This window comes from Zeus faber (genome assembly GCF_960531495.2).
Source record: "Zeus faber genome assembly, chromosome: 18".
In the NCBI taxonomy this organism is placed as follows: Eukaryota; Metazoa; Chordata; class Actinopteri; order Zeiformes; family Zeidae; genus Zeus; species Zeus faber.
The window spans coordinates 5,779-149,957 of record NC_137210.1 but is presented as its reverse complement, the minus strand read 5'-3'; the positions used below and the strand labels follow the sequence as shown (position 1 = coordinate 149,957).

Sequence of the window (144,179 nt, the reverse complement as noted above, 5' to 3'; positions counted from 1 at the left end):
TGTTTAACATAGATGAGATAAGAGATACGGTTCTGTTCGATATTACTGTATTGCTGTGTCGTACTGTTGTATACCGTACTGTATATCTCCATACTCACTTTATTCACATGCACTTTACTGCACATATCTGTATATGCAAATAGCTTATCCCATATACAGAACTCTATTCCCTTCTATTTTGTACCGCCACTTTGTATTATCTTTTTGAGTCTTACTTTTTTTAAATTTTATTTTATTTATATTATTCGATTCACTAATTGCATTACATTTTAGGAATCAGTTAGTTTCAGTTAGCTAGCCAGGTAGGAATTAGGTTAGTTATGCTGTTCGATTTAATAACTGTTGTGCGTAATTTCCGTTTGTGTTGCAAAGACATTTCACTGCATATATTTATCAAAGTATGTATATGTATGTGACAAATAAACCTCTTGAATCTGAGTTTGTCTGAGAAATCAAAATCTTCCAGGACACGTTGACCGTTGTACCAATTTTTTCTAACGTAAACTCTGATGCCAGTGTCAACTGCTGACTTTGGGTTTATTTTTTCTGGTTTACTCATTATTACTAGATATATTTATTGGTCATTTTTAGGTTAAATGTATATTAGTGAATATCTCTACCTTTTACCAACATTTCTGTTGTTTACTGCTTAATACTGTCAGGGTCGGCCATGGGAAAGCACACACATAGTATGGTTCTTTGTCGCCGGACTGTTTAACATTGAACATTTGTTTAGCATGCCACCTGTTCCTTAGCAGTACCTGGGCACTAATCTGTATACCTGCTTCGTCCTTTAGTGATTTTGTGCCCTCTTACAGCGGTGCTTTCGTTGCCTAATTGAGTGGTAGTGTTAACACGGGATGGGTTATCTTCTATCAATTGAGCAAGATGCCACAGTATCAGGAGTACTATTAATAATGTTGTGACAAGTATGAATGTTAGGGCGCCTCTGACTCTGCAGAATCATTTAAATGTGTGCCATGTGCTTTTCTGGCTCATGCTTTCTGCTGGTATAGTACAAACATATGGTATACGTTTAGATCTGCATGCTTATTATTCATGTTCAAATTGTCATCGAGGGAAAACCTAATTGTGGCGCAAAGACAGCTGGGGAGACAGCTGCTGGGGCCCCCAGAAAACAGCAAAAAGATAAATCACGCAGTCAGCCACCATTAAAATAGACTAATGACCAAAGAAGGAAGAATAGGAGCTCTGTTGGAAATATTGGTGGTGGGCAATACAGAAACAGGATCCCTCGGAGGCGGATCCTGAAAGAGGAGTCCCAAGAATAGGCGTGTACAAAAGGTATAAGAGTGTATGACATTTTTGAAGAAATCAGCTTTTCTGCAGAACTGCTCAGCTTCTTGTAACTCAGTAGAAAAAGTCCATTTGTATACTCAACCCCATCTCGAGTGCTGCATCTTCTTAAAGTTAAAGATTTGAAGACTCTCCGCACCACGACATAATTTTGTGTCATAAACAGGATTGGAAAGAAGGGCCCAAAGACCTGCAGAGCCCAGGGAGGATCTGGACCGGACCACACAAAAGAGCAAGTGGCCACTCCAAAAAGAAGTAAGCAATGTTTTTACTATTTAGCGAGAAGTTGTGTGGTTCGTCCTGAACAGGAGAGTGGGACTCTCCAAAGCAAAGAACAAATGATTAAACCATTGTATTATAGCAGCAGAGATGGTTGAGTCGCAAAAAAAAAAAAAAAAAAAAAAAAAAAAGTGCAAAAAAATTCAAATGTGATCTGTGTTGTGAAAAAGCATGCGCATGTGTTTGAAAAGCCTGTGGATACAGCTCTGAAACGGACAGGTCGTCTATGGTAATGCTTTGAGAAAAATACTTTAAAGGCAGACCCAGATGGTGTTTGAAAAACCTGAATGATTCTGCTCTGAGGTACTGTATGTAGAGGTCAGAGGGCTGGGCGTACAGGTCATCTATGGTAACGCTAAAAAAATACTTAAAGGGCAGACCTAGGCGAGGGAACTAGTACTAATACTCGTCGGAGACCCCGTCCATCTCCACATCCTCCGCTAAATGGGCCACGTGATCCTCATTGGAGTAGTTGGAGACCCCGTCCATCTCCTCGTCCTCCGCTAAATGGGCCACATCCTCATCGTGGGAAACTAGCTCATCCTTCACGTACTCTGCTAATCCCATCAGGAACGCGTCAATCTGGGCTGCCAGGCTCCACTCGCTCAGTCTAGCCTGGGTGCGGAAGTCCATTGCGTAATCGACCACAGAGCGGGACCCTTGACTGAGACCCAGGAGACCACCAGCAGCATCGGGACCTCGTGATGTCACCCCGAACACCTTGCGGAGCTCGGCGGCGAAGGCGTGGAAGGAGGAGCAGGCTGGTGTGCGTCGTTCCCACTCAGCCGTTCCCCGTAGCCTAGCGCAGCCCGTCAAGTGATTTACGGTGAACGCCACCCTGGCGTCCTTGAAGGCGAAGGTGTGGGGCTGCAGAGCGAAGCGGATGGAACAGTTCGTAATGAACGGACTACAGCCGTCTGCGTCTCCGGCGTAGCGTTCTGGAACCCCCACCTGGGGCTCCAGGGAGTACCCAGGCTGGGCCAGTGCAATGGGTGACTGGTGAGAGAGGCATATATAGTGGTTAGATTGCAGATCTGGAACAGCTGTGTGCGCAGGTGAATAGAGTTGGGCCAATGGGACAGGTAAGGAGAGGGAGGGGAAAGTAGAAGAAGGCGGAGATCATGAAGGAGAATACGGACAATAATTTGTCATTGGGATGTTGTGTAAAAGAAATATAACTTGTGCCCCTTGTTGTTGAAGTTAAAATTTTTTGATTGAAGAATATAGTGTTTGATACTGTAGTTGAGCAGCAAAAATGAAGGATGCTGGGAAAGAGGTTCCCGTTAAATAAGGAAGAAATACAAAAGACATCAGATTAGTGGACTAAACACACAGCAAAGCTAGCCACTAAATGGCCAAAGGAAGGAACGTACAATGTAACATTGAGTGAGGAGATGGAAGTTCTGATTAAAAATTATAAACCGGGAGACAAGGAAGAGAAAAGGGTAAAGAAGAAAGGAAGAGAACTAGAGGTATTGAAAAGGTTCAGGGCAGAAGGTGAGGGATGGAGAAAGAGAATGGAAAAGACCAGAGAAATGGTGATTGAAAGAAAGGAGATGAAGAAGGGGATGGGGAGAGCCCACCCACGTACAATCAAGGGCAATACCCAATAGTGAAAGGAAAGGTAGATATCGGGGGAGAAGTGGAGATCGAAAATAAAGAAGAAGAACAGCACAGTCAAGAACAGCCAACTGTTACAAAGGGTACAAGGATAAAATGGCCAGGAATCTATAGCGAGATTTGGCATATGAGGAAGAACTGTCTTGGACTAAAGGGAGACAAGACCCAAGTGAGGGAACTTCAGGACAACCTAGGAGCTCATCATTAGTCCAGCAGTTGCAGATAAAAATCTTTGAAATTAGAAGAAGCACTCCAAATGCAGGATAAATCACGCATTCTATAGCCCAATCCCAATGTCCAATATTAACAAAAGGAGAAACAGGCCAATACAGTATATCCCATGGGGAACGCAAGACTTAGAGGGCCTGATATTGACCTTACCCAACATAAATGAGGGAGCAAGTAAATGGATCAAAATATTTGAAGAGCAGTCAATAGGAAAGATAATAGCGCTGGGAGACCAGAAAGCGCTGTTGGCCAGAGGACTGGGGGTGACCAGCATGAATAGAGTAATAAGAAAAGGAGGCTTACAGAAGCTACGCAAGAAGTGCTTTGGGATGGCACTGCTATTGATGGATACAGACAACAACTGTGGGGAGCACTGAGGGAGAACTATCCAACCTTAGTAGATCTGAAAGCTTTGAATGGACAGCCGCTGGGACGGCCTCTTATTTCCAAAGCCAGGTCAAGAGATGGTGGATGGAGACCGAAAAAGACCAGGAAACGGATCCGATCATATGTGTCCCACCACAGCACTCACCATCTCGCGCATTTCTAAAATTGCTAGGAGCAACCAAATAAGTTGAAAAAACCTTTCTTGGAGGAAAATGAGAATTTTCCAGATTCGTGTTCCTTTGTGTTTTTTTTTTTTTAATCTCTCAATGTATTTTCAAAACCGAGTTTGATTTATAAATAGCAGAAAAATGTTAAACCGTGGAGTTAAATATTAAATATATCCCGTTAGATTACATGGGAAAACGCAGTTCACTTACTGGGACGCGGAAACAGAATATTTTCAAGAACCACCACTGGTGACAGATTTTCCGATTGCAGATTTTCTGAGAGTCATATTATTGATAGACTCTACATGTTGTTGTGTTGTCCATGCTTTTAAACTCCAAAATAATTCCACTTTTATAAAACATGTATATTCTTACAGTTAAATAAAAGCTTTTTTTAAAAGCACAATTATTTGTGTGTTGTTGAGCTGTTCGTGATTGGCCCATTCACCAGTATGTTAATTAGCCATGAGTCTTTGTTTGAAGCTGGCTGAATGAACCTGGTGTGGGGAAAACTTTGGAGGTGATTATCTCAGAAACACGGTTTGCCACACCATTAACAAGTTATAGCTTTAAAAATATTTGCTTGATTTGCACAAGTGGCACCTTGTTTTGAAACTCTGATTCTTTAAAAAATAACAAATTTGAAAGCCGCCAAATGACCCTAAAGTACTCTAAAGTAAGTTGGGTCACATATCGTTACTCTACAGGAATTCAATGCGAGAGGCATTGCCAGGGCCAGTCAGAAATAAGCTGGACAATGTGGTGGGATTGACTTCATCGAAAAGCCACACTGAATATTGTGATCATGTTATTCATGCTGTGGACACATCGTCAGAGTAAACACAGGCTGGCAGAACAAGGCAAGGAGATACAGAGAGAGCTGACAGAGCTCCAACTGGAGGAGCTAACAAGGAAAGACAAGGACAAAAAGGAAGTACAAGGCGTGGCAGCTGCAGTCGAGATAAACCCCATGATCTCACTTGCTCAGCCAGGTTCACAACCAGTACAGCAACCACAGGGCCCAGGGTCACCCACTAATCCCTCAGTCAGTGTACTGTATATGCTCAGAACCCCAGGCAACATCCAAATCAATGGAACAATCAAAAGATGGGTCAAAAGAGACCTCAAAATCAGGCTTCAAGAGAACCAATTGGGGTCTCTTTTTTTTTACCTGTCAGCATGCTAGGCATACAACAGTCTGCAAGTTGAGTTCAAGTTCTCAAACTGCAGTGCAACTCTTTATATATTCTTAAATCATCAAGGATTGCTGCAATAACTCTGTCCTGTGGATGACCTAGAGGATGACGAGAGCACAGTTTGTTGTGTCTCTCTTCTGAGAACTATTTTACTATGTTTTGCTCTATAAACAACTGATTACTACTCCAAGAGGGGGAGATTCCCCACCGGTGAGACAATTAAACATAGAACCAAACAACATTTACACGGGAGACAAAATCTGGATGACAACAAGTATTGAAAAACTGAGTTAATCATGTCCAGGAAAACTGTAACAGCAGTTGGGCATGTGGCCAGAGGATTGCACCCAGGAGGCTTCTGGGGTGCATTCAAAGCAGGTGTTTGTGGTGTTTGTGTGTGTGTGTGTGTGTGTGTGTGTGTGTGTGTGTGTGTGTGTGTGTGTGAGGTGTCCACCGGTGAGTGTACAGGACTTATCCCTGGTTCTGGTGTATAGGGTCGGTATTGTGTCATGGCGCCACCAAGCAGCGGAGAGGACCTGAAGCCCCCCCCACCCAAGCTCCGCAGCTGCATAGACACCCCACGGCTGCAGGAAAAGCCCCAAGCCCCCCACTCAGCAGCCACAGAAGACACCCGGGCCCCCAGAGAAGACGGAAGCCCGCAGAGCAACCACCACGCCCGGCCCCAAGGTGCATTACCCAGTCCCAGGGGGCATGAGGAGACACTCCGCCCTCACCTCACCGACACTCCGCCCAAACCACCCGCCCCGCAAACGAGCTGGCCGGACCCCCATGCCCACCCACGCTCTGTGCAAGGGCGAGGCCTGCCCTACCGCAGCTGACCAGACGCCCCACCCACCCACGTAGCAGAGTGTGCTCAGCACGGGGCACCCGGATGTTAGTCCCCCTCCCCTACCGACCCCAGCACCGAGAGCGCCAGAGGATAGGTACCCCAGCAGCCCGGTGTGACAACAGGAGTCCGCCCCCCATAGAAGGAGGCCACATGGTGAGCCCTGTATCTCCCCATGTCCTGCAAATTCACTGAGACGGTTGGATTCTCGGGACATACGCAGCTAATGCCCATGGCAGCTCCAGTAGATCTACAAACTCACGGTTGTATGACCACCAGTAAATTTGTTAGGAAGAGATGTTGATGAGGCAAGAACAAACAGCTAATGTTTATTGGAAGGGAGAAATACAACAAGCAGTGGAGCAAACTATGGACAAGAGGCAGCCAGAAATGGCACCTCATGTTTCACTGCTGGTGAACAAAGGAACATAAACTCAGGAGTTAAGTTACATGATGAAGCTGGAAAATATGCTGAAATGGATCAGAACAAATGACCCACTGAATGACCTACTCAAGTTTGAATGCAGTAAGTTTACAAAAATACTTTGTGACACAGAGATGTAAGGAGAGTTACAGGAGATTGAAGTAGCAGAAAATCGACAGATGCAGAAGCAAAAAGAAAAAGCAAACAGGAATTGTTGAGGGAAGAAATGGAGCATGTAATCCCAGAACAGATATGGTACAAGCATGACACAGATGTGGGATTGGTTAAGTCGGCAAATCCAGTTCAGGTATGGGTAAAACCAAACACAAAACCAATGATGATGGTTCTAAAGATACTGGCTGAAGCAGGGCACAAAGTTTCCAAAAGAAATTGCAGTACTATCAGCCGGAGGTAGAATACCTAGGGCACACAATACATTACATTACATTACATTTAGTCATTTAGCAGACGCTTTTATCCAAAGCGACTTACAAGGGAGAATAACATTCAAGCTACATTGCGACAGAGATTAGTGTAACGACAACATTCGTGTAACAATAAATACTGCAAGGTGGTGCTAAGTAATTGTAGGTTAGGACAGGAGGTACTCACTGAAGAGCTGGGTCTTCAGGTGCTTCTTAAAGACAGAGAGGGAGGTCCCCGCTCTGGTCATTTTTGGCAGCTAGTTCCACCAACGTGGAGCTACAAATGAGAATAGCCTGGATTGCCGTGGCTGTATGGCCGGCAGAGCCAGGCGACGCTCATTTGACGAGCGCAGCATCCGGGGGGCAACATGTGCTCTTACAAGAGCATTTAAGTAGGCGGGAGCATTCCCAGCAACCACTCTGTAGGCCAGCATAAGAGACTTGACCTTGATGCGGGCGGCTACAGGTAACCAGTGGAGCTCGATGAGCAGCGGAGTGACATGTGCCCTCTTTGGCTGGTTGAACACCAGTCGCGCCGCCGCATTCTGTATCATCTGTAGTGGCTTCACCGCACAGGCCGGCAAGCCTGTTAAGAGGGCGTTGCAGTAGTCGAGACGGGACATCACCAAGGTTTGTACCAGCAGTTGAGTGGCATATTGGGTCAGGTACGGCCTGACTTTTCGGATGTTGAGTAGTGCGAAGCGGCAGGACCGGGAGACGGCGGCAACATGGTCCGAGAATGTCAGTTGGTCATGAATGATGACACCAAGATTCCTTGCAGCCTTGGTAGGAACAAGAGATAGAGAGTCGATTTTAATATTAATGTTGTGATAAATACCTTGTTTGGCCGGGAAGACCAGCAGTTCCGTTTTCGCCAGATTTAGTTGAAGATGATAATCCTTCATCCATGTGGATATGTCAGCGAGACAATCCGAGATCCGTGTCGAGACAGTAGGGTCGTCGGGCGGGAAGGACAGATAGAGTTGAGTATCATCCGCATAGCAGTGATATGAAAAGCCATGTGAGCGGATGATCGGGCCCAGTGAGGTGGTGTATATGGCAAAGAGGAGGGGTCCTAGCACCGAGCCTTGGGGCACCCCTGTGGTGAGGTGGTGAGGCACAGACAGCAGGCCTCGCCATGTCACACTGAACGAGCGCCCAGTAAGGTAAGATTCGAACCAGGAAAGTGCACTGCCCGTTATGCCCATGCTTGAGAGTATGGACAGGAGTATGCAATGATTGACAGTGTCAAAAGCAGCTGATAAGTCTAGCAGAATGAGAACCGAGGATTTGGCAGCAGCTCTAGCAGTTTTTAAGGCCTCTGTCACAGACAACAGGGCTGTTTCGGTGGAGTGACCACTTTTGAAGCCAGATTGAAGTGTATCAAGAAGGTTGTTTCTTGACAGGTACTCTGTAACCTGTCTAGAGACCGCCCTCTCTAAGGTTTTGGAAAGGAATGGGAGGAGAGAGACCGGCCAATAGTTTTCTACTTGATTGGGATCGAGTGGGGGTTTTTTGAGCAGTGGTGCGACCCGAGCCGCTTTGAAAGCGGAAGGGAAGGTGCTGGAAGTTAGGGAAGAATTAATCACATGTGTGATTGCCGGGGTGATAGTCGGTGATATGGCTTGAAGGAGGTTAGATGGGATCGGATCTAGCGGACAGGTAGTAGGACGGCTACATGTTAGTAGTTTAGATACCTCACTTTCAGCGAGGGGGGTGAAACCAGGGAACGATGAGCCTAGGGCTGGAGAAGACAGGTTGTGAGTAAGTTGTTTAGTGAATTGGCTGCTGATGGCTGCCACTTTGTTAGTAAAAAAGGAGGCAAGGCAGTCAGCAGTGAGGTTAGTAGCTGGGGGAGGTGGTGGAGGGTAAAGCAGAGACTTGAAGGTGGCGAATAACTTACGTGTGTCTGTGGCACCGTTGATCCTATCGTTGAAGAAGGCCTTCTTGGCAGCAGTGATGCTGGAAGAGAAGGAGGACAGCAGTGTCTGGTAGCAAGCAAGATCCTCAATTGTTTTGGATTTGTGCCATTTCCTCTCGGCTGCTCTGAGGTCAGTGCGCGTTGTCCGGAGGGTGTCAGTCAGCCAAGGGTGCGACTGGGTTGAACGAGCAGGTCTGGTGGATAGTGGACACAGGCTATCCAGACTTGAGCTCAAGGTGGAGCAGAGGGAGTCAGTGGCATCATTAACCTGCAGAGAGGAGAAAGTGCCATGGGGTGGAAGAGAAGAGGAGAGCACAGAGAAGAAGTGGGTGGGAGACAAGTTGCGGAGATTGCTGCGGATAGTAACCATGGGTGGGGAGGTGGGAGATTGTTTTGGTAGCTGGACATTGAAGTGGATGAAGAAGTCGTCAGAGAGATGAAGAGGAGTGACCCATAGGTTGTCGGTGGTACAGCTCCGAGCAAGAATGAGATCAAGCTCTTTGCCAGCCTTGTGAGTCGGTGGAGTCGGGATCTGTCTTAGGTCGAACGAGCGAACCAAAGACAGGAAGTCAGCCGAGCTCGCAATGTTCATGTCTCCGAGGACGAGCATGGGACACTCATGCTCAGGAATTGATGACAGCAGGGTGTCAAGCTCATGTAGGAAGTCACCTAGTTGTCCTGGTGGACGGTAGATGACGACCAAGACGGCGTGATATTCAAAGGAGGCAAAGTTGTTTAAAGGCAGCAGTGGATTAAATTTCCATGTGTTGGAAATTAGCAGGCCAGTCCCACCACCACGGCCAGATGGTCTGGATGTGTGGGAGAATGAGTAGTTAGTGGAGAGTGCAGCCGGGGTTGCGCTATCTTCCGGTTTAATCCATGTCTCAGTGAGAGCAAGGAGCTCCAAGGAGAGGTGGTTTGCATGACCAGAAATGAAGTCTGCCTTGTTAACTGCAGATCGACAATTCCACAAGCCAACAGAGAAGGAGGTCTTTGCAGAAGATGTTTGCTGCAGGGACCTGAGGTTACCCGGATTGCATCGGCGTATGGTATAATGACGCTTTCTGGGTGACCTTGAAGTTGTAGGGATGCGGTAGTAGCACATTATGCATGGAGTGAGAGAAAGAAGGCAGGTTTGCCTTGTTCGGTGTCCTTGCTTCGGTTGACGTGCAGAGGTAGACGTGCGTCTTCACACGAGAGCGACTACAAATGGGCCAACGCTTGAAGCTAACGCTTCAAGGGCAGGACCATAAATAGGTGATAGAATACAGCTGCTCGTGTGATTAGGGTTGCACCTGGCTAAGAGCACGCCCACATAAGAGAGGACTTACCTGAATAGGGGGGTGTGTCTGGAACACAAGCTTGTTGGCAGATCAGCAAATAGCAGTGAAATGTACAGAGTCAATCCAGTAGTCCAAGTTGCAATACTACAATACGAGCAGTGATACACTACACAGCAACCTCAGCACTAGAGCTCGACTCAGAGTTAGTTTGTAGTGCAGGGTATTTATCCCTGTCCAGCGGAAGGAGGACACGCCCAGAAAGTTAGACAAAGGGTTTACTGATTAGAGGGAGTTGCTTGGCTCACACCCTTGCTGATGGCTGAGCAGTTAGCAGCAGATATGCCGGTACTACCCTGAACCAGCTAGGACAAAGGACAATAGATCTTCTGACGAAAGCAATAGCCTCAAGCCAATTGGAAGGAATCAGTAAAGCCCAAAAACTACAGACGGTGAAACAAATGTTGACGTTTCTAGGCATGACTAGAAGCTCAGCAAAAATGGAATAGTGATGCAGAGGCAGCCTTTGAAAACATAAAGCAGGAAACGCAAGGTGTTTTGGCAAACCCTGATTATACAAAAAAGTTTCACCTTTATGTTGCAAACCGGGACAGATGCTATGTTTCAGCTATATTGATGCAGGAGCCATGCAACGGATGTCGCAAACAGCCAACTGCTGACTATTGTGCAAAATTGGATGGAGTAGCCCAGGACTACCCTCCGTGTTGGCACGAATTGGCGGCTACCCGATATGCTTATGACAAAGCCTCAATGATCACGATGGGATACATTGTAACAATTTACACCCATCACAAGGTGACAGAAATGATAGAACAAGGAAGGTTTGTATTGACCAGTGCAGGCTACTGAAATACCTAGCGCGAATTATATATCCAGACGTCACAATTAAAAGATGTTCCAGTGTAAATCCGGCAGAGAAGATCATTCAAGGGTATGAAGGAACTCCACATGAATGCGCGGCAGACTCACCCACATACACTATGTTGAGACCTGACTTGATGTCTACACCAATAGCTGACGTGGAGGATGAGCTGTTTGTGGGTCAGGTTTCAAAGATCACACTGGTAATCATGCAGGTTTCGCTGTGGTGCGTCGACAAGCTGACGGACAGTAAGTCACGATCCATAGTGAGGCCTGTCCGCAATCATGCTCAGCACAGCAGAATTGAAGGCCTTGACAGTCGCATGTCATAAAGGTGAAGGACTGATACTGAACATCTACACACACTCAGCATATGCACATGGCATTTGTCGTCTGTTTGGAGCAGTTTGGAAGCAAAGAGGGTTTCAGAAAACAGACAGCACACCTATACTCCATCACACCCAGATTTATGATCTGATGACATCAGTGTTACTACCAAAACAAGTTGCAATAGATAAGTGTCAGGCACATAAAATAGGAAATGATAATTTTATATCTTGGTGAACAATGCGGCTGATGAGGCAGCAAAACAACCCTGGATGACATTGCAAGGATGCAGGACCAGGCTGGTGTTTATGAGCATGATATGTGGCTCAAGAAGGGGGCAAAACAGGCAGAAAATTGCATGTGGAGGGCCCAAGATGGGCAATTGGTAGCACCCACAGCATTGCTGAGGCTCTTAATGCACAGTGCACATGGGTTTGACCACTGTGCAAGAGTTGAGGTAATTAGGAAAATCAGAGAATACGGATATTGGTCCCCATATTTAAAGGCAATGGTGGACCAGTCTGAATGCGAAACATGTGCAAAAAATAATGTAAAAATACAATAAAATAAATAAATAATAATAATAATAATAATGTACAAAAAGCGATCAACACACCCTTGGGACACATTCCAACACATGTCCATTTAGACATTTGGTTATGGATTATGTAGACATGATTAAGAAAGTCCATGGGAAAAGATATATCCTGGTGGTGATTGATAGGTTTAGCAGATAGATGGAAGCCGTTCCTTCAGCAGACCAAGGAACAAGAACGGTTATGAAGTTTCTGACCAGAGAGGTGAGGCAAAGGTTTAGCCTTCCAACTGAGATTAACTCAGATAATGGCTCATCATTGATTCAAAAAACAGTGAAACAGGTGCTACAGCATTTGAGGATAAAACAAAGGCTAGGATGTGTGTATCACCTGCATTCACAAGGAATGGTTGAACGACTGAATGGAACAGTCACACCAGTCAAATATACTTGGCGCCAGTGCCAGAGAAAAATTAAAGCATAGGTCCAGGACTTGGTTCAGGTTCTGACTATACCTTATCCCAATATTGTATGATATACTTTAGCTCCACTGTACACTGGCAAGCTGCACACTCTAGTGCTGCTGTGTCACCAGGAGCTCAGAAGCTTGTGCACGGAATGCTCACAACGGAATGTGAGTCTCTTGATGTCAGAATAGCAAAGGATATTGCGAATAGGATGGTTCCGCTGGTAAGAAATCAAAAGGTTCTTGAAATACATGAGTTCAACTCTCAGAGAGGTAATGTTCGCATGGGATGGTTCATCAAATGTAGTACAATATTGTAATCTTTGTAGCTGACGGACCACCGAGTCTCACATTCCAAGGGGACTTGTATCAGGATAAGAATGCTACTAGAAACTCGCTGTTACACCCTGACCAACCATTGGCAGACATCTTTTGGATGTGTGGTGGCCGATCATTGCACAGGACCATACCAGCATTCTGGGACGGGTTTTGTGCACGAGTACAGTTACGCCAGTCCTTTACTCTGTTAGCGGATGGCTGTGACGTGGTAGCGGCCAGCAAAAATATAGTCCGTTTCAGGAGAAAAAGGGCGTATACTCCTGACCCTGATGTGTACATAGATAGTATAGGCCAGCCTAGGGGATACTGAAAAAATAAAATGCGCAAAGTGAGATTTCGGCAGGAACTGAGGGACTTTTAGGAATCTTTTGATTTAACCCTGGATTGGGTACTTTTGCAAGTTTTACATCAACTGAGAACATGGAATGGATCAATTATGTATACTACAGCCAGCAGAGATTCATTAACTACACCAATGATGATCTCTTCCATTCGTGGAGCAGTTGCAAGCGATGAGTTTTACGACATGGCCGAAAAGGATAGCACGAGATTATTTACTGGCAGAAGATGAAGGGGTATGTCTTATGTTCGGCGATCAATGCTGCACGTTTATCCCTAATAACACTTCGCCCAAAGGTAGCTTTACTTTTGCCGTGGAAAAGCAACGGCTGCCGCAGGATTCGACACTCACCGATGGGACTGGGTTAAAGAGTAGGTTTGGCCAATGGGGAATTTGACCAAGATAGCAGTGATAGCAGGAATAGGATTTGTGGTCATTTGCATCATTTTCTGCTGTCTCATCCCATTATTAAGGTCCTTTATAACCAAAAGGATAGATGCCCAAGTAGGCGTCCAGGCAGCTGTGCAGCAGATGATCATTATGCCAGACCAGCATGCGCTAGCCCATCCAGCGGCTGGTGAAGCAGGACATTATGTCACACTGGAAGCGATGCCATGCAACGGCTATGGGGGACCCCTCGACTGCCCCTACAAGAACCCTGACTGTGTGTGGCCGTTTGGACCCAACGCGGAGGCTTCATGCATTATGTATGCACAGATGGTACCCATGAGGAGTACTCTCCCGGCCTAAGGGAGCCATGAGGAATGTTTCCCTTTCCCCTGACACTGGCTGCACCCCACAGCCAGGACTGATGTTGTGTTATGGACAGGTCTGCCTACATGGTGTAAGTTTAGATCTGCATGCTTATTATTTATGTTCAAACTGTTATGGAGGGAAACCTAATTGTGGTGCAGAGACAGCTGAGGTTACAGCTGCGGGAGCCCCGGGCCTCCAGAAAACATGCGTTCAGCCACTGAAAACATAGTTAGCCACCACTAAAATAGACAAATGACCAGAGAAGCGAGAATTGGAGCTCTGTTGAAAATATAGGTGGTGGGAAATACAGAAACAGGATCCTTCAGAGGCAGATCCTGAAAGGGGAGCCTCGAGAATAGGCATGTACAAAGGTATAAAAGTGTGTGACATAGTTGAAGAAATCAGATTTTTCTCCAGAACTGCAAGGCCTTCATACAACTTGTTTAAAGTTTTAATAAAGGTCTTTTAGAAGTTAATTCCTTGGTTTTCTAATCTTTATCCTAATTTGTTAAGTGTTGTTTTTCTATAGCAGCTGGGTGATGGCATTCCCATGAATGATGGGTGTGCCGTCAGCTCTGCGAAACTTCTCTCTTTCCATATATTTCCCTAGACATTACTACACACATCACTCTGCAGGTGTCGGTTCGTTGCATGTGTCTCTGCACGTGTCTCTGCTCGTGTCTCTGCTCGTGTCTCTGCTCCTGCCTGTGTCCCTGCCTGTGTCCCTGGGTGTGTGACCCAAACTCTCGATCCCTTATCCTGCACCGGGTCCTCTGCTCCTGGTTCCTGGTTCCTGAGTCCCTGCCTGTACATCAGTCCCTGCCTTCCCCGTCACGAGTCCCTGCCGGTCCTGATCCCTCTTCTGTTGCCTGTTCTTGATTCCTACCCATTAAACCCCTGTATAAACTCCTAAAACCGTGTGTCCTGCAATTGGGTTCATCTTGACCAGGGGATCGACCTATTGGGCACAAATCTTACCACTTCCATGCGGAAAGGGAGGAGATCTGTTTTTTCATTCATTTCATACTCGAAGTGCGTTTGTCTGATCTGTCAGTCTACTGTTGCTATTCTGAAAAAGGGAAATGTGGAAAGGCACTTCGAACTGTTCATAAAATGTCTGGGTTTTTTTTTCCCACAGATAAGGGTTCAGGGAGGGAGACTTTTTGGACTTAGTGCGCCAAGCCAACATGGATTGAGATTTATTGTTCCGTTCAGTGTCTGGCACGCAGGTCACTATATATATATATATATATCTGAGGATCTATTATTAAAGGTTGCTAATAGTCCTCTGGGGCTCAGGAGGATTGGATTTCCACTCCTGGGCTGCTTACGAGCCGTGCGCCCATCCCCTCTGTAAGACAGACAAAACGTTAAGAAAACTCCCTGCCTTGACTTGGACCAATCAGCGTTGTGCGGGTGCTGATTTGACCAATTTAAGGAAGCTTGGTGGCCATGGGAAAAGGGAACTGTTCTGTTGTCCACAGCCTGTGCTTGACCACGCCCCTTTGTCCGCCACAAAATGACACTGATTTCCCTCCGAAGAGCGAGCTGAGAAAGAGAAAGGTAACTGAACTGAAATTAGTTAACAGCAGTAATTTTTCACACAGCTAAATCCAAAAGCAAAGGCAGCCACGAAGCATCGTTCCGGGTAAGTCACACCATCATTAAGCATAAGAAGTCCTAAGAAGAAGTAAGAAGATATAGTAAAAGAGGCCTTCGTTGAGGCAGCTGACTGTTTTAGGACTTTAAAAATAAACCAGAAATATTATCTTCAATCAAAGCTCTTCAGCTATCATGAAGTAGAGGTACACAGTGCTGTGAAGTAATGGGCAATGATTTTACACAGCAGCTTTGGAAGAACATCGTGGACTGTGAGTGTTTCTCATTGCAAGTAGACAAGTCTACGAACAAAAGTGATACAGCACAGTTGTGCATTTTTATTCGGATGGTGTTTAAAAATATGACCACAAAAGAGGCACTGTTAACAATTTCGCCCCTGAAAGAACACATGCGGGGAGAGGACATTTTTCAGTCTTTCAAAAACTTTATCGACAAAACCCAGCTCCCAGTGTGTAAATTGATGTCAATCACCACGGACGGTGGGCCCGCAATGGTGGGCCGTGAGGTGTCTGGAATGTTTGGGGCCCCAAGAAAGGCCCCATCGTATAATCGAATTACTAACAAATGTTGCCAGGGGCCCCGGTGATAAGGGAGGTGGAATGTGCTTAGATGTATGTCAGTCAACTGAACTGTGACTCATAGATTGGAATCACATGGGCTACATTGTCTCTGTACAAGTAGTATAAAGGACACTCCCTAGTTCCATTTGGCAGGGAACACATTTGACTTCTGTTCTCTCCCAGACATCCATGGCAAGTCTGGTTTGATGCTGTTCTTACTTGTAATAAACTTAATATTATAATCAAGTCAGTGTCAGCGGAGAGTCCTTCTTCATCAACACATCATCGACAACAAAGAAACTACAGCCGCTTGAATGCATTTATTACCAAGTGCAGGTGCTTCCCCCGACTTCCTTAACTACCACTGCATGATAAACCAACAAGCATTATGTGCAAAAATGCTAACCATGAAAGAGATAATGGATATGGCATCAAAAATCGCCTGTTCTACTCAAGCAAGATCTCTTTAAAGACGGCTGTCCTGTGCACATCTGGAGGAGGCTGACTGCAACTACTCTACGGGGGAAATTCCTGCAGAGATTTTGAGAGCTCTGTCCGGATATAAAGGAGTTTCTCCTTGTCAGTTAAAAATCTGAATACAAGCAAATTAATGACGATGAGTGGCTGCTAGACTTGGCCTTTTAAACTGACCTGACCAACATGTTGAATGAGCTTAATTTACAGCTGCAAGGAAAAGAGAAAACCGTGGTCAACATGATCAGATCAGTTATTGCCTTCAAATGAAAAATGCAACTTCAGTCCTCAAAGCTGCAGCACCTGATTTGGGGAACTTTCCAAACCTCGCATCAGAGCTGGAGACCCAAGGGAAGGCCTGTACACAACTTGACAGTGGCCGCTACAAGGAGCAGAATGAAAACTGCCTGTCAGACTTTGACAAACAGTTTCAAGACTTAGCTGTACTCGAGCCAATCGCTACATTTATGTGCTACCCATTTAAAGGGAAGATGTTGAGGTTGATTTACTCGCATCAAAAATTGCCCCTCAAAGAATCGCCACTGTGACCCTGGGAGCCATTGTCGGCGGCATTAGCCCCTGGTAGGGTCTCCCAAGGCAGAGTGGTCCCAAGGAAGGGACCAGACAAAAAGCGATTTAAAGGACCCCAATGAAAACACCAAAGGCAATATGGTACCTCGCCCGGAATAGGGAAACCGGGGCCCACTCCTGGAGCTAGACCTGGGAGGGGAGCTCGCCGGTGAGCATCTGGTGGCCCGGCCTTGACCCATGATCCTGGGGCCTGGCAGGGCACAGCCCGAAGAACCATCATGGAGCTGCCACCCTGTGGGTCCACCACCTGCAGAGATAAGCGTTATTGGTCGGGTGCATTGCCAGCCAGGCAGTGGGCAAAGGTGGGGGCCTGGGCCTGCTGATTCTCAGCATCCGAGAGTAGTTCTAGGGACGTGAAATATTACCTCTCTGACGGGGAAGGAGCCGGTACTAGTGCGGGAGGTGGAGCGTTACCAACTAGATATAGTTGGGCTCACCTCTACGCACAGCACTGGCTCTGGAACCAAACTCCTGGAGAGGGGCTGTGTTTTAAGAATTGTATATGTCTATATATATTACTGTGCCTTTCACATGAACTCTTGTACGAGGTATATGTACTCTGCTTTCCTTCTGGAGGCTAAGTAGAGTTCACGTTTTATGGCTGTGCTTTTCACATAAATTCTTGTACGATGTATGTGTACTCTGTTTTCCTTCCCAAGGCTAAGTAGAGTCCATGTTTTAAAAAGGACATAAACGAGTCACTTTCTGTGCCTTGATGTAAAGAGGAGGCAGGCAACATGTCTCGATTGTAAAATACGGGAACCTCAACAGATGGTCGGTCTCAACGAAACTGCCCCATCAATGAAACTGTCATATCAGTATGATCTATGCAGGGGCATTGTGACTTCTGCTGACCTTCATCCCGGTGGCTCCTCAGCTTCACCACTCTAAGAAGACTGTATAAAAATCTAAGCTCTCCAGTGAGAACGGAGCATTTCCTCTGTGACATTCTGTTGTGTTGTTACATTGAAACGGCTCCTCTTGTACAAGATTAAATACTTTATTAACCAAAAGTATTTGTCTCCGATTTCCTCTGTAACGATTAGTCCGTCCACGTACAAAGTTTATAGCTGTTTAACTTTGACAGGCTGGACTCTCTCCTTTTTCAGAGTTGCCCAGGGTGAGAGGTGCCGGGCAGGTGTAGGGATCCTCACGAGCCCCGGCTGAGTGCTGCTGTGTTGGAGTTCCCCCCAGTGAAAGAGAGGGTCGCCTCTATGCGACTACAAGTTGCTGAGGGGAAAGCTCTGACTGCTGTGTGTGCTTATGCACCGAACACCAGGAAAACTGTTTTGCGCATCCCGGGGGAGGTTGGGGATATGTAATCTGAGTGGGTCATGTTCAAAACCTCCATTGCAGAGGTGGCTGCTAGGAGCTGTGGTTGGAAGGCAGTCGGTGCCTGTCGTGGCAGTAACCCAAGAACACGTTGGTGGACACCAGCAGTGAAGGAAGCTGTCAAGCTGAAGAAGGAGGCCTTTCAGGCTTGGCTGGCCCAGGGGTCTCCCGAGGCAGCAGACAGGTACCGGCAGGCTAGAAGGGCTGCGGCTTCGGTGGTCACTGAACCCGGGTGTGGGAGGGGTTCGGGGAGGCTATGGAGAAGAACTTTAGTTTGGCCTCAAGGAAGTTCTGGCCAACTGTTCGGCAACTCCGAAAGGGAAAGCAGGGCATGGCTCAGGCTGTGTTCAGCCAGGGAGGAGAACTGCTGACCCGGACTGGGGATATTGTCGGGCACTAGAAAGAGCACTTTGAGGAACTCCTGAACCCGACCAATACATCCTCAGGGGAAGAGGCAGAGTCTGAAGAATTGGGGGGAAGTCTCGTACATATGCCTGGCAGAGGTCTCTGAGGCAGTTAAAAAGCTCCTCGGGGGCAAGGCGCCGGGGGTGGATGGGATTTTCCCTGAGATGCTAAATGCTCTGGACATTGTTGGGCTGTCTTGGTTGACACGCCTCTTCAGTGTCACATGGATTTCAGGTACAGTACCTGTGGAGTGGCAGACCGGGGTGGTGGTTCCCATTTTTAAAAAGGGAGACCGGAGGGTGTGCTTCAATTATAGGGGTATCATACTACTCACCCTCCCAAGGAAATTTTACTCCAAGGTGCTGGAAAGGACGTTCGGCTCTGGCCAATTGTCGAACCTCAGATTCACAAGGAGCAATGTGGATTCCGTCCTGGATGTGGAACAGTGGACCAGCTCTTTACCTGTGCAGGGTTGCTGGGGGGGTCGTGGGAGTTTTCCCATCCAGTCTACATGTGTTTTGTGGACCTGGAGAAGGCTTTCAACCATGTCCCTCGGGGGATCCTGTGGGGGGTACTGAGGGAGTATGGGGTACTGAGGCCGTTGGTATGAGCCATCCGGGCCTTGTACAACCAAAGTGAGAGCTGTGTTCGTATTCTCGCACAAGTCAAACACGTTCTCAATGGCTGTTGGACTCCGCCAAGGTCCAACCCCGATTCTGTTTGTGATATTCATGGGCAGGATCTCAAGACACAGCCGAGGTGAGAAGAGTGTCCAATTTGGGAACCCCAGAATTGCATCTCTGCTTTTTGGAGATGATGTGGTTTTGTTGGCTTCATCAGACCGTGACCTCCAGCACGAAGTTCAAGTATCTCGGGATCTTGTTCACAAGTGAGGGGAAAATGGAGCGTGAGATGGACAGGCGGATCAGTGCAGTGTCAGCAGTGATGCGGGCGTTGTACCGTTATGGTGAAGAGGGAGCTGAGCCGGAAGGCAAACTCTCAATTTACCGGTCCATCTACGTCCTAACCCTCATATATGGTCATGAGCTTTGTGTAGTGACCGAAAGAACGAGATACAAATACAAGCGGCCGAAATGAGTTTCTGCCGTAGGGTGACTGGGCTCAGCCTTAGAGATAGGGTGAGGAGCTTGGAGATCCATAGGGAGCTCGGAGTAGAGCCGCTGCTCCTTCGCGTTGAAAGGAGCCAGTTGAGGTTGTTCGGGCATCTGATCAGGATGCCTCCTGGGTGTCTTCCTTTGGAGGTTATCCGGGCATGTCCAACTGGTAGGAGACCACGGGTTAGACCCAGAACATGCTGGAGGGATTACATATCCCAGCTGGCCTGGGAAGGCCTCGGGGTCCCCCAGGAGGAACTGGAAAACGTTGCCAGGGAGAAGGGGACCTGGAGCTCCTTGCTCAGCCTGCTTCCACCGCGACCTGAATAAGCAGAGGAAAATGGATGGATGGATGGAAAAATTGCAACACTGTTTTACCTGGACTCGTCTGCAGTGGAGGATGAGATGTTGACACTACAGGCTGACATTGAGCTGAAGTCCAGGGCTCAGGGACTGTTTTGGAACTTACTCACAGAGGAAAAGTACCCAAACATGAGGAAATGTGCCACCTCCTTGACTGCATTATTCGGCTCTACTTATTTATGCGAGTCAGCCTTTTCTCACATGAAGATTATAAAGTCCAAATACCATTCCACCATGATGGATGATCATTTGGAAGTCTGCCTGAGGCTGGCTACTAGCAGCTACTGTCCCAGGTACGCAACCCTGGCCAGCTCCATTCAGTGCAAGTTATCAGAGTAAGGTAGTCACCATAAATGTGTGCCGTAAAGGTTCATGCAGTGATGCAAGGTACGCCAACATATATTGTTTATATTAAGTATACTTAGTATCTTCTTCTTCAGCTGCTCCCGGTAGTTGTGTGTGTGTGTGTGTGTGTGTGTGTGTGTGTGTGTGTGTATGTGTGTGTGTGTGTGTGTGTGTGTGTGTGTGTGTGTGTGTGTGTGTGTTCCTTACCCAGGGCCAATCTCTAGCCCCGCTGAGTAGCTTTCGTCCTGTTGGTCGCCAGCATGCTTCCTGGCTCCCATCCAGGCACCTCGGACTGCTTGCCCCCTACACCCACTCCCGGCAATCAGATGTGGGGTTGCGATCCTGGAGCCGTGCCTTGGCCTAGCCCCCAGGCCTGAGTCGGCGAGGCCTGTACTCGCCTGCCCTGTTCCTGTCCCTGAGGATCCTGAGCAGTACCCCTTCTGGGGGTCGCACCTCGTGCTTTCTTCTCGGGACCCCCGGAAATCTCCCAGGAAAGGGCATGGTCCCAAGGACACCCAACTCCGCCCACGTTCTCCGCTGTCTGGCGCTCCCCAGTCTCCACGGTCCAGCCGGTTTCAGCCCCCGAGCCGCCTCCCCCAAGCCGCCGGCCGCCTCGCCCGAGGTCCAGCCGGTTCCAGTCCCCAAGCCGCCGGCCGCCTACCCCGAGGTCCAGCCAGTTCCAGTCCCCGAGCTGCCTGCCACCTCACCCGAAATCCAGCCCATCCCTGCCTCCGAGCCGCCGGCCAGCCTCACCTGAGGTCCAGCCCGTCCCTTCCTCCGAGTTGTCAGCCGCCTCACCCGAGGTCCAGCCGGTCCCTGCCTCCAAGTCGTCGGCCGCCTCTCCAGAGGTCCAGCCCGTTCCTGCTCTGAGGCCAGGTCAACCCCCCCGAGTAGTCTGGCTCCCGGACCCGGCCCCCTGGTTACCGTCAGGAACTGCCTTGCTCATCTGCCCAGAGGCGGGGAGAACCCCCTGAGTTGTCCCACTCCTGGACCCAGCCCCCCTCCAGATGGCCTCCCCCTACCTGCCCTGTTGGCCTGGGCAGGGTTCCAGCTCCCCGGCCGTTCGTCTGAGGGGTGCCTAGTCCTTTTTCTGTCTGTGTGTGGTGTCACGTCATATCCATGTCACTTCACACCTGTCCCCAGTCAGTAATCTCCACCTTCCTCATCACTCCTTTTGGTATTTAACCTGGTCAATACTGGTGCACACCGGTATTGGCGCAGCGCCAAATCTTGTGGCATCAGTCGTAGCCAGTACACTAGTGGTTGCTCCCAGTCGCAGGTTTCAGTCTGGTTTATCATGGGTATCATGTATGTGAGGGGATCTTCAGGAAAGTCTATATACAGCCCATCCACTGTGCACATGATGCTAGCTTTGAGAGGGTACAGGATGTCTCTTCCCAACAGATTGATAGGAGTATAAAACTGGAGCAACTATAGTGCATCCTGCAATCAGCATTGGGATGTGTAGGCAAAATCATCCTTTTCCGCTTCTACAATAACATGTTTGCCAAGCACTATCTGAACAGCATGCACCCTAGGCAAGGACGCACTATTCCCATAACAAGGAACACCTGTGACCCGCTAGCAGAACACACAAAGACACATAGTCAAAGACAAATCCTCTATCCTTTATTACAGAAATTACCACGACAAACTTGGTGTCAGAAGTGGGATCCCCGGAAGATCGTCGGACCAGCGGCAGACAATGACTGATCATCCAGGACATCACAGGTTAGAGTCCTGCCTCTTACCCAACTGCTTGGAGGATGGGAGGACCGTCTGCTGTTAGACCCGGCCATCTCCGCGGGATCTACACGTCCAAAAACTCCTCCAGTACACAGTAAAATACTCACGGATCGATTGTGATTATGACGAAATTCTGAAATTGTGTCTATTTATAAAATAGACGACCTTGGGCTAATCTGCAGAGGTTAAAGTCCTCTACAAACTTACGGTGCATGCATGCTGGGCTAGAGGCCCATGAAAACAGAGGTTAAAATCTTCTAGAAAATAAGAGGTTAAAGTCCTTCAATAATTAAACGAGGTTAGAGTCCTCGAGAAAATAGGAGGTTAGAGTCCTTCGATAATTAAACATAAAAACCTGAGGTTAGAGTCCTCTAGAAATTTACGCGTTTTGGAAAAAAGGAAAAAAATGAATTATTTGAGGTTGAAAATTATGTGAGGTTGAAGTCCTCAAATAGAAAACATATTTTGTTTTGTCCGGAATAAATATATATATATATATATATATATATTTAATATATAATATATAAATAATAGATATTGTGTATGGTTCCTATTTTTTGTAATAAATAAATAAAAAAATGGGGTCCACACCGAGTAAAGAGAAACCAGATTGGGGTTCTCCGATCAATATGCGAATGAGAAGCAAACATGGTGACAAATGCATGTCATGTCTGGAAGACTGGGTCGCGTACGGCGGATTTCCCGCGAGAGGAAGTTTAAGTATGACAGAATTACAGAGAAGAGAAGAGATTGAGAAAGAAAAAGAAAGTGTCAATGAAAGATTTAGACAGAATGGATGTCCATAAACAATGTCTAGGGATATGGACAAAAGATGCAGAAGCACGAGCCAGAAGTCAGGAAACAGGAAAAAATAAGAGTTTGAAATGTGAAAAGTCTGAAAAAGCTGTGCTTGCCACTGATACACCTGTGTCCCCCCCCCCCTCTCTCTATCCAAGTCAGAGACGGAGGGACAACTGGGTGCTACCATATCCACCACCTTATGTGCAGCCTAATGCCGCATCAACACCACCCTCCCAAGCCCCTCCAGAAAGCTTCGCGTCCGCGGCCTCTGCGTCCACAACTGACGACTCCACCCTGCTGACTTCCCCATCAACACCACCAACCCTACCGTGCCCCATGATAGTTCCAACGTCACCAAAGACTGTCCTGTCAACCCTGAATTCCCTTACCTCCAGCCCACACACAACTCGGGGAGGCGCTGTATTCCATGCTTTAAGCATGCCATCAGATTTCCAAGCCCCGATGGTGGAGTTTCCCGGACCGGACGGCACTGCGGTCCTCTGTTAGTTCCTCTGCCTCTCGTCAGTTCTTCCTGCAGTTTTCCACATGGTGGACAATGTGTTCGGAGCCAGTAAATTAGCCCCACGACATTATCCAATAATTCCTGCACTTCCTGTGGCATCGCGTTTTTCATCATCAGCAAAAACAGTCGTTGTGTGGTGCTGTTGGTATTCCAGGTGCTCCCTGTCTCGTCTTTCCACCTGCATTATGAAGGTTTGTAGGAACTTTAATGGAGAGTCCTCATTCTTCAGAGTTTCTCCCTCTAGCTTGGATGGATCCATTTTCCCAGGGTAATGTTTTCTAAGCTCTGCCCTTATCTGGTTGCGGTGTCCACCAAAGCGCACGTCGTCGGCATTATTGTCGGTCACCAATCTTGACAGCATCGCTCTGTGGAAGATTTCTTCTGTGGTGTGTTTACATGCTATGTGCATCAGCAGAGCTTTGATGTCTTCCAGGGCCAGTGTTACTCCTGGCATGCTTTCTTCCAACGTTGTTATCCATTTGTATGCTCTTTCGGTGAGGGCTGGCTGTCAGGTTGCTAGGCCCACCATGTCCACAAATGACCATGGCACATAGCGTTGTTCGTGTCCGCGCCCTTTGATAACTAGGGGGTACATGCTTTCCCTTCTTTCTCTTCATCGGAATTGTTTCTTCTGTGTAGCCGTCCTGCGTCTCCTTCCCACACTGACTGACGTTCTTGCCTCCACATTTTGAGTGTGTCTTTGTCTCTTTCTTTTTCTACTTAACTATGGTGGAACTTTAGCGTGACGCAGATGCAGTGTTTCCCCTTCTTCTTCTTGTCTCCACATGCTGTCTGGGTCTCCCTGTGATTTCCTTGTGGGTTTCACTTTGGGTGTGGATCTTTTCCCGTGTTGATCTTGGAGCTCTGTTGTTATGACTTCAATGCTTTTCTCCACTCTAGACAGTATTTCCTCAAGTTTATCTCTTTTCCATGGAGTCGTGTCTCTGTATGTTTGTTCAAGCCAAAAGTGTGCGGGTAGGCCCTGCCCGTCAAGCAAATAAATGTGTATGTGTGGCCGCGTCTCTGAGTCCCCCCTTTTTTTCCCTCAGTAACAGGTGCAGTGCCATGATCCACAGTGTGAAAGCTAATCCAGATTACAGGAGTCCCTCCACTCTGCGTTGGTTTCTCTAATTATCTCTGCCTGTTTTTGTTTTATTTGACTCTGTATGTGTTAGGACCCAATTGCAGCACAAAGACAGGCAGGGATATTTGGTAATGTCTTTTATTTGTAGAGCAGACGGAAGACAGGCAGGGGGCAGGCAGGAAACTGTGGTAGCAGTTAGCGAGGAAGAGTCGGTAGCAGGGAATCAGTCCGGAGAACGCTGGAGAGTCTGGTGCAAGCATCGAAAACAATCTTGCAATGGGTGACTGGTGAGAGAGGCTTATATAGTGGTTAGAGTTCAGATTGGGAACAGCTGTGTGCGCAGGTGAATGGAGTTGGATTAATGAGACAGGTAAGGAGAGGGAGGGGAAGGTAGATGAAGGCAGAGATCATGACAGACTCTCCTCTCACTCCAGGTGGTTTATGTGTAACATTTAAGCTAGATTACAGACAAACAATTTATTTTACAGTTTATATTCGCAATATTTACAAACACTTATAGAAACTTCCTTGGCCAAGTGTCACCGCCTTAAAGGCTCTCAAGCCACGCGTGTGTGATTGCCTATCCCCTTAGGCAATTTTGTAATTCGACTGCCTATCCCTTTCTGCAATTTTTTAACTTGATTGCCTATACGGGGAGGCAACATTTTTAAACTCACTGTCAGTACGATCCTTTTCTTCACATGGGAAGTTGCAGCATATGGTCTTTATTGTCGCCTTAAACAATAAGGTACACTCGTCGCAAGTATAAATAACAAAATGATGATAATTATTATAATAATGAAGTTGATAACCATCTTGGGCACAGGAGGGATGGCGTTCCGCTGCTGGGAGCTGATGAGCCCGTGCGTTGCTTCCCTCTGCAAGACAGACAAACATTCAGAAATCTTCCTGCCTCGAGGTTCGTCACTGATTGGTTAAATTCGAGGCAGCTTGGCAGCCGCGGGAAAGGGAACCGAGATCTGCAGTCCTACGGCCCGATGAGGTCCATACCGAGTCTTTGAAACGGGACCTCCATTATTCGCTGTAGTGTTTTCTCGTGACCGAGGTGACCGGCCATCGGGTTATGGTGAGCCGCCTGGAAGAGCATTTCACGGCGGCTCTTCGGCACCAACAACTGGGTTATCGCCTCGCCTGTCTGAGTGTCACGGCTCACTCGATATAACCTGTCCCTAATCACTGAAAAATACAGATGAGTGAGCACGGCGTCTGGGCGCAGCAATACACCATCGATTTTAAGTACCCCCTCAAAGGCCCTGTGTAGGGTGTCATCTCGTGACTGCTCCAGCAGAAAATCGTCGATAGGGAAGGTTAATGGGACTGGGGAGATCCTACTTGGAATTCTACCGCCCCTGCACTGGTCGCGCCTGCCGACGACCCCTCCGCATCACCGTGCGCCACGCAACACTCACATTTCCTTACCGACCGTGAATGCACTCCTCCAGGCTCTCTCATCAATGCATCAAAGCCTGGCCAATCTGTGTTCAAAATCAGGGAGTGCAACAGGCGGGAACTGACCGCAGCCTGAACCCTTTGCTTTTATCCCTTGTAACGAATTTCGAGCCGGACCATCGGATACCTGTGAATATCCCAATGCACACAACGAACCTCCACGTGTGATGCCTCCACCAAAGCCCCGGGTAGAACCAGGCATTGCTGGACCATTGTCTGCAAACAGCCGAGTCCAGCGAAACCTGATGTCTACCCCCGTGTCGCCTTACTCATACTTGGTAGCTTTCTGACCGGGGGAGGGGTCTGGCGGGCCAGCGTCCCGGACCACCTGGCTGAGTTGGCACGGTGGCGCAGTGCATTGCACTGCTGCCTCACAGCAAGAAGGTCCTGGGTTCGATTCCCGCCTGGGGCGCTGTTGGCACCGTGCTCCGGCGGATTATCTCCCAAATAGGAGCCTTTCTGTGTGGAGTTTGCATGTTCTCCCCGTGCTCACATGGGGTTTCCTCCACCTCATGTCATAAGGACCCCCCTCAAAAAAAAACATTTAGTCATTTAGCAGACGCTTTTATCCAAAGCGACTTACAATTGTTCAAACACCGACGGACGCAGCCATCAGGAGCAATTAGGGGTTAATTGTCTTGCTCAAGGACACTACAGCATGCTAGCAGGAGGAGCCTGGGACCGAACCAGCAACCTTTAGATCACTAGACCACCAGCTCTACCTCCTGAGCTACCATCCCCTAACATGCACTCATCGTCTGACCAGCGATGGACATTTATCAACTGGTCCCCGGGCGCATCCACGTATGCTGCCCACTGCTCCTGGCTGTTCAAGTTCAAGTTCAAGTTCAAGAGATTATTTGTCACATACATATACATACTGTGCCCCCGGAGGAAGGACAAGCCAGGATGGGTCAAAAGCAGAGGATCCATTTCACCGGCCACCATCAAAGCATGTGCATGTGGGTGTGTGTGCAAGCATGTGTTGTAGTGTGGTGTGTTGCGTGACGAATAAAGACTGTTTCTTCTTCTTCTTTCTTCTGAGTTCCATCCGAGGACAGGTGGTCGTGGCCGAGCCGCCCGTAGTGTCCGCACCCCTGCCCAAATGTCTGTGCAGCTCCCTGACGTCCCACGGCAACACCGCCCTGGGAGCTGAGGGGGGACAGAGAGGGGGCAGCACGGGAGGGGCAGAGAGCATCCCATGGCACCACAGAACCCGGCGAATCCTGCATAGGTCCTGGGGTCAGACACGCCCCCCCCAGGACCTTGTCCTCCAGGGCATCGGAACGGGCTGGGGACTCTTGACAAGAGAGGTCATGGTTTTTGTTTGTTTATATATTTATTATAATTTTTTTTTTGATATATGTTAATCAATAATAAAGTCACCGTTATTGAATACATAATTATTGAACTTTATAGAGTATATAGATTACTCTTGACCCCTCTGTAGCAAAGCGTTGAGGGGAGGAAAGCAGAATAGTACTCTTTTTCAAGTGTTGAGGGTTGGTGAGGAACTTCTTGTGTTGTCAGAATAAAAGAAAATCAATTCATAACGAAAGTAAAAATGTATACTAATATTTAATAACTAATTGGTTCACATGTTGGCATCCGTTCCTGTTGGTCGTGCAGTGTATTGGGACACAGGTTTGGAAATAAAGACACTCTCATGTGATTAAAAAAAAAAAAAAAAAAAAAAAAAAAATATATGGTAATAATTATAATAATAATAAATCAATAAAAATATATATTGTGTATATAAATATATAAAAACAAAAAAAATAGCGTTTTTTTTTTTGTTTTTTTTTTTGGTACTGGTAGTCCAGTTTTCGTGGCTTACTTTTTAGTTAGCCTTATAAAGTTTTGAATTCTAAGGGGGAAGGACGGAGTACAATGGCCCATTGTGTCGTTGGCTTATTGTTCTTCCCATCTTTTGTTAATTTTTGCCAGGTACTCCAATAGGATTTTGTTTGTTTGCTTCTTTCTCTTTCTTTTGTATTTACTCTATTAGCAGTGATACACTGCACATGAATCCTGGGTGATCGTATCAGTGTCTGGGACATGTGACCGCCTGGCTAATAGATCACTCTGGAACATGTATGGATGAAATGAGTTCGGAGTGATTTTATCAGTGTCTTGGGCTCTGCTGGCTACCTGGCTGGTAAAAATCTTGATGAAACAAGCAAATGCATAAACGCAAGATAAGCGTTGTGTGTGTGTTGTACAGAACATGTCAAACTAGTTTCACATATGAGTCCCTGGTGAAACAGCAGCGTTATAATCTCAATGTCTGGTGGGGTTGCCATACAGAATTGATCTGCTCTTGGATCACCCGCCACTCTATTTACAACCACAGGCTCAAATTCCAATTCCAGCCCCGGTTTTACAACATGCCCCGGAGGATGGCTCCTGAAATCCAACGGCCCGCATCTTGCTTAATGAGGAGGAATCTCTGTATTTATCTATGATTGAGCTACAGTCTTGCTCCTCCAAGGCCTGTACGTCCGGTTAATTTAATCTGTTTTTCCCCAGTCCTTGTTTATCTTGTCCTCAGGACTTCCAACAAGAACATAGAGTGAAGGGCGGAGAACACTTCTCACCTGTTGCCCACCGCACCAGAAGCCAACTTGGACCAATATTCCATTGCCCAATAATTCCCTCTAACCTAATGAAAAAGACATAGCTTGTTCTCCCCATGTTGGAATGTCCTAATCTCCAGACGGGTGGTAATCCAGTCCTAGTCTATCGGCCATGCAAGGTACAAGAAATGGCCCTGGTAATCTGAGATCTTCCTGCAGTTGCTGGAAATGGAGAAGGATACACCACTGCCATCCGACGGTTAGTACAACAGCATCGTCCAACATAATATGAATTACAACAAATCTTCATGAAAGGTTTAGGATTAGGATGGCAAGACGTAAATGCGGAATGTCAACTGTCTTTCTATGAAAGGAAACAATGGGGATGTGGAAGAGGATGGAGACGAGGAAGACCAGGCAGACGAGACAATGCACCAAGCCGAGGAGGACCAGGATTCGGCAGTGACAGTACGTTCATGTGCTACTACTACAACAAACATGGGCATTATTCCCGTTCCTGTCCAAACAAACTTAAGAGGGATGAGAAAGAAGTGAAGAGCAACTGGAACAAGGAGGAAGTGTCTGTTCGCTTCACACAAGGAAGGGGACAAGGTGGGCATAGCAGATACCAAGGACGTCATCAGCAATGATGGTGCCCCGTTGCAGGATTGAAAGAAAACAATGGCCCCGGCCCCACTATAGCCGCTCCTTCTCCAGATGCCTCAGTTGATCTCGATTTAGATGATACATTCATCCTCCCTGTTCTCTCTCAGCTTCTGTCCGCAGCCAATGAACATTCGACCATCATTCTCCACGATAAATGGTAAGTCAATACCATAACTCATTGACTCCGGTGCAAGGTACTCGGCGTTGTGCACTAACAAACTCAAATCAAGTCCACCATTATCGGGACGTTCGACCCCCTGTAGGAGCAGCAGGACTGAGATTGATAGAGAGTTTCACTGTACCCTTAGATGTAGTGGACAATGAAGATGAAACAATATGACATTCTGTCACAGTTTCATACTCTCCAACTTCTGCCCCGTTCACCTGTATGGCCAGGAATTAATGTGTTTGTTAGGCATTATCATCGAGTGCACAGATAGTGGTCTTGAAACCTTGCGTGTTAGGAAGGATGCAGAATGCTCTATGCTTTATGTTCTAACGTGGCCTAGGAACATCACCTTATGTCTATGCGTTGGATTTACAGCAAGGCGGTCATGTTCTATCAAGTGGCGAATTGGTAAGGAAAGCTAAGGAATAGTGGAAACACAGCAGAGATTTTATGAACCCCTCAGAATTGCATTATGCTGCCAGGATTAGTGATGAAGGAAAAGATGAGGAATTTGAGAAGATATCATTCAAGGAAAGTCATGCTTGTCAATTGTTATCAAGGAAAGGAATTCTCTGCTCGCCACAATATTGTGCGTTAATGGTCAAATTGACGCCGACACAGGATGCTTGCTATGATGTTTATGATTCCCTTCCGCATGTGTCGTTGGAAAATTTATCAAATTTATCATGGCAATCTATTGGCCCTTGGTTTGCTAAATATGCTAGCATAACGGATTTGCAGGTGCATCCTGACAGGAGTCAATTTTGCCCAAATAGTAATGTTTGGTGGTTTCCTTATCAATTCACTCTAACAGGTGTACGATCAATTCACCTCCTCCCGGTTGTTACTGTAGTGGAAAGGTCACAGAACTAAAAACAACACATTGTTATTGTTATTTAAAATAGTGGACTGAGTGTAGTGTTCTCGCTTAATGTCACTCCCAAGAGATAAGTCTGTCTGGTAAACAGTACTATTTTATCAGATGAATTGTTGGAATATTCAGCCTAGGACACACTCCACAGCTAGATATTATAAAAGGGTATGTGTGGTATCTTGGTATTTCGCAGTCAGGTAACAGAGACCAACTCCTGGTTTGTTCACCTTTTATTAACAGTCTTCGGCAACATGTGAAGCGGCCATAACATGCCAGGCTGGCTATCAGTGAGACATAACAGAGAGGGCAAAGGAGCATTTACTTAACATAGAGTCCCTCTACTGGCGAAGTCATATAACTGCACTCCTTCACATCCCTCCCTTCTTAGCTCTTGCTTTTCTGTCCTTTAGTTAACCAACGAAAATAATAACATACCACAGCATTTTCTTTCCTGTCTAGCCAGTAACATATAAACATATATATATGTATTTTAGCTTGCTGTACCCTGCTTCTTTTATATAACTTTATGTAACCATCACAATGTCAGAACACATTTTATTTCTTCCGAACACTTTGTTATCTACTTTTCTTTATTTTTATTTATTTATTCAAACACTCAGCTCCCCCCTTATGGAGACTAGGGCACATTCTTCCCCCTAAAGGCATCCACTTTATGTGGAGTAGTCTTTCAAATGGTTTGGAGGACGTTTGTCCCTCCTTGATCTGCGCAACCCGTCGGCTGATGTACCTCCTGGTGCAGTATCCTCCTGGGTCACCACCTGCACAGCACTGTCCTCTGTTTGGTGAGAACTTGCACCCTCCAGTGCTCCAGCAGCTGGTGGACTGGGTTCTGTTATGTTGTCCTCTGTAGTACTGGAAACTGGTGTAGCTGTTGTAACTCCCCTTCCTGCCTGCTGAACAGCTGATCGACATGTCGCCTGACCACTTTTCCAACCCCCAGCAACACAGTAGAGGAAACTGGTCCTGCATTCGTCCAGGTATCCATTTAGGTCCATATCTGTTAGGCCCACGGCCTCCCAGCGCCACTAGAGGCCTCCCTTGCCCCATATGCAGCTCCCTACTCAAGCCCGATTGCACACACCTGGGATCAATTACCTGCACAGTATTTAGCCCCAGCTTCCTAGCCATTCTTTGCCAGACCGTCAACTAGCTTTCCCCGAGTTGTATCGCTATTGGCTCCCTTCCAAGTTCCTATTCCTATTCCTAGTTCCGAGTTTATGTCTTGTTGTCTCGCCTTCCCCTTACCTGTTTGTCTCCTCTCGTCGACCCAGTCTGTCTCTCCAAGTCCAGCCAGCCCGGTTTACCTGCCTGTCTCCTCTCGTCGACCAAAGCTCTCAGTCCACCTCCATCCAGCCTGGTTCCCTGTCTCTCCACCTGGATCCTGGACCCATCTCCTGGTCATCATCATCCCTGCCCTGCCCTGCTCCATCCCCACCCGACCGGGTCCCCCCGGCCGGCTCCACCGTCCCGGTTAATAAACATCCCTTGCCTGCCTCCCATCTCCGTGTCGTGAGTTTGGGTTCCTCCCAGTTCTGGTCGTGACAGTACGGTCTGGCCAGGAAAACATGGACCCAGCCGACACAGAAGGGCTCCGCCGCGCACTCCGGGACCAAGGAGTGTTGCTTGGGCATCATGACCAGGCCCTCCGGGACATCGCGGAACACCTCCGGACCATCTCGGCGGCCGTCAGCAGCCTGCAGGGTCCTCCAGCCCCCGTGGCCCCCCCTGCTCCTCCGACCCGCCCTTCTTCCCCCACCAGGGCTCCCAGCGCCTCTCTCGTCCCCCCTGAGCCCCACGTTCCAACTCCAGCGCCTTACGACGGCGATTTCGGCACCTGCCTTGTGCAGTGCACGGTGGTCTTCCAACAGCGGCCGTCGTCGTACGCCTCCGATAGTGCCGGCATCGCGTTCCTCATCTCCTGCCTGAGAGGGGCGGCTCTCGGCTGGGGTTCCGTGGTTTGGAGTCAGGGGGGCCCCGTGAGTCTCTCCTACGATCTGTTCACCCGCGAAATGGGGAGAGTCTTCGACCACCCAGTTTGCGGCAAGGAGGCCGCCAGAAGACTCCTCTCCCTCCGCCAGGGTTCCCGTAGCGTCGCCTCCCTCGTCGTCGAGTTCCGGACTCTAGCCGCGGAAAGCAGCTGGAATGACTGAGCCCTGCAGGACGTGTTTCAGCGCGCCCTGAACGACGAGTTGCAGGACGAGTTGGCGCGGCGGGACGAGCCCACGGACCTGGACCAACTAGTAGAGACCGCAATCCGCCTGGACAACCGGCTACGGGAGCGCCAGCGCGAGAGGGAGGGGGCAAGCCTCCAGTCCATGTCTCCCGCCTGGGCGGCCACGCCCCGGTCTCCAGCGCCCGCTACTCTTGGGCGCCTCACAAGTCCCCTGACTCTCTCCGACGCCGAGCCAATGCAACTTGGTCGCTTCTGGATCTCCCCCGAGGAGCGAGCACGCCGCATACAGACCGGCGCCTGTCTGTATTGCGGCCCGCTGGGACACCTCCGAGCCACCTGCCCGGTCCGGCCACGAGAGGGCGACTCCTCGGTAGGGTTACGTTCCGGTTGCTCCAGTGCCAACCCTCTCTCCCGTCCGCTGCTCCCAGCTACCCTCTCGTGGGGAGATATAACACGCTCTTCCTCCGCTCTAATAGATTCCGGGGCGGATGCGAGTTTTCTCGACCCCGTGGTTCTGGGGTACCCCTGGCTCCAGACCCACAACCCTCAGATGGACTGGTGATCAGGCGGCGTGAGCTCCTGGAGCACACACTGTCATGCCCACTGCCTCCGCTCGACCCCCGCCGGGCGCGCCGCCGGGGGTCCCCAAGAGCGCTGACCTGCCCTCGGTTCCATCGCAATATCTGGACCTGGCCCCGGTCTTCAGCAAGCAGGAGGCACTATCCTTACCACCTCATCGCCCCTACGACTGCGCAATCAACCTCCTGCCAGGCGCCCCCCTCCCCTGCAGTCGCCTGTATAACGTCTCCTGGCCCGAACAGGAGGCCATGGAGACTTACATCCGCGACTCTCTCGCTGCCGGGATTATTCGCCCCTCATCTTCTCCGCTAGGCGCAGGGTTCTTCTTTGTTGCGAAGAAGGACAAGACCCTCCGTCCTTGCATTGATTTCAGGGGACTGAACGACATCACGATCAAAGACAAGTACCCCTTGCCCCTGATGGATTCAGTCTTCGTCCCCATCCAGGGTGCCACCCACTTTTCCAAGCTCAACCTCCGCAACGCTTACCACCTGGTCCGCATCCGCGAAGGGGACGAGTGGAAGACCGCATTCAACACCCCGCTCGGACACTTTGAGTACCTCGTTATGCCCTTTGGGCTGTCAAATGCCCCAGCGGTCTTCCAGGCCCTAATTAACGATGTCCTCCGGGACATGCTCAACTCCTTTGTCTTTGTTTACCTCGACGACATCTTGATTTTCTCCAAATCCCTCTCCGACCACGTAAAGCATGTACGCCTGGTGCTGCAGCGCCTCCTGGAAAACCGTCTGTTTGTTAAGGCCGAGAAGTGTCTTCCATGTCCCATCCATTTCCTTCCTAGGGTTCATCATTGGCCGAGGGAGATGGACCCCAAGAAGGTGGCCGCTGTGGTGGAGTGGCCAACCCCAGCCAATAGAAGCAACTCTAACGGTTCCTCGGGTTTGCAAACTTCTACCGGCGCATCATCCGTAACTTCAGTCGCATCGCTGCTCCCCTCTCAGCCCTTACCTCCACCGCAGTGGCCTTCAAATGGACCCCCGCGGCCGAGGCCGCGTTCCTCGACCTCAGGACCCGCTTTTCTTCGGCCCCGGTCCTGGCCCAGCCCGACGCCAACCTCCAGTTCGTGGTAGAGGTGGACGCTTCAGACACGGGGGTAGGAGCAGTACTTTCCCAGCGCTCCCCAACCGATGGTAAGCTCCACCCCTGTGCCTTTCTGTCCCGCAGGTTCACACCACCCGAGCGCAACTATGACGTGGGTAACCGGAAACTACTGGCTGTCAAACTAGCCCTGGAGGAATGGCGCCACTGGCTTGAGGGAGCAATCCACCCCTTCGTCGTCTGGACCGATCATAAGAACTCCTTCCACCCTGTGCCTTGCCGCCACACACCTGGGAGATCGAGTCCCTCGTCACCCAAGCGCAGGAGCACCAGCCCGACCCAGGTACAGGACCCCCTAACCGCCTGTTCGTCCCTGACTCTGCACGCTCCCAGGTTCTGCAGTGGATCTGCAGTGGGCCGCCTTTTCTAAGGTGGCCCACTTCCTCGCCCTGCCCAAGCTACCATTGGCGAGGGAGACCATAGACCTGCTGGTGGCCGAGGTGTTCCGCCGCCATGGCATTCCGGCAGACGTGGTGTCAGACAGAGGACCCCAGTTCACCTCCAAGGTCTGGCGCGCCTTCTGCTCGGCCCTGGGGGCACAGGTCAGTCTCTCCTCCGGTTTCCACCCCCAGACCAACGCCCAGACGGAGGGGCGAACCAGGAGGTGGAGGCCATGCTCCGCTGCCTGACAACCACCAGCCCCGCCTCCTTGAGCGACCAGCTGCCATGGGCCGAGTACGCCCACAACACCCTGGTGAATGCCTCCTCTGGCCTGTCGCCCTTCCAATGCTCTCTGGGCTACCAACCCCTGCTGTTCCCTGCCCAGGAGGCTGAGATCGCCGTACCCTCCGTCCAGGCCCACATTGGTCGCTGCCGGAGGACGTGGAGGAGGGCCCGCTCTGCCCTACTCCGGGCCTCTGCCAGGTCCCAGCGGCAGGCGAACCGGCACCGTGTGTCCACACCTACATACGTCCCCGGACAGATGGTATGGCTCTCCACAAAGGACTTGCCCCTCAAGGTGGACTCCCAAAAACTCGCTACCCAGTATGTTGGCCCCTTTCCCATTGAGTCAATCATCAACCCCTGTGCCGTACGCCTCCGTCTCCCTCCCTCCCTCCGTGTCCACCCTACCTTCCATGTATCCCTGCTCAAGCCAGTGGTTTCCAGCCCTCTCTCCCTCCCCGCCGAAGCCCCACCACCCCCCCGCACCATCGACGGCCACCCGACCTACACAGTGCGGCGCATGCTGGACGTGCGGCGCCGGGGGAGGGGCTTCCAGTACCTTGTGGACTGGGAGGGATACGGCCCGGAGGAACGCCACTGGGTCCCCCGGAGACAGATCCTGGATGCCTCCCTCATCCGGGATTTCAACCGAACTCGCCCTTCAGGCTCCAGGTGTCCGCCAAGGGACGTCCGAAGAGAGGGGGGTACTGTTAGGCCCACGGCCTCCCAGCGCCACTAGAGGCCGCTCTTGCCCCATCTGCAGCTCCCTACTCAAGCCCAATTGCACACACCTGGGATCAATTACCTGCACAGTATTTAGCCCCAGCTTCCTAGCCTTTCTTTGCCCGACCGTCAACCAGCTTTCCCCAAGTTGTATCGCTATTGGCTCCCTTCCTATTTCCTAGTTCCTAGTTTATGTCTTGTTGTCTCGCCTTCCCCTTACCTGCTTGTCTCCTCTCGTCGACCCAGTCTGTCTCTCCAAGTCCAGCCAGCCCGGTTTACCTGCCTGTCTCCGCTCGTCGACCAAGACTCTCAGTCCACCTCCATCCAGCCTGGTTCCCCGTCTCTCCACCCGGATCCTGGACCCCATCTCCTGGTCATAATCATCCCTGCCCTGCCCTGCTCCATCCCCACCCGACCGGGTCCCCCCGGCGAGCTCCACCGTCCCGGTAAATAAACATCCCTTGCCGGCCTCCCGTCTCCCTGTGTCGTGCATTTGGGTTCCTCCCAGTTCTGGTCGTGACAATATCCAAAGTTCTTAGTGTAGACTGAGTTACTTTCCTCAAAGTTGCGATGTTTGGCATGCCTGTCATGGTAGATTTTCTGACTTGTTTGTTTTGACTCGACTTTTTGTTTTAAATCTGGGTGCATCAAGTGAAGTGTACAACTCAGCTTTCTTCCCATCATCATCTCAGCTGGTGACAATCCCGTAGTCAACACTGAGCATTGTCTGACACGATCATTTCTGGAATGCCATGTGTGCTGAAACTGTTCCTCAAACAATTTACAGTCACTGCAGAGGTGGATGAAGTCACTGGATAAACATCCAACCACTTGGAATGCGCATCCACAATGACTAAGAACATTCTACCCATGAATGGACCTGCATAGTCTATGTGGAGTCTTCTCCAGGGCTTTTCAGGCCACTCCCATGGATGTAGTGGTGCACTCGAAGGTGCTTTCCTATGTTCTTGACATGTAGTGCATGATATTACTTTAGTCTCTATATCAGCATCCATGTGAGGCCACCACATATAACTTCTTGCCAAACCCTTCATACGGCTCATTCCTGGGTGTGACTGGTGTAATTCTTCCAGCATATGAGCTCGTCCTCTTTCTGGTATGACTACCCGTGCTCCCCATAACACACAGCCATCTTGTACACTCACATTGTCTCTGCCAATAAGGATTGGATCTGTTGTTGTCCTTTGTCGTAGCTTGGTTGATGTCATCGGCGGACCATGGTCCTGATCCATCATCAGCACTTGCTTCTCTGGCACTGACACAGGACACTCCGGTAGTGGGAGGCGGCTAAGAGCATCTGCGTTGCCATTGTCTTTACCTGCTCTGTAAGCAATGCTGTACTCGTACGCTCTCAACAGCACAGCCCATCTCATGATTCTCTGTGACACCATCTGTGGTACCGCTTTCATCTCGTGAAGTAGACTTATCAAAGGCTTGTGATCAGTGCAAATCACAAACATTCTCCCATAAAGATACTTATGGAAGCGCTTTACAGCGAAGACAATGGCTAGACCCTCTTTATCTAACTGGGAATAGTTCTTTTCTGCAGCATTGAGCGTTCTTGACATAAACCCGATGGGTTTCTCCTCTCCATCTGGCATGCGGTGTGCTTAGACAGCTCCAATTCCATACGGCGAAGCATCACACGCAAGTATTAGTTCTTTGTTTTCATCATAGTGAACTAACACACTGCTGCTTGACTGTAACAATTTAGCAAAAGCTTTCTCCTGCTCTGGCCCCCAAGTCCATGGCTCCTCTTTTCTCAAAAGCTTGTGTAGCGGTGCCAGGAAGGTCGATAGGTTTGGAAGGAACTTGTTGTAGAAGTTTAACAGTCCCAAGTAAGCTTTAAGCTCAGTCACTGACGTAGGTGCTGGTGCTTCCTGCACTGCTTTCACCTTTGCTGGCACTGTATGAAGGCCCTTGGCGTCCACTCGATGTCCGCGAAATGTCACTTCCTTCTCCATGAATTTGTATTTGCTTCTTTTTAGGCGCAAGCCTGCATCTTCTAGTCGCTGTAACACTAATCTAGTGTGTGGATGTGGTCCTCGTCATCCTTTCCTGTCAGAAGTATATCATCTAGATACACAGCCACAGCCTAGATGCACATTCTTTAATCCCTGTAGCACACCCTCCATTGTGCGCTGGAAAATACTGGACTAGAGCTCACCCCGAAAGGTAACCTTGTGTATGTGAATAGCCCCTTGTGTGTATTCACTGTTGTGTATTTTCTAGCTTCCTCCTCAAGCACAATTTGTTGGTATGCATGACTCATATCGAGCTTACTGTACTTCTCTCCCCCATCTAAGGATGCAATCAGGTCCTCCATTCTTGGAATGGGGTATTGTTCTAATGGAGACACTTTGTTTAGCTTTGTGAGCTTATAGCCTCCTCAGATTCTCACTTCACCATGTGGTTTTAAGACGGGCACGATGGGTGCCGCCCACTCTGTGAATTTCACTGGCTCTCTGATTTTTGTTTTTTCAAGCCTCTCAAGTTCATGTTCCACTTTTTTCTTCATCGCAAAAGGTACTGATCTTGGCTTATAAAAGCATGGGGTAGCGTCCCAAGCCACATGTATTTTAGCAGTGAATCCTTTCAGCTTCCCTAACTCATCCTTGAACACTGTTTCATGCCTCGAGAGCACTTCCTCTACAGTAGCCTCACTGTCCACTATCTTGTGTACATCTTGCCAGCCTATGGGTATTTTTAGAGCTTTTATCCAACTCCGCCCCACTAGACTTGGTCCCGAGCCTTTGACTACAACTACTGGTAACATCTTGGAACTGCCTTTGTACTCTACTGTTAGTTTTGATGCCCCACATACTTTTACCCTGTGACCACCGTATGTCCTCAGGTTTATCTTACACTTCCATAGTCTAGGCTTCTGTACCCTCCATAAGTTGTGGAATGTCGCCTCTGCCATTATGGTCACTCCGCAACCCGTGTCTACCTCATAGGTTACTCTTGTGCCATTTACATTTAGTTCTATCTTGATGGGCTCTTCTTTGGGAATGACTATCTCTTCCTGCATGTTATACATAGTCATTTCTGTACTCTTTATGCTGTAGATAGTCAAAACTTCCTCACTGCTACTGTCCCCTCCATCTTCTTGCATGAAATTTGCTCTCTTATCCTGCTTTTCACTCCCCCCTTTCAGCTTTTTTACATTTACATTTACATTTAGTCATTTAGCAGACGCTTTTATCCAAGGCGACTTACAATTGTTCAAACACCGACGGACGCAGCCATCAGGAGCAATGAGGGGTTAATGTCTTGCTCAAGGACACTACAGCCTGCTAGCAGGAGGAGCCTGGGATCGAACCAGCGACCTTTAGATCACTAGACCACCAGCTCTACCGCCTGAGCCACCATCCCCCTTTTTATCACCTTTCCTCTTCCCTCTATCAACAGGTTTTGACCTGCAGGCTCTCTTAACAGTTATGACACTTTTCAGCCGCAAACCTGCATTCATTGGCCATGTGGCTTATTCCCCCACACCTGTAGCACTTACCACGTCCAACCTTGTGTACGTATCAGACACTTTGCATATGGTACCTGTTGCTCGGCTCCATTTAGCATTGTCTCTCATACTGTTCAAATCTTTAATGTCCTTGTTCGCAGCCTCCATTTCCTGCGCATGCCTCAGTGCAGTCTCAAACGATAAGCCGTCCTCCGACAGCAGCCGCCGCTGTATGCGGTCATCGTTTTTCCACAGACTAATCTGTCCCGCAACATCACTGTCAGGGTGTCTCCAAAGTTGCAGTCCTGTGCTAGCCTCCTTAGCTCTGCCATGTACTCTATTACACTCTGGCCCTATTCCTGCTCCTGGTATTAAACTTCCACCGCTGCACTATCTCACTAGGCTTCGGGTTTAAATGGTTCTTTAACAACCTCACCAGTTCCTTGAACGACTTGTCTCCCGGTCGCTGCGGACTCAGCAGATTCCTCATCAATGTGTATGTCTGCACGCCCACACAGCTCAGCAGCACAGCTCTTCTCCTCTCTGCATCGTCAATTCCGTTCGCCACGAAGAAATGATGCAGGATCTCGCAGTACTCTTCCCAACTCTGCGACTTGTTGTCAAAAGGTGCCACTGACCCCACTGTAGCAGCCATGTCTTTGTCGTTGTCTTTACTCCGTGATAAAGGGAGCGCCCAGCTTCTTCACGCTTGTAGCAGCACGCCAATATCCCGTTACGGCGATAGCCTTAGCTTTAGCTTAGCTAGCTACACTTCACTTGGTAACAAAACTTTCTGCTCAAACTCACGCCACTGTCTGCCGAACATTCTTCCAGTTGATCCTCATCAGCATATGTGGTATCTTGGTATTTCGCAGTCAGGTAAAAGAGACCAACTCTTGGTTTGTTCACCTTTTATTAACAGTCTTCGGCAACATGTGAAGCGGCCATTACATGCCAGGCTGGCTATCAGTGAGACATAACAGAGAGGGCAAAGGAGCATTTACTTAAGAAGAAACAGAAACAGAAGAAAGAAACAGTCTTTATTCGTCACACACCACACTCACACACATGCTTTGATGGTGGCCGGTGAAATGGATCCTCTGCTTTTGACCCATCCTGGCTTGTCCGAGGAAGGACCTGGCTGTGCCTCCTCCAGAGGCACAGCCAGGAGCAGTGGGCAGCATACGTGGACGCGCCCGGAGACCTGGTTCCAAATGTCCATTGCTGGTCAGACAATGATGGGTGCATGTTTTTGCTGGGGGTCCTTACTGACGTGAGGTGGAGGAAACCCCATGTGAGCACGGGGAGAACATGCAAACTCCACACAGAAAGGCTCCTATTTGGGAGATAACCCGCCGGAGCACGGTGCCAACAGCGCCCCAGGCGGGAATCGAACCCAGGACCTTCTTGCTGTGAGGCAGCAGTGCAATGCACTGCGCCACCGTGCCACCAATCAGTAGTTCCCTGACCGGGAATCGAACCCGGGCCGCGGCGGTGAGAGCGCCGAATCCTAACCACTAGACCACCAGGGAGAGTCCCCCTTAATATAGAGTCCCTCTACTGGCGAAGTCATATAACTGCACTCTATCACAGTATGTATCTGTGTATTTAGACAGTCTTGTCCTCTGCAGAGACAAACTCAGATCTTTTTATAATAAATTATCTTAAATTAAAGACCCTCTTCTCCAGGGTGATTTTTTTTTCCACCACAGATTGGCGTCACTAACAGGATTGGAAAAAGAGCAAAAAGAAGGACATTCCTGTGCCTCCAGGCACTGGTGTCGTTGGGGAACGATCCCTCCCGCAGATCAGAAAAAATTGGCCAAGGTAAGCGTTTTGCTTATTTCAATTCCAATTGCTGGAGGAATCTGCTGTTTTTTTCCCTGATGGTGCGGGTAAGACCAGAATCAATTTGGCTATCCAAATCAATAGCTAATTCAGTGGAAAAGGGGTACTTGAAAATAAAAATATTAAATATAGAAAAAGACAAAGGAAATGCATATTTATATAAATTTTTTAGGTGAAAGGGAAAAGACAGCTGCTCTAAAAAAAAACACTTTTAAAGATCTGTGCAGATAGTAAACTGATTCAGGACACAAATTTTGCTGTGGATACTGCTGTTAACAGAGAGTGAGGGTCTGTAGCTTGCTGGAGAAAGAGGAAGTGACTGGTGGTGATTGTATTGTCTGGGCTCCACGAGAAAAGTTAGGTAATATTGAAGCTGGTTATTGAACTTACAGGAGCCACTATGACTAGAGAGCTATGAAATCCTTGGTATATTAATCTTGGTATATCCTTGGGGTATTCAAAAGCCAAAGGACTATAAAAATATAACCTAAATTACTAGCAGAGTTGAGAAACTTGAGTAATAAAAGAAAGTTCAAAAGCCCAAGGACTATAAAACCATAACTAAAATTATAAGCAGAGTTGAGAAACTTGCTGGTGAGACATGGATGCATTCCCCAGGCTGCTCTCCGTAAAAGGGTAATAGATGGCTTGCCAACACCAGCCCAGAGGCGGATGAGCGAGGTGGCAGGGCTATACAACATGCCTTTCCCACAATTCACGGATGACATAGTACATGCAGTAACCAAACGTAGAAATCTCCAACAGAAGCTGAAACATGAGGAGGAAATGCGGTAGGTCACTCTACAGCAACTTACAGCAGAAAAAAGAAAGTTCAAGGTGTGGTTATGCAAGGGCAAAATCAGAACCCCAATCCCCAGCAAGCTCCTCAGTTCAGTGCTCCACAACTACCTAATCCACCAGAAGTGATAGAAGAACAATGAGGGGGGACTAACAGATATTTGGGGTATTATCCCCAACAACAACAACAGATGAGGGGAATCAGAGGACCCCCAAGAGGCTGAAGTAGAACCGACAACTACCAGGGAGCAGGAGACCAACCAAGATGCTGGCGGTGTGGACGGACAGGACATAGAAGAGGAATTGCAGGATAAATCCATGGGAAAATGATGCACCTGGACAATATCAGGACTTTTGAAAGCTGGAGTGCTTATACCTGAACACCACCCCGTTAGCAACACCCCTATACTACCGATCCTCAAAGTAGACAAAGACAAGTACCAATTAGAGCATGAAGACTAAAATCATACAGAATGATGGGAACAGAGCCACGAGTAAAACTGCTGATCCAATTAATTTTGAGACCTACTCCAAATGATACCAATGGTCAAAGCTTCTCCCCAGATGCCGCAGAATTCCCAACAATTGACTTCAATGACCTGGACCTCGGTTCCTTAAGAAACTCCCACTAGGAGCTCTGGCCTATCATGGGACTTGGGACATGGGACTCTCCATGATAAAACAAGCGGTAAGAGAAGTCAAGAATGCTTCTGCCGACTTTGTAAAACAACAAGGGGGGACAAAAAAGGGGACGGAGTCAAGATCAACTTTCACCATCCCAACCCCAGTTGAAAAACTTTATATACAAGCTCAGGTCAACGACTGGTATAAATGGGTTCATTAAACCAGCAAACAAAACAACTTGAGTAACTGTTACTTATGCTCTAAAGCGAGACCTGAAAAACTGTATGTCACAAACACTAAATTCAGCTGGACCCAATGTGACCAACACGTCAAACAATGGCTGACTACGTGTGATCCACGATGTGGCCAAAATGGCACCTACCAAACGTTAAACTCTGCAGCTGAATGTGCCCTCAACCATAACTATACAAGATACTTCAATACTAGACAAGCCGTCCGGCAGGTGCGGTCGAGTGCCTGACCTATTTAGGTTCCCCTAAACATCTGAGCATCTTTAAATGGCCGGACCATCCAGAAACAAGTGTAGGAAAACTATGTAAGGCAATAGACATCAGGCTGGCCATGATGAGAAAACCTATAATCCCACTACGGATCTAAAATTCGTTTGGGAGGGGAATTTGAATGCGATGAATGACAGAATAGACAAACCCCTGTCGGACGGTTGCCTGATGAATACTGCTCGACCATCTGGTACATTTCAGACTCGAACTGAGAGGAAGGAAGTCATGTGGCCCCAGTATTAAAAGGACAAAAAACGAACCCTCAGCCCCCTACCTCAGTCTACCATAAACAAACTCAACCAGTCGTTGTTAGAAAAGATATTTTGCTGAATGCCCTGTTTTCTAATAAACAATGACTTTTTGTCTCCAAGTGAATTTATTATCTCGTAAAAGGGCCGGTTGAAGAAGGGTTGGATCAGAGATGTGCTTAAGGCAGCTCTCTGGGATCAACAGTTTATTTTGGGAAGTCAGAAACAATATATAGTCAGTATGGCATCACAGATTCGTAAAGAAGGGATGTTTTCTCGCCCTCCGCAACTGCCTCGCGGTGAGGCCTAAACACTGATAGCTGCGTCTGGATTGTCTGTAGGAATTAACACTGTGTGCTGATATGTGATTACATTATTACATTCATTATGTGTGTGCATAAATGTCTCTGTGATTACATAGATTTTGATATATTGTTACACACTAAAGTTTACATGGTCATGGTTACACAACATAGCAATGTAATCAATAAAATTCCCATCAGTCTGTGGTGGACCAAGGGGGCGGGGCCAAGCCGCTGCTACAGACAGGCGGTGCTCAGCTGCTGGGGATCATCCTAATCAGCAGAAGGACTCCGCTGATTCGCCTGATCCTCAAAACAGGAAGGTATAATTGTGTGCGTGTGTGTGTGTGTGTGTGTGTGTGTCCGCGTCCGCAGGAGGATGCAGGCGAGTCAGCCTGAGAGGCACGATTCAACACGGAAGCTGGAGATCCAGGAAGTGGGGATCCGCGGATAAACCAGAACTATTTATATATATTGGCCTGCGAGCCCTGAGTTGCTTTTTCGGCCCACGAGCGGTGGCACCTGAGCAGAGACATGGAGCAGCGCGAGGCAGAATCCTGGACACCATCCCCACTGGACCAAATGAAGAAGAAGTAGAATAATCTTTATTCGTCACGCGACACACCACACTACAACACATACACACACACACACACACACACACACACAAACACACACACATGCACATGCTTTTTGGATGGTGGCCGGTGAAATGTGGCCTCTCCATTTGACCCATCCTGGCTTGTCCATCCTCCAGGGGGCAGCCAGGAGCAGTGGGCAGCATTCATCGACGCACCCGGTTCCAGACCTGGTTCCAAATGTCCATCGCTTGTCAGACGATGATGAGAGCAAGTTTTTGGTGGGGGTCCTTACTGTTGTTAGATGGAGAAAACCCCATGTGAACACAGGGAGAATATGCAAACTCCTCACAGAAAGGCTCCTAAATTGGGAGATAACCCGCCGGAGCACAGTGCCAACAGCGCCCCAGGCAGGAAAATCCAGGACCTTCTTGCTGTGAGGCAGCAGTGCAATGCACTGCAACGCTGTGCCACAGATGGTGGCGGCCCTCGCCATAATGCAGGAACAACAAGCCCTGCAGTTCTAAGAGATGGCGAGATCCCGCGAGCGGGACCAGGGGGCGATCCTCCTTCGGAAGCGCACCAGAACTGGCGAGGAACGACCACTGGGCTTTCCGTTCCCCCGTTACAGAGGATGACGGGGGAGGATGATGACTGGGGAGGATGATCCCAAGACGTTCCCCGCCAACTTTGAACAAATGGCCGAGGCGTCCAACAGACCGCGAGCAGGCGTAGCTGCTCGTTCCCCTCCTCACAGGAGAAGCCCAGCTGGCGGCGCATGCCCTACTGCCTGAGCAGTGTATGAGCTATGGAGGGTGGTGATGGAATGGGTCAGGAGGACACCTGGGGCCACCGCCTGTGCCTCCAGTCACTTCCTTATGACAACGTGGGCCAGCCGTTCCTGCATGCCCAGCAACTCCTGGACGTGGCCCAGCAGTGGCTCAGACCGGAGGGGCACTCCCTGCACCAGATCGTCGAGGCTGTGGCCACAGAACAGTTCGTGAACAATCTCCCAGCTAGCTGGGTGAGATGCCACCCTCCAGCTTCCCTCCAAGCCGCCGTAGCCCTCGCGGAGGCCTATGCCCATACGAGAGCCTACAGCACCGGACCAGAGAGGGGCCCACTGAGGGACCTGCGCCAGGACGCGGTGCGGGAGTTGACGAGGGATCGGCCGATACCAGCACCGCAGACCTATGCGGTAATTGGAGATTCATCGAGTTCATCGAGTGAACCATGACGCTCAGTCAGAAGAAGAAGTTACCCAATTGTAAGTCCCTAAAAGCCATCGGGATTTAGTTTCCCAGGCGGCTCATTATAACCCGATGGCCGGTCACCGAGGACACGAAAAAACTCTCGAGCGGATAATGTTCTGTTTCTATTGGCCGGGCATCTGGGCGGATGTGCGGCGGCGCTGTGCTGCCTGTCCGAGTGCCAGCGGGTGAATCCACTAGCTATTCCCTCCCCTTAGTCGAGACTCCATTCGAGAGAATCGCTATGGATCTCATTGGGCCATTAGACTGTAGTGTTCAGGGCTATCGATTCGTGTTAGTCCAAGTGAATTACGCGACCCTAGACCCAGAAGCAGTGCCGTTGCGCAGAATTACGGCCAAAAATGTGACAGGCTCTGTTAAAGGTCATCTATTCCGATGTTAATCCTGACCGCACTGTTTATGTCACGCAGACTGTGCGAACCGTATGGGTTACTAGGTGTCCGCTCAATTATGAGGTCGATTATGAGGTCAAATGCATAGATAGGGGGGGGGTCTGCTTAAATTTACCACCTAAACCCCCTAAAAAAATGGAGGGAAGGCGTGCCCGTGGCACTGGCCACAGCGACAATTGAGAGGGAGAAGTTGGATCCGGAGGTTCCAAAGCCGGCACATCACACTGTGGCTCTGTTAAGTGACTCTCCCAGCCAGCGGACGTCACGTCGCTGCAGCAGCACTTTGCTGACGTGTTCTCTCCCCTCCCAGCCATACGCCCCTCATATTCCATCATGTGGAGATGAACGTATCACCTCCCCGAAAACAAACGGAAAATAGTGCAGTGCAGTAATAGAGGAATCTACGAGTGAATGGTCCAGCCCCATCGTGCCAGTGGATAAGGCTGATGGGTCAGTACAGTTCTGCGTAGATTACCGGCAGGTGAACGGTGTCAAAGATCGATGCCCCACGTCGACGAGCTTCTCGACCCATTACGTATGGCTCGGTTTTTGCGGCGCTGGATTTAACCAAGGGCTTCTGGCAGATTTCCTTGTCCCAGCAGTCCAAGTAAAAATCGGCCTTCTCCACTACGCAAGTCCTTTACCAATTTCAAGTGCTTCTGTTCAGGTTGTTTGGTGCCCCCGCGGCCTGTCAGAGACTCATGGACAGGGTCCTGCGACCGCATGCAGCATTTGCCACCGCATATTTAGACTATGTCATTATTCATAGCGATACATGAGAGCGGTATATGCAACATGTGAGCACAGTGCCAGCTTCCCTGAGGCGCGCGGGGCTCACTGCCAACCCAAAGAAGTGCGTGGTTGGGCGGAGGTAGGTACGGTATTTGGGGTACCACTTGGGGGGGGGGCCTGCTCCGACCACAGATGGATAAGACCGCCGCAGTCGCAAACACGCCCAGACCTAAGACTAAGTAGAAGGTAAAGCAGTTTTTGGGGCTAGCCGGATACTATAGGAGGTTTGTGCTGGAATTTGCGGCTGAAGAACGGACACTGCCCAGCCTAAGTACGATGGTGGGGTATGTGGTGGACATTTATTATGTGTGTGCATAAATGTTTCTGTGATTACATAGATTTATAAATATTGTTACACAAAAAAGTTTATATGGCTATGGTTACACAACATAGCAATGTAATCAATAAAATTCCCATCAGTCTGTGGTGGACCAAGGGGGCGGGGCCAAGCCGCGGCTGCAGACAGGAAGTGCAGTCTCCCATCCCGGGGCTGCTCTGGTGCTGGGGATCAGCCTCATCAGCAGGGATTCCGCTGATTCTAGCCTGAGAGGCACGATCTGACACGGACAGCTGGAGAGCCAGGAAGTGGGGATCCACGGATAAACCAGAACTATTTATATATATTGGCCTGCGAGCCCTGAGTTTCTTCTTCGGCCCACGAGCCACCTTTGATTTAAGAGACTTGTTAATAAACACGCCAACTGGCGCTGTTTCGTCTCTGCCTGCCTCCTCTTCCTCATTCCCTGGCACTGAGCCAGAACGATCGTTCACACAGGGGAAAAAACATGTAGAAGGAACGATGGTGAAAACCAAGTAGTTGTGACCCCGCCCTAAAACAAATAATTCAAGTTATGGCCTGACTTTCAACTCGTGGTTACAAAACTCACCTGGAAGTGATCCAGTGACCTCACCATTCAGATGGATTCCATTCACCCCACAACAGATATTTTTGAAGGAAGGCTGGGAAGGTTTAAGTGTTTCCTTCATGTCTTATTAAGACCAGACTACTAACAACCTGGCTGGGACGAGAATTTCATGGTTTTGCCAAGTCACCAGTCGATGGAGGTGATGACCATTCATGATGGAGCAGTAAGGCCTACCTGCAGTAATACTCCTAAGGATCCAGAGATGGATGACTGGAAGACTATCAGTCTTCAACAGACGATTACGGTAGGTGAATGCTGAATGCTGCCCCCACTGTACAGTGAGGAAATCTACACTTCCCCACTGTAGAGCCTAGAGCTGCATTGGAACCTAATGAGTATGGAAGCAGTGTTCTACTCCAACAGTCGCGTGCCAAGCTACAACGAAGTGACATGCAGGAAGACATCCTGTGTCACCAATGAGGGATCTGCGTTGGAACGCCGACAGCGAGTAAAATCAAGTATTTGTGTACTAATTACTTTTACAGGAAATCTCATATCAGTATAGATATGGCCTCTGTACATCCCATGGATTGCAGTGTCAAAAGTGATCCAGTTTGGATTCAAAAAGACATGTATCAAAAGAGTTCCAGCCTGTACTCACTATATTCTAAGCATTTTAAACACACCACATATTTGGTAAACACATCTGCCATAAGTGAGATTTATATTTGGTAATCTTTTTCTGATTATATAGCAATGGTTTTGTAATGCAGGTAAGCAAGAACCCCCTTCAGGGGATATGTACTCAATTGCTTTGCAAGAAATTAATGTTTGGGGCTTGGTAACCCCAAAAGGGGGGCATTATGTAGGGGAAAGGTCACAGAACTTAGAAGAATACATTGTTTTTGCTATTGAAATAGTGGACTGAGTGTTGGGTTCTCACTCAATGCCACTCCTAAGAGATAAGTCAGTCAGCACTATTTAATTAGATGAATTGTTGGAATATTCAGCCAAGGACACACTTCCGGGCTAGATATTATAAAAGGGTATGTATCTGTGTATTTAGACAGTCTTGTCTTCTGCAGAGACAAACTCAGATATTTTTATAATAAATTATCTTAAAAGATCCTCTTCTCCAGAGTGATTTTTCCACAACATTACAACAAAAGCAACATTACAGGGATTTTGCAAACTGTATCTCTGAGGAACACCTCATATTAGAGGGGGTGTTTGAGATCATCTGGGCCACAACCAAATATGATGTTGCACTAATGAAGGGGGAAACTCCCCTCATGGTCACACCAAAATCCTCCCACCGACCACATAAACCACAATATCCGTTGCGACCAGACGCTGTGTTAGGTTTAACCCCAGTGTTTGAATTGCTCTTGGAAGCAGGCATTGTTGTACCGTGTCCCTCATCTCCATGCGATACACCAATACTGTCTGTTAAGAAGTTGGATGGAGTCTCATGGCATTTTGTGAATGATTTTCGCGCTGTAAATTACACTGTTCACCGCAGGGCGCCTGTAGTTCCTAATCCCACTACGATTTTGTCCTAAGTCCCGGGTACACCAAAATGTTTCACCGTTATTGACCTTGCAAATGCTTTCTTTAGTATCCCAGTAGACAAAGACTCACAATCTTGGTTTGCTTTCACTTTTCAAGGGAAACGTTACACATGGACTAGCATACCACAAGGATATGCAGAGTCTCCAGCAGTGTTCTCTGCTGCATGCAGTGAAAGTTTAGCTGGTTTCGAATTTGGATTGAAGTGTTCTCGTGTAAAACGAACGATGCCAGTGCCATGGCAAAAGCACTACTGACAGAAATCATTCTGCGCTGGGGGATCCCAATGAAGGTAAGCTTGGATAATGGTAGTCACTTTACCAACCAAGTGTTGAAGGAGCTCTCTGCTTATCTAGGGATCCAGATAAAGTTTCATTGCTCATACCATCCACAAAGTGGTAGTGCTGTGGAAAGAGCCAGTGGAACAATAGAAAATAAACTAGCAAAAACCATGGCTGAAACCAAACTCGATTGGTTTCTTGCCTGCCATTAGTAATGATGGGAATGCGAGGGATGATCACATGGTGTGACAGGACTATCTTTGCATGAAGTGCTGACTGGAAGGTCAATACAATTAGGTCGGTCTCCGTCCATTAAAGCCAGGGATGAATTACATCACGTGGACCAAGTAATGTTGTCATATTGTATGTCTCTCACCCAAGTGTTGAAGTCTGTCTGGTCCCAGGTCAAAGCAACCCTACCCATTCCACTTAAAGGACCACTACAAGACCTCCGACTTGGTGACTGGGTGGTGATTCACTATTTCCGCAGAGTTCCAGGAAAAGCTGGAACAGAATGACCAACGTGGGTACACGTATCTCATTGTAAGAAATTCCGCAACTTTCCAGGGGACCAAATAAACGACAATGATGGAGAATCATCAGACGTCAACTGAGATGACGATCCCAACGGAGTATGTGCTGGTAACCTCTGTCTCTGAAGAGGACTGCCACTAAAGTGGCAAAGACTTGTAATTGTGCAACAAAATGATGACGCCGCATCAATAGGAAAAGATTGGTCACGTCTGTGTGATCAGCTTTCTCATCATCAATGCCATTGTCCTGTTGATCATCCAACTTTGGAACACAGTTCCACAGCATGACTTAAAAAATAGCCGCTCCCCCACCCCACTCTCACTCACACCAGATCCAGAAGAAAAGCCCTAAATGAGAAATAAACATTCTGTCACTAACGTAGTCCACCCATGATTAAATGTTGACTCCACTGGACATTCATTTCAACTAAATATGTGGTGGAGGTTTTGAATCATTCAGTTAAAGAGGAGTATGGTGCAGATCATTCATGCTATGTATGTACAAAAATGCCTCACTCAGTGAAAGCACCATTCCTTCTCTCACCTATATCAAGAAGTAACTGTTACCCTGGAGTTCCAGTAGGGATAACGACTGCTGTAACCAAACTCAGATAACTTATACAATTGGACAAGCAACAATTCCAGACATCTATTGGTTATGTGTACACATGCCATATGCAAGTCTGCTGAAGAACTGGGCTGGCATTTGCACACCAATTATGTTAGATATATCATTGACAAATAATCTGACCAAGATCCATCAAGCTGTGCATGTAGGATGATACATATATACTACTCACAAAAGTTAGGGATATTGGGCTTTCGGGTGAAGTTTCAGGATGAGCCTTCATCATGCTGTTCACATTTTGACATCATGAGACCAAGACGACACCTAACAATTAATCAACAGTACCTTGCCATTGCGAGGCTTCAAACAGGATGTTCTCAGAGGGAAGTGGCCACTGAGCTTAGAGTGTTTTCAGAGTGTCATCAGCAGGTTCTTACAGAGATACAGAGAGACTGGAAGAGTCACAGAAAGGCATAGAAGTGGACGTCCTTTGGCCACATCCCACACTGATGACCGCTTCATTGTGAACAGTGCCCTGCGGAACCGGATGATGAATGCCACTCAACTCCAGGCACATTTAAGGGAGGTGAGAGGCACCCAATTGTCAACTCAGACCATTCGAAACCGTTTACATCAGCGTGGTCTGCGTGCTAGACGACCTGCAAGGGTACCTGACCACACCACCAGGCACAGGCATCATCGTCTTCCATGGGCCAGGGAGCATTTACGCTGGACGAGGGACCAGTGGGCTTCAGTGCTGTTCTCTGATGAAAGTCGATTCACGTTGAGCAGAAATGATGGCCGCCAACGATGTTGGAGACGTCAAGGAGGGCGCTATGCATCAGCCACTGTTGTCACCAAACGAGCCTTTGGTGGTGGTGGTGTTACAGTGTGGGCAGATGTGTCGAGTCAATACAGAACTGCCCTACACTTTGTGAATGGTACAGTGACAAGCCCATACTACCTGAATAACATCATTAATCCAGTCATTGTGCCCCTGCATGAACAACACAGGCCTAATTTCATCTTCATGGACGACAATGCTCCAGCTCATCGAGGTCGCATCAATAGGGAACGGCTGCTGGAGACTGGAGTACCTCAAATGGAGTGGCCTGCACTTTCTCCAGACCTGAATCCCATAGAAAACCTATGGGATCAGCTGAGTTGCCGTGTAGAGGCTCGTAACTCTGTACCCCAGAACCTCAATGAACTGAGGGCTGCCCTTCAAGAAGAGTGTGGTGCCATGCCTCAGCAGACAATAAGTCGACTTGTGAACAGCATGAGACGTGGTTGTCAAGCTGTAATTGATGCTCAAGGGCACATGACAAGTTATTGAGACATTGACATGTTTTGTTGTGGTATACCCACCACTGTTGTTGCCTTTTGTTTTAAATAATTGTTTGAGATGAGGAAATCACCATTGCATGCTTCTACTTAAATGTCCTACTTTCACAATATAATATCACTGTAGCGTAAACTTTTTACATTTTCCATAAATTTCACCCATAAGCCAAATACCCCTAACTTTTTGTGAGTAGTGTATGTCTGTGAGCAGAGAGCTCACAGACATACAATAGCAGAAAAATATCCCAAAAACGACATACTATACTATGTCGAAAAACCTCAAAATATACCACATCGAAAAATATCTCAAAAACGTCAAAATATACAACCCAGAAAATTTTCCCAAAAATGACATACTATACTATGTCGAAAAAAGTCAAAATATACAACGCCAAATATGTCCCAAAAACGTCAAAATATACAACCCAGATAAATATCCCAAAAACGACATAATACTATGTCGAATAACGTCACAATATACAACATAAAAAATATCCCAAAAACTACATAATACTATGTCGAAAAATGTTAAAATATACAACGCCGGAAAATATCACATATACTTCAAAATTTACAACCCAGATAAATTTCCCAAAAACGACATACGGAAAAAGTCGAAAATAGTCAAAATATACAATGCCAAAATATGTCCAAAAACGTCAAACTATACAACCCAGATAAATATCCCAAAAAATACATAATATACTATGTCGAAAAAAGTCAAAATATACAACGCCAAAAAATATCCCAAAAACGACATAATACTATGTCGAAAAAAGTCAAAATACACAACACCAAAAAATATCCCAAAAACGACATAATACTATATCGAAAAATGTAAACATATACCACGTCGAAAAATATCCCAAAAATGTCAAAATATACAACCCAGATAAATATTCCAAAAACGACACACTTGTTATCTCGAAAAAAGTCAAAACATGCAACGCCAAAATATGTCCAAAATGTCAAAATATACAACCCAGATAAATATCCCAAAAAACGACATAATATACAATGTCGAAAAACGTCAAAATATACAACCCAGATAAATATCCCAAAAACTACATAATACTATGTCAAAAAACGTAAAAATATACAACGCCGAAAAATATCACAAATACTTCAAAATATACAACCCAGATAAATATCCCAATAACGACATACGAAAAATGTCAAAAAAACATTTTTTTACATCTGTAATAGCACACATGGGTGTATCTACAGCTTTGAAGTAGCTAAATATCATACATTATAGACTGTTTCTGTTCATTAATGCAACTATTATAACAGAAGAAGCTGTTAAACAAGAATTAATGTCGATCAGTTTAATGGTTTGTGGTGTGGAGATGGGATGGTTTGAGCAGCCACACCTGACCTGGATCTCGGTGATTGGGTCAGGGTGGCTGCATACCTGTTGCTCATTGTTTGGGCCAGTGAGCCACCTACAAGATGCAGCTACAGAGCATTTTTGGAGAGGTGTGCGTTGCACTGCGAATCTTATGTACAATGCCTGTAACAGTTGCTGGAGGTGAATGTGCATTCAGTAAGCTGAAACTTATAAAGAACTATTTAAGATCTACAATGTGCCAAGACAGGTCGAACAGCCTTGCCATCCTTTCAATTGAAGACCAGTTAGTTAGAAAATTAAACTTTAAAGACATTATAAATGAGTTTGCTCACAAGAAGGCTCGATTCAGGGCTCTTTGTGCAGTGTAACCTCTGAGTTTTGTTGACAGGGAACAAACACAAGGACAAATGCCTTAACCTGTCCGACCCAAGCCTGGCCAGTGATGGGCAAAATAATGTTTCAGAGTATTTTCTGCTATGGTTTATCTCCTGTTGAACTTACTCAGGAATGCCTCATAATGTCTTGACACTACAGTTGCAGTTTCACAGATGCTTGTTCTCTATAGGTACCACTTTTATGCCTGCAGTCCACATAGTTCAGGATTCTTTTTTATTTTGGGTATGATATTTAGACATGTATTTCGGAATTATGCATAGGGCAGAAGAGGGTTAGCCTTGCCTATAAGAATCGGTAATAAATTCTTTAATCTACCGCTCAGGCGGTAGAGCTGGTGGTCTAGTGATCTAAAGGTTGCTGGTTCGATCCCAGGCTCCTCCTGCTAGCATGCTGTAGTGTCCTTGAGCAAGACACTTAACTCCTAATTGCTCCTGATGGCTGCGTCCGTCGGTGTTTGAACAATTGTAAGTCGCTTTGGATAAATGCTTGCTTGCTAAATGACTTAATGTAAATGTAATTTTAATCTGAAACATTCTGATTTCTATGTTAGGGGCCTGGTCGGGCCGCTCCTCCCCCCCCCCCCCACACACACACACACACAGACCTAAGATCTGGTTCCCTTCAAAGAGACGTAATTCCCATCAGTAATCAGAATAAGTATTGCTCGGGCACCTTCTACTTTTGTCTTCATCGTTCAACTCATTTTAACGCGCGCAGATCAAATAAAAATGCGTCAGCGTCACTCGTGAGTTAAATTTAGATTTTCGAATTCCATTGGCCAACGAGTCTCCCTCGTCTTGCCCGCATCGGCCAATCACTGTCCCAGACACAAGAACACTTTTTACCACGTGACCGCCACAGCCATTCGACGTTTTGAGGCTGCGCACCGCCAGTCCATGCCAGACGCACGGAATAAAAAAATAATATAAATCCCTTTGCTTTTCTTATTGGATTATTCGCCTTTAAACCATGCGGCGAAGTAAAGCAGAAGTGGATCGCTATATTTCCGCAGTGCAGAGCTCGGCTCCTTCGCTGAAAGAGGTGAGTGGAACTGGCGGCTGAAGCTAACCTCGCTCTGCCATCACGTTTAGCGATCAACATGTGCCGTCCGCCAGATTCAGCCAAACAATTCCCCACACAACATATTACAACATATATTCTAGATGACATATATCCGAGCATACATATATACAGAGGAACTTATAAACGTAACATCATGTATGGTATGCCAGAACGCCACTAGCATACCTGCCCGCTGTGACCAAAGCCTAAAAGGCCTGGTTTTGCCTCCTTTTAGGATCTTGGGTCATAGTGTTGGTTGTATTTTATATTTTACTACGATCAAGTATTTTGATACACGAAGAATAAGCGCAAGCTAAAGTATTCAAGGGTACCGATCAGTATACAGTATTACTAAGTATTACCGTTTTTGTGCAATATTGTCTTAATCATTCTACAGTCTGTCCATAATGATGTACAGCTAAGCAGCGAATTTAGTGCAAAATACTACGAGTTATCCGTGAAGGTTTGTGAATTGCATGGATTTAAGCTACTACGAAAGTGTTTTCGACGTAACCAGAAACGACGGGACTGAAGTTGGCTCCTCATTCAAAAATTTCGGTCCACCTTAAATGGCCACAATAACCTAACTTGGCCTGTAGATGGCTCTATTTAGTGACCTATCTCTGTTCTGTACCATCGAGGCCTCTACTGAGAGATTTCCAAAATGACTCATCTGTTATGAATACTCTGTATTCAGAAAAATAAAACAGTGACTGTCCAAGACGCATTTTTTTAAAGGCATGTAAATATTTTTTTCCCTCAAAGCTTTTCTATGAAGCAACCAGAAACACAGCATAAGATGGACTGTAATTAAATGAGAAAGGCAAAAGTGTTTGCATTTTCTGCAAAGTGGTCACAACTTTACTATAGAATTTTCCTTTATGAATATTATTATGAATATGACGTTTTTATTAAGCTCTGCACATGGTATTAGACTGGTAACATTGTGTCATTGCAGTGCAGTGTACTAAGCAACAGCCAGAAACACACAAAATACCTATTTTTTTTTTTCTTCGCTAGGTTTTTAATTTATTTATTATTTCAATTCTACCTTCTATTTTTTTAAAGTAATCAAGAATCTAATAATAAAAAATAATCCTGTCCGGCGCATTATTATCGCCTCATTTCCGGTCTCAATTCTCATGTGTTTTTTTTTTCGTGACAAAACATAGTTTCAAGACCCGACCGACACCCATTATTATTATTTTTTTAAAGCGCCCCTGATTAAAAAAAAAAAAAAAAAAAAAAGAGCATTGTGGGGTGCATGGGGCAGGTACTTAAAATGGTGGCCGGTGTAATTAGTTCTCTGCTTTTAACCCATCCTGACTTGTCCTTCCTCCGGGGGCCAGCCAGGAGCAGTGGGCAGCATACAGTGATATGCCCGGGGTCCAATTACAAGGGCCCATTGCTGATCAGACGACAATGTTGGTGGGGGTTACAAGGAGGAAACCCCATGTGAGCACAGGGAGAACATGCAAAATCCACACAAAACGACCCCTAAGAAAAAATTACATTACATTCTATGTACCAGCCCCCGATAGAATTGTATATTGCCAATCGCTGCCCCCCAGCGATCAGGGATTGGAATTTTGCGTTATCGCCCAAGCCTACCCCACACCTTCCTTCAGTGACTGAACTCACCACACCAGACTGCCATGTGCCTACCTCCAGCCACTGAACATTTGCACTAGACTCTTTATACTACTGTTCATTCTGTACATATCTCACGACAGTCTGTTCATATGTGGACTACTGTACATACCTCAAATTGCAGTGACACAATGATACTGCAGTCTGCATACCATGTTTAGAAGCTTATAAAAACAATTGACATGCCATGTTCAGAGCGTCATAAAAAATATTGCTACAGAAAAATCTCTTGTAATTGTGATACTTCATACACAAGTGTCAGATTCTTGAGACATTTTAAAAATAAGAGGGTAGTGCCATAGCAATAAGGGAAGAATTGCAAAGACACAATCAGTCTTAGTCTGCAGTGCATACCATGTTCAGAGGCTTATAAAAAAAGAGGAGGTCGAGCTGGTAATAGTAATCTAAAGGTCGCTGGTTCGATCCCAGGCTCCTGCTAGCACGCTGTAGTGTCCTTGAGCAAGACACTTAAATCCTAGTTGCTCCTGATGTCTGCGTCTATCAGTGTTTGAATAGTTGTAAGTCGCTTTGGATAAAAGTGTCTGCTAATTGACTAAATGTAAATACACAAGTCTCCGATTTGAGACATTTTGAAAATAAGGGAGGGAAGGCAATAACAATTAAGGGAAAAAATGCAGTGACATGTCATGTTCATAGATTCATAAAAACATAAACTGATAACACCTACCTAAAACTTAAAGTATTTTGAGCCGTTCAAAAGAATCCAATCGTTCATGAATGACCCACCACTACAGAAGATCCAAGAGGTTTATTTGTCACATACTACAATAAAAATGCATTTAAATGTCATTGTAACGTGCCTGGAGATTATGCACAATACATTCTCAACTGAACACAATAGCTAACCTAATTACTACCTAACTGAACTAACCGATTCCCAAAACGTAATGCAGTTAGTAGTTAGAATTAAATAAAAAGGCTCAAAAAGGTAATAGAAGTAGAAGCAGCATGGTGCACCCGCACATGGGTACTCCATGCTGCTGGTCCACGAGCATACCAGTTCTCCACTGCGCTCCCCACAGAGTGATCCTCATACACGCTCACAACATTTCACGGTCCCCCATGCTGAAAAGGCAACTTCTGATTTTGGATTCTAAATCGAATATGAATGATGGAATGATACATGGATATTTTTCTATTAATGCGCCAACTTCCAGAATTTCACCTCGTCGCAACACGTCACTGAAGGGGCCAAAATTAGCGGGTCCACCTGGGTATTCTGTTCACATCAGAGGCAGTCGGCGGTGAAGCCGATTAAAACCCAGGTCTACTGTCGGTCCGGGACTGACTCACTTCACAACTTGATTTGTGAATTTTAGAAAAGACTATACTATTATATAACTAATTTCACTCCATACACATACTGCAAGATTTCCATAACACCTGGGTGGTAAAACTCTTCTTCGCCATGATCATTATGTCGAAATATTAATAAATCAATTCCCTTTTGTGAAGTGGTTAAAGATATGTTAAAAGAGAAGCAAAAGGAAAAACATCATTGTTTCATTGCCTTTTGCTTCTGTTTTTACATACACTACTCACAAAAAGTTAGGGATATTCGGCTTTCGGGTGAAATTTCAGGATGAACCTAAAATGCACTATGATCTTTACAGGTGAACTTAATTTTACCTTCTCTAAACTTTTGAATGCACATGTCCAGCTGTTGAATGTTTCAGTACTTTTTGCACAACTTTCTGTTCTCTAACAAGGAGCTGAACAGCAAAATTCCCGACCAATGAATGGACCAATACATTTCCTGGTTCAATTAGAATTGGTATTTAAACAGTCCTCTTCATCATGCTGTTCACATTTTGACAAGAAGAGTGGGGTGCCATGCCTCAGCAGACAATAAGTCGACTTGTGAACAGCATGAGACGTGGTTGTCAAGCTGCAATTGATGCTCAAGGGCACATGACAAGTTATTGAGACATTGACATTTTTTGTTGTGGTGAACCCACCACTGTTGTTGGCTTTTGTTTTCAATAAATTGTTTGAGATGAGGAAATCACCATTGCATGCTTCTACTTAAATGCCCTACTTTCATGATATAATATCACTGTCGCGCGAGCTTTTTACATTTTCCATAAATGTCACCCGAAAGCCAAATATCCCTAACTTTTTGTGGGTAGTGTATGTCTCAAAGTTAATCTTATACAAACTGCATTGGTGTTTAACGTGCTATGAGCCAGCCAATCTAAACCTGAAGAATTTCATGATTTCATAAAAATGCCAAATTTTGTTTTTGTCTCCAGAAGCCAATCAAAGGTTTTTTGTTTGCAAAACTGTACTATGAAGCAAAGGAGTATGAACTCGCAAAAAGGTAAGCAGTCAGTAAAGTTTGACAGTGATCTATCATTTAAACTTGTCTAAAGATAACCTCTTTTCCATCAAGGCATTTTGAAGGCCGGTTGGGAACCAGTGCCTAATCTGTAACCAGTTCTTTGCGTTTTGTCAGCAAAAGAACCCACTCTAGAGCCAGTTTTCCACTTCTCTGCTGGACAAGAACCAATAACCGCTTAAGTCAGCGACAGGGGGTAGGGGTCAGCCCAAGTAAACTTTTTATGTTTCAGCAGTACAGATTTCATAGACGTAAAACTTTGGTCTCTGGAGCTATCAAGTGAACATATTTTGAAATATATCATATTTTTAGTAAGCGCACAAACTGGGAAAATTTGGTAGTGAAGGTTTGAAACCAGGGGCGGAGCAGGCTCAAACTATGGTCTCTGGAGTCCGGAGTTTCAACATTTACTTCTAAACTGCCAGTTTTCACCACAATTAAAATAATAACATTATAATAATTGTCTTCAGCGCTTACTTAAACTTATATCATCTTGTGTCCAACTTATTACCTCACACAATAAAAAACAAACGATGCATCCTGAAAAACATAAGCAATAATAATATTAATTATCCCTCATCCTGATTGAAATGGCGGAGAGGTCTACAGTGATGTAATGATGTGGCTCTCTAACCTGTTTTTCCTGTGTAAAAGCAAACCGGTTCTTAGAAAGTTTGCAAGTTGAACCAACTGTGAACTGGTATTAACACCAGCCCAGAACTAGGTTTGTGTTGGTGGAAAAGGGGTTATGGATTTTCTTTTTACTTTTTATTTGAGCAAACATTTGTTTAACGTCATGTTGTTTTTTTAAGGCATGTATCGGAATACCTCAAAGTCCAGGAGAGGGACCCCAAGGCACACCGATTCCTTGGCCAGCTCTATGAGAGAGAGGGACAAATCAACCAGGCAGTAGGTTGTTATAAGGTATGCTGTGAATATGTCAATATGTGGAGGCTGGAACGACTCTGTGTTTCCCCTGTAATTATACAGACCAATGAGAATCCCTGCTGGGCCAAAAAATATTTATTTTTGTCCACTTTGCACTGTGCCTTGGGGACCCTTTTTTTTTTTTAATTAGTCTTTTTTTTTTTTCCTTTTCCATTTTTAAATTGGTATTTACAGGCCGTTTTTGTTATTGAAACACAGGTACCAACTAGGGATGTTAAAATTTGCTGACTAAATGACCGACTGTCTCAGTGTTCTGTGTCAACAGTAAAATCTAAAATCTTGTGTTTATTTTTTAATGGCCTATTCAATACCTTCTAAAAACATTCCTGTTTTCCAAAATATCCTATTCAATATTCAAAATAAAATAAGTCCTGTCAGTGAACGCTATTTTAAAAATAAATAAATATTACGAATATTGCCACTTGAAATTTAATTTCCATAAGTAGCAAGTGCAGCTGCTGTAATTAAAATTTCACTTAAATACAATTTTGACAAAAAACAATATTCCAAGTAGGTCTATATAAATAATATTAGAGGTGACCGTCTTCTTCGGGGCATCCCATCGACATATTTCACAACACAATGGCTATTTCGGGTCTGTCTTGGGTCGGAACATGAATATAAATAAACAAAGAAATTGTATGTATGTGTCCTCATTGTCAAAGATACATCATCTTTGTGCTTCTCCTCAGAGTTTTTGATGCTCTGGCTGTCTCAGCTCCGTGTGTACTGTTTATAATCACAACCTGTCCACAAGGGAGGAGACACGGCTCATTTCTATATCAGCAAACTTTATTGGGCGAGCTAAAGCTGACCTTTCACCTCTAACCAAACTGATTGGCTTTTCGTTGCTGCTTGCTGAACACGGAAATAAACAGATCTGCTGAAAATTTGGGTTTTTTTTAATCAAAATTAGTCAAAGGACGAGGACAAATATGATGAATTGTAATTGTTTTATCGCCCAGCACTAACTAAAATTGTGCTTAGAGGGAATTATTTTCACTGGACATTTTGACCGGAGAGATTTATTTATGTTGGACTTTTTTTTAAATTTTTCCAGTCTAAAACCTTCCATTACCAGATAACAGAGACGGTGGCCTGAACACCGTTTAACACTGATAACCGTGGCAACCCTTACTGTTACCAGCTCATATTTTGGGCTGTTTTGACTTGACATTAAGAATTTCATACATCTAACACTCACATCTAGCTGGTTTGAGAAAGGGGGGGGGTGCAGATTTTGCCAGCAGATAATAAACACAACTGTCCAATAATGCACCCGCAACTTTATTTCTCCATGAACCAAATTGTTTTATCAGCATATATTTTGGGCCACATTAAAATCCACTCACTGCTCATCTCGTTCCAATGGCACCAGTCAGTTCTTGAATTTGATGTGTTGGAAGAAGGATGCATGGGCAAGCTTAAGGACCGGAGCCACTTTGACATGGGCCAATTTGTGATGCGAGACAACTGGGTCAGAGCGTCTCCAAAACGGCAGGTGTTGTGTTCCCGGTACGCAGTGATTAGTACCTACAAAAAGTGGTCCAAGGAAAGACACCCACCCACAACGTCTTGTGCCCCCAAGGCTCATTGATGCGTGTGGGGAGCAACATCTAACCCGTCTGCTCCTAACTTGGTTGTGAGGGGGGGCCACAAATGCCACAAAAGTATCTGAATTGGTGCAGATGCTTGGGGGGCAAGTGTCAACCAAAAGTGCCATCTTATTGATTGGTGCCCTAAGAACCGACCAACACAAAACCATAAATAAAAGCACCGTGTAGTGGGGCTGTCAAACGATGGCCGGATGATCGAATGATATTCCAATTGTGTGTAAAAATAAATAAATAAATAAATACAAATATTAAAAAAAAAAAAAAAAAAAACATTTGAATCTGAAAATTAACACTCAAAAGTGTTTCAGCAGAAATATATATTTTTTATTGTTTTATCCGCGCAAGTGAATGAAGGCCCTCTTGTAGTCGCCGCAACAATCGATAACAGAGCCAGTCTATGAAAACAGACATGCCGGTTTACAACATGGAGTTGCTGAACCTCAAGGAACATTTGAAAAAAATTTTAGTAGATATTTCGATATATTTGAATAGCCAATGTTGACAGCCCAATGGTGTAGCCACCCACGGCTTACCTACGGCGGCTATTCGACACAGAACTACAAAGCAGCCTTCATGACGTGATGTTTTGTTTTTCCCCTTTCCCACTGCACCAAATACCTGGTAACACCCGCTATTATCAGGCATTTGTCATCAGTGGGAAAGGTGACACCTAAGTTTCAGTCCTGGGTCAAATGACCCTGCAATAGACACCGATTTTAAGCGGCTCCACCTCCGATCAGCTCTGATGTAAACATGGCACCCAGGTCGGCCTGCTAATTTTTTTTTCCCCTTTACCGGCGCGACGCTCACTGAAGTTCCGGACGTTGGCTCGTTAATAGACAGGAATATCAGTGAATCATTCGATCATATCATGTCCTATTTAAATTCCAAAATCAGAACTTTTTTCCAGTTTGGTGTGGGATGTCTGTTTTTGGAAGGGAACAAGGTTAATGAGATCAGTGTTCTCATCTGTGGGGAGGGGGGGCACGTTGTTTGAAAATAAGCAGTGTCAGAGCGGCGGCTTTGGCTGCTGTGTCAGCTCGGACGTTTCTTTTAGAGATGGGGTCAGGGGCATGGTATGCAAGGTAAGGTATGTGCAGCACATTTGCAAATAGCAATTCACAATGGGAGGGTGATGGCATCTAAAAGGTTCTTTACAAGGTCAGCATTACAGTAGTAACAAATTTTCCAGCAGAGGTTAACAAACCTTGGTGTTGCCAGAGGGCACCAAAATCCTCAACACCAAATGCATAACGACTGTCTGTATAAATATTGAAATTTTGTCCACAGTTAACGCAAACAATTCAGCAGCCTTGTCACCACATGATGACCTTTGTTCAGACTAGTGCTGTCTATGGATTCTCGAAATCCACCATTCAATTTTCAAAATTCAACTTCTTCTGATTTTTATGGTTTTGATTAGATTTTCAATGCCATTGTTTAGCACCTTTCACACACAGTTCCAGGTAAATTACAGATAACCTTTCAGGCACTGCTAGTAAGTTTCACTATTTACACATGCAGCTACATTCAGGAAGATTTCAGTCTTGCACTTTTTCACACATGCCATCATAATGCCGGAATAGATGGGGGGAGGGGGAGGGGGAAGGACATTTCAGCGGAAATCTGCTGGTGCAGTCCCAGTCCCCACTCCTCGTGCTGGAGAGTGACCGATGGAGCAGCAAGCATGCAGCTCATTCACAGCTCTAATACATCGTCTTTGTGCACAACGACGATGTATTAGGACATGGCACGCAAATAAAAATATTGCCTATGAAATAAATAAATTAGGCAATAAGCATATAAATTAATGGAAATTATAAAAATAAGTAAATATACGCCCGACAGACAGGATGGAGGCTTTGGGGCACCCAAGCCTGCCGGCCTAGGTGGGCGATCTGTCACCTGCGGCGCAGCAGGTACACCTGACCGTATGTGTATGTATGTGACAAAAATTCTCTTGAACTTGAACTTGTAGAAACTGCCACACTCGTTCTCTCCCCCATTTGGAAAACAGAATAGTGAGTGTTTTATTTTGAATGTTTTGAAGATGCTAAACATATACTCCTTAGCATTTAGGCATCACTTGGTTGTAAAGTTATATCATTCCTGAACATTGATCATCTGCATTTTCTCTCACAATCTCCATCGTCATTGGTGGGGAGAAGAATTGCTGGATTAAGAACAGTGCATCTCTTTAAGAGGACGTGAGGAAATGAAAGAAGAATATGGGTGATTGCTGGAGAGAAATGAGCTGTTTTGCTTTGTAGAAAGATGGTGGCTACAGCATGTGTTTTCCATCACACTTTATTTCCTAATCCTTTGAATTGTCTTGCATTTACAAGAACCACTATGGATGACTTTTAACCAATTATAATGTAGTTGTGTACAATGTGAAGAAACAGCATTTTATATTGAGGATGGTCCATGTTAACTTTGAAGGTGGTTGGGGTAACAGTCAGAGCCCTGTTATTGGACATTTAGATAGAGGTTTTTGATTTAGGGTCTCATTTAGAGAATATTTAACAAGCCTGTTGTCTTCATTAAAAGGAACCGATGCTTTTCAATGTTATTTAATGTTTTGATCACTCGTCGTATAAGGTGACCATGAGATTGCAGCGGGGGTTTGCCAAGCTTGTTTATAGGGTGCCAGCCTCAGTCCGTCCACCATTATTTTGACGGCTGCTGAGGGTTTCAAGCTCTCAACACTGGAGTCCACACCAGAAATTCCACACATCCCCATGCTGTCAGTCTCCGCTCAATTCCTGCTGCTGATGAACTATGCCATTTACATCACCAAAGTTCTTTCATTTTAGCGTGGACGAATATTCACCGACCATTTGCAAGAACCCCTATGAAGGCCAAGATGCCTCCTGGAGAAGGCGCAATCGCATTTGGCAAATACTTGTTTCTATGGCTTCCTTAAGATTCAAGAGGTTATTTTGTCACATACATATACATATGGTCATACATATATGCAGTGAAATGTCATGACACCCGGTGATGCACAATAAGCTCTAACAATACTTTTAGTAGTATTAATTGTCTGTTTTTAAGTATACATTTAAATCCTCCCAAATGAAACTTACCTTAACTTACCTTAACTTGCCTCCAGTACTTAGAAGTAAAGTTTGCACCAAGTAATGCTCTACAGAGCAAATGTTTAAACAGGTTTTTGCCTCAAATGGACACAGCTGCCTGCAGCAAAGTATTCTCAACAAAACAATACCATTTAGGAGAAGATGCTTAAGAACAGCATCTGATATCAAGATGGGGCTTCAAGCGTCCAATGTTTCTGGTTGTGTTTTTAGATCGTGAGATTCTTTCAAAACAGACAGGCATTAGGTTGCAAATTCTTCATCTCACGATCTTGCAATTATTTATTTATTTATTTATTTTTGCAATGTGGATTCTTTTATTGATTTGGAATTGAAACAAAGACAGGGGTATTAACATTAACAAAAGTGACACTTGACAACACTAACGCCAGTGGATTTCATTTTTGTCAATAGAGGTCAGTGGACTTGAACCCTGCCCAGAAAGACCTGGTTCTGAAGGTGGCGGAATTACTGTGCAGCAAGGTGGAATGCGACAGCAGGACAGAGTTCTGGGTGGAGAAGGCTGCTAAGCTTCTGCCTGGCAACCCTGCTGTATTCAACCTCAAGGTCAGATGGATCACCTCTTGAAAATCTCCGTGTTAGATTTCCTTGTTGTTTTTAAATAACTTAATAGATCCCTGTGAAGAAGTTTGTCCGATGCACTAGACCAGGGGTGCCCAATATGACCGGTAGATCGCGAAGGTAGTGCGGGTAGATCGCACGCCATTCCAAAAAAAAATAAAAAATCTGCAAGAAAAAGACAAAACCGTGGTCAACATGATCAGTTCAGTTCAATAGTGCAACTTCTGTCCTCAAAGCTGCAGCGTCATGATTTGGGGAACTTTCACAACCTTGCATCAAAGCTGGAGACCCAAGGGAAGGCAGGGAGGGGAGGGGTGCGAGGAGCGCCCCGACAGTGCGCTCTACACAGAGCAGATTGAAAACTGTCTGTCAGACAAACGGTTTCAAGGTGCTTTACTCAAGCCAATCGCTACATTTATGTGCTTCACATTTAGGGAAGATATTGACTCGCATCAAAAATTGCAACACTGTTTCACCTGAACTCGTCTGCAGTGGAGGATGAGATGTTGACACTACAGGCTGACATTCAGCTCAAGTCCAGGGCTCATGGACCGTTTTTGGAACTTACTCACAGAGGAAAATTACCCAAACATGAGGAAATGTGCTACCTCCTTGGCTGCATTATTCGGGTCTACTTATTTATGTGAGTCAGCCTTTTCCCACATGAAGATTATTGAGTGGAAATAGTGTTCCACCACGGATGTTCATTTGGAAGCCTGCTTGAGGCTGGCTACCAGCAGCTACTGTCCGGACTATGCAACCCTGGCCAGCTCCATTCAGTGCAAGTCATCAGAGTAAGGTAGTGACCATAAATGTATTTAATGCTATTGTGCCGTAAGGGTTCATGCAGGGATGCAAGGTACGCCAACATATATTGTGTATATATGAAGTATACTCAGTATATACATATAAATAAATATATTTAGCATTTTTTAATGAAGGTAGATCATTTTGACCTGGTCATTTTAAAAGTAGCTTGCAAGCCGAAAAAGAGTGGACAACCCTGCATTAGACCCATCCTTACTATTTAAGAGCAGTGGGAAGCAACAGTGCAGTGCTCAGTGACCAACTCCTGTTCTTGAGCAAATGCAATGGTTAAGGGTATCGACAGGGGTATATAACCTCATGACTTTAGGGTGGGAGGAATTAGAACCCAGAACCTTCTAGCCATAAGCCAACAGTGTTAATCACTTAGCCAACATTGATGGCTGTCGTCCAATGGAATTATCTTTCTCTTTCTTTCTTAACCCTTTCTTTTTTTCTTCCAAACCATATTAGTGCCAGGTCATGCATATTGGCATTTCTCTATTTGTCTATACGACAAGAGTTTTTCTCCCCAGTATTTTGCTATTAGTTAAAATGAGGCCTAGGCGGTAACACTTTGATGAATTACCCTTGATAAAGATAATTGGGATATTTTATTTTATTTTTTTTGATATGTTTGAGCTTGAGGCTGCAGGTGCTGAAGTGCATACCCACTTATAGATAGATTATACACTTACTGAGCACTTTATTAGTAACACCTGTACACCTACACCTATTCAGGCAGTTATCTAATCAACCAATCGTATCTGCATGGTTTTAAAATTTAATCTGTGTTTTCGACCCCAGGCAGGTTTGAGTATGTCTGTAAGTGCTGATCTCCTGGGACTTTAGCGCATGACCATCTTTAAAAGTTTTCTCAGAATCGTGCGAAAAACAAAACATCCAGTGAGTGGCAGTTATGTGGATGGAAACACCTTGTTGATGAGAGAAGTCCACGGAAAATGGTCAGATTGTTTCGAGCTTACAGAAAAACGGTGGTAACTCAGATAACCACATTGTACAATTGTGGTGAGCAGAAAAACGTCTCAGAATGCACAACACGTCAAACCTTGAAGTGGATCGGCTACAACAGCAGAAGACCACGTCGGGTTCCACTTCTGTCAAGGCTGCAGTGGGAATAGGCTGACCAAAACTGGACAGTTGAAGACTGGAAAAACCTAGCCTGGTCTGATGAATCTGCTGAGGCACACAGTATGTAGGGTCAGACTTCGGTGCCAAAAGCATGAGTCCATGGATCCAACCTGCCTTGTCAACAAATAGTCCAGGCTGGTGGCGGAGGTGTAATGGTTTGGGGAATATCTCTTTTTTTTTTTTTTTTTTTTTTTTTTTTTTTTTTTTTTTTTATAAAAGCACACTTTGAACCTGTTAATACCAATCATTGCTTGAATGACATAGCCTATTTGGGAATTGTTGCTGACCATGTGCGTCCCTTCAAAGCCACTATTTACCCATCTTCTAGTAGCTACTTCCAGCATGATAATGCACCATGTCACAAAGCAGAAGTCTCCTAAAACTGGTTTTATGAACATGACAATAAGTTCAGTGTTCTTCTGAAGTGTTCTTCAATGGCCTTCCCAGTCACTGGATCCGAACACCTTTTGGTATGTGATAGACCGGGAGATTCGCAGCATGAATCACGTTTTCTAACAGCATCAATATTTAATTATGGATTGTAAACATAGCTAGAAAAGCTGTAGTTTGACTTATGATGCCCTTGCCCTCTGCTGGGTTGTATTACAGTATTGTAATGCTTTGATGTTGTTGAATTATATCATTTATATTATTTTTGCTTCATTTACATTTATCATTGTCCCACCCTACCAGGAGCACATGCTCAGTCGTCAGGGCCAGCAGGGCTGGAACAGTCTGTTCGACCTCCTGCAGGCTGAGCTTGCGGCACGGCCATCTGATGCCCACGTCAACGTGAAGCTGGTCCAGCTGTTCACACAGGACGGGCGGCTGGATGAGGCAGTCAAACACTGCCTTGCTGCCGACAGGAGGGGCCAGCTGCGCAACAGTCTTGACTGGTACACAGTGGTGGTGCAGACACTGCAGGTCGGAAAGGGGGGCTGGGGTGTTAAGTCGTTGTGTACTTATTATGTGAACTTGGTTGAATATGCAGTCTGCCTGAGTCCATCCAAACAGGGTGTGGTTTTTGTATATTTAGGCTGTAAATGATAACTGTGGGATTATATTGGTATATTGGAGGAAAAAGGGGCGGGGGGGGGGATACGATGTTTGAAAGTACATATACTCTTACTCACTTTTACAAGTAATTTCTATGATGGAGCCAAAAACTGTTCCAGCACTTTTCTGTTCTGCTGGGCTAATCCACCCACTCTAGTCTTTCCATCCCAGGGAAAGCGGAGGTACACATCAGTTTTAATTTAAATCTCAATTTATTTGCACAAATTACAGGGTCCACCATGCAATCTGTGGTGAGAGTTGCCCTTAAATTGTGTCTACTACTCTGCAGTGTAGTTCACTTAAGCTGTGTTAAACATTGGTCGGCATGTTTCAGGAGTACTTGGCTCAGCCCGGTGTGGCCAACAATGAGAAGATGTGTCGCCGCCTCCAGCGAGAGCTGCTGTTGGCCCACAGTAGTGTGCTGAGACTCAAACTGTCTACCAGTGGAGTGCAGCCCAGCCTTTATGCTCTGAAATGGTGAGTATATGTTTGCTACATGGGCAAAGGCAGGCCAGTTGTCTATCAACAGGCTTTTATCGAGATGGAAATCAATTTTCTAGTGAAACTAAGTTTTAAGCCAGCCAGCCATCACCACCAAGCTGGGGGTGACAGCTGACAGCCTGACATCTATATGGACATGACATATTCCAAACATTACTTATTATTTCACTTTTTTTTAAATTATTCTATTGTTATTCTTGGTCTTATTCAAGTAAAATTTTAGTTTTGCAGCACATTTGCCTTCATTCTAGAGTAAGAATTTTATATACCCTTATCCTCAAAGTCTAAGGATAAACAATGAAATCTTTCCAGAGCTGTGTTTCCCCTACTCACACATTCTTCACACTTTTTTCAACCCCAAACATTTTGCGTCCCTGAAGTTTAACATAACACTTTATTAATCCCTGGGGGAAATTGTGTCTGTGTGTCTGTGTGTCTGTGTGTCTGTGTGTGTGTGTGTGTGTGTGTGTGTGTGTGTGTGTGTGTGTGTGTGTGTGTGTGTGTGTGTGTGTGTGTGTGTGTGTGTGTGTGTGTGTAGTTTTGACCAAGCCATGCAGTTGCTAAGCACCACGGCAAGCAGTCAGCCAGACGAGCTGTGTGAGGTGTTTGGTGAGATGCGGGGTCTCCTGTACCTGCATGCAGGAACCCTGCTGCTGAAGATGGCCCAAGAGCGCGAGCAGCCTTGGAGAGCTGTCAAAGACCTAGCTACACTATGCTTCCTGGTGGCTTACCAGGTAAGGACAGCCAACTGGACCACTAAAGCAAAAACAAGGGACTTCCACAACATGCAAGCAATTGCTCTCCAAGCTGTAGGAAATATGTGACCCACCCAGAGCTCCCAGAATGCAAATGGGGGTTGGCAGACAAAGCAAGCCTCATGGCTAATTAACATAATGCTGAATGGGCCAATCACAAACAGCGTCAACAACACACAACTAATCTTGTTTTTAAAAAAGCTTTTATTTAACAATAGAAATATACATGTTTTATAGAAGTGGAATTATTTTGGAGTTTAAAACAACACAACAAAATGTAGAGTATCAATTATAGTCTCAGAAAATCGGAACATCTGTCACCAACCTCAACGGACTTCCCCCGTCATCAACTTCTTCCGTTCTAACAACAACGGGCCTATCGTCGTTTTCCTCCGGTGGTTCTTGAAAATTATCCTTTTCACCGTCACATTCAGGTTGAAATCCGCTGTTTGAAATGTTTCCAAGTCTGGAGTAATATCAGATTCAGCAGCACTGTCGTTCTTTGCGGCGCTGTCGGAGAACTGACTATTATCACGGAAAATGAAGTCCAGTACGCGCTGCTAACACTGACTTGGATCTATCGCACTGGTCAGATTAAGGTCCGAAGTACGATTCAGAGCTTCCGCCACCCACTTTGTATAATCCATAATGATACAGAGAAGAAAGTTTTCACAAACGAGTGAGACCGAAACACCCCCGTTGCTGCGCTTTAACAGTCTGTATACGGAAGTGACGTAGGTGCGTGATGCAAAGGGTTCTTCTACACAGTTTCACAACAATGGCTCAGTGTGTGTAAAAGTATTACCATTTAAAGGTTGAATTCTATCAAAACGGTTTCACATTGTGACTTCATATCACATGGAATATGGATGAATGTTCTTCACCTGGTCGGTCGCTTTTAAGGAATCCATCGATCGGCGTTGTTCAGCGCTATTCATCGTCTCGGTTAGTTAACTGTGTTTCCCCATGTAATCTAACTGGAATATTTAACTCCATTGTTGAACATTTTCCTACTATTTATAAATCAAACGATTTTGAAAATACGTTGAGAGATAAAAAAAAAAAAAACCCTCAAAGGAACGAATCTGGAAAAATCAAATTTTCCTTCAAGAAATATTTTTTTTCAACTTACTTGGCTGCTCCTAGCGATTTTAGAAATGTGCCAGATGGCGGATTTTGCTGCGGTGGGTCACATGTTTGTTTTTTTCAGCCAGCGTGCACAGCATGAGCAGGTGCTGTTGTTCCCTGATGGAGAATGGAGCAAAAAATATATATATTGCAGTCAGAAGAGACGGATCTAAGCTCCTTCCTTCACAAATCAAGAGTAAAACTTTCCAATCAATTGGAAAAGTGCAATTCAGATTATATTAGTAAAGTACCTCGGCCTAGGCGGTTTTTGCTCAGTTAATTCCAGCAAGTTTGAATTAAATATTTTACAGATCTAGCACTGTTTCTGTGTTTGTTGTCCATCTATTAGGTTCCTCGACCAAAGTCCAAGGTGTCCAAGGTAGATCAGTCACCCCCCCAGTTGCTGGAGCTGATGGCCAGTGACAGACAGAGCCAGGCCGGGCACATGCTTCTCAACCTCAGTACAGGCACTCCCAGCTTTATCAGAGAGGTCAGTCCATGTGTTCACACTTTGAGTTGAATTTGAAATGCTATAAAGGTTCAACACACTGTTTTTTCTTCTTTTTTTATGTTAAATTGAAAATTGGCATATAGTATTTTGATGGCCCTAGGTTTATGAAACATTAAAGTGTTTGTGTTTTTTTTTTTTTTTTTTTTTTTCTGCAGGTGGTTGAAGCATTTGGAAATAGCAGTGGACAGGCCTCTCTTTATGAACTTCTGTTTGGACATCAGGGCTCAACTGGAACCTCGTTCATCGCTAATGACAATGCTCACTCCATTAGCACACAGGCCCCTGAGTTGCCTGACCTGGCCAAGTGGGACAATGGTATTTTGTAACCTTTGTCACTCCTAATTTCAGTGTCTCCTCTAGATATAGTCGATTCCCAGAATATAAACAGAACCCCAGGAAATGGGATATTGTCTAGGTGAATTAACCAATCATCAGTAGAAGATTAAAAAAACACCTTGAAAAAGATAAAGCCAGTGCTCGACATTTGTCCGCTTTTTGAGACACTTGTCCGGGTAAAAATGATAATTTACTTTTTAAATTTTGTTTGCAAATTCCGATGCACAACAGTTTAACGCATCCAGTGTCAACATACAAATGATTTAATTTATGAATGTATGGCTATACTGAATCTGTTTTCACCTCAACAAATCATTATCATATTAATTTAGATTGTATATAACAATAGGCAATGCAGAGTGAAACCAATGAATGTTCAGATAAGCATCTCGGTGACCTGCTTTCACTATTTTATTATTCTCATAACAGACATTCAAAATTACATATGGCTATTGTAGTTTTTATTTGATACATTTTGTAGTTCTTAGAGTAGCTCCAAAGATAAGGCACCTTATCTTGAAACACACGTCACCACTAGGGGGCTTAATATAGGGTCTTTAAACAGGGTAGCCAACATAAATGTGCAAACTTCCTCTGGATCAAACAGAATGAAACTTTCAGGGCATCTTCTGTCATTTAACACATCCAACTGCTGCTGGGACGCATCTAGAATGCTCTTCATCTAATTGCGAGCAGTTCCTGCTCTGCGAAATACTTGGATTGATTCCTGATTGGTCAATCAAAGCATTCTGAGTTGAAAAATGCATTCATTTCATGTCTGTATCCTGAATGTATTCATTTAACTAACGTCAAATAGCTGAGTAATGAGTGGCACACAAGTGCTGGGTGATGGGGCCAAATTTTTTATCACAATAAAATATTTCACACCATTCGGTAACAATATTTATCGTTATAAACCTATATGAATCACAATTTATGTTAAAACATTTTTTTATATAAAGATTTTTTTTTAAACTTTGATTAGTGGAATGAAATAAACACTTTAGTCTATTTTAGTCTTAAAATAAAAATCTGCATTGTTCCAAATTTAACATTATTATTTTTTAACAAAATAAATATCAAAGAAAAATAGGGGTAAGAAATCAGAAAATAAAATGCTAAATATTTTTATACAATGATCATGTACAGGCACTTGAGTCGGAACTTGAATATCCAAAAAACAAGGGCCAACCTATGACTGTATGTGGCCCTGTTGTCAACAATACATCTTTCTCCTCCTGATTGAATTTTGTACACTGCCGCTCGGTCTCCGCTAGGGGTGGACAGATCGATACAAAAAGTATGAATACTATATCTCGTTTTAAAGACAGATTCTCGCATCAATGGGACGCTAGAATCCATAAGCAATTTTACTTATTTTTGAGCGAGAAACTGATCCCGTAGTGATGTGTCTGTTGTGTCCGACTTCTGTGGACGATGGGAGCCCACCACGTCAGAGAGCCAGCCTATTTATTTTTTTACATTTATTTGTAAATGAATACAAATTCCATAACGTATTTGTTAAATACGATCCAGAAACATCTCACTTGGGTAATAACATTAAGAGCCAAGTATGGTGAGACTTTTGTATGTTTTATGTACCAAATGATCTCGCTCACTAAAAAGAGCTAGAATTCCCAGAAATCCCACATGGCAACTTAATACCCCCTGGTATCTACAGTATGTCGGTGATTCTGCCTTGGTATTACTTGGTATCGGATCAAACCAAATTTTGCGGTATCGCCCACTCCTCTTTTATTGCTTATTGCTGCGGTGTGTTTGCAAGTGAAACCTACTCGGGAGGGTGCGTGCCTTATTTCTATAGCGACAAACGCAATTGGCTAGAGGTGAAAAATCAGCTTTAGATTGTCCAAATGTATTGGCTTTTCATTGCCACTTTCCTCACTCATCTATAAAGATCAAATCTGCGGAACACTTTAAAAATAAAAATTATCAAGCTTATTTTATTTCTACACAGAGGAAAAAAAATCCCGATCATTATCGTTTTATTGCCCTGCACTTCAAGACACAGTCTTTTTTTTTGTTTATGACTTATAACTTGTCCGGTGGGTCAAGTCAATTTCTCTTCCACTTGCCTGACAAAAAATCCACTTGTCCTAGACAAGCCTTAATGTTGAAGCCTGTGAAGGGAAAATGTATTTTGCCTATTTATAATCCTGAAGATCCACAGCTCAGCTGACATTGATGTGTCTGATCACCTTAATTCAAGATGTTTATTATCAAAGAGCCATAATATTTCAAGAGCATTTTATGACAGACCAATTCCACATTACTGCCTTTTTACATCCACTATATCCTAAATAAAAGTGTCTACGTGCTCCTTAGGATCCATCCTGTTCCATGGAGGAGATCTGCAGCACCTGAGCTGGATGGGTCTGCAGTGGGCCCTACTGGCCCAGAGGCCAGCACTGCGAGACTGGCTGAAGCAGCTCTTTCCCAGACTTACCCTGGAGACTTCCAAGCTCAACACCAATGCACCAGAGTCAATCTGCCTGATTGACTTGGAGGTATGCTTATACTCAAAAAGAATCTTCCCTTAATCTCTTAAATTTTAGTCAATAAATTAGGTCAGAGTTATGAAAGTAACTGTTGTTCAACGAATTCTCTATTACTGCCAGAGGCTGTGCCTTGGCACCTTGAAATCCCTTGCGCACATTATCATGTGAAGTATCTATACCAACAAAGTCAATCACCTGAGTGACGTAGATTTATGCCTCCCGTATTATACCAACCCCAGTTTACACATCGATGCCCTTGAACAAGGCATTTGCTCTAGAACTGGTTAGTTGGTCCCTAGGTTCTGTGCTGGAGCTTCGCACTGCTCCCTGTGACAGTGCAAGTTGCAATCCTTGATTTTTGTTTCTTCTGGTCTACAGGTGTTTTTGTGTGGTGTGGTTTTTTGCTGCCACAGCCAACTCCTTGAGTCTGCTAAACTGAACAGTGGGATCCAGGAGCAATACGAGCCCCGATGCCTGCCGCTTCCCCTGCTTCGCTTTCTCTCCAACAACCGTCAGAGAGAATGGTGGGATGCCATCTGCAGCCTGATCCACAAGCAAGCTCTGTAAGTCCAGGCAGAGAATCTCTTGGGCCCAGATCAGTTTCAGTGTCGTCGTCGTTGTCTCCCCCCCCCCCAAAAAAAACATTTTTAGGCTTGGTGGTACGCAAAAAGCTATACCAAGCAAAATGTATGTTCGCTTGGCGGTAGCGGGACGGTAGCTCAGGAGGTAGAGCTGGTCGTCTAGTAATCTAAAGGTTGCTGGTTCGATCCCAGGCTCCTCCTCCTAGCATGCTGTAGTGTCCTTGAGCAAGACACTTAGACCCCTAATTGCTCCTGATGGCTGCGTCCGTCGGTGTTTGAATAATTGTAAGTGGCTTTGGATAAAAGCGTCTGCTAAATGTAATGTAATGTCGCTGGCTGCCATAGAGAATGAATGAGATACTGTTGCTTTTGTTGCTGTATGTGTGAACGTGGGTCAGACTTGAGTTGTAGTTACTTCACCACTGGTACAAGGTATAGTCCCTTAGTGCTTCCAAATTGGGTGTCTATACATTGTGATGTAGATGGTCTGGCTTGGTGTGTGTGTATTTACGCAGGCCTGGCATGTCTGCAAAATTGCGGATGATCGTGCAGCATGGGTTGAACACCCTGAGGGCCGGAGAGAAGCATGGCCTGCAGCCAGCGCTGGCTGTCCATTGGGCTCAACATCTCAGCAACAAGGTAAGGAATGTGCATTGAAAAATGTGCGCTTTTTGTTGTGTGCTGCAAAGGGAGATTGGCCATATTGAGGGTGACAGCTGCACTCAATTACACCTGGACTCAAAAGGTGATTGAATGAATGGCCACTGTTAGATCTTGAAATCACCCAAATCAGAGTCCTCAGTTAAATAGACTAAATTCTGTAATCATTCATTTTTTCTTTTAATGAAATACATATTGTATAAATAAGAATTTTTAATATCGTTGCCATACAAGGGTAGATTTGTCTCCATATTAATTGTGTGAATGTGTTTACATATGTATACTGTATATAGACTATATAATAGCAGTATACTGTAGGTATGCACTGGAACATAGGCATAAGGGCCTGTATCATCTAAGTCACAGGGAAATAGTGTTTAGTCTGAAGCAGGCATTAGTTGTTGCTGATTATTTTTGGAACCGCTCACAGAAAGACACGTCTTACTTTGAAATGCGGAAAATTATGTTGTCACGTGATCACTTGGTATCTGAAAAGGGCCGAGTGATACGAGTGGATTTATGGTTGCACTGGAGGAAAGTTTGTCTCAAAACTCTTGTATGTGTGTGGAAAATAAAATAACACACTTAGAATTTAAATACACAAATGCCAGTTTGAGAGTTGTAAAGGTTAGGGAATTATTTTTCACAAATTATTTTTGCTTATTTGTTAATTAAATTAACATGTTCATGGATCTTTTTTTATTTACATATTTGCTATTTTTGTATGCTATTTGTGTATTTGCTAAATAGTTTTATGAGTTTACAAATCTATATTGTTTTGTGAAATTTTTATATTTACAGATTACAAATGTGCACATGGATTGCTATCTATCCACACAAATAATATTATAATATAGACAAATCTACCCCCATACTTACAGCTGAAGAGAAGAAACAAATGCAGTCTTTTTATACGTGTTTTTCTTCAGGCAATGATTTGCCACTGAACTATTTTTCTATGACTCAATCCGCTAACCAGAGCATAACTTTCCTCAGAGGCAGTTATTTCCAAAGATAACATGCAATGTTGCTCTAACCCGATTGTAAATGAGCTGCCTGTCCCATTTCTTTGTTGATACACCAGGGCATGGGAGTGAACTCTTACTACGATCAGAAGGAATACATTGGTCGTAGTGTCCACTATTGGAAGACACTCCTTCCGCTTTTTGATAAGATTAAAAATAGACGCAGCATCCCGGAACCACTTGACCCTCTCTTCATCCACTTCTCCTCAAGAGAGATCCAGGTCTGCTACAGTTTGAATTGTTTGACTTTTTCTTTTTTTTTTTTCATCCACTAAAGAATGAAATGCTGCAATGGTTTTCACTGGTTACATGGCCCGGGGGAGAATTCATGGTCAGGAAACAACTGTGGCAGTTAGATATCAACTCTAAGACCCAGGCAAAGCATTGTAATCCAGGTTTCCTTTTGACCTCCTAACTAGATCCATATATTATTTTGGAACTTGATCTATGGGTCTGTCCACACAACTTGTCTCAGATCTCAACCCTGAAAGCCTATGAGGAGGAGGCCATGATAGCGTTTGCTTGTCTCCTGGACATAGAGGGCAAGACGGAGGAGGCCATCGCTACCCTGGAAACCATTAATAATTTGTTATCTACCTGGCACCTTGCACAGGTAGGTTCTTTTGTTTTTTTGGGTTTTTTTTTTCTGTTTTTTCCCCTCTTCCAGCTTCACTAACTAAAAGAGTCATCGACTTGAAGGTACCATTTGTTCCCCAAGACGCCATTAGCTTATTCTCCACCACTTGTGTTAGTGGCATGGCAGTAGCTTGCTTTAATAGACACTTTCCTGCAGATCTATCAGCGGCTATCTGAAGAGGCGGGCAATGGAGTAGAGGAGACCCAGGACCGGTGTGTGACCTTCCTCAGAAAGTACAGGACTTACTTGTCCAAGATCTACATTGCTAATGCTGACGGCATAGAAAAGGTTGGTGCGTTGATCTCTGATGGATCAGTGATGTTTTTTGTATGATTGTATACAAAAAAAATATTGTTTACACTGATCAGCCACAACATTGATACCACCACTAATAACCACTAATATTGTGTAACCGTGTATTTTCACGGTTCACTGGTTGTCCTTCCTTGGACCACTTTTGGTAGGGACTAACCACTGCATACTAGGAACACACACAAGACCTGCCGTTTTGGAGATGCTCTGACCCAGTCCTCTAGCCGTCACAATTTGGTCTATGTCAAATTGGTGGTGGCGCAGTGCATTGCACTGCTGCCTCACAGCAAGAAGGTCCTGGGTTCGGCCACCATCCAAAGCGCGCGCGTGTGTGTGTGTGTGTGTGTGTGTGTGTGTGTGCGCGCGCGCGTGTTGTAGTGTGTGTGCGCGCGTGTTGTAGTGTGTGTGTGTGTGTGTGTGTGTGTGTGTGTGTGCTGTGTGACGATTAAAGATTGTTCTTGAAAGTCGCTCAGATCCTTACGCTTTGTCCTGCTTCCAACACATCAACTTCAAGAGCTTCCTGTTCACCTGCTGCCTAATATATCCAACCCCTTGACAGATGTAGTTAGAATGAGATGAGCAATGTTATTCAATTCACCTGTAAGTGGTTTTTGGGGCTGCCACCTGAAAGCTGACCAGTCTAATCATCATTAGTCAGAAGCTTATCCGTCGACTGAGATTCTTCAAGTCGAGCAGTCGTTTTTTTTTGTTTTTTTTTTTGTTTTTTTTTGTCAGTGTGCAGACCTCAGGATAAAACACTTAGAAGCTTATAAATGCACGGAATAACATTTCAATGAAGAATTATAAATAAGTCTAATATAATATATTATAAATATATTTTTATATGAGTTAATCATCCGCATCTGGAAACGGATGCGAACACTGCTCTCCGTGCCCCCGATGCCAGAGAGCCATTGCCCCGTTCTTCCAAATAAAACAACTAAAAACACTGTTTTTAGTTGTCTTATGGGGGCATGGAGGAAAGGGGCACGAGTATGGATGGGTGTCGTTTCGATTTTAACGATACTTCTACTCTTCCAGGTACTGTTTATCAAGCCGGTAGAGGGAGCCGGCCCCGCCCCCTCGCACATATACCCATTCAGCTGATGCATCAGGAGAGGGAGAGATGTCTCTTCTGACAAGAGCAAAAATGCTTCTTAGATGAATATCTTAATCTTGCAAGTTAGAAACGGGCTATATAGCCTAAATATATAACCTGCCTAAACAGCCTAAATATATGACCAACAAGACCTCAATCCACCTGTCAGCCCTGTTTTCTACCTGGGGGGACATGAACTGTGTGACTCTGAACAACCATACTCTCACAGGCGACCCAAGTTGCCAAAGCGGACGATATGTGCAGCTAATGGGATTCTTAAATCCCGAAAAAATTGACACCTTAACATTAGGAGCATAATATCAAAAGGAGATCAAATTCAACATCTACTGACGGACTCTAATCTTGCTCAAGGAATGTTCTTGTGTTTGACGTACATGGGCCAGACGTGACCGCCAAACAGACCGGGCGGGTCTGGCACAGTGTAGTTCCTTGAGCACTTCTTAGCTCTGAGTGAGACCTGGCTTAATTGTAATATCGCAACCAGTATGATTGATGTTTCGGCTATGTTTGCTACGGAAAGGATGAATCATCTGGCAGGGGAGAGGACGTATTGTTTTGTGTCAAAGACACTTTTAAATGTAACAAAATCAAACTGGACACATCTTTAGAATGTCTAGCCTTAAATATATTATTGTCCCCCAAGATGAATTATAACGTTGTAATCCAGTATAATCAACACATGACGTCTCATTTTATCATAGTTTGGATGAATTGCTGAAACTGTTAATTTGTCGCTCGGAATCTCTCTTTTTTGGAGACTTGAATATAAATTGGTTAGACAAAAGAGGCAAACAAAAGTTGAAAATGATAATGTCAATAACATTTTTAACAGTTGGTAAAGGGTCCAACAAGAATTACAAGAATGAGTAAAACCATGATTGATCTAATAGTCACAAACAGACCCAAACAAGTTACAAGGACGTATAACTTAACGGGCCTTTCTGACCGTAACATGAACCTGATTGTCAGAAAACTAACAAAACAGCGTCTACCGATGTTTATGAATGAACATAAACCAAGGAATGCAGTCATTCCCAAAAATAAGATGCAACAATTTGAAAACCAACTAAATAATGACTGGAATAACGTTTTACAAACAACATTTAGACAACTGCTGTCACACTTTGATGAAAACACTCAAAGAACTGATTGAGAAATATACACAAATCTTTATATGCATGCAACGAAGAGTCTCTTTTCCCTGGCTGAATAATGATATTCGCCAGTTAATGGGGAAAAAAAGAGATCTTGCACTGAAAAAGGTACTGTTCACTAAAACAAATACAGACCTCCTGATCTTTAAGGGACTGAGACATAGGGTAGTTAGGGAACTGAGCAAGGCAAAAACTACATATTTTCCACAACTGATTGTGGAATCTGAAGGAAATGGCACCTCTCTTTGGAAACACCGAAATAGTCTTACTAAATTCAAGCCCAGTCAACGAAAATCAATAACAGAGCTGGAAGTAAATGGAGTGACGAGCACTGACTCTAGAAATTGCAAATTAATTTAATAATTACTTAATTCAATCAGTGGAGGAGCTTGCTGAAAATTTTGAACCAGTAAAAATATCACAGGTTGATATGACAGACTCATCACAGTTTTTATATTTTAAGGAGGTTGACCAAGAGAAAGTAGGTAAAATCATCAACAATTTAAATAACTCAAAGGCAAAGGATCTGTTCGGGTTGGATACTGTGCTTATCAAAACACACAGCTCCACCCTGGTCAAACCTATAATGCATTTGATAACACTCTCCATCGGAACTGGTGAATTCCCACAAAGCTGAAAAACAGCAGTCATAACGCCAATTTTTAAGGCTGGAGCACCAGACCAAGCAGGCATCTTTAGACCAATTTCTATTCTACCCGTTCTCTCAAAGGTCTTGGAAAAAATGATTGCAGAACTGGTTGATCACCTTGTAAGCAATGAACTCATTTATCCTAAATAATTTGGATTTAGGCAAGGGTACTCAACGGAAATGGCCAACTGCTGTCTCACTGAAAACATCAGGAGCTCGCTAGACAAGGGTAATGTAGTGGGAGTGGTGTTTATAGACCTTAAATAGGCCTTTGACACCGTGAACCATGAAGTACTTCTGAACAAACTTGGCACCTTTCACTTTTCTGAGCAAGCAACTGACTGGTTTGCATCATACCAGTCAGTTGCTCCAGGGCATTCCACAAGGCTCGTTCTTAGGGCCTTTGCTCTTTAGCTTAAACATAAATGAATTACCAACATGCTGTAAAAGAGCTGGCTGTCAGATGTACACTGATGATGCAATAATTTATGTATCAGCCAAAACCCCTTGTGTAGTGTGGAAGAAATTCTTCTGCAATGACCGGTGAGGTTAATCTGCCCGCTACAAGAAAACAAAAACTGAGAATATTCAAGATTATTTATTCTGCAGAATAAAGACAGAGGTTTAGTACTGCTACAAAGCCGTGTTCTGACCAGTCTAATCTTATTTCTGATCAAGAGGGCTTTATACAACAACAGATGGTGTGGCTTGGGTCAGAAGTCATTTACAAGTCAGTGTCCCTCAACTGTCTCCCTGGATGTCACATCAAACAGTGAATTCACAGGAACTTGTAAATGACCTGGCAGACGCAGATTAGAATCCCTTACAATGCACCTCCAGGCTCCCCTGTGGTTATTCTGTGGTTATCTCCTTACAGGGCCAAATGTGATGTGGTTCTTCCTTGTTACAAATGACATTGTAGAGAGAGAGAACATTTCTCTTTACATAAAGTTGGGAGGTTCCTGGGAAAACAGACTGTTTTAAAAACACTCCCCCTCTGGAGGTAGAGGCCTTTGTCCTCATTCAATATAAATGATCGTAAGCATTTTTCTCTCACAGTAGCAGCAGAGATATTAACAAATGAAATGGAGGCTGTATGTATGGCCCAAAAACAATCATCTAACCTTGAATCTTTAAAATACTTTGTCAATGTGTTTTTCCATGAGAAGGAAAGCAAAAGATGAGCTTACAATTAAAATAGATTAAGAGGAAATACAGGAAGTCGTTGATTTTCAATTCCTAGGTGTCATTTTGGACTCCGAACTCAAATTTGATAAACACGTTAAAAAGCTATGCAAGATCGTAAAGACAAATCTGAATGTTTTAGAGTAAAACATTACATACCTCTCAAGGCAGCTCAACTGTTCATGCATACCATGGTATTTTCTCACCTATCCTATTGTGTTACTGTATGGAGCCAGGCTTCACAGTCAACTGTCAAACCCATTATATCACTATACAAACAAGCACTGAAAATAATGGATCAAAAACAAATGAACTGGCACCACTGTATAATTCTGAAAAAGTACAACTTTCTCAGTTATGGCAGCTTTATCAAGTTCTCTTCTATTAAATATATTTTTAAATGTGTGAACAATCTTACCCCAGCTGTACTTTGTCCATATGCAACAAAAACAAACACCACAAACAGAATCACCCCAAGGGATCAGCAAATAACAACTGCAGATACACAGCGCAAAACCACGTCATCTGTTTAAGTAAAAGGGATACATTTTTGGAATGCCCTACCAACTGAAATAAAAACACAAACTGATCTGAAACCATTTAATGAAAAGGTGAAACACTGGTTGAAACAAAACCAAACCTGTGATCACTGATCACATACACATTTGTATCACTGATTGTAGTGTGATGTAATTATTGTACGATCATGTAAAGAATGTCTCTACCTATTTTGTGCTTGCTTTAACTTACGTAGTTCTGGTAATGATGTGTAATGACCTTTTTTTTTTTTAGGTAGAAAAGCCAAACCAGGGACAGTGGTCGCAAATTAGCCTCGGCTAGAAATCCTATATGCGGATAGTGTATATGCAACACATCTGTGTTGCATATACACTACTCACAAAAAGTTATGGATATTCTGCTTTCGGGTGAAATTTCAGGATGAAGATAAAATGCACTATAATCTTTACAAGGTGAACTTAATTTGACCTTCTCTAAACTTTTAGATGCACATGTCCATCTGTTCAATGTTTAAGTACTTTTTGCACAACTTGCTGTTCTCTCACAAGGAGCTGAACGGCAAAATTCACAACAGGTGTTTGATCCATGAATCGACCAATAAATTTCCTGGTTGAATTAGAATTGGTATTCAAACAGTCCTCTTCTTCATCATCATGCTACCTATGGGATCAGCTGAGTCGCCGTGTAGAGGCTCGTAAATCTGTACCCCAGAACCTCAATGACCTGAGGGCCACCCTTCAAGAAGAGTTGGGTGCCATGCCTCAGCAGACAATAAGTCGACTTGTGAACAGCATGAGACGTCGTTGTCAAGCTGTAGTTGATGCTCAAGGGCACATGACATGTTATTAAGACATTGACATTTTTTGTTGTGGAATACCCACCACTGTTGTTGGCTTTTGTTTCAATAAATTGTTTGAGATGAGGAAATCACCATTGCATGCTTCTACTTAAATGCCCTACTTTCATGATATAATATCACTGTAGCGTGAGCTTTTTACATTTTCCATAAATGTCACCTGAAAGCCAAATATCCCTAACATTTTGTGAGTAGTGTATGTGTTGCATGTTTTTGTAACCTTTTACAATGTTTATGGCATTGTCCCTGAAAAATAAATTAATATTCTTAATTTCTCCAGTACTGTTAACAGTACCGGTAATGTTGGAGCTTATCTATACTACAGTCTTTAATAATTTAGCCCCAGGGCCCTTTTATTGCCGGGTGGGTCTGTACCCATTCCTATGCACAACGTTCCTCCGTGTTCCTCTGTGCCCCCCACCTTCGCATTGAACAGCCAAATCCGATTCGACTGATAAAATTGACTGTGGGTTTTTTTAATGTTGTGGCTGATTGGTGTACAATCATGCTGGTGTATGGCAAGGCTACATTGAACCTCATTTATCAAAACTTTCCACTCAATCAAACCCCTTAGAGATCTGGTGACTGTAGGCCATTGGAGTACATTGTGTACATTTATTTAAATTGGCTTTTCCCACAGCTGCCTGTACCTATGGAGGACGTGATGGGCCTCCTAAATGAGGTGAACCAGCAGCTGGAAGAGGTGGGTGAGATCACAGAAGAGGAGGAGAAAGGGGGGGACAGAAGAGCGCCAGTGCACTCTAGCCCAGACACTGCTGCGGTTATTTCTCATATCAACTTCTCCACTACCTCACCTAACAAAAGCATAGTCTCTCCCTCTAAAACGCACCCGGTGAGAATCTTTTTTTATTATTTATTTTATCATTTGGGTTTGCACATGCTTTGATGGCCCATTTGTTCTTTGAATACAATGTGTATACTATTTAAATTTATATTTCTCCCAAGACACCTCCCCATTGGGTCGAGGACCAAAAGACCCTCCTCCAGATGCTCTGCCAGCAAGTAGAAGCTCTCAAAGTAAGTTTTTAAGTTACACTCTTTTAATATCTTTTATCCTTACCTTGGTACATTTAAGTTATATTGAACTATTGGTAAGGTTTTTTTTTTTTTTTCTGTGTATGCTGTATTGTAAATGAGTTAAAATGCTGTGTTCAAAATAGATATTGGTCTACTAAAGCAAGCTATGTTCTAACTTCAACTGCTAATATATGTGATGGTTTAAAGAAACACTATGTAACTTGTTTACCTTAAGATAACCGCTTCAAAATCATTATGATGGTACATTGACTTCTAATATGGAGAATGGCACCTCTTTGATTCCCACCACCCACTAAATTCTGTTCATGAACTATGTAACTTTGGTGGTTTAGCGCGTTATGATTTTCACCACTACGTAACTTCCTTGATGTTTGGCTTCGGTAATAACTGTTTTTTGCCAGGTAAAATTTATTTGGGGGGAAAAAAAAACAACTGAAAAATTATAAACTTGCCGGTCAAAATGTCTGGTGAAAATTCCCAAATAAAACGTAGCCGCTCCACTTCTCCAACAGCAGCAATGAGACAGGCCAGTGGTGCGCCTGGGACCTGCATTTAAGCCGCTGCGCGCCAGCACTTTCATTACGCCACAGTGGTTTGGTTCACCCTCTGACTCGCGCCTGCCAGCCGATCTGCCAGGCCAAACACATCTGGTACCTTCACCGGTACAGGGGGCTGATCCCTGCGCCCTCTCTCCCTGGAGCTCTGGGGAGAGAGGCTCCAGGGGAGCCGTGGACTGAGTGCTTGCTGAAGTGCCAAGGCCTGTGCAAAGGGTGCTGTAACCTAGGTGTACATTATATGTGCGTTTGAAACAGACTTATTGAAAAGTGACCGATATGGTTCATAATTGTCCAGTAAAATACATTATTTTCTGACACTGGACCGAGTTTTACGACAGTGCTGTAACGGTGCAATTGCAGTCAGACAGTAGGGGTGCCAAATACCAAAAGTTACATAGTGCTACTTTAATGTGCACAATATTTAGATGTCATCTACCTATTTACATACTGCCATTACTTTACTTTCTTTCCCTGACTATGCTCTTCTCTTTATTTGATAGTCACGGAAGGTGAGGGTATGCAACAATTTCTAATCTTAATGTCAGGAACGTGAGCTGTATACATCCTGACATTAGAAATTGTAACAAGATTAGAAATTGTATGCATTGTGATTTAGAACAAAATATAAAATGTGAAAATAATGAAATGCTCTGTTATCGATTGAAGGCAATTTACACCAGCCTTTTTGTATTTTAGAATGAGGTCCATGATTTGAGGCACAATTCCTCTGGAAACATGGGCTCCTCTCACCACAGGATGTATGGAGAGAGCTACGGAGTTGAGGGTATACAGGAATCTTACACCCCAGTACAGGCCTTCCATGGGTCTCCCCTATCAGGTTTGTTAGTAACAAGCTGTGTGTAGTGCCAGATTTGGTGTTTTAAAAAAAAAAAAAAAAATTGCTTGAATGTTGAGTAATTGAATTTTTTCCTCAGGATTGATAGTTATTTAATCTTCTGTGGTATTTTAAACATACAAAAGGTTGTTTTACATATAGATTAATTGCAACATTTCTGATTAATCACAAATTTGATAATGTTGGAATTTCATGGAAAACATGAAAAATTATATCACTGTGTTGAGCTATGGGGATGGTAGCTCAGGAGGTAGAGCTGGTTATCTAGTAATCTAAACGTTGCTGGTTTGATCCCAGGCTCCTCCTGCTAGCATGCTGTAGTGTCCTTGAGCAAGGCACTTAACCCCTAATTGCTCCTGATGGCTGCGTCCGTCGGTGTTTGAATAATTGTAAGTCGCTTTGGATAAAAGCGTCTGCTTAATGTAATGTAATGAGCTCATTCAAAGTTATTTTAAAACTGCATTGTATCCTATATTCTAAAACTTCATTGTACATTGTTTATAGATTTGTATTCTGGCACAGATTCTGTACACTTTTGTTATCGACTTGAACACTGGCATGTTTTTCTCTCCTTTGATATGAAATAATACACAATCTAATGATATGATTTTTTTATTACATTTATATCCACCGTGGGGTCTGACTTGTGAATTATCATACAAATTGGGTCCTAAATTGTATTTTAAGTGGCAGACACCCTGTACACAAATAGGCTATTGCTTACCTACAGGGCATGGGGTAAGCATTAATTTTGGTCCTTTTGATTAAAGAAATTGCTGCTTTTCTATTTAACAGTTTTTAACCCGTTTTTTAATGAACTGTCACTATAAGCAAAGGTTTAAAATTGGTGTAAATGAACAGAAACAGGTTTTGAAATGTATACATTTTTCTCCAGTTGCTACCACAGGGCCCTCTGTATACTACAACCAGTCTCCGGTTTACAACTCCCAATATTTACTTCGCACCGCAGCAAATGTGACCCCCACAAAGGTAACTAACTATGAGTATCAAAAGTTGCATCCCTTGTTTGCCCATAGAGAAATCAGACTTTTGACCTTTTCCTGTGTACTTTGTTTTTTCAAAGGGCCCTGTGTACAGCATGAACCGTATACCACCACAGCAGCATATATATTCCTATCAGCAGCCCACTCATACACCTCCCCTGCAAACTGCTCCAGCCTGCATCTATACTCCACAAGACCAAGTCTTTGGTGCTCCTCTCCGCTTTGATTCACCAGCTACAAGCCTCCTCTCTCCATATAGTGAGGATTATTACAGCCAAGGTGTCACTCAGCCATCTACCAATCCACCTCTTCCTGAACCCGGGTACTTCACAAAGCCCTCTGTAGTTCCTGTTCAACCACCAAAGAGCATTGAGGGAAAACCTGTGGACCTTGGGAAGATCTCATTTGGCCAACAGGCATCTGCTGAAGTAGCCATGGTTCCTGTTTTTGGATCTGGTGTGGCTGCTCAGTCCACACCACCATCAGCATTTAAGTTCAATTCTAACTTCAAATCCAATGACGGAGATTTCACCTTTTCTGCTTTTCGTACTAAGCACAACGAGAGCTTGCTTGGTCTACTGACTTCAGACATTACCACTAAAACAGATGGACATTCTGAGCAGAAACCTCTCGCTCAGGATCCACCTCCCAGTCAAACCGAAATCTTCACCTTCGGCAGCAAAAATGTCACTGGCTTCTCTTTCACAGGCACGGCACAGAGCACCAGAGGCCTGTTTGAAAAAGTAGAGCCCTTTAAATTTACCACTGTTCCCAAGCCTGTTTTTGAGATGGCAAAGTCTCCTGAAGACGTGCGAAACCAACCTGCGGAGAGCGACAATGACAGCACTCATGTGGAGGAGGATGAGGATGGTCCTCACTTTGAACCCATTGTGCCCCTTCCTGATAAAGTAGATGTTAAAACTGGGGAGGAAGAAGAAGAGGAGATGTTTTGCAACAGGGCCAAGCTGTTTCGCTTCAACACAGAGACTAAAGAGTGGAAGGAGCGGGGCATCGGCAATGTGAAAATTTTAAAACACAACACTTCAGGGAAGGTGCGCCTCTTGATGAGGAGAGAACAGGTCCTGAAGATCTGCGCTAACCACTACATCAATTCTGATATGCTCCTTAAACCCAATGCCAGCTCAGACAAGTGCTGGGTCTGGAATGCCGTTGATTATGCAGATGAGCAGCCAAAGCCTGAGCAGCTGGCCATCCGCTTCAAAACTGCAGAAGAGGCAGCGCTTTTCAAAACAAAATTTGAAGATGCTCGAAAAGCCATGCCCAAGTCACCAGTAAAGCAGGACCAGCAGGAGAAAATGGAAGCAAGCTCTAAACTGCCTGAACCCCCAACCACAACATTTGGAGCGCAATTTGCATTGAAAGAGGGTGAATGGGACTGCAGTGTGTGCTGCGTGAGAAATAAGCCCACAGTTACCCAGTGTGTTTCCTGTCAAAGTTCAAATCCTAATATTCTGTCACAATCAGGCAGCAAGACTGCAGATGAATCAAAAGATATTCCTTGCAGCTCAACAGTAGCAAGTGCCTTTACCTTCAAATTTGGTGCAGATTTGACAAAGAGCACTACATTTTCAGGATTTGGGTCATCTTTACCCTCATCATTTTCTTTTGGCATAGGTGCCGCACCATTAGATACTGCTAGCAGTGCTGGTGGTCCTGTGTTTGGAGCTGAGTTTAGCAAAAAAACAGGGCAGCGAGACTGTTCAATATGTGCTGGAAGAAATAAGTCCTCTATTGACAGCTGTGTTTGTCAAGCTTCTAATCCCTCAGCTAAATCCATTGCCACAGCACCAACACACAGTGCCACAGAACAAACACAAATTGAAAACGTGCCAACCACCAAGCCTTCCGCCTCTTCCTTGGGCTGTGGTTTTGGTGCCCAATTCATCAAAAAGACTGGTCAATGGGACTGCACAACTTGCGATGTAAGAAATGAGGCCTCAACGAACAATTGTGTTGCTTGTCAATCTCCTAATCCCTCCTCTAAAACTGCTTTAACACTAGCTACTTCTGATCAAGCACCAAAGCAGTTCACCTCCCCACTTGGCGCTAGATTCGGAGCCCAGTTTTCCAAGAGGCCTGGCCAGTGGGACTGTGAAACATGTGCTGTAAGAAATGAAGCCCTTGTCTCTAAATGTGTTGCTTGCCAGACCCCATGTGACACCCCCTTCCTGGGAGCCATGTTTGCTAAGACAGCTGGAGAGTGGGACTGTGACACTTGTCTGGTAAGGAACAATTCTTCTGCTAGTCACTGTCTGTCTTGTCAGACGCCTAATTCTAATGCAACCAGTCTGGCTCCCTCCAGTGCGACATTCAGCTTTAGCTTGGAAAGTAAAACTTCATCAAGTCACCCTACTAGAACAGACTTTGCAGCCAGTTTTGGAAGCAGCAGCACTTTTCAGTTTGGTCAAAGCAAAGACAAAGATTCTGCTGCTTCCTTCAAGTTTGGAGCACCACAATCTGACATTGGTACAATTAGTGCTTCAAGCTTCTCATTCTCAACGCCCAATGCAGCTGGTGGCTCTAAGTTTGGGATTGAGGACATTCCAAAGGAAGATTTTGCAGCTCATACTCAAAGTCCTGCATCGGGGCTTGCTTCTATGTGCCTGAAAAACATAGCTGACCAACACAGAGAAAAGGAAAAAGATCCCATGCCATCTCATATTAAAGCTGACGTCGATCAGAATCCACTATTCACTGGTAAACCTAACACATTTAGTTTTGCGGACTTGGCAAAGTCTGCTGGTGGTAATTACCAATTTGGCCAGAAAGACCCCGATTTCAAAGGCTTTTCTGGTGCTGGTCAGCAGGTCTTTTCATCTCCGCGCAAGTTGGACCTCTCGGCTGACCAGGATGAAGAGGATATGTACAAGACTGAGGAGAATGACGATATACAATTTGAACCTGTGGTTCAGATGCCTGAAAAGGTAGACCTGGTAACAGGGGAAGAGGATGAGCAGGTTCTTTACTCCCAGCGAGTCAAGCTGTTTAGATTTGATAGCGGCACCAGCCAGTGGAAAGAGCGGGGGGTTGGAATCCTTAAATTTCTGAAAAATGCCACCAATGGCAGACTGAGGGTATTGATGAGAAGAGAGCAAGTTTTGAAGGTGTGTGCGAACCACTGGATCACTACTACAATGAACCTTAAGCCATTAGCTGGCTCTGACAAAGCATGGATGTGGCTTGCTAATGATTTTTCTGATGGAGATGCTAGACTGGAACAACTCGCCGCTAAGTTTAAAAACCCAGATTTGTCTGCGGAATTTAAGCAGAAGTTTGAGGAGTGCCAGAGACTCCTTTTGGATATCCCATTGCAGACGCCCCACAAGCTTGTTGACACTGGCAGAACAGCCCAACTCATTCAAAAAGCTGAAGAAATGAAGTCTGGATTGAAAGACCTAAAATATTTCCTTACTGATGAGAAAACCAAACTCAAGGATAATGATGGCCAAGCAGAAGTCACAGAATCCTGCAGTGTATCAGGGCTGGTTATCAAGCCCCATGCTGAAAGCACAGGTCCCACCTTGGAATGGGATAACTACGACCTTAGAGGTCAGGCTTTAGATGATGCTGCTGACACTTCTGTGTATGCCTCTCCGATTAGCCGCAGCCCCATTAGAAAGAATCTTTTCCGCTTTGGAGAATCCACTGGTGGGTTTAATTTCAGCTTCCAGCCTGGCATCAGCCCATCTAAATCTCCTGCTAAGCTCAATCAGAGCAGGACATCTGTTGGTACTGATGATGAGCAAGATGTAACCCATGATGAAGAAAGAGATGGTCAGTATTTTGAACCCGTCGTCCCCTTACCTGACCTTGTGGAGATTTCAACAGGAGAAGAAAATGAGCAGGTAGTCTTCAGTCACAGAGCCAAACTTTATCGTTACGATAAAGACCAGTGGAAAGAGAGGGGCATTGGTGATCTCAAAATCCTCCAGAACTATGACACTCGTCATGTGAGGCTCATCATGAGAAGAGACCAAGTGCTCAAGATCTGTGCCAATCACTGGATTACGACAGCCACTAAGCTGGAGCCCATGAAAGGCGCAGAGAAGGCCTGGGTCTGGAGTGCTTTGGACTTTGCTGAAGGAAAAGATGGAAAAGTCGAACAATTGGCTGTTAGGTTCAAACTGCTGGATGTAGCCAACACCTTCAAAGAGGTCTTTCAGAAGGCCAAAGACGCACAGGAAAGAGGGGAGCTACTGACACCAGTGATCTCAAGGGTGGCCACTCCTAAAGGCAGCGGAGCTTCCAAATCTGTGACAACGGGGCTCCCAGTGTGTGGTAATGCCGCCATTTCCATCTTGGAGGAGACTACCAAGGAATGCACGCACCTGTTTTCACACAGTAAGCCAATCACTATGATGCCTCACAGCCCATCCAACCCTTCTAAAACTTTAGTGTCCCCTCCTAAGTTTGTCTTTGGTACAGATAGCCTCCAAAAAATCTTTGGCTCCCCAAAGTCTTCTGAGTTGGAGGGTTCCTCATCTAGTTCCAGAGCCACAGAGGGTGGAGTTCAAGCCCAGGCTTTTTCTACCACACCTGCATTCAGAATTCCAGAGAGAGGTAGGACCGAAAAATAGGTAGTTTTGTTTTGGCAAAATCACGTGTCATTTCCTTCATTGGCAGTTTTTCCATCGTTAACCCAGCATCCTCAGTGGGGTTGGGATTTGTTTAACACACAATACTAAAATAAAAATAAAAATAAAAAAATATGATACTATGACTATATTAGGCCAAAGGTACCACCAAATTCTGCAATAATTTTTTGCCACTCAATTGTTTACGATACACAATATTTAAGGATATTTAAGCCTAAAATAGCTGTTTTGAATTCATTAATTTGATAGATCTTGCAAATAGCATTTTTACTTGTCATAGTCAATGCTTCATCCTACAAAAAAAAATAGCCCAAGCTTTTGATTCGTGTGTGCATCTGTTTGCGTTCTACCTGAATAAGCTGATATCCATTCAAACCACTCTATGAAAACGTGGTAATACAGCAATCACACGAATTTACCCTCTCTTATGAAGGCAGTCATAGTTCACAGCAAAATTATATCTAAATTGCAAGTACAAAAAAATGCAAGTTTACCAATAATGGATCACTAGAGAAGAGTTATTGATTTCACTTTTTCTCCCATTTCACTGCTTCCCATTTTTTCTGTCGTCAATGGCCACCTCCAATACTTTTTGTATTTTTGAGCTCAAATTTACTTTTTAGGAAGTTTTTTTTTTTTTTTTTTTTTTTTTTAACGTTTATCCATGGTTTATACTCATGCCTCATGTAGTAAGTAGGTAGCTTTCACTCCTGCGCAGTCCATACTATGCACGGCTCATTCTCTTCTTTAGAAGTTCAACACAAGTAATGAGGCCACAATCTGTCTTCAGTGCTGCTAACATTACGCAATACAAATCTGTTATTGATTCATTTTCTCTATTCAAAATGCCACAAATATTTTGCCATCTTGCCAATACCAGGGCGATTCTGGCCCTGGTATTACTTGGTATCTGATCTTTACCAAATTTTGCGGTATTGCCCGCACCTACTGGACTGGTCGGAACAGGCTGCACTGTGGTCGTAAGTGACTCAGTCGCAGAGCCCTGAAGCCCCGCCCCACTGCTGCACAGTGCGGAGCTGCTTGCTGTTGGCTTGTTTATTCAAAGTTTATTAATATTGCGCGTGTCCAAATTACACCAAATTCGACACTGAACGTCTTTGGGTCCCCAGCAATACACCCACCAAGTGTGAAGTAGAGCGGATGAACTGTTAATTAAGGGCAGAACTAGTTAAAATGGAACGATCCAGTCCGATCCAAAATAACAGTTTAATGATATTATATATAATATACTTTTCACATGAAGGAAAAGTTTACATTTTCTACTTTTGTGTTGAAAATGCAGTATGAAATGATAGGGGGCAACTGCGATGATTTGTGGTTTCATCTATCGCATCTATTTAAAGCAAGACATTTATTGACATTTCTGCCTGCCTACATTGCAAGCAAGCTAGTGTTAACATGGTTACCACCAGGTCAATAATAATACTCTCATGAACTCTTACTCAATAAAACTCAGAAACTTGCAGAAGATTTGGAATGACATATGATCTGTGATCAAAGGTAAATCCCCAGGTAATTGTCAATGATTCCTTTAAACTACCTCAAAATTGTTCTGTTTTTTTTGTTTTTTTTTATCAAGTCTGGTCTTTGACTAAAACTGCTTTATTTTTATTTTTTTCTGAAACTATTTTGCTTCATTTCCTATCACTGTAATGTAAGTGGCAGCAAGTATTAAAGCTGTTTAGAAGAATTAAGGGGTCGTAATAACAACAAACAACCATCACCCAACACAATTATTTAAACACATTTTAAGTCACGTGGCTGTGCTATCCCACTCAATACATTTTGCTGCATCAGCTTTAATCTAGTGTAAATTGAGTTTGACGATGGCTCGCGTTGAGTTTCTTCTCACCCCATCAACCCCATTATCTTCTAGGACTGGATTTTAGGCTTTTCAAAGATAATCCAATGGCTTTTTGGACCAGCACATCCACCTCCCAATTTGAACCCCCAGGTATTCTTGTCATTTCAATGCGTGCACCTGTTTGCCATGTGACACATCGCCAGCTATCCACCTGCTGTCCCTTCACCATCAGTCAGATATAACCTGGCAGCATGAAATCAAATATATAGACATTGAAATAGAAATTCACAACTCTAACTGTGTGTGTGTCTGTGTGTGTGTGTGTGACAGACACAACTTTACCCTTGCCTGGACAATTGAACTCTTAAACTGTAAATGTGTCAAACCCATTGCTATAGATGGCAGTGCTGTCTGATATTAACCTAATGTCTGATATTCTCCTCCTGCTCTTGAAAGTTGAGCCAGGGAGATTCCCCTGTAGTGGAATACACCCTGCGCAGGAACTTACACATTACAAACACAGTTTTTAATGCAGGGAGTATATCAACATGGTGAAGTCAATTGCATGCCTAGCCTCGGATGGATACCGAAGTGAAAAGGTACTTAGGGTTCAAGCTCTTGTAGAGTGATGTCTTGAGTGTTGAGCATTGATCCAGTTACTGTTGGTAGTTAGTGAATGTTCACTTCATTAAGCACCAGGACTTATTATTCATGAAACAGGAAATGACCTGTTGGTGCTTACAGTATGTTATATACTTGAGAAGTATGGGAGTGGGGGCAAGATTTGAGCTTCCATTTATGATTGTGTTAATCATATTATTGTTTACACAATACAACACATTTCTTGGACAATCCCATCCCCAAAATCTCAACCCATAACATTTTTACTTGTATTCATCTGACAAGTTTTTTTTTTTTCTTCTACTGTACAGCTTGGATTCCCATTATGTCAGTGGAAATCATCTGGAATGTCTGCATACAACTAAATCTATCTTTTGGAATGTAAAGGATCTAGGAATCTTTTGACTTTGATAGCAGTTTTCAATATTCTGAATGCACCCTAATTGTTTCATTGCTAAGCATGGTGTGAAACTAACACCTCATATGCAGGAGCCTCATGGTGAAGATGGAATTAAAACACTAGCCCGGCGGTATTGTGTGTTGTGCTTTGTTTGATTTATGGGCAACCACACTGATTAGATGTTATTGTTCTCCCACCCCCACCCCCAACACACACATCTGTTTCAGCATCCCCTTGCACTGAAGGAAGTTTAGCAGACACTGACGTTGAGGTGGTGTATGTGAGGGAGCCCACTGCCGAGCAAGAGGCTTTGGCCAGGAGACTACTACTGCCCCGCACTTTCTTCTGCTACCAGAATGAACTGGGCTATACCAGTGATGACCACACTGATGGTAAGACAAGAGTTAAGAGTGATAGACATTATATTTCAACATTTCTCAAGGAAAACTGGGTACTTAATGTTCTTCCATGTTACTCTGAGGCAAAGAAGATGAGCAGTTTTCCTTCGAACTGATCACATTCAAATATGTATGCTTTACTACTTTTAATATTCCAATATATTAAAATTGTTAATGCTCAAATTTAGTTATGGGGGAGGGCGTTACGCTGCCCTGATCAGAGCCATCTTTTCTCCAAACAAAGCAAATAAAAACTTTAGATGTATTTAGTTTACTTTGTTTCCTGCTGCTGGGGAGCAGATTTCAAAATGGCTCCGGAAAAATCCTGCCCGCGTTCTCACAGTCCAGTTTGCAAATGCCCCTCGGCCGGGCACAGTTGGGAACCTCTGCACTGGACATCAACACTGGCGCAGGCTGTTGACAGCTGCCAAGTATTGGCCTGCAAACAGAGTTACGCTATGTGGGTTATTGGTTATGGTCGGGTGATACAAGCTCAGCTGTATGCGGAATCCTCACCCATGAGCATGGCAGTGATAAAATTTACCTCCACATCCTACAAATATGTTGTTATATGCTAGGATTGGGGTTTGAGGTCACATCTGCCAGTTAGTCCTTGCAATGGACTACCTGGACCCTGGGTTCTATGGCTCTGCCTTTGGGGCCTTGCATAGGACACATTGGTTCTGACCTTATAGTCAGTGGTGGTTAGCTCGCTCATGAGCTGAATATGTCAGGAAGTATGATATGGCGGTGACCTAGTATATATACTGGGTTTCTGGCCTTATGATGGGTGCCCAAGTGGCTCAATTGCAGCCTGATTTAAAAAAAGATAAAATAAAAATAAATTAGTCTGTGTGTACAATTTGGCAAGCATCATTTTAAGATATCCCTCACTACACTTTGTAATAATTTCAGGTTCCTATCCCTGTTGTCCCATTACATATTCCTTAATTCCTTCCTACTATGCATGCGTGAGAACTCTTGGTCAAACAAGCTCATATCCTACTGCACAAAAAGCCATTAGTGTAAACAAAAGATGTTTAAATTTTAAATGAATTTTGACTTGAATTTCAGATGAAGATTATGAATCCGCAGTGATGGCCATGAATGGAAAGCTGTACCCAGATCCTCCTGATACGAGGGCGGTAGCATCCCATGGTACGTCACAGTAGAGGAACTTTTTAGTAAATCACTACAGCGCCATAAAGGCTAAACAAACAAATTATACACATCTCAACCACATTAGTCCCCTGTATGACTTGTCCTTCAAACTTATATCAGATTCATTAAACCAGTGTTTATCCAGCTTCATTTTCTGTAACCCCCCGCCCCGGCAGACTCTGAAGCAGTGGCTGTTCCAGACCCGGACTGCCAGGTTGTTTGGCAAAAGACACCCACACCAGAAGAAGAGCAGAAGGCAAAGGGCCTGCAGCTGCCCCCAACGTTTTTCTGTGGACTTGGCATCAGCGACCCAGACAGTGGGAAGCCTGAAGACTTTGAGACAGAGGTCCGCAAAGCACAGGAGGCGTTGGTAAGTTTGTTGCTTGGCATCTGAGAAGGTCGATTTGGACTGGACAAAAGTGTCAAATTATGTGTTTAAAAGCTCTGCTCCTATCGAGTATTACACTTCCAAACTAAAATTACCTCGTAATTCATTTCTTCCCATCTATAGGATGAGCAATTCAAAGCAGTGGGGATGGTTTCCTCTAGCGCTTCCCAAGCCCCAGAGGAGCTGGCCAGGGGCCGGGAGCCCAGAGCCCCCATGCCAGTGGAGCCCAGCCCAGCTTCATCATCAGACGCCCAGAGTGTAGTCCCAAGCAGCACCTTTCCCATTGACCTGTCAACAAGGAAAAATCAGGAAGACTCCACCCCAGCTGTTCCTGCCGCTGCTGATTCCACGTCAGTCACATGTATTGCTGAAGGTAGATACGAAACTTTGACCAGAATTTCTTCCCCTGGCCCTGTTTATCTGTATTACTATTCAATGTACCATGAAAACCCATTGGGCCTCATTCACTTCCATTTGCGTGGAAATGTTCTTGGGTTTTGTGCAGGAAAAAGTTCAAAAGTGTTCAAGACGTGTGCGTACCTGATTTATTCTTACCCAAGTGCATCGGATGAATATGAATCGTTGTAAAAGTACAACTTTAAATTACTATAACATCACACCTCTATTTCGCCATTAAAAAAAAAAAAAAAAAAAAAAAAAAAAAAAGTTCCTTGTGCGGGCACAGAGATAAAGATAGTGTTTTCTCTCAAGTGACGGGCTGATTGCCTGCAATAACAGTGTCCCTTGACGTTGTTGTACCCGAACATGATTGATAGCCCTCGCCAACATAAAAAAGATGGCAACAATAACGACATGCTAACCAATAAAGAAAAAGAAAGGCGGTTGAATTATTATTAAAAGTAAATTTTTTATCATGTAATAATCAGTGGATATTTAAATACTTACCCATTTTTACTAATTGTGATTTTAATATGTCACTGTGATGCGAGGGTGCGGGATTAGCAGTGCCACCATGCCCAACAAATGTCATCCAAATGTCAGGTCTTACATTTAGTTGAAGTTCAGTTATATAATTTTTATGCTCTGGCCATTTTTATTTTTGCGTTAAAATCGTCTGGCAGTTCTAAATTCTTACAGTGAAAATAAAATCAAATAAGAACATATTTATGAATCCCAAACTTTTGCTTAAATGTGCACACCCACAATTTAAGCACATATTTGTATGGTTGACTGTTTGGCCCATTGACCTAGATGTTTGAATGATTTTTAATGACTTTTTTTTTTTCCTGCCATAAAGTGAAACTGGTCTCACAGCACAGAATAGAGTGCTGCAATAATGAATCCTAAAACCTGGAAATGAGTTAGCTTGTCTGAATTTCAATGGGCTTTTGGTTATATGCCTGAGATGATGCGGCGGCGCGACTGGTGTTCAACCAGCCAAAGAGGGCACATGTCACTCCGCTTCTCATCGAGCTCCGCTGGCTACCTGTAGCCGCTCGCATCAAGTTCAAGTCTCTTATGCTGGCCTACAGAGTGATTGCTGGGAATGCTCCCACCTACTTAAATGCTCTTGTAAGAGCACATGTTGCCCCCCGGGTGCTGCGCTCGTCAAATGAGCGTCGCCTGGCTCTGCCGGCAATCCAGGCTATTCTCATTTGTAGTTCCACGTTGGTGGAACGCGCTGCCAAAAATGACCAGAGCAGGGACCTCCCTCTCTGTCTTTAAGAAGCACTTGAAGACCCAGCTCTTCAGTGAGTACCTCCTCTCCTAACCTACAATTACTTAGCTCTACCTAGCAGTATTTATTGTTACACTAATGTCTCTGTCGCAATGTAGCTTGAATGTTATTCTCCCTTGTAAGTCGCTTTGGATAAAAGCGTCTGCTAAATGACTAAATGTAAAATGAGGTCTGTGGTTAACACAAGCTTTAGAAAGTTTCACGTTTTGTTCTACGATTTAAAATACATCAGTAAAAACCCCCACTCGTGAATTTTCAAGCTTTAACGTGTGGAAGATGCTAACAAGCGGCTAAATCAGACTGTCGGTGACATTAAATGTTGTCATGCCGAACATGGAAAGTCATCTACTCATTAGACTCTAGACTTATAGCCTCTAGTTGTGTTTATACTCGCACTCTTGCAAACTATTATAACATTTTATCATTATATCTTGCATAACTATTATAACTCAAACTCTCTAACTTGTGGGCTCATTGTTCGGTGTGTCACGGTTTGAGACCACTGTAACGGTGTCGTTATATTTAAGAAGATAAAAGTAAACTTCTCCAATTGCACCAGGTAGTCTCAGGTCGTTCAGGAACGATCCGATTCTTTTGAACTGCTCTTTAGCATGAATAAAGGGAACCGTAAAGCTGTTGCATTTTTTTGTTGGTTTTTTGTCAAGTTTTACAGTTTTATGTTTGTTTAATTTGCCATCTCCTGCCACCAGCAAATGTCTCCCCTTCTATGTAAGAGATGCTCGTCCCTTGCCGGGAGGTGCCCTACCTGTCATGTTAGGTTCACAAAACAAAGGCACACACGTACTAGTCTGATTGAGGTTTTATTTCAATAAGTTATTTTACTATTATTATTTGTGTGTGAAAAATACTGTTTATACCTGTTTTATGCAAAAAATAACTAACTATAGTACTGGTTTTATTTATTTTTTATAGTGAAACGTTTTTAAAATATTATATAGAGGTATTTCTCACTTAATGACTTACCTGTTTAACGACTGTTCAGACTCAACCTGCTTTCCGACCAGTCGGTATTGTATTCTGTGTGCAATACCGCCGTGTATGCGCTGCGTGTACAGCGTCTCAGCGTCAAAGGTCTAATTGCGCGTCACTGTTCTCAGTCTTGTTCCTGCAGACTCAGTATTCACTACACTAGCATTCACAATCGCCGCGCCCCCTTACCGTGAAGAATCGCAGGTCCTTGCTTGTCAATAAATTATCTTAACGACCTGGTCGTAGAAGGGAACTTGGCCGTTAAGTGAGGAGTATCTGTATATTTAAACAGAAATATAACTAAAATTTATACTTGAATTATCCACTATCCTGGACACCTCCCCTCCAATGAGATTAATTTATGCAAATTATAACCACCCACCAATGTACTTAAACCTGACCACCCACAGTCATATACACAGAGCATTAGACTAGTTATTTGTGACAGACTATAAAATTTTTTAAGCACCTTTTAACTTTATAATGTGTAAACCATGATATATACCAACCTTGAGCCGTGTATGTGTGTGTAATTCAATTCAATGACGACAATCAATACAAAACAATACCGTACATTTATTCGGTATTTAAACGTTTCCTCAGATTGGACCAGATGCTACGACCTGTGGTTCTGTGACCCCCCTGCCCTCCCTCTCCTCTCACAGAGGGAGGGCAGGGGGTCAACTGAGCGCGGTGGTACTTTATTATCCACCGAGGCGCAACGCTGCATTGCTGTGGTAAAATGGGATGTGGGAGAGTTAGAATAAAGCACAATAATGTGACCGTAATTTTAACGTATAATGCGTGAGATGCACCGATCAATCGGCCGGTGATCGGAATTGGTCGGTTTTCACTGGCCGATAAGTGTCTGATATAATTTCAGATTCTGTGCCGGTCAAATGTACACGCCCGATACTGTGCTCATGTACTGTACTCGTAAAAATGCTCCGATGCTCAAACCCGAGGCCAATGTAATGGAACATAGTTGTGTAGTTGAGTGTGAAAGAAAATGTCAGCTGTTTGGAGGTTCTTCAAGGTAAACAAAGAAAATTTGATAAATTATTTAGCCATAACCTGACAATGTTTAAAAATTGTGCAGACTGTGTTTCTATCGCTTCACTAGAGTCTGGTTGTTCCTAGTGCACGACCTCCACTCGTGATGAAAGTTTTGACTCTTTTTTTGAGACTTGGTTCTTGAGTTATTCAGTAAAACTAGTCGTTTGATTTGAATAACTTGATGATTTGGCCATTTATTTAATTTGTTTCTTTTTTTGTAATGATGGCAATTAATTTGCAAAGTACCGTAGAAATATAAAATAAATGTGTATTTGCACTTAAAGTGAAAGAGACTTTCATTTGATGTTTAAACTGGACATTTCCATGTTAGTTATATGTTGTGTCCTAATAAAACTCAGTGACTTACAAGTTGCATTATACTGAAACTTGTTGACAGTCCCATTCTATTTTATTGGAACTCAGAATGTTCTATTGTTCCAGAGTGAATAATGAACAATTATAAAGTGTCAAAATCAGCAATCTCACTATTTTAGTCAACTGAAAATTACAGTGGTAGTCCGTACAGTGCAGCTGTTTGATCACATGAACAAGATTCAAGAGGTTTATTTGTCATATACATTTATTACATTTATATACATTCCTACATATATGCATCAAAATGTCTTTGCAATGCACCCGGAGATTATGCGTAAAAGGTTCTATACCAAACATAATAGCTAACGTAATTTCTACCTAACTAAGTGAAACTGATTCCTAAAATGTAATGCAGTTAGTGCATAGAATAATATAAAATAAAATAAAATACAATAAGACTCAAAAAGCTAATACAGAGTCGGGGTACAAAATGGAAGTGAAGGGAATAGTTATATATATGGGATAGGCTATTTGTATGTGGAGATATGCAGTACAGTATATAACAGTATGACACAGCAATACAGTAACACTGAACAGAACAGAAATACAGTGCAGTATTCAGTAACCAGGAACAGTTATGCAGTACAGTATGCTACATACAGTACAGGAAGGCAGTAGGGCCTATATGTGTGTCTCAATGAGGACTCACTCCTGGTAAGTTCAGCATTGACAGTCCTTATGGGTTGCAGGAAGAAACTCCGTCTTGGTCTCTCTGTCCTCGCTGTGTGGCTGCCGAGGCGCTTGCCCAACCGCAGCAGCTGGAACAGTCCGTTGTTGGGGTGGTGAGGATCCTTCATGATCCTGCGGGCTCTGCTACTACACCTCCTGGTGTATAAGTCCTGCAGGGTGGGGAGGGTAGTTCCAGTGGTACCTTTGGCTGAACACACCACCCTCTGCATGGCCCGTCTGTCCTGAGATAATAATCAAATAAATTTCTATATACTGTAAAGTTAGCCGTAGTTTCTCACATACGGTGTGAGTGGCCTTGTCACGAGACGGTGGGAATAACTGCATGGAGTCATTTAGCTGCAGTAACTCAAACACCAGAGACTCCCTGTTACACTATTGTGGTACTCAAAATGTTTTCCCATGGTTGACAGCTCTGTTTAGATACAGGTACCAGAGCAGCGCTTTTTCATCCTATTGGTCAACGTCAAGGAACGTTGTCGGAGTTGTCAGACTAGTAAGTAAATACAAAAAAATATGACATGTTAGACCTTTCGTCAGGGTGGTCACTGATTGTCACACTACACGGGTTAAAGATGCCCGTTCGTCGTTCCCAACGTTCACATTTGGGTCAAAGGCTGGAAATTTGTAGGATTTCGTAGAAAACTGGAATACATACCTAACATGACGATACTGGACCCCGTGTATTGGACAGTGTATTGCTGCCTGCTGCTATATTCATTATTATCATCGCTTATGTTTGGCCGTCTTAATATTATGTCTGCATTTCCACCATGCACGACTCATTGTAGTAGTCTTAGTCTTGTAGTGTGTGCAGAACCCAGGATTTACAAGTATTAGAATTATTATTAGGTTGTCAAGCACTGAAGGTGCAGACACCCTATTGTTTTTCTGTTTTATTATTAGGATGTCAAGCACCGAAGGTGCAGGCACCCATTTGTTTTTCTATGTTTAATTATTATTGTTACGCCACTTTCGCTAGAACTCCATATTCCATACAGTCGCTTTTTATGAAATTCGGCACATTCATAGACATTGGTCTCAATTGTCCAAATCCAAAATTGCTTTCCAATCATGCCAACCATGCGTCTAGTGCCACCAACAGGTCAATTTTGCACGTTTCACATGGCCATATCCTGCACCCCGTTTATCCCACTGCCACAAACTTGGTGTCATATCATGTATCTCCTCATGATCTACAACTTCCGCGCTGACCCCCCATTGACTTCCGCCAATCAGATCTTCCGCTATTTAGAATTTTCTGAAAAACAATCTTTCGACATCTCTTCCGAGGCCATTTGTCCAATTTCAACCAAACCAACTTTGTTCAATTCCTTTCGCTCCCCACCTTAAAAAAAACATCCATAGTTTTGAAATTTGTCTCAATGTGGGCGCTACAGATGCAAGTGTATTGTGGACATTGCCACATAAACAGAAAATAGGCGCATCTTCTGAAAACCTGGTCAAATCTTCACAAAAATTGGTTCCCAAGTCTAGCTTTCTCTACTGAATCTGCTGCCATGTGTTGCATCCGGTTGGCCAAAGGAAAATGGTCACTACTTCTAGACTGTCAGATTTTAACGCATCCAACATTGGGACACTTGGGGCTGAAGGTTCTATTGGCTAAAGAAAGATGAAGTCAATTGTCGAAACAAGATTGCCACAGGCCATATGGTGCCACAGGCCAATCAACATTCAGGAGCCTCGTGTTAAATTTGTCCAATCTTAATGGAATTTGGTGGACGTAAAGTCACGCTTTGACCATTTCCCCCATTTTGAATTGATTGCAAAACCTACTTGGACATTTGTTCCTAGGCCATTTGTCCAATTTTAACAAAACCAATTTATTGGATTCTTTGGACCTTTTTTGTTCAAATTCACCAACACAGTTCCGAAAGTCCAAATAAAATGGCCGCCACAGACAGAAACATTTTGGCAAATGCAGCGTAGTCAGGAAGTAGGTGTAGCTTGTAATCGCTAGTTCCGATGTGAAACAAACAGGCTATTTTAGACTCAGCACACTATTTTACATTAGAAATATTCAGTTTGGTTCACACAGGTCAAAGCCATTTCACGGCCAGAGGTCATAGAGCGCACATCTATTGTTCCATGTAACAATACATGTGCATCCATGTTTGTCCTACAATAGGCGGGTGGGTGGAAGTGGAGGTAGTTGTATCTGCAGGGCAGCAGCTGTTTGCGGGAATTGTTGTCGTCGCTCTCCAGTTCGACCACTGGTATGTCTGCGTTGATGATGTCAGGCTCGTCGTTAAGGACGATGTTGGGTAAATTTGGAGGTTGACGCCATACGGGAGGATGGGAGTCCAGGTCCAGATCCAGGGGAGTTCTGATGGGTAACATAGGATACAAAGAATTACATTGATTAGCATTATACTGTACGATGGCCGCCACAGACAAACTTTTTGGTGAAAACACCGCATAGACATGAAGTAGGCGTAGCTTGTAAACGATAGCTCTGATGTGAACCAAACATGCTGTTTTAGACTCTGCACACTATTTTACATCAGATACATTCAGTTTGGGTCCTGCGGGTCACCGCCAGAGATCATCAGCTAACCAACACTGATGCATCAAGAGCTTTCTCAAAAACGAATGGACACATTCTCAAACATGAACATCATTTGGATGTTTTGTTCTCTGGTCCCAGTTCAGTGATGCATTGCTGCTGCTTTGGTTCCCTCAAACAAAAGCCAATGGGATTTTTCCATGGGATTATTGCAGGAAATATGCTTTGTGGCAAACAAAAGTTAGGTACACGTTTACTTACACATTAGTGACATGCTTAGTTACGCGTTTTGTTCAGCAAGATAATATTCATAAATGAACACCCCTTGTGATTTCTGAAGCATAAATTAATTTTATTTATTGTTTTATTTGTTTTTTATTTTGCAAAGCCCGATCAGAGCGATTTTGAATCATAAAACAAGTGTGAAAACAAATAAAGACTATTTCTCTTTTATTGTAGATGTATTTATCTAATATCTATAAATTATATATTTTTCCCTCCCCGTGCCAGGGTTTCCCCAGAAAAGTTGTTAGGGGGAGTGATGCTGAGTGTGTCCCGTTATGCACAGAGCTTTTAATTATTTCTTTTATTTATTTATTTTTAAACCTGTACTGTCAGCATGCTGGGCAACACAGAGTATTTGTATGCCATTGCATCTAGGACAGAGGAAGTCTGAAAAGTGGAGCTGCAACTCTTTATTCATTCTTTAATCATCAAGAACTGCTTGCAACAACTCTGTCCTATGGAGGACCCGTAGGATGACAAGGGAACAGCTTTTTATTACACAACCGCCACCATTCTCTCTCTTTGGTAAACTATCTTACAGGTTTTGGTCTATAAACAACTAATCGACATTACTACTCAACAGACCTGCCAACCTGAATGCATTTTGTGTACCAACCAACCCACGCACTTCTTGGTCAAAATACGCAAGTACAAAATGCCAGCTGAAACCACAAAAAAAACATCATTCATAGAAAACGATCAATGACTACAAAACAATACCGTACTTCTTTTCAGTATTTAAACTTCAACCCTTGCATTGGACCAGATGCTATGACCTTGTGATTGTGGTTCTGTAACCTCTCACTCAGTCAACATCCAGAGTGCAGCGGTACTTTATTATCCACTGAGGCATAATGCTGCATTGCTAGGGTAAAATGGGAAGTCGGGGAGTTATAATTAACTACAAAAATGTGACAGTATTGGTAGCATATGAAACGTGAGATGCACCGATCGATTGGCCCGTTTTCAGCTTGATCAGACATGACCGGTGACCAGCCAATCAGTGACCGGCTGATCAGTGTCAGATATATTCAGATTCTGTGCACACCCAAGTACCATATATATAAACACAAATTTTCCAAGAAGATTGCATAAAAATGTTCGGTAAATTTACGAGATGCATTTCAAGTTATATCTTAAGAGATTAATTTGTAGAATAACTCAACATAAAAACATCAGACGACATGTATTGATAAAACAGTGGGGGTGGGTAGCACAAGATGCAGCCATGGGTGTATAACCCCGGCCGCGAGGGAACCAGCCATGCGCACCACACATAGGCCAGACGCCCCCATCCGCAGCAAGCCCGAGCACCCATCCATGTAACAGAGTGCGTTCAGTGCAGGCCACTTGAACCCCAACTGACACCCACCTCAACAAGGGGCCCCGGAGAGCACACCAGAAACCACCAGGCGCAAGCCGCCCGGACCCGAACCCAGCCTGCAGCACGGTGCTTTTTTTTTAATAAAGTGGTGGTACTTTTGACTTACGAGTTTAATTCGTTCCATGACAGAGCTCATAATTCAATCTGCTCGTAAAGCAAATCAATTTTCCCCATTGAAATTTATTGAAATGCCATTAATCCTTTCCAGCCCCCAAAAAAACACCCCAATTTATTTTTTACGTGTTTTTAAGTAAGAAAAATGTATTTATAAATAACAAATATTGTATAAAAACATAATAGAGAATGTCGAAGAGAATCGCTCATGTTTTTCTATGATTTCATGCTTTAATTCATTTGACATCATCCGCTTCTTCTCAGCACTTACTTTCTGAGGACCCATGGTTAGAAAAAAAGAAATTTGGCAAAATAACTGCACATAAAGCACAAAACACAAAAGATGCTTCCATGGTCAGGTAACCATGTGAAGTGAACGAGTGAGACGCAGGATGCTGGCCGGATTCGCTCGTCACGCCAACTAGCGGCAGCATACCTGAAGCTCACTCCTCATAACTCACATTTTGCTCGCAAATCAATACAAAAGATTGACGGCTCGTAACTTGGAAAACTCGTATGTTAGTGCACTCGTAAATCAAGGTACCACTGTATAAGGAAGTTGAGTGAAATAAAATACACCTAAAATAAAAACACATTGTTTTTATTTTCTTTAATAAGAGGAATGGGACACGCAATCACTCATCTCCTATGAAGGAGACAGGGGTGCAGTTTGCACCCCGATCGCTCCCTCAGATGACCAAAACGTAATAGCATTTTTGATCAACAAGATCATGCTTTCTTCTGAGAGAGAGAGAGATTTCTCGAAACACAGGAGTACTTTCTTTTTTGTGTGACTCTAATAATACGCTTTGCTTGTAGATGTATTTATTTTCCACCGTGCGTGACGGGGAGGGTCATTCTTTCGTGAGTCGTGTGCGGAATGGATCCTGGGTCTTGCAGTTCGTAGTGCTATTTACTCTGAGGGAATTTTGACATCTCTAGCTTTTGAAACTATTTAAATATGGCATGCACTGAGCTGTATTGGAACATTTGATGGTGGTAATTACTTTTTTTTTTTCCGGGGGGGGGGGTTCCCAATACCAAAAATGAAGCCAAAGGATTTTGTATTTCGCTAGTTACAGGAAAAGTCACTATTATTGTCACTATTGTGTTTGTTAATCTTGGCAGGTAACTCATTTCCCATCAGAACACTCTACAATTGCATCAAAACAACATCACATCAAAATCTTAAGTAGCAGGCAGTGCTATTTCCTAAAAACCTTGTTTTCATCGTCTCCCATCACAGCCTCAGTCACTTTAATATCTTAATTCAGCCTCATGGCTTTGCCCAAATTAAAAACTGGTTAAATCAGAACAGTTCATTACTTGTTTTTCAAGATTGTGTTCTTATACTTACTGACCTTACTTACTAACACTCTTTAATGTGTGACCAATACAGACAATCCCACCTTTGGCTTCAACTCATTTGGAGGATTCTCCTTTGCTGACCTGGCCAAAAACACGGGAGAATATGCTTTTGGACAGAAAGGTAAGTCACAGGAACCATTTTCACAAAGCATCTGAGGATCATCATCCTAGGAGTTTCACGAAAACTTCAACCAGAAGTAAAAGGAGAGAAAAAAGTATTCCTCGGAGAACATCAAAGTTGGTTATGAAGCTTTGTACACACTTTCCACGAGGAGTAGGGCTTCTCTTTTGAGAGTGAATGGCGATGCTCTTTAACATACTGAGAATGGAGGTCTGAGAAATGGAAATATTATAGCATTTTTTTCTTTGTTTAGAACATGTCGTGACTGATGGGCCAATGATCTTAATACGCCGTCAAATATTACACCTACAACTTCAGGGAAACCAGTTATGCTTGCCCATTTTTCCTGCTTCCAACAGCAAGAACTGTGTGACTTTGACATGGGCCAAATTATGATGGCTTGATGACTGGGTCAGAGCATCTCCAAAACGGCAGGTCTTGTGGGGTGTTATGCAGTGGTTAGTACCTACCAAAAGCGGTCCAATGAAGGACAAATGGTGAACCGGCTTATTGATGGTTGTGGGAGCAAGGCTAGCCCGTCTTGTCCGATCCCACAGAAGAGCTCCTGTAGCACAAATTTCTGAAAAAGATAATGCTTGCTATGATAGAAAGGTGTCAGAACACCCAGTGCATGGCAGCTTGCTGTGTATGTGGCAGCAGGGCCGCAGACCGGTCAGAGTCTGAATCACGTTCGCTTTTAAATCATGTGGAAGATCCGGTGCATGTGCGTCATTTATCTGGGGAAGGGATGGCACCAGGATGCACTATGGCAAGAAGGCAAGCTGGCGGAGGCAGTGTGATGCTCTGGGCAATGTTCTGCTGGGAAACCTGGGGTCCTTGCATGTATACGGATGTTAATTTCACACGCACCATCTACCTTAACGTTGTTGAAGACCAAGTACACCCCTTCGTGGCAACTATATTCCCTGATTGCAGTGGCCTTTTTTCAGCAGGATAATGCAACCTGCCACACTGCAAAAAGAGCTCAAGGTGTTGACTTGGCCTCCAAATCTCCTAGATCTTAATTCGAATCGCACATTTGTGGGATGTGCTGGAACAACAAATCCGATCCAGGAGGGCCCCACCTCACAACTTACAAGATTTAAAGGATCTGCTGCTAATGTCTTGGTGCCAGATCCCACAGGACACCTTCAGAGGTCTTGTGGGGTCCATGCCTCGACAGGTCAGAGCTGTTTTGGCAGCACTAGGGGTCCTACACACTATTAGGCAGGTGGTTTTAATGTTGTGGCTGATCAGTTAAATAATCATTGTTGGAAAGTAGCATATTCCTAGTTGCCCCAAAATGTATCGCCACAAACACCTTCTTTCTTCATAAAGAGCACAGGATCTTAGATGGTGTCCAAATAATATATTTTAATGTTAATTGTTCCATTGACCACAGATAAGCACATCCTTTCTTGGGAGGAGAGATGTGTCAGGACCGCTTGGCAATAAACATATTAAGAGATTGGATAGTTTGGTAAGAGATGGAATCGTTTTTGTGCAAAGTGGTGTGGTGAACGCAATTCGCTGGAAACTTCTACCAGGTTAGGACAGCTCTTAAATAAGAGTAGTTTCCTAGGTTAAGAAAGTTGGGAAAAAGCTGTTCCTCCTACACATAAAAGTTGGATCAAATTGACTGACTTTGGCTGACTAATTTCATATACTGAGACACTAGATTAATATGTCCCACATGTGCTTTAGTATCCTGTGTTGATTCAATCTTTGTTTTATTTTTTTAATTTATTTTTTTAAAGGTTTTATGTTTTTATTGATTAGGGTTTTGATTGTTTTGTTTTTAATTTTTTTTTTTAGACTCTAACTTCTGCTGGGCAAATACTGGCGCTACAGTATTTGAATCTACCAGATCCTCGGCACCAAAGAAGGCTGGAGAGGAGGGCGGCAGCGATGAAGAGGAGGCTGCTGCTAATGTGGAAATTGACTTTGAGCCAATAGTGTCTCTTCCAGAGGTACCCCACCCATGGTCAATTGTAAATGTCAACATTTGAAATTTTGAACGTAAAAACATTCTACAATATCAAAACAACATTGAAAACATTCTACAACAACCAAATCGCTTTTAGTGGCAACAATAGATTCCATAAGGAAGCATTTGGCATCAGTTAGTACAGAGCATAGACTGGATAAAAACCTCACCCATTGGCTTCTGAACATACCCTTGGCAGGTTTGCTGGGATGGGGCGACTGAAACCACCAGACAATTGGAGGAAGGAAGAAACCAGCCCACGATGCTCTCAACTAATACTAGTTAACCACCTATTTAATTTAGAATGGTTCATATTCATAAACATGCGTGCGTGGGTAAGAACAAATCTGGCTAGTACGCAAGTGTCTTGAATACTGCAGTGATTCTGCATATACAGCCTTTCAGTGAAAGAGGCCCTCTAACCTTAATCTTCACATGGTCCACTACCATCTTCTTTGTATTGCTGATGTTAAAGAGACAATTTTGTTGAATGGTGCAAGCACAACCACCTACATTCCTCAATAGCAGTCATCAGAGAACCTCTGCCAGTGACAAGTTTCACTGTTGTATCTGAAATTAGATGTTTTTACGCATGATTTAAAGGGGACCTATTAGGCTTCTTTTCAACAAGTTAAAGTCTGAGGTCCCCAAAACTTTTTTTTTTTGCTGAAAATACTACTAAGATTATGCATTTAGTAGGGATGTTAACAAGAATCGACTATCAATTAATTGCTGATAAGAATTTAATAAATAAGATTCAAATTAAACAATTAAGTTAACAATCTGCTGTCTTGTTGTAATTGTATCAACGGAAGTTTTACGCTCGTGCACAGTGCATGGCGTTTAAAAGGCTGGCACATTCTGCATGCAGTCCCTCCCCGGAACAACAAGGGGCAGTCGAGAAAAAAATAACTAACCCTCAACTCTTGCAAAGACCAGACCAATGAAATGAGGAGAAACGGCCTTCGCACCGAGTCATGAAATCTCAGAGGAGCGCAGCCTTGCGTCATTGTGTAGGTCCCCACGCGTCATGGCGCCACCCCCTGGTGACGTCATGAGCTTTTATGCTTTTATATCAATTGGTCGTTGATTGTTAAAGATTAACACCATTGAGGAGGAATAAGGAAATTCCTTTAAATTTGTATGCCTACATTCTAACATGCCTTTAACCCATCCTGTTCCAGGACTGTTTGTTCAGTTGGTGGAGCCACCCTCCTAAGGCCTCTAGTTCTGTGAGCCAATGGGGTTTAAGCACAAGTTCCGGGTTCTGTGAGCCAATGGGGTTTGAGCTTTACTGCCTGGTTCCGTTAGGGTTAGACTCTGAACAAATTTGAGGCGAGCAATAAGCAATGTAGTTGCTCAATCTTCACTCATATTAGATCTACAAGGCGTAATTTAAAAGTTTGTTCAAGCTTTTCCATAATCGGTCCCTTCAGCAAAAATTTGGGATGCACTATGTAAAAACTTTGTTTTGTTAATACTTTTGAAGAAAAATTTTAACCTCATACCATGTGTATGCACAAATCACAGATGAGTCCTGAAAATTGATCAAGCAAAGCTTTAATTCAATCCGATTGGAATATTGGAACCACAATTGGTAAAAAAGAAATGGTAGATATTCAATATTATACAATATTACTCATTCTAAATACAAAAATGACATATATGCATCTTTAGAGGTCGCCAAGATCTGTTTACGAGGAGTGATAAATACCAGATCACCTAGTTTCCACTGCCAAAAGAAACCCCTCTTTCATTAATAATTATTCATATTTACATTCTATTATATATGTAATGACCTGGAGCCGCAACTCAGTCACCAGACCAACTGCGCCGCCCGAGACCATGCACTACACTCAACTGCACTGTTTTCGCTGCTGCAACGCCTAAAATTCCCGATGGGGATTAATAAAGTTTAATCTTATTTTATGTCCAAGCCCTCCATTGGCTTCTTGGCTACAAGTATGAAACCACCACCATTCAACTAATAATGGAAATGACAACTTTTATATCACTATTTCTCCATCAACTTATTATACTTATTTATATTCAACCAAAGTGCGATCCTCCGGAGACTGCATCTACTGGCTCCATTACAGCAGCCAGTCAGCGTGCTCTACGCTGCACTATATGACTGGGTTCCTCCACGTCCTTTAAGTCTGGGCGGGATAATGGAACTAAGTTGGCAAACGCAAAGTCCCGCAAATCTCCATGAAAGTTTTTTTCACCCACTTTTTATATATATTTTTTTCATATTCCAAAAGTTTAAATGTTGAAGAACCCACTTAATATAACAAACAAGTTCAAGGATCACTAAATTGTTTATTTTGTCAGTAAATTAAGCTTGTTTTAGTGTTATCTGGGGGGCGTTGTGTAGGTATGGTGATCGATTAGCATCGTTGGTTTCACTGGCTATTGCTATTGAGTTTCAGGTGAAACCCCTCCCGTATATAAACCAGCAAGACAGTCAGTCACCTGGACATGCCCAAGGACGTGCTTGTTTTGGGGCCTATATTAACATCTATTAATGATACAGAAATTATTCAATCCTCAAAGAAAGTGTCTACGAAACTAAAGTTTCACAGAACAATATGTTGGAGAAATTCTCCTGCGTAGTCGGTGAGGTTAATCTGCCCACTAGAGGAAAACAAAATAGTGTTAAAGATATTTATTATGCAGAATAAAGAGAGATTCAGTCACGCTTCAAAGCAGTGTTCTGATCAGTCTACCTCTACTTTACTTGAAGAGGCTTGTATAGTCATGAGAGTTTGTGTCCCATTCTGAGACTTGCCATGTGATTCACTGTTGTCTTCAACAAAGAAAAACAAAGAACACTTTCAGTGCCAGGAAAGCATACGTTGAGTATTTACACAAATGGTCCTTTTACGAGATGACGACTATAACACTTGAGACAGTCGTATACAGGAATGTAAGATCCCCTGTGAAAGAGTAGGGCGTCACCAAACAAACATATGCCTCAGCATTTAGACATCACTAAGTGGTAGAATTATATCATTCATTAACGTTGATCATAATTTTTCTCAAATAAATTTAAAAATAGCCTACACCAACAACCTGTGCCGACGGTGTCACAGCGCTAAATCCGAATAGTATTGCATTAGTAAAAAGTAATATGACAACGTGATAACAGGATTTACTTGAATTTACTTACTGGCACTCAAGTCAGTCAAAAACATATTCCATGTTTGTGTCGTCACACATGGAGTGTGCTTGCAGCTCCAGAGTAACCCGTCTGAATCGTGTCCATTTAATTTTCGTGTAGTCAGTTTGAATGGAACCACGTTGTTGGGAACTTTCACAGGGAGTGATTTCCTTCCACGGAGATACCGTGAGACAGGACTCTGTGGACTTGCATATACACTCACCGGCCACTTTATTAGGTACACCTGTTCAATTGCTTGTTAACACAAATAGCTAATCATCACATGGCAGCAACTCATTGCATTGAGGCATGTAGACATGGTGAGGATGACTTGCTCAAGATTCAAGAGGTTTATTCGTCACATACATATACATACTTTCATACATATATGCAGTGAAATGTAATGCAACGCACCCGGTGATAACACACTATGTCCTAGGAAAATTTTATTTCTAATAGAACAACTAACTGACTCCTAAAACGTAATACAGTAAGTCGAATACTTATAGAATAAAGTAAAAAATATATAGAATTAAATAAAATACAATAAAAATAAAATAAGATAAAATGGAAAAGATAGAAGGAATATGCTTATATGTGGAATAGGCAATTATGTATATACAGATATGTACTTTAAAGTGGCATGTGAATAAATTGAGGTAGTGTTAGGGATAATACAGCACAGTATACAGCAATACGGCATCACAAACAACCCTGAACAGTGACAGTGTGCGGTACAGTATGCTACACATATACAGTAGGTAGTGGAGCCTATGTGTATGGCTCAGTGAGGACCCCTGGAGAGGACATCATTGACAGTTCTAATGGCTTGCGGGAAAAAACTCTGTCTCAGTCTCTCTGTTCTCGCTGTGTGACTGCGGAGGCGCTTGCCTGACCGCAGCAGCTGCAACAGTCCGTTGTTGGGGTGATGAGGATCCTTCATGATCCTGCGGGCTCTGCTACTACACCTCCTGGTGTATAACTCCTGCAAGTGGGGGAGGGTAGTTCCAGTGGTACGTTCAGCTGAACGCACCACCCTCTGCAGGGCCCGTCTGTCCTGAGCAGTATAGCTCCCAAACCAGGCAGTGATGTTGCCTGTCAGGATGCTCTCCACTGCTCCAGAGTAGAAGGACTTGAGGATCCTCACCGAGACCCGGAATTTCCTCAGCTGCCTGAGGTGGTAAAGGCGCTGCCTCGCCTTCCTCACCAGAGTGTCTGTTTGTAAAGTCCATGTTAAGTCCTCTGTGATGTGGACTCCCAGGTATTTGAAGCTGCTCACCCTGTCAACAGAAATCCCGTTAATCACCAAGGGCACGTGCGTCCTCGATTGTGATCCTGGCCTAAAGTCCACAATCAGCTCCTTAGTTTTGCTAAAGTTCAGGTGGAGGCTGTTGTCCTGGCACCAGAGTGACAGGTCAGCCACCTCCTCGCGGTAGGCCTTCTCGTCGCAGTCGGTGATCAGGCCCACGACAACGGTGTCGTCAGCAAACTTGATGATGGTGTTGGAGCTGGACCTGGCCACACAGTCATGTGTGTACAGGGAGTACAGTAGGGGGCTGAGGACGCAGCCCTGGGGGGATCCTGTATTCAGGGTGAGGACGCTTGACATGTGCTTCCCCACCCTGACCACCTGGGGGCGGGCTGTGAGGAGGTCCAGGATCCAGGAGTGGTCAGATTTCCAAAAAGCAGGGAGCGAGACGGTCTTGCTGTAGTTCAAACTGAGCATCAGAATTGGAAAGAAAGGAGATTAAAGTGACTTTGAACGTGGTGTGGTTGTTGTTGTCAGACGGGCTGGTCTGAGTATTTCAGAAACTGTTGACCTACTGGGATTTTCACGCACAACCATCTCTAGGGTTTACAGAGAATGGTCCGAAAAATAGGAAAATATCCAGTTAGCGGCAGTTGTGTGGACAAAAATGCCTTGTTCATGTCAGAGGTCAGAGGAGAATGGGCACTGGTTCGAGACAATAGAAAGGCAACAGTAACTAGATTTTTTTACAACCACGGTATGCAGAATACCGTCTCTGAACGTACAACACATCGAACCTCGAAGCAGATGGACTACAGCAGCAGAAGACCACACCGGGTTCCACTCCTGTCAGCTAAGAACAGGAAACTGAGGCTACAATTTGCACAGGCTCACCAAAAATGGACAATAGGAGATTGGAAAAATGTTGCCTGGTCTGATGAGTCTCAGTTTCAGCTGCGACATTCAGATGGTAGGGTCATAATTTGGCGTAAACAACATGAAAGCATGGATCCATCCTGCCTTGTATCAATGGTTCAGGCTGGTGGTGTTATGGTGTGGGGGATATTTTCTTGGCACACTTTGGCCCCGTTAGTACCAATTGAGCATGGTTTAAACGCCACACCTTGTTGCTGACCATGTCCATCATGGCTACTTCCAGCAGGATAATGCACCATGTCACAAAGCTTAAATCATCTCAAACTGGTTTCTTGAACATGACAATGAGTTCACCGTACTCCAATGGCCTCCACAGTCACCAGATCTCAATCCAATAGAGCACCTTTGGGATGTGGTGGAACGGGAGATTCGCATCATGGATGTGCAACCGACAAATCCGCAGCAACTGCATGATGTTATCATGTCAATATGGACCAAATCTCTGAGGAATGTTTCCAACACCTTGTTGAATCTATGCCACAAAGAATTAAGGCAGTTCGGAAGGCAAAAGGTGGTCCAACCTGGTTCTTCCTAATAAAGTGGCCGGTGAGTGTATTTTAGGATAGGTAGTGGTAGCCACCTTCTAACTTTTAAAATAAACAATAACACACAACACGTTTATTGGCTCTCATAGTGATCTCTCAGTCACCGTCATGCTCTTCCAGCCATGTGCAGACAGGGCTCCTCACACAATGCAATGTCTTAAAGCGACAGGTCCCGTCCCTGCCGGGGTTCTGTCTTGTAAGTGTTTTTAAAAAGACAGGCGAAAATACATTTGTCATTTTGAATTCCCATGTTTAATTTATATTTATATATTTATGTTTTCCCCCAGATATTCTTGTTGAATATCTGGGAGTTGGTTTTTTTGAATTGAGAAGAAACCATTAATCTATTAATTTCATATATAATGTGTTATATGTGTATATGCTCATGTATAAAGGTGTTTTTTTTATATAAATTACAACAAATTGATATGCTACGTCTGTCAATCACATCACAATTGTGCTGGTATTTGGGATTAGATAAAATCTTTGTCTACTGTCTATTGGCTTAAAAAACATAATATACATTTTGGCTCAATACATTAGTCTGAAAGGGTGAGGTTTAGAGGCTTCTAAGCCTATAAGGTATTAGTGTATAAACCACAAGACTGCAAGATTCCCAATTACACGACAGACAGTTGTGTAGTGTGAACAGTACAGCGATCTGACGACTTTGAAAGTCATGTAGTGTGCCCATGGCATAAGTGTCCTTGCTGTCGCTGAGATTTTGCTTCAGCTCCTTCTTTACCCGCTTCAGTTCTTTACTTGTCACCAGACCTGAAGGTCAGACCCTTCTTGTCATTGAGGAGGGCCTTTAGGTCACTAGCAATCTGAGGCCTTCACATGTGTCTCACAATACACCAGTCTCTGTCTTGGAAAACACATACCTACCCCAGTAAATCAACAAAAGGTTTTAGGCTGCCCAGAACTGTACCCTAAATTACTGGCTACTGTGTCTTGTAAAAATAATATTATTGGCCTTTTCATGTAATGCCAATACGTTCCGGAAGGGCCCTTGAAAAAGTCTTAAAGATAAAGTCAAGAGGTATGGTCAGGTGAGATTGATCTTACACCCTGACTAAACTTGCAGTGGGTCCCTCTCTTATACCCTTTTCCCACTGCAACAAAAACCCGATAACACCCAGTTACATCTGGCATTTTTCATCAGTGGGCAAGGAAAAACCCTGGGTTCAGTCCCGGGTCAAATGACCCTGCAATAGACATGGGTTTTAATCAGCTCCACCTCCAATCGGCACTGATGTTTACAGGGCACCCGGGTCAACCCGCTTATTTCCATACGAAGTTTGTTTTTATTAAAAATAAATAGATTTAAACGGGTAAACTCAGGAATTTCGGTGTACCTTATAATTGCATTGCATTTCACTATTTAGTCTACTGTTACTTTCAGCGTGGTTATGTGTTTCAGGTGGAGACCAAGTCTGGCGAGGAAGATGAAGAGATCCTGTTTAAGGAGCGTACCAAGCTGTACCGCTGGGACCGGGATCTCGGCCAGTGGAAGGAGCGTGGGGTGGGCGACATCAAAATCCTCTTTCATCCAGTGAAGCATTTCTATCGGATCCTCATGAGGAGGGAGCAGGTGCTGCGAGTGTGCGCCAACCACACCCTTTCCACAGCCATGGAGCTGCAGCCCATGAACACGTCGGCAAATGCACTGGTCTGGACCGCCACAGATTATGCTGGTATGGACCTTTCCAAACACAAATCAAACTTGTAAAATTGATAGAAAATCGCATGCGCCCAGATTCCGTGTTTCATTTTTATGTCGAGGATTGTTATTTATTGTTGTGCTTCCTCATTGGGATAGGGTTTTTTGAAAACTTGCCAGTTGCTCAACCTGGTGCAGACTGTTTTGCAAACTGAAATTTAAATACTAAATTTCTAAATACTGAGGAAAACTTGTTGTCTCAAGTAGTAAAATTGCTTTTAAAGCAAAACATTATCATATTTCAAGGCAATTAAGTATCAGTTCTAAATACGAAATGAATAAAGCTTCCTTCTTGAAAATCAACTCTTTTAAGCAACTACAACTGCCTAAAAAAAAAACTGTCTCGACTTTTATTTTAGAAACATCTATGACTTTCCACATCAAGCACAGATGGTAGAAGCCACCTTCTTGTTAATTCTGGATGATGGGGATGTGATTGGGAATGTTATTTAAAAAGAAAACATTGTGCAATACTGCTACCTGTATATTCAATTTGGTAGTATTTTACCATGAAAATATGCAATTTGACCTGGTTTTCAATCATGTTTCTTTGTTGTTGTTTTTTTTTAGCGCCACAAACTGTTTTAATTGGCTGTTTCATTATTTACTCTGCCTTCCCAGAGGGTGACGGCAGAGTGGAACAGCTGGCTGCCAAGTTCAAGACAGCAGAGCTTGCCGAGACCTTCAGGAAGACTTTCTCGGAGTGCCAATCCCGCTTAGGACAGCCGAGCAGTCAGCTGACCTCCCCCCAGCTGTCCCGTGTCCAGGACCACCACAGGGATACCAACCCTCGGGTATTCCTTTCAGTCGTTGCAGATGGCCAGCTCCTAGGCATCATCACAATGGAGTTGTTCGCCCACCTGGTCCCAAAGACGGCAGAGAACTTCCGGGTGCTCTGCACGGGTGATAAGGGCTTCGGGCTGCGCAACTCCATCTTTCATAGAGTCATACCAGACTTCATGTGTCAGGTGAGGAAGGCTGAATCACTTGTCTAAATCCGAGCGGATCAACATGTATAGCTGTCAGTGTTTTGCCATTGGTGTGTGTGGGTGAATGTGAGGCTTAATTATAAAGCGACTCCCCTGGACGAGAAACAGCACTATTTCAAAGGCAATCATCTTTTCAAAAGTTAGCAGTTTGGAAAATATTTTTGCATGTGAATTTATAGAAGCATCCCCAAGATTTCTCAATCCTGAATAAAGTCCTGAATAAATCAATCCATATAACCCCTGAGACGTTCATTGTGCCGTTTGAAACTTTGAGCAGACATGGATGATATAATTTTATTATCTAATGGCATATACATTCTCTAACATATGGCCATCATTCACAAAAAAAATTCCACAATCTCTTAAGCTGCTTGTTGTCACGCAACAAAAAAATCTCATCCCCATAATGTACACTCTTCCACAGCGCATTAATAGATTTAACTTATTGGAAGAGATCATTTTAGATCGAGATAGAATTATCTTTGAGGCGATAACACCATCTTAAATGTGCACATACTGCAGACACACAAGTTCTGAAGTAACTTTTACTTTGCAACAGCGATAATTTAGGTCTCAGTGCAGATTAAAATACAGATTCATGAAATATACATATGACGATTCATTCATGTCTGTATGTATGTCAAGACATACTTTATTTTACAGTGTGAAACAATGTTGTCATACAACGCATTACCTGTGTTCCAAATTTTTATGCAAATGATATTTTTCTAAGATTTTATAATTTTTTAATAGTCGATGCAAATGACGCTCAGTATAATTTTCAAGTCATCAACCGTTAGGGTAGAATTTGAATGTTATTGAACAAACCTCCCAATGATAACAGTATTTTTTTCAAAAATAAAAAACTCAAAATGCACTGTTCCAAATTATTATGCACAACAGTTTCAAAACATTTTATCGGTTGTAAAGAACTGAAAATGGTCATTTGTTGAATTTGCAGCATAAGGAGATAATATTTACTGAAATAAAAAGCTATTTCAATCAAAAGCCATTTCAATCAAAAACATCTTAACAGGCCAAGTTATATGTTAACATAGGACCCCTTCTTTGATATCACCTTCACAATTCTTGCATCCATTGAACTTGTGAGTTTTTGAAAAGTTTCTGCTTGAATTTCATTGCAGGATGTCAGAATAGCCTCCCAGAGATGCTGTTTTGATGTGAACCGCCTCCCACCCTCATAGATCTTTGCTTGAGGATGCTCCAAAGGTTCTCAATAGGGTTGAGGATGGGGGCCACACCATAAGTTTCTCTCCTTTTATGCCCATAGCAGCCAATGACACAGAGGTATTCTTTGCAGCATGAGATGGTGCATTGTCAAGCATGAAGATGATTTTGCTACGGAAGGCACGGTTCTTCTTTTTGTACCATGGAAGAAAGTGGCCAGTCAGAAACTCTATATACTTTGCCAAGGTCATTTTCCACACCTTCAGGGACCCTAAAGGGGCCTACCAGCTCTCTCCCCATGATTCCGGCCAAAAACATGACTCCACCGCCACCTTGCTGACATCGCAGCCTTGTTGGGACATGGTGGCCATCCACCTACCATCCACTACTCCATCCATCTGGACCATCCAGGGTTGCACGGCACTCATCAGTAAACAAGACTGTTTGAAAATGAGTCTTCATGTATTTCTGGGCCCACTGCAACCGTTCCTGCTTGTGAGCTTTGGTTAGGGGTGGCCGAATAGTAGGTTTATGCACAACTGCAAGCCTCTGAAGGATCCTACACCTTGAGGTTCGCGGGACTCCAGAGGCACCAGCAGCTTGAAATACCTGTTTGCTGCTTTGTAATGGCATTTTAGCAGCTGCTCTCTTAATCCCATGAATTTGTCTGGCAGAAACCTTCCTCATTATGCCTTTATCTGCACAAACCCATCTGTGCTCCGAATCAGCCACAAATCTCTTCACAGTACGATGGTCACGCTTAAGTTTTCGTGAAATATCTGTTTTCATACCTTGTCTAAGGCATTGCACTATTTGACGCTTTTCGGCAGCAGAGAGATCCTTTGTCTTTCCCATATTGCTTGAAACCTGTCGCCTGCTTAATTATGTGGAACATCCTTCTTAAGTAGTCTTTCTTTAATTGGGCTCATCTGGAAAACGAATTATCACAGGTGTCTGAGATTGATTTCAGTGATCCAAAGAGCCCTGAGACAGAATACCGTCCATGAGTTCAATTGAAAAACAAAAAATTTAATGTTTATGACACTTAAATCCAATTTGAATAATAATTTGGAATGCAGTGTAGATGGTGTGCATACTAAGAGTCTTGCACTATCAGAGACGAGTGTGCCTGCATTTTAGAAAACCGTGGCATTTTGCACCTCAGACTGACTTTAAACTTTTGGATGTCAAAAGTTTGGTCATTCAGAGTTAGTCACCTTTTAACAGAGAAGTCCTCCATGTAGTCCTCTCTGAAAATGAATGTAGGATGCTTCATAGCTACAGACTTATAAATACGGCCCTGATTATCAGGATCATTCGGAAAATTCTCCTGTGTTTTTAGCCAGCAAAGGACTAAAATGAAAGCAGTGCCATTCTCCATATTACAAGTCATTGTACCATCAGAATGATTTTGAAGCTGTTATTTTAAGGTCGACGATCATATTAGAAGATCAGATAAAGAAGTTACATGGTGTTGCTTTTCTTTTTTCTTTTTTTTTTTTTTTCTTTTAACCTGTGCTGTCAGCATACAACACAGTATTTGTATACCATTGCATCGAGGACAGAGTTAATCTGCAAGTGGAATTCAAGTTCTCAACCTGCAATGCAAGTCTTTATTAATTCTTAAATCAAGAACTGCTGCAGTAACTCTGTCCTTTGGATGAACTGTAGAATGTCAAGAGCACAGTTTTGGTTATAGAGAACCACCACTAACCCCCTCTTTGGAGAACTATTTATCATGTTTGGGTCTATAAACAACTGATCACTACTCCAAGAGGGGGAGAATCACCACGGGTGACACAAGTAAACATCAAACCAAACAACATTTACACAGAAACATGAACACAGAACAGTTAATTAGGTCCAGGAAAACTGGAACTACAACTGGTCACATGGCTTCTTCCTGTCATCGTTATGGCAGTAAATGAGGGTGGAAAGGAGAGCATTGCAACCAGGAGGGTGCTGGGGTGCACGAGAAGAACGCGTGCGTATTTGCGTGCGTGTGTGTAAGATGTCCACTGGTGAGTGTACATGACTTATCCCCATTAGTACTGGTGTAGAGGGCCGGTATTATGTCGCGGTGCCTTCAAGCAGCGGAAAGGGCCCCGAACTCCACAGCCCTGTAGACACCCTACGGCTGCAGGAAACCCCGAGTACCCTGCCCTGCGGCCACAGAAGACCCCCGGGCCCCCAGAGAAGCCAAAGGGCCGTGGAGCAACCCCCACGCCCAGCCCCGAGGAGCATTACCCAGTCCCAGGGAGCACGAGGAGACCCCGCACCCCAGGGGCACACACAACCAACCCCCAAGTGCAGGCACAAAACGCAGCCGCAGGCACAGAACCCAGGCCACAGGCGCAAGGCATGGACCACAGGCCTGGATCCCGGCCCATGGTGACGGACCGACACCCCGCCTGATGGGCGGGCGGGCCGGCAGGACTCCCATGCCCACCCACAGCCCGCCCAAGGGGGGGGGGGGGTGGCGCCCCACCACAGCCAACCACAGCCAACCACAGCCAACCTACAGTGATCAACCACGGGCACAGAGCGGTCCACCATGCGCCACCGCCATGCCGGGCAGCCCCTGTTCAGCCGCCGAGCATGTGGACCATAGAACAGAGGGCGCCAATAGGCACCCCCACCCACAGAGCAAATGTCTTCATCCACAAAACCCATTTTGAACATTTTGTGTTCCATGATATGGGCTCTGTGCAAGATCTTGGGTGAGTTGCATTTTGGAGTTGCGTGTTATAGAAAAGGTGTTATTGCAAATAAGCTTCCACAGGTTGATATTGGCGGGAACAGCAAGGTCTCTTTACGATTCCATTGTAGGTAAAGATAAGGTGTCATATGTTTTTAATAGAAGTTTGTGGATTCTGGAAAAGGGATTTTTCAAGTGACCGATATGAGTGAGATGTTCAATCATTTGAGGTGGTTGTAGGATGCCGTTTGTAAATTTGATTTTACATTTTAGAGACTGCTGTAATTGAAGGAAGCCGTGGCCACCGATATTTTCCCTTGGGCTTACGGATATAAGCAAATTGTTTTCAAAAATGTGTTCCAGATGAGTGATTCCTTGTCCTTTCCAAGACCTAAAGATTATTGGTCTGTTTTTAACCAGAAAATCTGGTTCGTGCCAGATTGGCGTGAATTTGGTTGGAGATAGTGTGACCACAGAGTCTGAGGAATTTTCACCCGGCTGACAGAGTTGTTGCGATAAATGAGTTTTTAAAGCAATTATGTTTCCTTATTGATTCAATAAGGAATCGGAGATCAGATGATAACTCCTGACATTCAGTTTGTTCAATGTCCCGCCATCCATGGACCAATTGTTGCTCTGGTTGTAACCATTTAATTATAAATTGAAGATGGTTTGCTAGATAGTAGTATCTAAAGTTTGGGGCTGCTAGGCCTCCACAGTCTTTGTTTTTTCTGTAGTGTTGCTAGTTTAATTCTCACTATCTTGTATTTCCAATAAAATTTATAGAGTACTAAACCAATGTACTATTGGTTGCACTGGGGTCATTGAAAAAACATAGTTTATTTTTGGAAATATATTAATTTTCACTGCTGCTATCCTACCAATTAGTGAGATGGGTAGGTTGTTCCATCGCATGAGATCTTCAATGGATTTGAGCAATGCAGTGAAGTTAAGGGTAAACAAATCTGACAGATTGGTGGAGATATCAATAGCAAGGTATCTAATATTGCCCGTTGTGATGGTTAAGTGAAGTTTCTGGGTTGCAGCATTGCAGTCCTCCCCACAGAGTGGTAAGACTGTGGTTTTAGTCCAATTTATTGAATAGTCTGAGATAGACCAGAGGTGTTCAATCTTATATCTAAATTCTCAGCTGTGATATTGGGTTCCGTATGTACAACAAGATATCGTCTGCATACAAACTGATTTTGTGAGCCTTTTGAATGTCCTTTTTGTATGCCTACGATATTACTGTTTTGATGGATGGCCGCCGTGAGGGGTTCAATAAGATGGTGAATTGTAAAGGGGAGACTGGACGTCCTTGTCTTGTGCCGCGTTGTAGAGTGAAACGCTGTGAAGTGTAACTATTGGTAATGACAGAAGCAGATGGAAAGTTGTAGAGGATTCTGATCCATTGAATGAGTGATTCTCTAAAGCCAAATTTGTTGAGGATTGAAAAGAGATACGTCCAATTAACTCTGTCCAATGCTTTTTCGGCATCCAAAGAGGCAATTATGGTATTAAAGTTGTTCCTTTGAGATATGCTGATCAGACTGAATAAACGACGCCTATTGCTGGATGAGTGTCTGCCTTTTTACAGAGCCTGTTTGGTCTGGGTGAATTTAAAAGGGAATTACTTTTTCAATTCTGTTGGTTAGTATTTTACTTAAAATCTTAATGTCGCAATTAATAAGTGTTATGGGTCTATAACTGGAGGTGAGGGTTCGGTCCTTATTGGGTTTGAGTAAACCAAAAGGAGACCAGTATTCATGTGTGGAGGCATGGTGGAGGTTGACCTCTGTAACCATTCTGATGAATAATGGGGAGATAAGTGGCCAGAAGTGTTTATAAAATTCCACTGATCCAGGTGATTTATTGTTGGGCATAGAGCAGAGAGCTTTCCTGAGTTTTTAATTTCAAGAGTAAGTGGTTGATATAAGGTGGTAGCCTGCTCCGTCGAAAGTTTAGGAAGGTCAAAACCATCAAGGAATGAGTGAATGTTTGCTATATTCGATTCATTATAAAAGTGATATAGGTTATTATAATAGTCTCTAAATATGTTATTGATCTTGCTGAGAGTATGTTATTCTACCCTGTGAATCTTTGATGGCTGTAATAAGTGTTTTTTCTCTATCGCGTTTCAATTGATTTGCAAGAAATTTACCTGATTTGTCATGAATTCAAATAATTTGCTCTTATTCCTTGCATAAGGAATTGTGTCTTTTGATGGATGTATTTATCAAGTTGAGATGTCATTGTCCGGATCTTATCTCGGATTTGCTCAGTGGATGAGTGGGCTTGTTGGGAGTGCAACTCCTTTAGTCGCTGTTCGAGTTTATTTTGGCATTTTTGTCCTTTCTTTTTCTTGTGAGTGGAGAATGAAATAATACTACCTCTTAGAACTGCCTTAGCTGTTTACCAGAGTAAGGATGGTGATATTTCTGGGGCGTCCTTCAGTTCAATGAAGGAAGTCCATTCTCTGGAAAATCATTCCGTGGCACAGTGGTTGAAAATCACTGCTCTAAATCATCCTATTCCAAAACAGGCTGTTTCTGTGTGTGTAGCTTTAAATGTAAATGAGCTGCCAGGCCCCTTGTTATGTGAGCCAATGGGGTTTGAGCAAGAGTTCCGGGTTCTGTGAGCCAATGGGGTTTGAGCAAGAGTTCCGGGTTCTGTGAGCCAATGGGGTTTGAACTTTACCCCAGGTTCAGTTGTATTTAGTCTGTAAACTGTAAACTCACTGATTTCATCTTATCAATCCAACAAAATCTGTTTATGAACAAATTTCAGGCCAAAAATAAGCAATTTGCTGAATCTTTACTCTTATTAGATCAACCAGGCCGACTTTAAGAGCGTATTCAGACCTGTTGTTCAGTTGCTTTCTTCCGATTCAGGGGAATAATGTTAATGTTACACTTGTCCGATTCGTGTTCACACTGCAACGCTCAACAGCGAACCAAAACTTGTAAACAAACCCCATGCACTTCAAAACTGTTTTGTGATTGGTCAGAAATTCAGGGAAGTTACGAAGATTTCTGGAAACCACTCGGGAGTTTTTCTTCGCCCGGTCAAACCACCCCCCCCCAGTGGGTTAATCGAAAACACGCGCAGCAGAGCGTGTGTGAAATTGCTTTTGTTTCTATTCTCTGGTTGATATACCAGTGTTCGGTATATGTGCAACATTTTCATTTTGAGCGAGCATCAAGGCTAGGTCCTGTGTGTCCGTGCCTCCTGTGCTCCTAGCTCCTCGCACTCCAGACTGTTGTAGCGAGCATGGCGCGCAGAGACTCCACCTCACACCCATCTTGCATGCAAGTGCATGCAAATTTCCTGAATTTCTCAATCCCTATGTTCTCTTATTTCACTTATTTACAATTAAAAACTGGAGAAACATTATACTTTTCCTCTCTGTTGTATCTGACTGGGCTTTTACGAAGTCCAGTTGACCGCAGGTCCGAGCGGTCTGCAACATGGTGGCGCGCCAACGTTCAAAAACAATGGGAACAACGTTCCCTTTTTATAGATTATTTATTTCAACACTTATAACATCGTTTGTAACTACTTTTAAAGCACAAGGTCACTGAGGTGTGGATATGGTGTGGTTTGAGCTGCCACACCTGATCTGGATGTAGGTAATTGGGGACCCAGGATCAGAGTGGCTGCATACCTGTTGCTTGTTGGTTGGTCTAATGAGCAGCAGGTAAAACCCCCATCCCCACACACACTCAGGAGAGAGGAGCCCTGTCATGACCTGTGTCCATCTGCTCCGGGGCTTATTCTATCAAGCCCCCTCTCCACAATGAACTTGTGTGTTTTCTACAACCCTGTCTTCTTTGTCTCTATGCGAAAGATCCCTGAAAACGCCACTTGTTTGGCGCGTGGTCAGCAAAACTGCCACAGTCACATATTATAAGTGGATTTTGCAACTCTGGTGACATGATTAGAACAATACGTTTGACTCATAATATAAAATTATCACAATTATAATTTTTTATATTATAAAAAATAATAGTAATAAAAAAATCCAGATATGAAAAATATGGTGGAGCATGTGCTGGGCACTCACCCAACATTCACTGATACACAGCGCAGCAATACTTTAGTATCCGAGTTGTGACGGTGCATTGCTGAGGTAAAATTTGAAGTGGGGGAGTAATAATTGAACACAAAAATGTGACTGTAATGTTGGCATATTAAACATGAGATCAGTGTCTCCGTGCCAGTCCAATGTACTGTACTCTTAAAAATGCAGATACTCAAACCCACTACCAACGTAATGGAACATATTTGTTGCTGTCCAAAAAGAACGAAATAAAAAAAATGACGGCTGTTTAGAAGTACTTCAAGGAAGATAAGATCAATTATTTATCTATCGCCTGACAATATTCCAAAATTGTGCAGACAATCTATTGCTGTCACTACAGCAAAGTGTCTTCGCTGTTTGTTCATAGTGCATGAGCTCCGATCATGATGAAAGGTTAAAATCTTTTTTTGAGAATGTTCTTGATGAGTCACTCAGTAAAAGACTTTTGATTTAATTGTTGGTTTAATGCACGGTTAGGGAACGAGGATTTCCAGTGAAGGAGAGTTAGGAAGTCGGCCATTTTTTTGCAAGGATTGCAATTTTTTTTGGCATGGCAAGTACCATATTAATATAACAGAGTAAAGGTATATTTGCAATTGTGAAAGATTCTAATTTGAACTGGACATTGACATGTTAGTTATATGTTGTCGTTCTAAAGCTCAGTTACAGGTTGCATTATACCGAAGCTTGGTGACAAGCTTGGAACTCCGTGATCGTTCCATGTTGTTTTATTTTATGGAACTCAGGAACAGTTTCATATTCTTTGTTGTTCCATTGTGAATGATGAACAATAATAAACAAAATCAGGTAACTTAAATATACAGCAGGGGTCCATATGTGCAGCTGTCCTGTCACATGAGCGTCCTCAGATCACACAATGTTTTTGTCATTGACGAACAGCAGATCAGAAATCGGAAGCAGTCGGTCAGACTTGGGAATATAGGAATTGGGCAAGAAAATTGCAATCGATGCATCTTAAGTTGGTAAACATGTTCGCTAACTTGATGCATTTGAAGGGATTCATCCTCATGAGATAAATTTGTATATATAGTTAGCCGTAGTAGCTCGCATACACTGTGATTCTCCTCGTTACAAGGCACCTAATTAGTCAAATTTTTAAATGGATTCCTGACACTGTGGCAAGATTCCTTGGTGCGACCAAAAATAACTTGTCCTAATGTGTCATTTCAGGGCGGTGACATAACTAACCAGGATGGCACGGGAGGCAAATCAATCTACGGCAGCAAGTTCGAGGATGAGAACTTTGACATCCGGCACACTGGCCCGGGTCTGCTGTCCATGGCAAACCGAGGGCGGGACACAAACAGCTCCCAGTTTTTCATCACACTGAAGAAGGCCGAGAACTTGGACTTTAAGCATGTGGCATTTGGCTGGGTGCAGGACGGCATGGACGTGGTGCGGCAGATGAGCAAACTGGGCTCGGCATCTGGCAAGCCCAGCAAGAGGATTGTCATTACAGACTGTGGACAGCTTTAGGACTCCACTGTGGCGTTAACCGGGGAGGATTGTTCTGGGAGAACAATTTCTGCTGCTGTCAGCTCCTCTGTTCAGAGCAAGGCTTTACTGCCCAAACCCAATCTCTAATCATAGAGGAAGAGAAATTAATAGCGAGGCAATGATCATCGTCCCTCTTCAATCTCCAACAATTCTCTAATTTCTTTGGCTGGTTTGTTTTGTGTGTGACTGTAAATTAACTACTTTTTTTTTCTTAATTGCCTATTTTATTTTTTTGCATGTTTGAGCTTTGAAAAAATCGTACTCAACATCATACTGAAGGAAGATTGATCACAACATCCCTGTTCTTTATACTATGCTTGTCTTTTCCCTTTGTTTTTTTACACAGATTTTCTCAGTCCTGTTATTAATCTCATTCGCATTGTAGGATCAGCGAAATTGATTAGGACATTGCACCTGGTTTACGATTGAAAATTACCCTCAATAAATATTTGGAAAATATTACAATCGAGGTTGAAATCATTGCTTAGTTTGCTGAGACAATTTTCCAGTTGCTTCATGATAAAATCTTGCCGTTGTTTTTAGAAACTATCCGTGGGATTTCTTTCGAGGTGTTTCTTCCGTTATTGTACTTGATTAGTAATAACAAAATTCCTGCATGTAAGTGGCAATGCTTCTTTCTCATTCAAAACTCACTGGGAACTGTCAGCAGCATCATTTAATTCTTGGACACATTTTAACATTGGATCAGGCTGAATTTATTAATTACTGCTCGGCGATTAGATCAGTGAAATTAAATGGAAAATTGTAGTGACACAAGATATCATCAAACAAATCTGAAGAAATGAACTTAAGAGACAGGCGCGCGAACGGTGGTGAGGAGGTGCAGTTGGCGAGATTTCTATACATATATTGTATTAAAATATTTTCATAAAACCCCAAAACCTTTCACGGACGCCCCTGGCTAAGTGCCATGGACTTCACTTTGAGAAACATGTGGAGCTCCATTTGAGGCATTGCATATATAAATAAATCTGTATATATATTTATTATATAAACATGAGTAAATATAGTTAAATAAATAACTTTTTATTAAAAAAAAAAAAAAAAAACAAGCAAAAAGCATAATTCCATATCCCATGTGACTTTTACTTCATAATGCCACATTCATTTTAGGCCACTTAGGAAGAAGAATCTTTATTTGTCACATGACCGCACTACAACACATGCATATATACATACACTATATATTTGGGATATTTGGCTTTCGGGTAAAATTTATGGAAAATGTAAAAAGTTCACGCGACAGTGATATTATATTATGAAAGTAGGGCATTTAAGTAGAAACATGCAATGGTGATTTCCTCATCTCAAACAATTTATTGAAAACAAAAGCCAACAACAGTGGTGGGTACACCACAACAAAAAATGTCAATCTCTCAATGACTTGTCATGTGCCCTTGAGCATCAATTACAGCTTGACAACGACGTCTCATGCTGTTCACAAGTCGACTTACCGTATTTTCACGACCATAAGGCGCACCGTACTAAAAGGCGCAGTCTCAGTTATGTGTGCCATTACTGTATTTAACACACACATAAGGCGCACCGGATTATAGGGCGCGGGTTTTATATACCGGTACATATCCTCTACTACGTTTAAATACCTCTACTACGTATTTAAAAATAGAGCGGGAGCAAAACTGAGTATGTTTGTGCTTTATTCATGTATTTATTACAAAGTATTAATCAAACCCATCGAAGTCATCATCCTCTGTTTCTGAATTAAACCGCTGCGCTAAATCAGACATGCCAGTTTCCCCTTCTTCGCTGTCAGAGTCACTTTCCGTGCTTTCTGGGCTCCTCGGAAATGATGCCGGCTTTTGCGAAAGCTCGAACAACAGTGCCAGCAGACACGTTACCCCAAGCATCTACAATCCATCCGCAAACTGTGACGTAACTTGCCCGGCGCTGCCTTCCACTTTTCGTGAAACTGTGGTCTCCGTCGGTCATCCATCGCTCCCACGCCGCTCGCAGCCTTACTTTGAACGGCCGCTTCACACCGATGTCGAGCGGTTGTAGTTCCTTTGTCAGACCTCCCGGAATAACAGCAAGCACAGCGTTCATTTGTTTCACCTTGTTTTTCACATCGGCTGTGAGATGGGCACGCATGGAGTCACAGATTAACAGCGATGGTGATGCGTGGAAAAAACCACCTGGTCTCCTTACATACACCTCCCTCAGCCACTCTTTCATCATCTCCTCATCCATCCAGCCCTTTTCATTTGCCTTAATAACGACTCCAGCTGGAAAAGTCTCTTTAGGCAAAGTCTTTCTCTTAAAAATCACCATAGGCGGCAGTTTCTGTCCATTTGCGTGGCAGGCAAGCACAACAGTAAACGACGCCTTTTCATACCCCGTTGTGTGTATCGCTACCGTGCTGGTCCCCTTCTTCTCCACCGTGTGATTCACCGGGATGTTGAAAGTGAGCGGCACCTCGTCCATGTTGGTGATGTGGCTTGGCTGGATGCGTTTGTCGGCGATGTGTTTGCTGCAGTAGGAGTGGAAGCTCGCCAGCTTTTCATTATAATCCGCCGGACGTTGCTGCGCTACTGTAGTCCTGGTCCGGATGGAAAAATGGCACCGTTTCATAAAACGAAAGCACCACGACGGACCTCCTTGAAAATGTTCAATTTTCATTTCTTCCGCTAGCGTTACTGCTTTTAGTCGAACAGTGACCGTCGAAACGCTCGCCCCACTCGTTCTTTGCTCGATGATCCACCGCTCGAGTCTTTCCTCCAACTCGGGCCACCTCGCCTTATGTCCGCGGAACACACATAGGACGCACCGCACTATAGGGCGCGCCACACATTTTGAGGAAAAAAATAGACGTTTATATGCGCCTTATAGTCGCGAAAATACGGTATTGTCTGCTGATGCCTGGCCCCCCACTCTTCTTGAAGGGTGGTCCTCAGGTCATTGAGGTTCTGGGGCACAGAGTAACGAGCCTCTACACAGCGACTCAGCTAATCCCATAGATTTTCTATGGGATTCAGATCTGGAGAAAGTGCAGGCAACTCCATTTGAGGTACCCCAGTCTCCAGCAGCCGTTCCCTAATGATGCTATCTCGATGAGCTGGAGCATTGTTGTCCATGAAGATGAAATTAGGCCTGTGTTGTTCATGCAGGGGCACAATGACTGGATTAATGATGTTATTCAGGTAGTATGGGCTTGTCACCGTCCCATTCACAAAGTGTAGGGCAGTTCTGTATTGACTAGACACACCTGCACACACTAACACTACTACCACCAAAGGCTCGTTTGGTGACTAAAGTGGCTGATGCATAGCGCTCTTCTTAACGTCTCCAACATCATTGGCGGCCATATTTTCTGCCCAAAGTGAATCGAATTTCATCAGAGAACGGCACTAAGGGCCCACTGGTCCCTCGTCCAGCATAAATGCTCCCTGGCCGGTGCAAGACAATGATGCCTGTGGCTGCTGGTGTGGTCAGGTACCCTTGCAGGTCGTCTAGCACGTAAACCACGCTGATGTAAATGGTTTCAAATGGTCTGACGTGACACTTGGGTGCCTCTCACCTCCCTTAAATGTGCCTGGAGTTGAGCGGCATTCATCATCCGGTTCCACAGGGCACTGTTCACAATGAAGCGCTCATCAGTGTGGGATGTGGCCAAAGGACGTCCACTTCTATGCCTTTCTGTGACTCTTCCAGTCTCTCTGTATTTCTGTTGCAACCTGCTGATGACACTCTGTGACACTCTCAGCTCAGTGGCCACTTCCCTCTGAGAACATCCTGTTTGAAGCCTCGCAATGGCGAGGTACTACTGGTCAATTGTTAGGTGTCGTCTTGGTCTCATGATGTCAAAATATGAACAGCATGATGAAGAGGACTGTTTAAATACCAATTCTAATTGAACCAAGAAATGCATTGGTCGATTCATGGATCAAACACCTGTTGTGAATTTTGCCGTTCAGCTCCTTGTGAGAGAACAGCAAGTTGTGCAAAAAGTACTGAAACACTGAACAGTCGGACATGTACATTCAAAAGTTTAGAGAAGGTCAAATTTAGTTCACTTGTAAAGATTGTAGTGCATTCTAGGTTCATCCTGAAATTTCACCCGAAAGCCGAATATCCCAAACTTTTTGTGAGTAGTGTATACATACACATACACATACATACACACACACGCACATGCTTTTTGGGGTGGTGGCCAGTGAAATGTGGCCTCTGCATTTAACCCATCCTGGCTTGTCCTTCCTCCAGGGGGGCAGCCAAGAGCAGTGGGCAGCATTCGTCAATGCACCTGGGGACCTGGTACCAAGTGTCCATCGCTGGTCAGATGATGTGTGCATGTTTTTGGTGGGGGTCCTTCCTGATGGTAAATGGAGTAAATCCCATGTGGGAATGGAACATTTCCATTCCTTATATGCAAATTAATGGGGGGGTAGGGAGGGGGCGGGGGGGGCGGACCTTGCACCCGGGACCCAGGAGAGAAAGAAGGGCCTCTCCCCCAAGCTGTCGAGCCAGTGGGCTGGCCCTTTCACTGTGCTGGAACAGCTGTCGGACATGGTGTACAGGTTGCGGCTGATCAAGTGGAACCGGGTGGTGGCCCTCCACCGTGACTGGCTCCACCTCCTTCCGGCCCCTGGCTCCAACAGAGGAGGTATCGGGAGCTGAGGACCACCTCCGAGCAACCACACCTAGCACTGTTGCGTAGGAGAGCGCCAATGGTCCGCACCGGCCTGGCTCCCCTTCTCTCCGTCGGCTCTGAATCTGAGATACCCATTCATTTCCATATACGTAATGGAAATGTGACATTATGAAATAAAAGTGCACTGATATTTTTAAATGTGGCATTATTAAATAAAATTCCCCTGAAAAAAGGAAAATCGTATTTTGAAAAACCAATATATATAAAATATATATTTAACTATATTTAATCATTTATATATATTTACATTTATTTACACATGTATTTCCTAATTTATCCATTTCATAGACATATGTATTTATTATATTATAAATATTGACTCAAATGGCGCTCCATAGTTTAAAACGTGTGTACATCCGCGTCGCGCCCACTGTGCCAATGCTCCTGGTGTAGTTCCACCGAGTTTTTTGTAACGGTTTTTTTTTTACACCGTAGGGGGGCAGCAACGCCCATCTTCCGTGTAGTCTCTCGAGCAATAATCCAGAAGAAGAAGTAGAGGCCGACGTCATCAACTCCTAAACGTTCAGCCTCCAGGCCGAGTCTGTCTTTTCTGTTCACATCCTCTTGGGGTGCGAGGCTCCGGAGCTTTTGTCGCTGACCGTTTTAACAACAATCCGACGAAATGATAATCTACCGGGACATCATCTCCGGTACGAACTGTCCATTTGTGCGGGACCTACTGTTCAACCAATCGAGCGACTTACCGCTGCTTTTTCGATTAACGACTGGGTTTAACTGGGCCTAAAGCATGATAGCCAGCGCCTCTAATTTAGAGGCCCCAACTATTAGCCGCATGCGAGCCGTTTTCCATTAACTAAACTTAGCTAACGTTAACTAGAAACAAACAGATAGCTTTGTAGCGACTAACGCGTCCTTATCTGGCGTGTTCTTGTGAAAGTGACGACAAATCCCGGTTAAAGAAAACTTTCTTCGATCTAAGAGACGGGAGCAACGCAGGGCCGGTAACTTCTTCGCCGGTGTGGTGTTTGTGTGTGCCTCGTGGCGGGCGGGAGGAAGAAAATGGAGTCGGAGCCACTATTGGTTTTCGCTAAATGGTGAAATACAGTGGAAACACAAAGAAACACTACCCTGTTTTAACGACCCGTACAGCCAAACGGGTTCCACATCCCCAGATGCTTTTATAGCAAGTGCGGAAAATTGTCCTTTTTTGGGGAGGTGCAGATGAACACGATAGTAGGCCATAGACTGCTGTGAACTATTGAAGCAAAACTGTCTCTATGAAAAGGTTGGCTGTTCTATTTAAGAATATATATTGTGGCTTTATTTAACAAATTGATAGTACGACTGAGTACTTTTTGATAACAATGTATATTAATATGCTATATCGGATCTAGGAAACCAGACACCCCGGCACTACCGTGACGCAATTAATATAGGTTCCATCGTTTGTTTTTTAATCCTGTTGCAGGTGACGAGATGTTCTCCGACATCTACAAGATTACCTCGTCAAAAAGCGGTATACTCATCGAAGTCGAAGGAACGGTGCGTCTGCGGGTTTCCAGGGTTGCAAAGGGTTGAAAATTATTAATACATTTTTTTGAATTAGGTGTGTGTGTGTGTATATGTATGTATGTATGTATTTATATATATATATATATATATATATATATATATATGAACTATGACATGGAATGTTTTTGTTGTTCAATGACAGAATAACACACATTTCAATTACATTGTCTATCTGCAAATGTATGACATGGGGGGGGGGGTAGCAGACTGCAGATAACAGCTGTATTTCCATTGTATTACCACTAAATAGGGGTTGACCGATTAATTGGGCCGATATTTGCACATTTTGAGATATCTGCCCGTGCCCGCACTCATGAGGCCGATAACATTTCTGCAGACTATTGTTGGCAGAAATACAGATTTTTCTATACATAAAGATTCTGAATATTTGATATTGTTCCAATACTGATTTTCCACCCGCAATATACCAGTACCAGCTGCTTCCTCTGGCTCTTCTCTCCCACAGCTAGTGCCCACATAGCCCCGCCTCCTCTTACTCGCTGTCTCCATTGTCTCATTCATTTGTTATGGTGTTAGCCCATTAAAGATGGCAAGAGCCTCGGTGACTGGATTTGAAAGAAAACAGCAGGAGTGCTGTTATGAAATACTTCACATTAACACAGAACATAAAAGGCACATGGACTTTTTTTCTTAATTTTAATTAAATGCACTGCAGAGGCAATGCGGACAATAAAATATGTTAAATGTTGATTTAAGTTAAGCAGTTTTGTCATTTGTTGTTATTATAGAATAGTTTTTGTCAGATGAAGGGGAGAAAAAAAAGGCAACTATATAGCATTATATATGTTATCCTGCTCTCTAAATATCAACATCGGCCATTTAACCGCATCGGTCAACCACCTGTGTTCTAGGGATGCAGGATCAGACATGTAAAATGTTGGCATCGTTTCCTTGACTCTGATATTGGTCCTTCAATTATTTTTATACCAATTTATTTTTGGAATTATTGAAATGAAATACTACTGTTACTGTCTCTGCCTTTTGATGGTCATTGCCATTAAAGTATTTAATCTCTATATCTGCCCCTGATGGCATTTGATGTCAAACCTCAAAGACAGGACAATTTTTGTAAGCTTGTGTGGTATGAGGATAGAATTTGAGAACGGAAGGAATCAGGGACCCGAGGAGGAATAGGGTACAAAAGCTGGTGGTTTATAATCACTTGGATTTGGATACAGATTTGAGTGCTGTTTTCGTGCCTGATGCTGGTGCCTGATGCTGGTGTCACAGTTTGGTCAGTGCAGAATAGATGTGGCATCAACAACTTTATTTCTTACCCCACCCATATTTGCCATGATGCTTTCACATAGAGTTCAACATTGACATGCTAATTTGTAGTAGTCACATTGCCGCGTTTACCTGAAGGGGTGGTCTGTTGCATGGGTCATAAATAGAAGAAGCTTTACTTAAGCTGGGTGGCATCTTATAGGCTTGGGCAGATTTACGATTTAATCGTTTGTAATACATAGTCATGTCACGATAATTACTTTCGTTGGACAATATATTGTCCCAGAAATAATTGCGAAAAACAATGTCATTTTACGACCACATTTTGCCAATGATATAATAATATAATGGCATAATAATGGATGTACACCCTTTTAAATAGCAATTAACTTTTTATTCTTCAGAATATTCAGACATTTTCATTTCAAAATATTAAAGTATCCTAAAATAAAAACAACCAAAACAAATAAAATGGCTCTGTTAACAAAAAGTGCACTCAAGCTCTTTTGTTACAATCACACAATTGTATTTCTGAAAATAGAAAAAAATGAGTATGACCAATGCAATGAGGCATTGTACCTTTTGGAAATTATCATATATACAGTATACACAATGTTATCAGTTATGTGAATAAGCACACATTTCATTCATACATTGTTTTTATTAACTTTGAAACATACAACATTTCAGGTACATTACGTCCTTTAGCTCCCACTTTTGTTCAAAGCCTTTCCAAATTTATTTAAGTTCAAAGGTAATTGTGGATATAAAAAAAAAAGATGTTACGAAGAGCAGAAAGCAGCAAGTCGTTTTGAACGTGTATTCCCACATGACTTGAACGCAGCATCTGTAGTAGTAACAGTGGCAGAGTCCACCGTGCATTCTAGCGTAGATAAATCAGCCAGGGACAATGACCGTGGTCACTGAAAACTCAAATGTAAGGAGATCCCGATTTCGGAGGATTCTTGTCGCTGAGGCACTGTTTAGGTTTTGTGACGTTGATAGTTGGAGTAGCGGCGTGTTTGATTTAATGTACTTTGGCTTATTTTGGTGTTTGGGTTATAGTTGGTTTGAGCCATTTTATGACTGACTAAGAGAAGGCAACCTATACTGTTGTATTGTGATAATTGTAGGCTGCCCTCTCTGGCTGTACTTAACTGTGTGGTGCTGATGGATTTGGTCGTTAAAATAATAATTTGATCGCTTGTGTAACATTATGGTCTTGTCGGTCGCAGACACTTGAGATTTTGTAGTTAGCTGGAAAAGGTTGGGAGCCCCTGTTAAAGAGGAAAGACCTATTACATCCAGACAATGTCTAATGCATCAAACTGCTTGAAGGGAATTTTATTATGCTTGTAGAAAGTACCTGACATTTGCATAATTGTACATGTACGAACCCTTTGTGTCTCATCTGCATACAAATCAGGTTGTTTGCCGTTCAGAAGGTATCGATGACCAGCTGTTAGGCGGCAATGCCTCGGCTGTGGAGCAGACTGAGGGCAATGAGAGCATCACTGTCAGTGGTGTGGATATTGTTCTGAACTCCAAGCTTCAGGAGACCCATTTCAGCAAGGACAATTTCAAGACATACCTCAAGACATACATCAAGGCGTGAGTGGTAAACATCTGTTTGTTTTGTTGTAAAACAACTACACGGAAACAAGCTAATTGGTACAACATATCCAATATCTCCTATCTAGGCTCAAAACGAAGCTTGAGGAGAGCAACCCAGAAAGGGTAAAACCTTTTGTGGAGGCAGTTACAGAAGATGTCAAGAAAATAATGGAAAATAGAAAGAACTACCAGGTCAGTATCCAGAAATTAATGGGCTCGTGGCAATTGTTGCCTTTTTGCTCGGAGCTGAATCTGTCCAAACTTGTTAGTCATTTTGATTTTGTGGTTAATCTGACAGTATATCCTACATTTTTGTTACACAATTTTCAGATACATATAAAGATTTAATATATGTGACCCACCACATACTTTAGGGTCATTTGGCGGGATATTTTTCGCATCGTTTAAAAGTGGAGAATCAGCCCTTCCAAACAAGGTGTCACTTGTGCAAATCAAACAAATATTTGTAAAGCTATGACTTGTTAATGACAAGGGTGTGGCAAACTGATTGAGATATCACCTCCAGAGGTTCACTTTCACCAAGTTCATTCATTCAGCTCCCAGAATGCAAATGGGGTTGGCAGACAAACAGCCTCATGGCTACTAAACATACTGCTGAATGGGCCAATTACGAACAGCTAAACAACACAACTCATTTTGTTTTCGAAAAATATTTTATTTAACAATAAGAATAAACATGTTTTATAAAAGTGGAATTATTTTGGAGTTTAAAAGTACGGAAAACATAACTAAATGTGGAGTCCGTCAATAATGAGTCCCAAAAAATCTGTCACCAACCTCAACAGACTTAATCACGTCATCATCTTCTTCCGTTGTAGCAACAATGGATGTTTCGTCGGTCTCAACTGGTGGTACTTAAATATTATATAATAATATATATATATATATTAAATAATTGTCACATTAAGTTTGAAATCCGCTGTTTGAAATGTTCTCCAAGTCCGGAGTAATATCAGATTCAGCGTCGCTGTTGTTCTCCGCGTCGCCGTTGGAGAACTATCATCGCTGAAAATGAAGTCCAGTACGCGCTGCTAACACTGACTTGGATCTATTGCACTAGTCAGATCAAGGTCCGAAATATGATCCAGAGCTTCCGCCACCCACCTTTGTCGCGTAATCCATAACGGTACGGAGAAGAAAGTTTTCACAGACAAGTGAGTCCGAAACACCCTCGTGCTGCGCTTTAACAGTCTGTTTATGGAAGTGATGTAGGTGCATGACGCAAAAGGATTTTCTTCGCTGTTTAGCAGTGGCGCCGTGTGTGTAAGAGTAGTGCGATTTAAAGGTTGAATTCTATCAAAACTGTTTCACATTGTTACTTCACATGACATGGAATATGGATGAATGATCTTCACCTGGATTCTTGCTTTAGAGGAAACGATAGATCAACGTTATTCAGCGCTGTTCCGCGTCCCGGTACGTGAACTGCGTTTCCCCATGTAATCTAACTGGAATATTTAACTCCACGGTTTAATATTTTTCTACTATTTATAAATCAAACTCTGTTTTGAAAAATACATTGATAGATTAAAAAAACAAAAAAAACTCAAAGGAACACGAATCTGGAAAAATCTAATTTTCCTTCAAGAAAGGTTTTTCAACGTTTTTGGCTGCTCCTGGCAGTTTTTGAAATGCGCAGGATGGTGAGTTTTGCTGTGGTGGAACACATTGTTGTTGAAATGCGTTCAAAGAGTTCACTGGTGTTTTTGAAGTGTTTGACTTGGACAGACAGACAAGGGAAGCATGGTCTGAAATTGTAAGCCGTTGTAAGCCAGCTGTATGTGTTGAGCTTACCTTGCAATATGCTTCATAGATAAACCTGCATCATTGTGGTTGCTCGGTTCCACATACTGTAGCTACTACTGTAGCTTCCTTGCTTCTATAAAATAGCTTCAACATGGCACAATGTTGTGCTGCTAATATTTCTCTCAATATCCAGCTCTATTAAATTATGTAAAGCTGGCTTCAAATTAGCTACTTTTAAAAGATCAACTAAATTGCATTAGTTACTATCTACTCTCAAAACATTCCAAGGAGAGATTTTGAGATTGGGAGCCCACTGGACCTGAAGGTCGGTGTGACATGAAAATCATGGCCAGACCTGAGTTAGAATGGCAGGGTTTGGTATTGTGCGTCAAGGGGTTTGGCTTTGATTGTTCCTCTCCCTGCTCAGTTTTTCACAGGCGAGTCCATGAACCCGGATGGTATAGTGGGAATGCTTGACTACCGTGATGACGGCATCACCCCCTTCTTGGTCTTCTTCAAAGATGGCCTGGAAATTGAGAAATGTGTAAGTACACTGCTTGGACCTCTTGTTCCCACACGGAGGTTCCCTCTAGTTTTGTCTCCATTGTAACGCTGAACAGTTTTTATGCTCTATGGTTCGATTTAAAGTTCTGCCACAAGATTTGATGTCGTGCATATTAGAAGTTAACTTATGTGTGATCATTAAGACATTTTTCAGTAACTTTCAGGTTCCAATTGTCTTTCTCCTCTGTCCAGTAACAACCTGAAACCTCGAGATGGAAGCACAGACGGGAAGCTGAACTCCTCCGTATCATAACACAGTGGAAGCGTCACGTGTCCCCATTGATTATTCACGTCATGGCCCTTGGTGTCTGAACTGTGAAGTATATGCTCAACAGTGGAATCATATTTTCTTTGGAATAGCCAGTGTAACCTTTTGTCCCTTGCTTGGCCTAGTGTAAGGGATAATGGTTTCTGAGCATTTAATTGGAGTTAATTGAAAGACCTTCCAAACGTTCCAGTTTCGAAGCTTTGGTCCTGGATTATGCTTCAAATCCTCCATTCAAGAACATAAGACTGATTGCTTGGTTTCCTTTTGCATTGTCTTTGATTGTATTAAATTTAACATCGGCCTTTTGGTTAAAATTGTAAAAATAAAAGCTTGTAACATCCTAAATTGTTTACTTCAGAGCAAACAGTCTGTCTAGAATAATGCATCCTATTAACTACTATAACTACTGCCTATTTAAGTTTATTTAATACTTAATCAGTGATTGCATCCACCAATTCTCAACCCCGAAAACTAAGACAACAAATTCAATCACAACTGTGATTAATTGCTTGTCTGCTCATGTTGCTTTGACAACAGCCTCTCAGCTCTGGTCCCCTAGGGCTGTATGTAATGGTCAATGTGTGGTATTAATTACCAGCATTTTTAAAGCTGAAATAGTGCATCTAAAAGCATGAGCCATGGAATTTAGTGGACTGATGGCAGCATGCGGTTAGTGAAAGATTCACTCATAACATCAATGTACTCAGTGGTGTAGTGGTTTCAACTATATCTTCTTAAAGTGTTCTTTGCACCACAGTTTCAGTTCTGTTTTTCAAGTTATCAGTAAATTAAGTGGACCAAACTGGCCTGTTCAGGCTTGCATGACAATGCCTTTTGGGTAAAATATTAATTGTGGTTGCTGCATGCAATCAAACCTAGTTATCTTCGCTCTTTATTCAACTTATTATAAGGGTTAAGCCCTGAAGAGGTAGAACCTTATTGTTTTTCCTCTGATCTATTATTCATTGTTGTCTTGCGCGGTGTCTCAAATTGCCGTGAGTTGGGACTAGCTAGAAACATGAAACCCAGTCCAAGAAGAAGAACAAAAATCTTTAATCGTCACACAGCACACCACACTACAACACATGCTTTGGATGGTGGCCGGTGAAATGAGGCCTCTGCGTTTAACGCAGAGCTTCTCAGTTATTTTCTGTTACAACCCCCCTCGGAAGAAGTAAACATTTCGCGCCCCCCCAACTCTGCTGTGACTGTAAATAGTATCATTTGTCTATAAAATTATGTCACCTCTGCATAACATTGTATCCTTATTAATATTAATTAAAACAAAAAAAGAAATATGGATCAACTTACAACAAAGAATAACTGTATTAACATTGTTTTTTAGTCTGTAACAGAAAAGACTTAAAGTGCATCAATTTCCCTGAAATAAAAATAATTTCAATCCTTATTTAAACTAAACATTTTTTGACCATTTGATACTGAAAAATAAAATTAAATATAATCAATAAATAATAAATTCAAATTGATCAGCAACATTAACTCAGGAGCACAATATATGAAACACTTTGAACCATCTGATACTGAAAAATACAATTAAATATAATCAATAAATAATACATTCAAATTGATCAGCAACATTAACTCAGGAGCACAATATATAAAACACTTTGACCTATAAAACTAAAATGAATAAAACAATTTGCTGATTTTTTTTTTTTTATCAAAATGAAGTCAGGATTAATGGCTACAATGAGCACGTTTTGCAGTGCACAGCTTTTCGAAGCGGGGTTTGAAGCATGATACTGCAACTCTCAGCTCCTGCTCAATGTTTAGCTGGGACCTGTACTTGGTCTTCAGTGCAGCAACAGCAGCAGAGAAGCCTGTCTCACAAAGATAAGATGTTGTAAAAGGAAGTAGAATGACCATGGCCCTCTGCCCTAAGAGTGGATACTGCCTCTCTACACTCAGCCAGAATTCACTGTGTCTGTGATGTGAATCTCAGTCTCAATGTGGAGTCAGACGTCATATCGATGAACTGGTCCTCCTCTGCAGAGCTGAAACCAGTTGGAGCTGGTGCATTGAAAGGATCTCTCACCCAGTCATATTGGGAACTGTTTTCAGGGAAGTACTTTTAAAAGAATCCCATCAGTGATGAAATATGCTCCTTAATATGTGGGATCATTGAGGTGGCATCATAGTCAGTAGTGTCAACAAATTCATGCAGGTTCTCGAATGAATCAGTATTTCCTTCATCAAGTCGCCTGCCCCACATTGCAAGCTTTCGAGTGAAAGAGCTGATCTTGTCTGTGAACTGAGGGAGGTGTTTGTCTTTCCCTTGAAGCTGTAGATTTAGTTCATTTAGCTTTCCAAATATGTCACTCAGGTAGGCCAGTTTTGCCAGGAAGTTCTCATCACTAAATTTTTCTGTGAGATCATACTTGTGCTCCTGCTCCAAAAACATTCTTATCTGCTCTCTGAGCTCAAAAACTCGGGACAAGACTTTTCCTCGTGACAGTCACCTTGCTTCACTGTGAAACAGCACAGCTGTGCTGTTTCAGCTCCCATCTCCTCACAGATAGCAGAGAAGACTCTTGTTTTTAGTGGTCTGGTCTTTATAAAATTGACTACACCTACAATGTCAGTCATAACCTCACTTAATTCAGAGGAAAGATGCCTTGATGCCAGTGCTTCTCTGTGTATAACACAGTGTGTCCACTCAGCATTAGGTGAGGCCTTCTTGATGAGTGCCCCAAGTCCTTTTCTCATCCCTGCCATGGTCTGTGCAGCATCACGGCAAACACCAATGCAGTTCTCCCACTTAAGCCCATTCTCAGTCAGGAAGCAGTCCAACATTTTGAATAGCTCTTCAGCTGTGGCTCTATCTCTGACATACAGTGGGGCAAAAAAGTATTTAGTCTGCCACCAATTGTGCAAGTTCTCCCACTTAAAAAGATGAGAGAGGCCTGTAATTTTCATCATATGTACACTTCGACTATGAGAGACAGAATGGGGGGAAAGAATCCAGGAAATCACATTGTAGGATTTTTAATGAATTAATTGGTAAATTCCTCGGTAAAATAAGTATTTGGTCACCTACAAACAAGCAAGATTTCTGGCTTTCACAGACCTGTAACTTTTTCTTTAAGAGGCTCCTCTGTCCTCCACTCGTTACCTGTATTAATGGCACCTGTTTGAACTCGTTATCAGTATAAAAGACACCTGTCCACAACCTCAAACAGTCACACTCCAAACTCCACTATGGCCAAGACCAAAGAGCTGTCAAAAGACAACAGAAACAAAATTGTAGACCTGCACCAGGCTCGGAAGACTGAATCTGCAATAGGTAAGCAGCTTGTTGTGAAGAAATCAACTGTGGGAGCAATTATTATAAAATGGAAGACATACAAGACCACTGATAATCTCCCTCGATCTGGGGCTCCACGCAAGATCTCACCCCGTGGGGTCAAAATGATCACAAGAATGGTGAGCAAACATCCCAGAACCACATGGGGGGACCTTGTGAATGACTTGCAGAGAGCTGGGACCAAAGTAACAAAGGCTACCATCAGTAACACACTACGCTGCCAGGGACTCAAATCCTGCAGTGCCAGAAGTGTCCCCCTGCTTAAGCCAGTACATGTCCAGGCCCGTCTGAAGTTTGCTAAAGAGCATTTGGGTGATCCAGAAGAGGATTGGGAGAATGTCATATGGTCAGATGAAACCAAAATAGAACTTTTTGGTAAAAACTCAACTTGTCATGTTTGGAGGAGAAAGAAAGCTGAGTTGCATCCAAAGAACACCATACCTACTGTGAAGCATGGGGGTGGAAACATCATGCTTTGGGGTTGTTTTTCTGCAAAGGGACCAGGACGACTGATCTGTGTTAAGAAAATAATGATTGGGGCCATGTATCGTGAGATTTTGAGTGAAAACCTCCTTCCATCAGCAAGGGCATTGAAGATGAAACGTGGCTGGGTCTTTCAGCATGACAATGATCCCAAACACACCGCCCGGGCAATGAAGGAGTGACTTCGTTAGAAGCATTTCAGGGTCCTGGAGTGGCCTAGCCAGTCTCCAGATCTCAACCCCATAGAAAATCTTTGGAGGGAGTTGAAAGTCTGTTGCCCAGCGACAGCCCCAAAACATAACTGCTCTAGAGGAGATCTGCATGGAGGAATGGGCCAAAATACCAGCTACAGTGTGTGAAAACCTTGTGAAGACTTACAGAAAACGTTTGACCTCTGTCATTGCAAACAAAGGGTATATAGCAAAGTATTGAGATTAACTTTTGTTATTGACCAAATACTTATTTTCCACCATAATTTGCAAATAAATGATTTAAAAATCAGACAATGTGATTTTCTGGATTTTGTTTTCTCATTTTGTCTCTCATAGTTGAGGTTTACCTCTGGTGAAAATAACAGGCCTCTCTCATCTTTTTAAGTGGGAGAACTTGCACAATTGGTGGCTGAATAAATACTTTTTTGCCCCACTGTATTTACAAAAATGTAGATCCTCACACAGGGAGTTTGTCATGTCAAAACGTACATAAGCGATAAACAAACAGTCTTTGTTGCTGTCAGTTGCTTCATCGAACTGTAAGGCAAAACATTTGTCTTTGAAATGATCTACCAGCTGTTTAAGATCGTTAGCAATGTCATTTTAACGTCTGGCCACAGTCATTGGACAGAGGGATAGTTTTTATTTTTGCAGCACTTGTGTCATCCAGCATGACAGAGACCATGTCTAATGCTGCAGGCAGTATCAGCTGCTCTGCTGTGGAGTGGGGTTTTTTGCACTGATCAATTTGGTACGCCACCTTATACGACGCTAGCAGTGCTCGCTGGTTTACTGAAGTAGCGTTCACGAAGCGGGACGATTGTTGGCAATATTCGGCACGTTTTCGCTAAAAAAACTCAAGCGGCTTATCAGCGTGATTGGGGTGTAATGTCTTTAAGTGACGCCTTAATTTATTTGGCTTCATGCTGTCCGCTACCAACTTTTTTAGACAGTAAACATACCAGTCTTTCCTCGTCTCCCACCGTAGTCACAATGAAGCCAAGCGCTACATACGCTTCGTCATATTTACTCGTCTTAGCTTTCGGGAGACTTACGTTTGTCTCATCATCTCCGTCTCTCTCCACCTTTCTTTTCATCCCTGTTAAATATTTTTCCATTGTGTCTCTTAAGGGTTTGTTATCTGCACTTTGTGTCTCCTTCGTATCTCCTGCTCTCCAGCTGTGCTCTTGTTCGGTGCAAAAAAAACCCCTACCTGCGGCAAAAGAAAGTGGCATCGCCCCCGTGGCATCGCTCCGAGCCAACCCAGGGGGGCCCGCTCCACTATTTGAGAAACATTGGTTTAACCCATCCTGGCTTGTCCTTCCTCCAGGGGCACAGCCAGGAGCAGTGGGCTGCATTCGTGGACGCGCCCGGGGACCTGGTGATGAGTGTCCATCGCTGGTCAGACGATGTGTGCATGTTTTTGGGAGGGGTCCTTAGTGATGTTAGGTGGAGGAAACCACCTGACGTCACCGTGCCACCAGATACCAACAACCAGAAATGATTTGAAAATACTTCCAAAGAAACATGAACCCAGTTGGTGGGGCTGTAATTAAGGCCCAAAAGTGCAATTTTGGAAAGGTCGTCGCTCCTCACATGTGACTCCTGATTGACAACACATCTCTTGGACTGTAAAAGACTCATGGTGGGTTGTTAATTTGCATGAACTGAAAAAGTAATGTAATGTCTACTTTTTGGATTTTTACTGTCAACACCAAATTTGGTATGGAACATTGCGGGACTGAGGTACACATTTCTGTTATAAATGAGCAAGATTGGTCCAAAAACCGCTGCCACCGAGCAAAAAATGTTGCAAATGGCGGGCCTTAGCACAAAATCATTACCCATTAATCAAATAATCATAGATCTTGGTAGATATTTTCAGTCTGTGTTTAACAAAACTCGTTCGAGTTTCATCCAGATCAGTTTAGTATTGTGGATGGAGTTTGTGATCAACTATCGCCACTTCACCAAGATGGCGCCATGTACAGTGCGCATGCACAAGTTATAATAATAGCTTTATTTATATAGCACCTTTCAAAACAGTTTACAAAGTGCTTTGACAGAAATAAAAGCAGAGTGTTCAGATTGTGAAATTAAAAGGCAGAGGAACATTAATAAACAAATTAAATTCATTAAATTGTGAAAGCGGATAATGAGACAAAAAATAAAACTATATAAAATTTGATAAATATAAAAGGAAAAAAATATGAATAAATAAGTAAAAAATAATAATGAAAGGGGGTGACCACATAAAGCTATAAAATGGGTTTTGAGAAGTATTAAAATCAGTCACTGACTCTGCTAGTTGAATCTCAGGAAGGTCGTTCCAAAGTTGAGGGGCCCTGACAGAAAAGGCACAGTCCCCTTTAGTTTTAAGTCTAGACCTTAGAACAGCCAGGAGGGCCCCACCTGAGGATCTAAGGCTGTGCACTGGCTCATATAGGGTTAACATATCTCTTATGTAGCTTGGAGTCAGACCCAGACGTGCTTTAAAAGTGATCAGTAAAATCTTAAAATAGATTCTGAACCAAACAGGGAGCTAATGGAGAGGAGCCAGGATTGGGGTCATGTGATGTCGTCTTTTGGAACCGGTAAGAAGCCTAGCTGCGTTCTGAACTATTTGGAACTGAACTTTTGGTTG

The 144,179-nt window shown here is 43.8% G+C and overlaps 2 protein-coding genes across 4 annotated transcripts; both read left to right on the top strand.

The window, feature by feature from the left end:
- Positions 1-54,396: 54,396 nt before the first annotated feature.
- On the top strand, positions 54,397-126,296 carry ranbp2 (RAN binding protein 2). 3 transcript variants are annotated; one of them, XM_080019014.1, is made up of 31 exons: positions 54,397-54,529; positions 58,474-58,541; positions 59,372-59,483; positions 64,636-64,788; positions 67,453-67,683; positions 68,150-68,292; positions 68,855-69,050; positions 70,549-70,689; positions 70,866-71,025; positions 73,393-73,574; positions 73,944-74,128; positions 74,662-74,785; positions 75,891-76,052; positions 76,307-76,444; positions 76,625-76,756; positions 82,904-83,116; positions 83,230-83,301; positions 84,576-84,717; positions 85,631-85,725; positions 85,820-90,101; positions 90,186-90,320; positions 92,253-92,330; positions 93,429-93,593; positions 94,674-94,757; positions 94,937-95,130; positions 95,272-95,521; positions 105,665-105,754; positions 107,570-107,724; positions 115,058-115,331; positions 115,979-116,325; positions 125,505-126,296. In XM_080019014.1, exons 1-31 carry the CDS (start codon positions 54,458-54,460, stop codon positions 125,808-125,810), a joined length of 9,081 nt encoding a protein of 3,026 aa, XP_079875140.1. In that variant the 5' UTR covers positions 54,397-54,457; the 3' UTR covers positions 125,811-126,296. The 3 variants fall into 3 exon arrangements, with proteins under 3 accessions (XP_079875140.1, XP_079875138.1, XP_079875139.1); XM_080019012.1 differs by having other exon boundaries at positions 85,820-90,320; XM_080019013.1 differs by lacking the exon at positions 92,253-92,330 and having other exon boundaries at positions 85,820-90,320.
- Positions 126,297-131,030: 4,734 nt separating this feature from the next.
- Positions 131,031-137,860, top strand: tpt1 (tumor protein, translationally-controlled 1). Its single transcript, XM_080019451.1, has 6 exons — positions 131,031-131,171; positions 131,951-132,024; positions 134,729-134,913; positions 135,003-135,108; positions 137,111-137,227; positions 137,440-137,860. Exons 1-6 carry the CDS (start codon positions 131,144-131,146, stop codon positions 137,440-137,442), a joined length of 513 nt encoding a protein of 170 aa, XP_079875577.1. The 5' UTR covers positions 131,031-131,143; the 3' UTR covers positions 137,443-137,860.
- The last annotated feature ends 6,319 nt before the right edge of the window (positions 137,861-144,179 follow it).

Excerpts from the sequence above, each read along its gene's own strand:
- ranbp2 (XM_080019012.1), top strand. The coding sequence starts at position 54,458 with ATGCGGCGAAGTAAAGCAGAAGTGGATCGCTATATTTCCGCAGTGCAG. Across the intron at positions 73,575-73,943 it reads TCTGCCTGATTGACTTGGAG|GTGTTTTTGTGTGGTGTGGT; the intron begins GTATGCTTATAC and ends TCTGGTCTACAG. Across the intron at positions 84,718-85,630 it reads CCATGGGTCTCCCCTATCAG|TTGCTACCACAGGGCCCTCT; the intron begins GTTTGTTAGTAA and ends ATTTTTCTCCAG.
- tpt1 (XM_080019451.1), top strand. The coding sequence starts at position 131,144 with ATGATAATCTACCGGGACATCATCTCCG. Across the intron at positions 132,025-134,728 it reads TCATCGAAGTCGAAGGAACG|GTTGTTTGCCGTTCAGAAGG; the intron begins GTGCGTCTGCGG and ends CATACAAATCAG. Across the intron at positions 135,109-137,110 it reads AAAATAGAAAGAACTACCAG|TTTTTCACAGGCGAGTCCAT; the intron begins GTCAGTATCCAG and ends CTCCCTGCTCAG.